We start from the raw sequence: 123,281 nt of genomic DNA, 5'->3' as shown, positions 1-123,281 counted from the left end.
CTTTGCTTTCTTCTGTTCCTAGACACCCGATACCTGCAGGGCTGGGGCAGGGAGCATGGTGGTCTCCAGTGTCACTGCTTGCCCCAAAGAACGACTTGCTTTGTAGATTAAGGACGTTGGTAATTGCTATTCCCCAACAGCAAAACATACCACAAATTAAATTAAAATTGAATGTCCAACTGTTCCAATGGCAGTGGAAATCCCACTCCTATTTTGCCTGCTGCTACCAGCTCTCTCCATCCTTCCTCAGGCTCCTTCATCTCCCCAGGAAGAAACACAAGGACTTTGGTTTGGTTTGGTTTTATTCCACCATTTATTTCTTCTGTTTCTCCCTCAGATTTCCATTCCCTTGCTTGGGACACACATTCTCTAAACAGGCACACATATATCTATATATACAGTAAGGCACAATCACTCACATCCAGATGGGACTCTCTGCTGAGAGAAGAAACAGTGTACAGCGGATGATTGCAGCCTGCCCTGGAATACAAGCTGTAACAAACAGATTAAAATGGATTCAAAGGCAACAATACTCCACAACATGGCTCAAAAGGATATGGGGGTCGTGTGGGCCAACGAGCTTGTGCTACGCAGAAGGGGCAGCGCCACTGGCTCTCCGCGATTGCACCTCAGTGCTCTCACCTGGGAAAACGAAAGGCAGGGCACAGAGCTGCTTCTTTCCTGGTGATTTTAGAGCTGTGAGCAGAAAGGGGACATCCCTTGAGCAGAAAGGGGACATCCCTTGAGCAGAAAGGGGACATCCCTCAAAACCGTCGGGTCTGTAACACGGCTGTGTTGCAAAGCCCAATCAAGGATGGGTGTGGGCTGTGTCGTGTGGAATGCTTGTGCCTGTCCACAGGGACAGGGACAATCCAAGCCTCTGACTCTGCTCATCATAATGTTTGCTAGGAGGAGCTTTGTGACGTATGGAGAGGAGCTGACTGGTTCTGCCCTTGGTCTCTGTAGCTGTGTCTGTGTTGCTGGGTACTAAGTGGCTAGCGGCAGGCTCAGGCACTGGCCCCTGACCGTTCATATAGCCTAACAGCTAGCTGACTCCTCGGCTCAGCTGTTGTGAAGTCTGTCTCGCTGTCTTCAGTGAGCCCGGGCTTGTCCACAGCTCCACATCACACTGTGGACATGAGCCCCATGGCTTTGAGCCAGAGCAGAGTTTTATTCAGTGTTGCAGAGACAGCTTCAAGCACTACTGTCAGGAAACTAGTCAGGTGAGGGTCTGTTATCAGTCTTTCCCTGAGTAACATATTTCTGATGGGCAACAAATACTCTCCAGATGTAAAAGCTTTTTTGGCTTAGCAACTGCTAGACCCATGACTTAACTAGTACCCCAAGAGTGAATGCAAATCTAGTACAGTGCCTAAGTACTTAGGAGGGACTGGTCATCTGACCTTCACCAATTCATATTCAGTCAGGCCATAGGACTGACACTCAGCCATCTAAGACCTCTGCTTTGACCTAGCTAAAAGTAAACAGCTGTCTCCAGTAGGCCAGGATGCTTTCTATCACGAGTGGCCCTTGGTGGCCACACACTGGAAGTTTCAAAAGAAAATCAAAGGACTGGATAGGGTCTGGAAGTGAAAAAAGACTGACGGAGAGGTGGCCCTTCTAAATCTGGACTGGAGCCTGGAGCCAGCTAAGAAAACTTGCCCTGTTGACCTACGTAGCATGTCTTTTCTGTGCATGAAATCTGCTGGTTGTTATTTTCCACCAGCGCTAAAACCACCCCAAAGTTGGAGCACACGGAAAAATTGCCCACCACAGCTGGCTGTTTCACAGGTCAACCAGCTTGACCCCCACTTCAAAGGGATTTTATGCTTTATGAACAATGTCCTAAGAGTTTTCCCCATGTTCAGGGTTCACACTGTCTGCCATACAGCATATGTGAAGAAAACATACTTTTTTCCTACCGTTAAAACATTATTTACTGAAATCTGAAAACCCAAAATATTTCAAAAGAAGCTACCAAAAAGGCACCATACATATATGTATGTAACTGATGAACTTCATGTAAGACCAATGCAGGGGAGAAGAAAAGGCATTTTGGAGCAGAATGAAGGAGCAGAAGGCCCAGGAGTGGTGGTGGCTGTCAGCTCCCAGACAGCACATGTAAGGTCTCTCAGTCCTCAAATAACACTGAGGAACACCAGCCAACACCTCAGTTTTGAACTCCAAACCACTGGCGAGCCAGTCTCTTGTTCTGACTGTCCCAAAATATGATGGTGCAAAGCAGAGAGCCAGCAAGCAGCCACCCAGCTCCGGGGTGAGTCTGGATCTTGGGGGATATCCGTATTCTGCTCCTCTCCTGCCACTGAAGGTTTTCCAGCAGCTTCCACCTTGATTGGCTTAGATGGCTCCTATTCACGTGTTAAGTCTCCTGTGCCCTGATTGGGTAGGTCCTTTTGAGAGGGGAAAAGTAAGGAAATTATGAAAAACAATCATGGGTCAAGTAAATACAATGCTGGGGAGTCTGTAACCTGGAGGTACTTTGGTAGTTTCCATGCTAGAAGGCAAAGGCAAGCTGCAGCCTGGGCACCAGCCCGCTTCCTTCAGTTGCTCCTTGCCAAACCAAGGAGGCATTTGAAGAGGAGACAGATGGCTGAGGTGGAAGGAGATGCTTCCTCAGGCATCTGTGACTACTGGTTAGAGAATACATAGGGAGCTACATGGAACAAGACTCGCTTTTGCCTGTGGAAATCCTTTTATTTCAAGCGGCAGAGGCTCGTGTTTGCGTGCTCCCAGGGCTGATCATGAAACTGGTATGTGTGCAAACGCTATTTTTGCTTGCAAAGCTAACAAGCTGAACAGAGACAGAGAAAGAATATAGGTATGCATATATGTGTACAGTGTGTGCACGTGTATAAATATGTAAGGTGGCATATTGAGATAGTATATACATGGTTAAGGCTGGGGAAAAGTGCTTTTTACTGTAAGTACTTTCAAATTGCTTTTGAAACAGCAACTGAGCAAGGTGCCTGGTGAGCAGAGCCTCTCCATTTTACTCAGTCCAGAATTGGCTTTGCTGCTTCTCCAGCCTCTCCCTCTGTACCACCACCCAGGAGGGCTCGTTGTTTTAAATACCCTGCCTTGCAGCCTCTGCAGGCCTGAGGTTTGATACTTCTGAGGTGTGGGGAGCAGCAAAAATGTTGGTGTGTTCTGTCACAGTTGCCATTCTCATTACTAAGCAAAACCCGGTGGTATTTTAGGAGCCATCATCATGCTGACGCATCTTACCTGTGCATCACTCTTACGCTGTGCCCTGGTCCTGCGTGGCTGATGTTGAAGGCTGACTGGCAGTCCCTAAGCCCACTGCATCCTGCAGCGGTTCAGGTGCCACTGGTGTTTCTTCAGTGTTTGGTGTTCTGCGTGCATCTGTGCTGTCACTGGTCTCCTTTCCTTCAGCTTCAGCTTCTTCTTTCTCCTTGTCCCCCTGTTCCTGTTCACAGGCACTGCCTTGCTGCTCTTCTCCTTGGGGATCCTCACACACTTTGTTTCCGGAGGGCGGCTGGGGAGAGTTCTCCTCCCCTGGGGCACCACAACACACTTCCTCCTCCTTTGTATCACCTGGATTACTCTTGCAAGAAGTCATTTCTTCTGCCTGTTTTTCCCCTTTTTCTTCATCTTCGGATCTGCTGGATCCTCTCCTTGATGAGGGCTTCTCATCAGACCCTGTCTGTTTCTTTTGCTCTTTGCTCTCTGTTTCTGCCTCCTCTGTCTTGCCCTTGGGCCCAAACACCTCATCCCCATCTTCCTTGGCACCATTTTCTGGAGAGGAGATGTTGACCCCTAAATCTTCCCCATCTCCATACTCGGACAGAGATCTTCGGAACCTCCTGGAGGGAGGCCTGCGCTTTATCGATCCTCGCGTCCGCACCTTGGAGGCAGGAAAAGCAGACATTGAAGCAAAGAGATCAGTACTGCAAAGCAGGAAAGCACAACAGAGGAAAATAGCATGGGAAACTTGATTGCTATGCTGGTAGCCCTCACTTTTCCTGCTCTGCTACTGAGAGGTAGGGAGACGAGGGCTCCTACCCCTGAGAGACTGCTTTAGAGGACAAGCAGCTCCCTAATATATGCCTCCTTTCCTTCTGTAAAGCTGGTGCTGGACATCATTGTCCCAGTTTAAACCGTGGCTCCTTGTCCAAGCCGGACCCTAAACCCAAGGACGCTGCATTCATTACGCAGATGCTGCTGACTTTGGATGTCTCAGCCTTTTCTGCTCTTGGCAGTTTGATGGTTGAGGAAGGAGTCTGCACTCCAGCTGACGATGGTGAATGCAGGTCGCAGCTCCCCATTTAAGTGCTGTGCACTCTGTGGGACACCTGGCAAACCGTCGTGCTCTGCAGGGCTTCCTAAACTGCACCTCAGCCACCTTTGACATCTGCTGGCATGTGGCACCAACTCCTCACAGGCTCCCTGCCCAGGTACCAGCCACCCCATTACTGCTGAGCTGAAGTGACTGAGTCCTGCCACTTCACCCCCGCCCTTTACCCCTTTGGCCAGAAATGCTGCTGGAGCTGCTGGGCCGTGAAGCTCCACGTGCAGGCAGGCAGAGAGGAGACTCCACAGAGCTACACTGAAAGCCTGTTTCGAACTCAGCATGTAGATCTCCTCCCTTCGTGCACTATTATGGCAGGACTGAGGGCTACGGCCTCCTCTTCCTCCTCATCCCCAAGTGATAAGCAAGCCTTGTCCTGCTGTGATGGAGAAATCCTAGCACATACCCTACCTTGTTATAGAATTGCAGCTGAGTGCCTTCTGGGGGTTGATCAAAGCTGACCGGCGTCTCGTTCACGTCACCGGGCTGGGACTGAATCCCTGGGCTGCTGGGCGTTGAGGGAGGGGTGCTGAACGGAGAAACCAGGACTTTCAGACCAGGGCTTTTGGGAGATGCTCCCGGCAGCAGAGCAGCTGGAGCAAAAGCCAGATTGGCCTGCAAAGAAAAATCCCTGTCACGGGCGTGCATGACACCAGCGTGTACTACCTGTGGTAACCACGCGGAGGAACCCTTGCTCTTGCCACGGGAGCTGCCACATCTCTCAGCTGTCACAACCCACACACCTTCTGGTTATGGGTCTCTCCTGGTGACGCTGTCAACAAACAAGCCCGGGCAGAGAAGTTACGACTGGACATTTGCCCTTCCCCAGCAGCTGGACCTCAGGACGTGTCCTTTTGTCATCCTGAGGCCTTTTGGGATTTTCCAGTGAACCAGCCAAGCCAGCACAGTCTACAGTGGCTGAGCTGGGGAAAGTCTGAACAGCAACCAGCAATCACTTGGAGATTTAAACCATTACTGCGTGTGCCCAAGCAGACCTCGCATTTTCAGGCCTGGTCTGCAGGTCTTCTCAATGACCTGCGCAGTTGTGAGGAGCAAGAAGACCATGGAAAGAAGCAAGCTGGTGATTAACTGTGGCAAAACACTTCCTGCTGGCCTCTCACCGAGAAGCTCTAGTAGGCACGTGTCCTTGGGTGCATTGAGAGGGACAGTGCTATGAATAGGCTTACGCTGTGTCAGGGCGGCCAGGAGGCACTGAGCTCTGGAGCCGCACGTGCTGCCAGGAGAGGCAGCTGGCAGCGGCAGGGCACTGTGTCTGCAGGCTGTCGAGTGCTGAGCCGCCCTCAGCAGCATGAATCAGGTGCCGCGGAGAGGTACAAAAAGGGCAAGAAGCACTGGGTGTGCTTGTGCTTAACTGGGGGAATGGAGGCAAGGGAAGCTCAGAGTTTCTAGGCACACACAGCGGAGTTCCAGAGCCCAGAGCGCGCTCCCCACTGCCAGGATTGTAGCTGCCTGCTGTCGAGGCCAGCTCCCCAGCAGGGCACAGGTGACTTTGTTTGATTTAGACCGCTGTGACGAAAGAGCTGGAAGAAGTCTCAGCCAGGGTTTCCCTCACTTTCTTTCGCAAGCTGCATTTAAACTGAAGCTCCTGCTCCTGCTCCCTACCTGAGCTGTGCTGCTGCCGTGCCCATGCCCAGCCGTGTACCCCGCAGATCCAAATGGTCCTGACCCACGCACTGTCCTGCCAATGGACGTGCCTGAGGATTGCTGGACTGTTTGTGATGCTGGTTGCGATCACCAGACCTGCTCTGCCTTCCTTGTCTGTGTGTTGTAGGACTGGGCCCTCGTCAGTGAGGCCACTGCCCTGCATACTTAGCTGTCTCCCTTGGCTCCTGGATCCCCTTACCCTGTGGCTGCTTCACAAGGGAAATAGCCATGACAAATGCCAATCAGTTTTAATTTGCTGGGGCAGCCATGTGGGCTCTTCCAGGACCTACCTGCAGCTTCTCAATCATGGGGGAGCTTTTCACCTTGACCTTGGGAATGGAGCAAGCATTTGGAGACCGCTTCTGCAAAACAAAATGAAACACGAAAAAGTCACAGTAAAGTAGGTGAAGAAGAGGAAATACAATGAAGGCAGAAAACTTGGAAGAGATAATCAGAAAATGCTACTAGGGGAGAAAATGAAGCTTCATACAGCGTCTTCACACAAAAGTGTCCTTTCTTCTTGCCTGACCCTGCTCCCCTTTTGTTATCTAGCCATCCTAGGGCTCTACATACATCTGTCCTTCCTCTGGGAGAAAAGGTGATTGTCTGCTTTTTGGCTGAAGTATGAGTTAGGTGATGTATAATGGCTCTGCTGCTACACAGCCTTCACTATCTAACCTATGACACAGGTTATTATTTCAGGACCAGACAGATTAAAATTCTACCTCTTAAAGGGTACAAGCCTTAATGTTTGTGAACACTGTGAACTTTTTGTGACAGGAAAGACTTTCTGCCACCACTTGACTAAAAGAGTTAAGGAGTATCCAATTAGTATGGGCAGGAAAGGTATAAGTGGCCGGAAAGGTAGAGCTGTGGAAGGCTGAAAACAGTTTGAGAAAGGGAGAGCATTGCTTTGAGAAGGGGCATACTGCTTTTTTCAGGTCCAAAGGAAGAGGAAGGAATCTAAGATTTTAAAGCTTGTGCTCCTTTGGCATGGATGCAGTAAGAGCCTGTAGTTGTCGGAAAAGGACAAAGAACCACCCCCTTGTTAAGAGCAGGTGACAATGTGAAATTTGGTGGGTAGACCTCATACCCTGAAATACAGAAGAACAGAAGTGACTGGAAAGGGCCTCATTTTCGTGAGTACCATCCAGCTTACTGGGACCTGCTCATTCAAGGGTGCTGTATGGAGGACACCTCAAGACAATATTGTGTGGGTACTGCTGAAAAAACCCCCTCTTCACTCTGGATAAATTATTCCCTTTGTCTGAAGAAGGAAAAATCTCAAGACCAGAACTATTATGCCATTATACTCAACTTCTAGAGTTCATCTGAAGGCAACAAACAGCATGAGTGCTCTCTGTGTGAAGCACTGTTCAAATCTAATAAATGCCAGCAGTTCCAGCTTTAAAATGCTTGAAAGGTGGTAACTGGGTGTATCCATCAGTGCTCTAAGGGTAGAAACAAAAGCAGTAGAAATGGGATGTGTATCCATGCTACAGGAGTGGATCTGACTCTGAGTCAGTACATGTGTGTGCAAGCAGGGAAAGGTTTGATGCTGCATGGTTGACGTCTTTTGCTGCACAGCCTGACATCTCTGCTACCCCCAAGCTCGTGTCTCAGGAGAGAACAGGTTGCAGAGAAGAGAGGCCTTGTCCCCCTGTTAAATTGATACTCACTTGCTCATCATTTTCACTTGTCTCGGTTTTGTGGGAATACAATGGAAGCGAGCATGGTGGTTTCCTCCGAGTTGGCTTATGAGGTGGTACCTAAGAGAAGAAAACAATTGACTCAGCAGAAGGGAAATTATTTTTTTTTAAAAAGGCAGTGAAATTGAAGAACCAAAGGGCATGTTCTGCAAGAGACCTGCTTGGATGGCAGGACTCAGCTTGCCTGAAGATGTTGTCCAAAAGCAGCACAAGATATTAGCAGAAGGGCACGTGGCCAGCATGCTAGGTGTTCTTGTAGCATCTCGAGTCCAGTCCTAGTGTTGGAAAAGTAGTCTATATCTTTTTCCACAGCATCAACCACGACACTTCAGACTTTATGCAAAGGACACTCTTTTAAGATGTTGATGGTGGAGAAGCCTTCCCAGAAGCTTCATCTTCAAAGCATCCTGCTGGAAACCCCTTCACACTGGAATAGCTTGTTATTGTTCTATTTCCTGTTGTATTACCAGGATTTCCTTTTAATGAATCTCAGTTGCCTACCTGGTTTGTGATTTTCCTATTTTGCATCTGATACATTTTCAGGGCAAAAAGGGGAATTTTGACATTTTCAGCACTCCTTACAGTCCCATTAATTTCTCTCTAATGAAGAAAGGCAGCTCAGAGACAAGGCCTCAGCTGCAACCTTTAATTTGACTAAGAAACAGGTCCTCCAGGGGAGAAGGAACAAGACAGAATAATGGCAGGGACACTGGTTCCTTCTGAATGTCCTCGCGCTCTCGTAAGTACAAGAGTGGTCCCTAGGAAGGAAGAGATGCATAGCACAGCACCTATGGACTTGCTCCTTCAAAACTGTTGCGCTGGTCTTGATGACAAGCTGTCTCTATGACAGGTTTGTAGTCTCCTGCCAAGCTGTTAACACAATTTTTATCTGTTAACAGACAAAATACTCAGATAATATTGTGGATCTCAGATAATATCCACAGTATAGTATTTTGGATAATAACAGGCAGGCATGTGAAAAGTTGGATTATGGCATCTTTGCCCTCTGTAGACTTGACTGTCTTGGAGGACTTGTAGACTTGATGTCATTTAATTTGTGGTGGTGCTGCACCCGGCCATGGCAATGCTGTGTCTCTAAGCAGCCAAGGGCAGCCCTGCCCTTACCCTTACGCCATGCTAAGAAGCAACAATAGCATGCCTGTTTGAAACCCCACCATCTTGCAACCATGCAATGCTGTGTCATGTGAATGTATCAGAGGTTCCCTTTGCTGGCATGGGTCAAGGAAGGGTTAAAGACCATCCACTCAGCCATTAATCTGAAGTCAGCTTAAGAAAGCTGGTTGGGAAGTGACAGATGGCTTGGAGAGAAAAGACAGGAAACTTTGTCCTCTGTCTCTGGAGAAAATGAGTTTCCTCTGACTGTGAGGCCTCTCCACACCGCCTTGGCTTGGGAGCAGCAGAGGTCTGCAGATAACACAAGAGAGGTCTGGGAACTTGCTGCCTTCTTAAGGGTGAGGGACTTGGTGCAATTAAATCCCATACCTTGAAAAGAGGAAATGACTGTAACGGGACGGATGGCGTGGTGTGCTGGTGACTTGAGGGGAACAAAAAAGTGCTTGGGAAGAGATCGGCTATTCCCATCCTGGGGCCTGGCTATGGGAGTGCTGACCTCCGATAGCCGGTGTGTGCCAGCCCTGCAGGGCAGAGGTCACCATTGCAGCCAGTCAAAGACAGGAGGGGCTGAAATGAGCTGAGCGGCAGAAGGAAGCACCTCAGCTTTAAAGGGGCACCCACTGCCTGAAGAGTGCCACCAGGGAATATTTGTGCTTCTAAAAAAGTGCACAATGATACAGGGGACTCTCCTAAAATGTCAGCCTCCGTCTATAAACACTCCAACTTTCTTTTCTTCCTAAGAGAGTTATTCTAGTGTTTTGCTTATCTGGTGAAAGACAGCTTGTGAGGTAATGCTTGGCATAATGGGCTTTCAATAAAATAAAGTTTCAGCATGAGAGAGATAGGCACAGAGTCTGAAATGTCATTGGGAAGAAGTAACAAGGGCAAGCAAAGAGACAGCTTCCTCTCTCAGACCGGTACAGAACGAATTACCTGGAGGAAATCTCCTTTTGTGAACAAGGTGCTGGTGACCTGCCACTGGCTTCTGCACTGTGTAATCTGCTGTTTGCTTTCTTTTTCCATGGCTCAATATTAGCTATTTCATTATTAATTGCTGCCCTCTGCCCACAAAGGCCAGCCCAGATACTACATGCATTGCTGTCTGCTACTCTTAGGCATAGATGTGTACCCTACCAAGGTTTACAGTGTTGCAGTTACAGTGTCTAGTTGTCCTGAGGTATGGCTCTACCAAAATACCCGTCCACAAGTTGGCAATGCATGGAAGGTACTGTCATAGCTTGCAGTACACTAGGAGCCAAATCACAGAATCACAGAATCACAGAATGTTAGCAGTTGGAAGGGACCTCTGTGGGTCATCTAGTCCAAGCCCCTGCCGAAGCAGGGTCACCTACAGCAGGCTGCACAGGACCTTGTCCAGGCGGGTCTTGAATATCTCCAGAGAGGGAGACTCCACAACCTCCCTGGGCAGCCTGTTCCAGTGCTCTGCCACCCTCAGAGGGAAGAAGTTCTTCCTCGTGTTCAGACGGAACTTCCTGTGCTTCAGTTTGTGCCCGTTGCCCCTTGTCCTGTCGCTGGGCACTACTGAGAAGAGTCTGGCCCCATTCTCCTGACACCCACCCTTAAGATACTTATAAGCATTTATAAGGTCCCCTCTCAGCCGTCTCTTCTTCAGGCTGAACAAGCGCAGCTCTCTCAGCCTTTCCTCATAGGAGAGATGTTCCAGTCCCCTCACCATCCTCGTAGCCCTCCACTGGACTCTCTCCAGTAGCTCCTCATCTTTCTTGAACTGGGGAGCCCAGAACTGGACGCAGTACTCCTGATGGGGCCTCGCTAGGGCAGTGTAGAGGGGGAGGAGAACATTCTTCGACCTATTGACCACACTCTTCTTAATGCACCCCAGTATAATCCTTTGCAAAGATTCAAAATCAAGGTAGATTTATGCTCAGATCACTGAGTGCCTCATTTCCCACTGGATTACCTGCTGGTGGCTGCAGAGCTCCTTACCTCTTTTCCAGTGATATTGGCTGCTTGTTCTTTGAATTTCCCTGCTAGCTGAGCCACTGAGGGTGATGCTGACTGGTCCACCTCTGAGTTGGTCTCTGCTGGCCTGTTCTGACAAACGGGAACAACAAGTTATGAGCAAAGGCCAGGAAAAGCAAGCAGGATAGAGAGAAGCCTGTGTACGTGTTACAAAGTTCAGGAGTAAGCAGGGACTGAAAGCAAAGTTTCTCACATCTGGCATCAATCATCCAGTCTGAGAGCAAGAAGTTTGGGAAGACAGGACCTAGTAGCATTTTCGAATATCCCAGAAAATCAGTAATTCCTGCAGAGCATTTCAGCTCTAGCTGGAGAGCCTATACTCAGTACTTTTCATTGGAAGCAAACTAATTATTTCAAGCCAAGTGTCTGTTCCCCCTCTTTTCCTCGCAGTGAGCAGATGGAGCGGGGCAGTAAAGGATGTTCCCACATACCTTCTCAGCCCTCCTGTCCCTTTTTTACTGCCCTGGTCACTGGCGCCCTTCCTTTCCCAGTGGTTCTACTGCGAGGAGCCATTCCCTGTCCTTGCAGCAAGCCAGCATCTGCTTGGGGATGTCCCTGTGCTGTTCTGCTTTTTTGGCAGTGAAATACTCAGGCGGGTGGAGGGGAGGGAGGAAATACCAGGGCTGAGAGAAGCTTCCCCTCCCCTGGGTCGACAACAGGCTGAGCAGTGGGAGGCTTGATGGAGACTGGATGGTGTGGCTCTTTCCACAGCATGCAGCCCTGGTGTCATCCCACATTCACTTTGTTTTCTTTGCTATGTGTGTATCAAGCAATATGAGTAGAAAGCCTTGAAATCAAAGCTGGTGAAAGGAAACCTTTGTTCTTCATCTCTGGTATCTGATGCCAGGCAAAACTGAACCAGAGGAACTGAGAACAGCTAACCAACAATCCTTCTTTTGTTAGAGGCGGAGACCTCAAAACAACAAACTAGGCTGTGAACCATCAGCAAGGAACCTCATACCTCCAGTCCCTGTACCAACACCACGAACACATGACCAGCACCACAATTCTCACCCCTCTGCCTCAATACTCTTCTGCTTCTCAGTCAGAGTGTTTCCCCAAAGGCCCTTGCTAGATGAAAACATTTCTGTTTCTCCAAAGTCTCCAGGAGAGCCCTTCCTGCTTCCTTTATGCCGCTCTGCCTGGGGGGCACCTGCTGTCTCGTTAACACAACCACTCCTTCAGCATCGCTGGAGGTGAAGGGCCCTCGAAACACCAGTCTGGCCGACATATGGACCATTTCCTTTGGGTCAGCAGACTACAGAGGCTGGAGAAAAAGCTGTGGAAACTTGAAATGATATTAAAGAAGGAACTTTTTTAGACTCCTAGTTTCTGGATTAAAAGCAAATTGAGGAGGTTACATTAAAGATCATCTCATCATACCACAGGTTGGAGCACTTTCTAGTCTGAAATACCTGGCAGAGAGCAGCATGGCTAAGGCCTGTTTGCACTGTGGAAAAGGGCCTTTCCTTTTCTCAGAGAGCTGTAAATAAATGCTCCCAATAAATGCTGTCTTCTTTCTCTCAGGCCCCCAGTCCCCAGTGGATGTCTGCCATTCCCTGTTTCCAGGATCCTGACTACATCTTGCCCATTAAAGTTCCCATACACTTTGGATCAGCTTTCCAGCACCCCGCCACCAAAGCCATATCAAGCTGTCGCCTCTCAGTAACTTCTAGCACCTTCTCCCCAGATTTTCAGCCTTCATTAGAGTAATTATAGGCAGGGGAAGTGGCAAACAAGGGGAATGGAAGAAACAGTGAGGTAAGAAGATCAGCAGGGCAACCTGCACACAAAAAATGGTGGCTGGGCTAAGTGGGGAGGGAGAGTGGTTCCCAGCTGCAGGCTGGCTCCCTGCCGTGACAGGAGGGCAGGCTGGAAAGAGAAGGGAGCAAAGAATGAACCTGGGGAAGGCAGGATGGGTTGGGAGGCTTGGCTCAGCGTACCAGCTCCCAGTATACCTGGGCATGGCAGAACGGACACCTGAACTGAGGACTCAGTTGAGGCTGAGGAGCTGCAGGTGCTCGGTGTCTGTGGTGGAAGGATTGCCTCCCTCATAGTCCCTTTTTCTCCGAGAGCTTCTTCCACAGCTCTTTGCCTCTACCCAGAAAAGACTCTGCATGACCTCTTGGCCTCTTTGACCTCTCATTTTGCGGTGGCTGTGTTTGTTCTTTCCTTTTCTTTTTTTTTAATTTTTTTTTTTGAGTTACAATCTGAAAACATATCTCCCTTTCTCTGGACCTGATCAAAGCTGTGAGGCTGGAATGATTCCACGCGATTCTTGTTTTGCTGGTAGCGGGCACTGATGGCAACGCGGCTCTCGCCGGCGTGAAGCTCGTCGGCCAGGCCGCAGGAAGCAGTGAACATGCCATTCTAAGATTAGCACAAGTAGCCCATGGGCTGCGTCCTCCCGAAACTGCCAGCTGCAGACTCTCCAATTACGCTACGTGTTTTGCAACAGGGAAGTGCTTTCTCAGATCCTTTCTGGGAATTAGGCTGCTGTCCTGTATCCAGCTTTTTCTACAGCTCCTTTTTTTTTCCCAGCTGGTGTGCCAGGCTCTATGTCTTCTACTCAAGGAAATGTGCCGTACCAGGGCACTTGGGCGCAAGGAGTTCCCTTCCTTGCACTGCAAGAAGGACACTGTCCCCCTGACTTCCAGGGGCTGGACTGGCAGTCTCCCTCCCACCAGAAGGAAGGCGGGAAGCCTCACTTTCTCACTCTCACCCCGAAGCACGTACCAGCCCTCCACCTCTTCCATCACTAAGACGCCCATCTGCTCCTCTCACCCCAGAGCTCAGTGCTGGCTCTCTCCTGCCCCACGATCTTAATGCAACCCCCCCCATTCCTGGTCATTTTTCCCATCTTGGTGACATAACCCACCACTTTTCTGAATGGTGAGGAGGAGCAGCTCTTCTTTTTCCTTTTGGCAAAAAGGGTGAAATTACTCAGATGTGAACTTTGTGCTCTTTGCAGCCATCTGCTGATTCTTTTCAGAAGAGAAGCATCGTCAGCCTGTGTTGGCTAAAACCGGCGAGCTAAGGTAAAAGGCTTACTCTGTCAGTAATTTGGTGACTGCTACTCTGAGATCTTTTACTGTTCCATAAAAAGAAGTGTCTAAGCATTGTGTATGCTGAAAAATGTCAGACAGAGCAGCAAAACAGGAATTGAATTATGCCATCAATGTAAGCATGGCACTGTTTGCGAAAGAGGAAGAGCAGCTAGCAAGTTCTCTGTAAGGGGTTTCACTTTCCTCTTCCAAAAAAGTTTATAAAATTGAGTAAACTTGAAAATGGTTTTCAACCCCGTGTTTCTTCATCTGCTTTTGAAACTGAACCTCGTCCCTTCGGCAGCACCAGAGAAGAAAGTTCTGCCTTTATTTGTGGGTTAGGTACAATCATGGCAATTCAAGCTTCCCACCAAAGCCTCTCCTTTCTTACACTTTGGAGCAAACAGCCCACCAATCCCTGATTCTGCAGATTGCCTGAAGGGGGGCCACTGTTTTTAGCACAGATCCCTGCTTCTCTTACAAGTTGCCTGGTGGAAACACCACTAGGTCCTCACAGAACTGTCCCATGTCATCCCTGCTATATCTTTTCAAGGCAGCTGGGAAGCTCTCTGAGTGGAGATGCCTGAATGCTGTGGCACAGTCAGCCCCAGCTAGCACAGTCCCAACTTTGCTGGCCATTTAATGTGCCAGAAGATGTGAGGGCTAGTAAGGCTGCCTGATGTGGGAGTAATAACCTCTCACAGAGGGGACTGCTCAGTACAGCAGTGTCATTACCTGGCTCAATGACACTTGCCAATTCTCCTGCTAGAGCCCGTGGACCCACTGTGGGCACCAGGTGAGAGAAGGTGAATGTTAGAGGCCCACAGGAAAGTTGCCAAGAGACTGAAGAGTTTCTCTGTGCATACTGTTTGGCTACTCAAAAAAGATCATGGATTTGAGCTACAGGTGGGGAGTGTCACTGCAGACAATGAGTTTCTTATGAAATAAAAATTGCAGAGAATTTCCACTCCAGTGGAAAACTGGAAAGCCAGAGGTGTCTCTGGGGATGAATTTAAATGTCCTGCTGGGACTGGTGCAAAACCAGCTCCAACAACCCTCAGGTAGCTGTTTTGGTCATAACCCACCCCCTTGCGATTGAAAGCTACCATGATGCCATCTCCTGGGATAGGTATCCCACCAGTTTTGTCACTGTCCATAATACGCTACTGGAAATGCTCATCTGAAAGGGTACCAATGGCGGTCAGAAGCAGATACTGAAGGAACTGTGCACCTAATTCGACTGACGAAAAGAGCACCTTGCAAGGCTGGAGTATTCAGCGGCTATGAAATCAATGACGGTTACACGATTTTTGGTACTGATCCTGTACACTTTCCACCCATATTCTCATGCAGCTGCATCTAGATGTGGTTTTGAGGCCAGTCCCTGACCTCCACATCCCTTCCTTGCTTTGAAAGAGCTTCACAGGAATGATTCCCTGCAGCCCGTTCTCATACCAGTCCATCATGCTGGCCATCTTCCCACACCCTGCATTCACACAAGCTCTGCAAAGCTCCCCTGTGACTTTCATGGGGGGGGGTTTCATTGCTGCACATACAATCTACCTCAGCAAAAGCAAATATGGCAAAAATAATGACAAATATAGTGTGTCAGCAGCAGACACAATAAGACATCTGAGGCTCAGGGCTAGTGTCTTGATTACAGAAACAGGATCCAGAAACAGTGATCCTTAGCACCCAGATCTCAACACTGCGTCAGGAGAAGGCAGTTGTCAGTATGTTAGATGAAAACATGAGAGGGTCAATGTTTTTGGGGTGCACTTTCATAAGGTCCTGGTTTTGGCAGAAAGACAGCTTATGTTTCCAACTGCTCATTCTCCCTTGACCTTTCCTTTCCCCCTTCCCCCCTCCCTTGCACCAGTGTGAGTTTGTGGGGCTGTGCTGTAAATGGGATCACTGAAATGATCTGGGCTAAAAATATGACCCTTAACTCTTTACAAGGTTATTTTTAACCCAGATCATTTCAGCAATCGAGTTCACAGCACAGCCCAACATGTGATTGCACTGCCGTAGCAGGAGGGGATGGACGGGTGGCAGGGGCAGCCTGCAGTGCAGGAGGGAAGACTTTCCTTTAACCGCTCTGACCAGAGCCTGAGGAAATTACATCCTTATGTGTCCGCCTGTTCAGAGGGCTGCTATGACAGATAAGTCACAGTTTTGCTTGCCTGCTGGTAAAGGCTGGTCTGCTCTGTGGCACCAGTATTTCACCCTGCAATATCTTGCCTTCTGCCTGAGACGCAGCTGAGCGCAGGCTCTGAACCCGAGGAGTGCTTGCGAGCCATCACAGGGAGCGTGTTACTGGCAGCTGAGTGAATTGGAACAAGTTTCCGTTAAGCATCCACAAAAGCCCCACAAATACTGTCTCAGAGATCTCCAGAAGCCCCACTTCAAACAGCAGCAGCCGCTCCTGTGGCTGGGGAGTGGGTTTTCCTTGCTGTATGGCAGAGGCAAAGCTCTATACCTGTAGGACCTGCTCAGCTAAAGAAGGGATGGGGGACGCATCTGTGGGGAGGAAACTACTTAAGTCAAAATAAACCATCATCACACTCTGCCTGGAGGCCAGCAAGAGACACTAGGAAGCAATGCTGTGGTTTCCTTTGAAAATGAAGCATCAACCCTCCGCAAGGCACTGGATATCAGGAGGGTACGGAGCCTCTTGCAGAATCCCTCTTCCCTGCCTGGCTCAGCCCTCCAAAGGTGAATGACATGCTCTCTGTGCAAAGCCTACCTGACACCCACCCTTCTCGTTTTTCGGTAAGGTAGCTGCAGTATTTGAGGAGCCAGCTGGTCATAGGCCATGTCTGCGTGGGAAAGCTTATACCACATGCGCTGGGGTAACTCAGCTTGCGCGGAGAGCAGCACAGCCTTAATCTGATAGAGGTGTCTGGTTTTCAGCATAACTGAACTGATTCCAAGTCAGCTTGGCTGAAAAGAGGTGTTCTCAGACTTCTAAAGTACCTGTTTCTGACACAGAAAGCAGCATTTTGGGAACAAGACGTTACGCTGTAGCAGGGAACATGCCTCCTTGCAGGGCTCCCAAGTGGCTAGAGGGGAGTGAATGTCTCCTACGCCTGCAGTGAGGTGCTGTAGGCTCTCTCCTGAAAACATTCACCTGCAGAGACGGGGTTTCATGAACGGGAGATGCCCTACTTGGTTGCAGATCAAACAAGCGAGAAGTGATGACAGTACTAGCTCCTCCCGTACTGCCCCACCAATTTGGGTTGATCATTTCCATAGGCAAGAGCTAATAGCTTCTCCTTGCCCCATCTTCTGTTTGACCACCGAGGCCACCTGGAGGCAAAACGCCACATGGTACATCATCTAAGGTACTGTTCCTGTCGGTCTGGAGAGGACATGAATTTACACTCTGGAGAATGCATCCTGAATGCGTCTCATTACCAGCCACACACCTGCATGTCAGACCAGTCCTACCTTTCTAAAGGCCACAATAACGTTCAATAGTGATGCAAAACATAATAGTAATGTGTCTGCGGGAACTGAAGTAATAAAATCTTTCCTTCAGTTAGGAGTACCTTTAGTACCTGTTATAAAGGCAAGTGTCCCAAGAGGCCAATCCACCAAATCATAATTTTCTACCCCTAGGTTCATTTATTGTTCAAGGAAGACAAGCTAAAGAAACCTGGAATGGGTCCCTGGGTGTGGGTCTTAGCCGTAAAGCAGAGTAAAACAGAATGGACAAGTTTAGGTTCACCTGAGCAAATCTGCTGCTCTTTTTGTCTTGTTCAACGGCAGGAAGCAGGTAACTGATTTTTAATTTTCAACCTCTTCTTAGAGGCACCAGTTATTTTGACTTTCACATTTTATAAGTGCAGATAAGAATAGATGGGTGGCTCATAAGGAACTCCTCTTTAAATGAACTAAGAAAAGCTCAAGAATAGTTTTTAATTAGGACTGAGCCCAAGTTGCTGATGGAAAAATCTCTCTAATATGTAGTTTATAGTTTCATTCAAAGCCATCTCTCTGCATCGGCCATTTAGATGTATCCCAGTTTGCACCCTCCTGCCAACATAACCTGAACTGATTCGTTTATCTATGTACGTGCAAGTACATCAGTGGCATCAGGATCATATTGAAGGAGGAACATTGTTTGCACTGGGAAGGGAGAGATAAGTTAGCAGGGTAGGTTTAAAACACAAGCTCCCCCAAAGGAGCAAGCTGAAAAGCAAGAGGGTGGGAAAATACCTCGATCACAGTGTAAGAAACAGGGCAGAAAAAATCAGGAGAGGCTGCTACCCACAATCTGAGCCTACTCATTCTCCTCGTGATCCACAAGAACATCAACACAGGCTGAGCACAGCTTGCCCAGGAAGTGGGTGGGCTCACACTCGCCTTGGCCCATTTTTTACATCCCTAGAAGGAAATCTCATGATGGTTATTCCGACTGGGCCCCTGGCTCAAGAAGCAACACATCCCGAGATGTAAGCCCTGAGTAAACAAAACCTCTTCTTGCTACACTGACCCCTCTCCGTCCCAGAGAAGCATCCTTCTTCCCATCTCTCTCTTTACCCTTCTTCACAAGTCATTCTCACTGGACACCTTCCAGCTCTCTGTTTCAGGAGGGATTTATGTGGTTTATTTATTCACTTGGCCTCTTATCTGGGAATGAAGCTGCTCCTTGTCTGGTTGTGGTGAATTTTAATTTGAATTCAGCTAGAAGTGGCTGCAGCTGTGGCTCTGTGATACCTTATAACCAGTCCTGTCCATCATTGTGTCAGAGTAGCCCATAGCACCCTGGGATGCAGGGCCAAGGCTCCTACCTTCATTTCCTTCCATTCAGTATAGAACAGGAGTGATAATTACTGTGCTGTGCTCCACCAGAGCAAAAGCTACCACCTGAGCCACTTCTGCACCTTCCTTTGGCGGGGCTAGGCTAGCTCTGCGAATTCTGTGTATCAGAGCTTTATCGTAGTTACCTTCCAGGAGAGGAAAGGACTAGAATACTTTGAGGATCTTTCAGGTGGAAATAATAATTTTCTACTTCTCTCTTTCTATTGTGTTTTCTTTGATCAATATTCACCAGAAGCTAAACACCTCCATTTCATATCCCAGATGAGAATTTTGTGAGCTTGAAGAAAGGCAGCATGCACAGTGTCCTCATCCTTTTCCTCCAAGCTGCCATCGGATGGCTGGGCAAAGAAGAATAATTGGCCTTGAAATGCGATGGGTCCCCCACTGCCAGGATGCAGGAGTGAAACACAACAGAAGGATGAGCAAACAAAGTAAGATTTCCATTTGAAAGACTGAAAGAGAATTTTAGGGCTGATACCAGGACATACAATCCATCTGTGAAAGAGTATAAGGGTATGTTGAGGGGTATAACGATGAGCACAGCACGCTCTGCAGTATCCTTGGCTGCTGTTGGCCAGGACTGGCATTTTAAGGTCCCGCAAACAGGTGTCTAGTCTGACTTGCAACAAAAGGAATTAGTGATAAGCCTCTGTCCGTCTCACATGTGAGCATGCACAACTGTGCAGAACCACTGCACTTCCAAGATAAAGCTGCTTCTATCTTGTCAAACCTCAGTCAGTGCAGAGTGGCCTCCATGTCTGGTTGATGTCACATGCAACATACTCAATCTTCGACCTTGCAGCTCCAGGGAAAGCAATCTGCAGCCTGTAGGAATATATTTGGAATGCTGGAGTTTGGGGTCCAGATTTCTGAACACTCTGTGAACACAACAGGACCTCAGATTAGGTCTGGGACCAGTCTGGGCTCCTGGGCCCTGAGGACGGGCTTAAGACTCCTGTCACTCAGGCACACATCTCTTCTGCACATATCCCTACGTAGCTGTAGATTCTGGTTTCCTTCAGCCAAGGCAGTGCTCACTAATTGAGAAGTGTTGGCCTTTTTGGTCAAGAAATACTAGACATGGAAGTTTTGGAGACAGGCAGGAGGAGGTGAGGACTCCTGATTACACATGCTACTTCAAGGCAGTCAGTATTGTTAGAGACCGGTGATCTCTAGCAGCTTTCTTCAGTTCTAGTCTTAATGAAAACAGGAGCTCTTACAGCAGCCGTTAGCAAAGATTTGACTAGACTACTGAAATGCATGTTGCAGTAACACAGATGTCAGGTTTCCTCTTAAAACTCTTTCTTTTTGTAACATTTTCCGTGGAGAGCAAGCTTCATGCCTGAAAGTGAATCACTGCTGGGCTGCCTCTCAAAGTCTGCGAAGAAGTTAGCGACAAGAACAACTCTGAGAAGTTCAACATCCCTCCTCAGAAGTGGTGCCCAGGTCAACACTTATCCCGCCATGGATGAATGAACAGGGGATGAGTGTCTGAACTCTACTGCAAGGCTATTGCGTAGCTGTAATGAGGGTGATGGAGAGGAACTCTGTAACACAGAGAAGAATAGTATGAGGAATGCAGACTTCAAAGGAAGGTTGCATATTTGTTTGTTTTTAGGAGAAAGGGCAGGGAAAACCTCCTTTACATAAAATATGTAAAAATATGTAACATTTCCCTGTGTTTGGGAAGAGTTTGCCTTAGGACAGCATTTTTGTCAACACTTGCAGTGGTCTGGTCTTGATTTTCTCCTTCTGAGGGTTCCCTCATGAACTGCTGCCATCTTGGCACTCAGGGTCAAGCCCTGCCCAAAGGGTAACATGAGGCTATTCCAGCTCAGCAACAACGAGCAGCTTTCATCCAGAAGACAGAAGGCAGCTCCCAAACACAGTGCAGTAATTGAAAAACTGCACAGATGCAGGTCTGCCAAATTTAAGGGCCCACAAATGCAAGATGCAGGAATTGGGTGGAGGTGGGAGATTTCATGTAGCCAGAAACTAGTAAAGGGACAGATGCTTTTTGAAGGAAGGGGCACTGTGTTGAACTTGGCTGCTATACTGTAAAGAAATGGTTTGTGTACCTTCCCCCTTGCATGCTAAAAGTGGAGGGGAAACTCCTGCTGGTTATCCTTCTTTCAGTGGTTCGAGCTACCCCAGCCTACGTGTAAAAGGGCCTGGACAGTTAGCACAGTGGTCAGAGTGAGGCTTTACTCAAGAAAGCTTTGCTGCCGGCTTGGATCAGAAGCTTGCTCAGGGTCCTTCTCTGGTACCTCCCTCCAAGTAACCTTGGGGCTGCCTAGAGCTCCTGAACATCAAGGCGAATAGTTATCGTGAGTAAAAATACACCTTAATCGTGCTGGGCAACAGGGACCACCGGGTGGTGGCTAGAATTAGGTGGTGTGGTTCAAGGGCATCGCAAGTGCAGATGCATCTCCATCGCCTTCAGCGATGCTGTGGCTGCTTCCATCAGCAGAGCCAGCCGGTGCCGGGCGGCAGGAGACGAGCAGCGGAGAGCAGCCAGTGCCAGACATGCAGGCGAGGAGCTGTGTCCTTCACAACAGAATTATAGGAAACATCTGTAGACATGAGGAAATCAGAAGGGGTGAATAGACTACCTGCTTTCTGTTTCAGAGAGTGACTACAATGAAAATAAGATGAGACAATCATTGTTTTAACCTCCCTTCTGAGAAGTTCCTCCCTTTGCTGTTGACATCTTTCTGCTAGCAAAGCGGGTGCCATGCAAGTGTTACGTAGCATTGTTTTTCATGACGGACGGTCAGTACCAATGCCAGCTTTGTCCACATCTTCCAAGAGGCATCTCTTCTCAGCAGGGTTACTGCGTGGAGTCTCAGTTTAACTGGATGAGGTGGGACTGCTGCTGCTGTCGTCACAGCCTCCTGCACCCAAAGTGGAGAAAGCAGCCTCCTGTTTGCCTCCGTGGAGTTCATTAGTAACATGTCCTAACGTCAACAGGCCGGGCTGGAAAGGCCCTTATATAGGAAGGGTATGTCAGCCACCTCGCACTAGTCTTTGGCTCGTGTTGAAAATTTCTGAGGCTGGATTTATGGCAAGTTGTTCTTTCCTTCGTGCCATGGTATGTAGCTCTCAGGAGTGCCTGGCCTGTGCTTGCTAAGCACTGCCTGGTGAGATTAGTGAAACGCGAATATCACTGTGAAAGGTAGAAGTGAGATCTTGAGTCTCCCTTTTAGTAATGACAATATTTGGCAATTGCCTAGTACCTACATGTTCCCAACACTGCGCAGGCGGATTCATCACAGCAGCATTACCTCAGGCCTTCATGGTTAGGAGCTTCCACTGAGAAGGTAATGCATGGGCTCGTGCATTTTAATGCATACATAGCCACTGCTGCATGCCCCACAGAACTGGTCCTGAGAGAAGCCAGGGTCTTATCTGTCAGGAGAGCACTCAGACCACCAGGCAAATGCGTGTGCTCCCCTCTGCCCCAGGGAAACTGGAATTCTTTGCTATGTGTTGGCACAGCTTTAACAGGCAGACTGGAAGTGCTCGCCCTAGCCTTGCCCTAAGCATCGGATTAAAAATCATCTCTTGCTGGACAGACCAGTTTGAAGCCCACGCCCCCTGGGAGAAGAACAGAGCCCAGGCTGTCCACTTCCTGACCAACTGTCTTATCGTGTCTGTCAAAGGCTGCCAAGAATGGTTTGATCAAGAGCCGTCATTACCAAAAGAGGCAGCGAACTGCAGCACCTGGTCTCTGCCGGGCAGCGTGCCTGTGCAGGGGCGGCACGTATGTAACCTCAGCCCGTCCCCTGCGGAGACGCGAGCAGCTCCTGGCTCTGCTCTGCCCTGTGCAGAAGAAGGCACCTGGCTGTTTGGCCACGGCTCGCTGCTCAGGGAAGGAGGTGGCAGACCATTTACAATGTAAATCAATTATCTTGGGTGTATGTATAGTGTTTTGGGAACCCTTGACTGAGGTGATTGCAGAAACCTCCAGCAACACATGGGTGTCATCGTTTCCGTTTCTGTGAGAAGTGCTTTTTGTGAGATGCCTTATCCTGTTTGCTTGTGTTCACCATGATCAGAGTGTTCTCCCAGGGAGAGGAGTGGAGAGGAGAGATGAGGGGCAGGGGGAATGTAACAGGGAAATGCCCCATTTCTAATGCCAGCTTGGTCTGGGCAGCAGACCGCCCATGGACAGGTCAGGCGGGGCAATCCCAGGCTTGTGCAGAAGCAGCACTCCAGGCACTGGTTGAATTTGTATGTCGAGCAGGCAGATGCCTAGTGAAGCGAAGGAACCAGCAGAGTCAGGCAGTGTTTGCAAGGGGATTTCCAGGCTGAAGACATGAATTGCAGTGTTTCAGTTCTGCATTAGTCCTGTAGTTGATCTAGAACACAATCATTTGCCCTCAGCTACTCAAAATCCAGGACAGAATTTTAGTCCGGGGCTTCACAAGCTCCACCTTGACACTTGGTCCTCCGTGGCACCCTGGTTCTCCACAACACACGTGTCTGAGGATAGCTACACTGTGATGCAGAGTAGCCCAAGGAAACCTATAGTAAGGGATCTGAGCCCCACAGTCATAGAGTGTTGCATGACTTCTCATGGTGGCATCAAACTTGGGCGCATTTGTTTGGTGCTGTGCTCACACCAAAGGGGTCATTAGCCCAGTCACGGCTCTGCATCATACAGGGTATTCTGGGCACGTACTAACTGAGCTGACCTGTTGCCACAAAACTCTTCCTAAGAAAGTCCTAATGAAGTCCAGCACCCACAAAGGACTGATTCCCTCCCAGCCAACTATCTTTTTAATGGGATTTCAGTCCGGTATCTAAAGGTTTTTAAAAATTTGATACTATCCAGAATGATTATAAGGGTGTCTTAAAGACACTTTGCTAGTGAGACAGATTTCACATCTCAGTCACGTGCATCCCCGGTTCATTCAGCGTACCCTTCCTGCCTGCAGCTGCAGGGCTGTACTCTAACAACTGTCGATGCACAGTAACCTGCGTAGGCTCAGCAAGCAGAGCCAGGCGACTAGACCACGAAGTCAACAATATAAGAGGAAGGAGAAGATCAAAGATGTTCAAAGCAGTAACAACAGAACAACTGAAATGAGATTTAGTGCCAGAAGACAGGCCATTCAAGAGGAAAGGTCCAAAATATACCTGAAGGGCATGGTGACTCCTGTTGCACTGAGAAGACAGGAGGCTGGGATGAGAGGTGGGAAGGTGGAATAAAAGGCTGTTAAGTACCAGTGAGACCTGAGCCTGTGGGGGCAAAAAGCTGTACCAGGTACAGCAAGTAGAGAACATGATCATCAAGATCACTAGGTTTTTAAGATACATGACAACATTTGCTTGCAGACAACGAAGAGGAAAAGGTAGGAGGGCTAAGAGGAGAGGCAAAAGATCTACATTGCCAACCAGGCCAGTTCCCTACAGGCAGGGTGGCTGGCCTGGCTGAGAGAGCAGGGAAACAGATTAGCCTCGTTAAGGAGTCCAATCAATTCAAGGAGAAACGGCCTGGGCCTTTTCTGTAAAAAGGCCCTGTGTATGTAATTGCCTTGTTACGAGCCCAACACAGCTGCTTGCAGACAGGCCAAGCAGCCAACACGGAAATAATTTCAGGTAGCAGGAAAAGGCTTGTGGATAAAGTTGATATCTGGCTGGATGTGGTCATACCTAGCTGGACAAGTGGAGAAACAATCAAAGGCACAGAGGCTGTGCCCACGCGAGCAGTATGGCAGCCTTTCTCTGGAGCAGCTGCTTGCAAGAGGGGTCTTCCTGTCACCTGAAACAGCACCAGCTTCAAAAACTCATCTGTGCTGGGTTTTAAGCCCAGACATACCACGTGGGATTCTCCCTTCTGAGTCTCTGAGGTGCGCCAGTGTCTCCATTCAGGAGTTTGCCATGATGAGGGCAAGACATAACTTTTTAAAGGAGGCTGAGATATTTAAGATGCTACAGCTTCAAGGAAAAAAAAAAAAAGAAATACAGTGAGATTCAAAAGCTGATAGTTTACTATGTGGCTACTGTAGGTGGTGACGTATTTGAAACCATCTAACTACTACCCAGCAGTTCCCTGTACGCTGCAAACTGGAGCTGAGCCATCAGTAACCTTAAGCACTGAGACACAAAGATGCAACAAGTTTAACAAAGATCTCTGCAATTACTGAGTTTGACTACACTAGAAGACTAGATGAATGTGTCCCCTCCCTTTATGAAGTCCTGGGAACTTAGTGTCCTGCTATTTCCTTTGAGTTAATACGTCTATTTTAAAAATACTGGCTGTATTTATCTGGAACAAACAATTACTTTTCATTTTTTTGCTCATTATAATGAGCATTCGGCCTTAAAATCACAATGTTGATGTTGCAGAGCTCTTCCCTCGCTCCAAGTGAACACCAGTGACACATCTGCAGTCTTTTTCCATGAAGTTTACAATAACTCTCTAAGTGTTTTTGGGAAATACTCTGTGCCTCTAAAACATGACTGCTGCTGGTGAGCCAGAATCCTGCAGCACATACACTGAGTGCTGAGCGGTTCTGTTACTTAAGATGATGAAAATTTGGATTGGGATGCTGAAAACAAGGTCCCTTATTTTGAAATGCCCCATCAAATACAGCCCTCAGCTCCTCTCTCAAAGAAGGTCACAAGGAAGGAGGCTAGTGGGCATTAACTTGGCAGCAGGATTTCAGCGTCATCGGAGACCCAATGCACCGCTTTCCTAAATAATTGAAGATCCCCACTCTCTTTCAAGCAGCACCACTTTTCTTTTCTCCAGACTTAAATTAGATGAACACCTACACAGCTTTCAACTTAGTCCAGGAAGACCTCTGGCTTTTCTGGTGTGTCAGGCAGGATATATAGTTCTGTCATTAACCCCTTCCCTCCATCCGATGGGAGCCCTCTAGCAACAAATGCTGTCTGAAAATTTGGTTGATACAACCACACATGAACTACTGCAGATATCTAAATAACAGATAATATATGTGAAAGGCATGTGTGGAAAAGAAAGGGGTTATTTCTCGGAAATTACCCATTGAATAGGTAAGTTGTTGAGATTGTGTTGTCTTAGGAATCCACAAACACTTCACATGTGGAATAGCTCCTTTGGAGCCAAGGGCTGATCTCTACCCCTGGTAGAGTGATGCTGATGTCTTAATCTACAGCTGACAACAGCTATTACCAAGACAGAGGTCTAGCTAGACTGGAGCGTATTGCTTCCCGTGTGTCTTTAGCTGCTTGTACAGCCAGTATCTGGGATTTGTCCTTGAAATACTCACACTGCTAGCAAATGCCTCCATGGGTGGAGAGGTGAGATGGTAGTACAGAAGAAGAGCAGTGATCGCCACTGTGAGATGTAGCTGCTTACCTAATGCGGTGTTTGCACCAGCTGCTTGTCCAGAGCTCCGTTCCTGGCAGAGGTTTTCCCCAGGATCCTTCTCAGCTACCCAATGTTTCCCTCTCAGACATCTGTTTTTCTTAATGGTCTGGGAACTGTACACAGCCTGTCAACTTTCCCCAAATTAATTGGTGCCTCTCTGTATGTACTTCCAGGGCTTGTTCTGGTGAGCTCTTGCTGCTCTAGAGGGACGAGGGGTGAACTAACGGAGGAACAACTGGCAAAACCTCCCAGGCTGCCCCCTGAGAGAGGAGAGGTAGTGCAGTCTGTGGGGCAAGTGCGTTCGGTCTCCTGCGAGCCCCATCTCCTCAACTAAGGCACAGGGAGAGAGAGAGCCGGGAAGGCTGGGGATGCAGGCGTGCTGCTTCAGAGTGGGGAATAAAATGCATGAGCCATGGTTATCTGATACAGGCTTCCGAGATGAACAGCTTTCTGTGGGTTAAAATGTGCCCTGCACAAAATTGTGATTTTAAACCACCCAAGTGATAATGTTTCTTTAAGCGAGTTGCATAGCCCTGTAGCTGTAGGCATGATGTGAGACTGCACCCTGCTCTCACCTACACACGCGGAGACGCTTGGGCAGCTGCTCTGAAGGAAACCACTGAGTGAATGGAACAGCCCCTGTAGCAGGAAAGGTCTCAGCCCGATGAATCACCTTTCAACTGCTATTCAGTTTAGCTTCTCCCTTGCTTGCCTCAGGTGGGATGAGGAAAAAAGCCTTGCTTTTAGCAGAGGTCTGAAATAAGACAGAATTCAACAGAAGGAGGCTCAGATGCAAGGTGGGATGAGGAAGGGACTGCTCTTGGACTGACAGAATGGTTAAAGAGGATGAACCTTAAGCAGGTGCATGTGCAGTCTGCATCAATTATCTAATCTAAAGCTATTCAGAAGGTCAAATTAGAAGCCGAAGTCACTGGATTGTCAAAGAACGGACATAGAGAATGTAAGAAGCAGGGACAATTCAAAATACTTCAGTTAAATGCTTTAAGTAGGCTGTGATACCTCGCCATTTAAACTCAATGCTAGAGACAGTCTAGTTGTAGCAGCACAGGGATTGAGCTCCATGTCACTGACTATGCTGGGAGCAGAAAATCAGAAGGGTAAATGAGCCTCCACAGAGCTCCCAACTGCTGCAGCTTCCAGGACTCATCAGTTAGGACTGTACTATCTTTGTAACACATTGCTATTAAGTTAGGTCTACACTGTATACAGGCAGGTCAGAGGAGGAGGTTCATATTTATCTGAGCCAGGAATTTAGTCTAAAAAGATACGCAGATAAGGAGTGGAGGAAAGCGATAGTAAGCACACAGCTAGCAGCCAGCTTGAGGTGTGAATGCTAAGCTATATCCACAGAGATGTCTTTTTAGCTGGACCCTGGAGGCCTCAGTGGCCCCAGCGGCACTGAGGATCCGGGTCTGCCAGGCTGCTTTCTCAGCAGCTGCCCTCCTTTTGGCTCCATCCGGAGTCTCCAGATTGTGAGAGCCCTGAAAACCAGGCCCTACACTGGGCAAATGAGTCCACGCAGCTGTAATTTGCAGTTATGTTTGAAAATGCCTGTCTGAATTCTCAGCCCAGTCTGGATCACCTCTCATGATGCGTTAGGAATTTAGTGGTTTCCATAGGCAAATGACTGTACCACATATCCTAAGCAAAACGCACACAAGTAATTTTTGAGCTGCAGCTTAGCATTTGACATGGATTTTTTCTGTGATCTGAGAAAGAAAATTATCTCTGATTCTGAGTTAATCAGCATATAAAACTCTCCCAACAACTCTAAAGGAGAAACCCAATATTTGCAAGAGCTTTGAAATACCCTACTTCAGTGCTCTATTTCTTTTTCCTGATGGCTGACTGTAACTCTTACATGTTCTTTCAATGGCAAGAAGGAGGACTAAGTTCCTTCAACCTCAGGCACAGTTTCTCCAGGTTCAAGCTGAGCCACCGGAACCAGGTGCACAGGAAGCGCAGGCTCGGTGCCTGCACGCCACTTGCGAGTAAATCGGCACTAGGAAGCTCTGGCCAGCATGCCACTGAGTTTGTGGACCTTAAAATAAAAGGTGTTGAGAAGACAAATTATATTTAACTTACAAGAGAACAATCCAGCAACTTTTGAGTTGCAGAGCAGAGGCAGAAGAAATAAAGCATTACATTTTCATTACTTTACAGCTTTTCTTTCCCTTGGGCTGCAAAAAGAAAAGGCTTCCAGCTTTAGCCTTTGAGAGTCTATGGACTAAACCGGTGCCCACCACAAAGGCTCAAAGAGCTGTTATAGAAGATGCAGGCTTCGGTTTGCTGGATCAGAGCTTGAAGCTGCTGCAGGGGATGGACTCTGTGAGACTGGACCTTGAGCATCAACACTCAACAACTCCTGAGCAGAGCCCTGCAGGGCCTGGCACGGAGGGCATCACTGGTGGGTCACCCACATCAGGTGCTTGAGGTCAGAACTGGAGCAGTGTGAGATGCCAGTGCCAAAGGCAGGGGGCTGGAATGGGAGGGCAGAATCAAGGAAGGCGAGTCCCATGCTCAGTGCATCCAAACAGCACGAGAAGGGCTGAGAAGAAATTCGTTGGTGGCTGTGCGCAAAGGCTTCTTGAGCTGCACAGAGCAGGGCTTGATATTACATGAGATCAGAAGTCCTGATATGAGTGGAAAAGGTTTTGCATTGAGCTGGGAGACGAAAGAGAAAGTTCTAAGAAGACTGTTTCCTTTCTGTATGGGTGACCTGTCTGACCTGTTAACTTTGTGTCTCCTGTCACCTCATGCTTCAGTGTATTCAGCAATTCGTCCCTTTTCTTCCACTCCTCTTTACAGACACCTGCAGCGTAGAGGACTGGTGTGCATGCCTGTACTTGTTTGCATGGACAGCCCTCTGCCCCTAACTGGGAATGAATACCTTGAAACTGGGGATGAAAACACTGGGTTTTCATGGAGGGCCAGTGTTTGCCAACTCCATGCACTTTGTAAAGATTAAGTAGGAAACCAAATGAATCTGTGCACATTTCACAAGTTAAACACACGCTAGCTGCAAGGCCCAGGGGCTGAAATTCCTAGCAAACCTAGCACAGAAGCTCAAGTGTGTGTATACGGAAAGGGAGGAATAAAGTGGACCTGTTTCATCTGGACTTACATCAGGGGAACATGGCGCTCAGCAGAAAGGTATTTTAAGATGATTGACTTGAATAACCCATGACTGCTGTCAGAGTACACAGTTTTAAAGGATGAAGAAACCCATTCTTAAAACAGGAAGAAAGAATACAAAGAAAATTGGTTTTGTGTTTTATGCAGGCAATAAAAGAACAGACTCTTGCAGATATGATGCCAGTTTTTTGACTTACGTTTTCCAGAGGCAGAAGTTTTGAGGGCTTGAACACTGTGGTGTAGCAGTAAAGAATGACAGACACTTTTGGGGCCTGATGCTGAATAGCCACTGGCTTCTGCTAGCAGTCCCACACGTGGAGGGACTGCAGAAACTGTGTGGCACTGCCCCTCTGGTGTCCCCACCAATACTATTGCTTGAATGCAATGGAAGATCGCTCCTGCCATTATCTTTCTAATGCTCTGCCCAGTCTATTTTCGAATCTCTTGCAAAAAGAGGCTTCCGCTACATTTGGTTTCCACCACACTATTCCAAACTGTGCCAGACCTCACTGCTAGAAGTTCTTCCTGCTATTTGGTGAGATACGCATCTTGCCTTTAATTGGATCCCATTATTCCCAGGTGCACTGCTTTTGCAATGCACTAATTCTGTTTCCTCTGCGTTAAAAGTTTTAGACTACTGTCCTCTGTCTCACTGCAGAGCCGCACTGACTTGTTTAACTCTGTTCTTCGGAGGCAGCTCTCCCTGGCCTTTGCATTTTTGTGTCTTTCTCTGAACAAGTCGTTGGTCTGCATCCTTTAGATAGCAAGGCTTTCCAAACTGCATGAGTTAATTCTCTGTGCTTGAAAAGCTGTGGTCTATGTAAGCAACATATTTCTTGCCTTAAGAAGCAGCACGTAGCTTAGTTCAGTGATAGAACATTAGGGAAATGTATTATATTTTGTGAAGTACTGAAGGATGCTCAGAAAAGCACCACTGTGTGCCACAGCTACCAACCTGGACAAAAGCACAGTTGGAGCTGTGGTCTGATCATGCTGGGAGCACGCACTTGAGAAGCCCAAGGCGAACAGTGGCTTTGTTGAAGCTGGCGGTGGTAAATCTATAACCTCTGCAGGTCAGCCACTAGTCATCCACACTGACAAAATACTGTGTGTATCTTGTTATAAAGGGCAGATGTTTATTTGCTTAAGGACACTTGTTTGCAAAAACAAGCTTACTGCCTTGCTGCCTGATGTGTGGGTTTTGAGCTCTTTTAAAATTTGATGCTGAAGAACAAAAGAAAAAGGGCATGCATCTGTACCAGCTGCCAATCCAGCAAGTGAGGTCTGTGTTTTTAGCAAGCCATGTGCTCATATCCGGCAAGAGTTTGATCTGATGTCCTTTTTTCTTTCTAACAGGTGAAAACTTCATTTGGCACTAATGGGGCAGATAAGCCTCATCTTTGTCAGTACATTAGCAGCACCCATATACTGGTGATAAGATATCATAAAGATATGCCTCAGGGTTGATGTTGATGTAAAAGCATTTTTGGCATAAGACTCCTAGCTGGATACGTTGTGGCTTGGAAGAAGTGAGACTTAAATCTGTGCCTATGTGAGACTCTGTAAGAACTGAGTGCCCCGTGCCTCTGACAGTAACTAGGTGTGAAGCAACTGCGCAGGGAGGGTGTAATAATAACCTCTCCTTACACAACAGGTCTCCTGTCTGAAGACCAAATTCATCCTTATGCATGCCGCGCTGCAATCTGCTAAAGGCGTATAACTGTAAGTCACCAAGACAAGCTGTGTCTCTGCAGTATTACAGCACCTACAGGTGCTTCACCAGTGAAACAGACAAGTCCTCCAACAAGTTCTCTTGCTGCTGGGTGCAGCTGCCACAGCAGATCCCAAACTCAGGCTGCAGAGTTGGTGTTTTAGGAAAAGGAGCATCCACCTCTCTATGACTATTAACCAATCACTTGGAAATAGAGAGGGAAAACACCCCTAGTTTGTATGGGCTTGGTCATTTCCATGATGAAAACCGGCAGAGTTTCCTAGCGGGACCTACTGATAAAGCAATGGTGGTGTTTTCCCCTGTTCTTCAGATAAGCAGATCCTGGGAATGTATAAGAGAAGGTATGCATAATATGCTGCTCAACAGTGACATGTCCTGCCAATTAGACTGTGGAATACAGGAAAGCAAGCTTTTCCAAAATGCTGTCACCATGACCGGGGGTACTCTGATGCCCACAGGTTAAAATGGGGAGTGAGGGAGAGGAGGAGAGGAGGGGTTCAGAAGAATCATCCCTTCTCCAGCGACACAGCGAAAGCTTTAATTCTGCAAACCATTTACTCTGGGGTCTCCGCTAGGTACAAGTAAGGGTCACAGCACAGCCCACCCCACGGGGTTTGGGTTTGTTCCTTTCTATCCTTCAGGAGGGAGACCTCATCCAGCCACTGGGATGTAGAAGTCTGGCAAAACTGATCTTTTAAAGGATCCCCTGCTTCAGACATGCCAATTACTGTCAGGCAGGTCCTAAATCTATGCAGACCTGAGGAGGAAAATGGGGTCATATGGTACCTCTTCTAGTGTATTTAAATACTCTTCCCTTTATCTACACAGACACTCTGCGTGAGGGTGTCATTTTGATGAGTTTGGGAGGAAACATTGAAAACAAGTGTATTTGAGGTTACAACATTCTGTTAAGCAAAAAGAAAAAAGAAGAGCGGAAAAGGAATCTTTTAACTTTTGGAATGAAAGCCAAGCACCAGAGCTTCCTGAGAAAGGGAAATTGTTTCCTGGCAGAGCTAACCATGGTGTAATGCCTGCACTTCATCTTGGCTCCACAGCTGCGAGGGTGGGCAGAAACCTCGCTGAGCCCAGTTCACCTCTGCGTGGCTTACTGTCCTGCTGCTCTGAGGACCATATAGGTTACCAATTCCAGCCCCCTTGTCTGCACAATACCAAGTACCCTTTCCTCCATCCTCTCCACTTCAGTTCTCTTGGGTGACAGCTGACATGTCCTTAGTGGAGTTTTCCTAGGGACAGGGTAAGTGCCTCTGCATAAAGAAAGCTGCCCTGTAGTTTGGGCGAGGGCATCATTCCCCATGGCTCCTGGAAGGGTGCAGCAAGTGGGATACTGGACCTGGAAATGTGCTCAGCTATAATGTCTGGATGACCACGGCACAAGGGAAGAAATGGTTTCTGACCTTGCCTGTTGAGGGAGGGGATGTGTTTGAACCCCAGGAGGCTTCTGCAGCCTCCCGCTGAGACAGGGAACGGAGGACTCGGAGGAGTTTTCTCCACACTGCTCTGCTGCTCGCTAGAGGAGTGGGGCAGGACGCAGGGTCTCTTTGTGGTATCCTCACCTGAACGCAGGAGGGAGCTTTACTGAAAAGAGCAGTGGCCCCATCACTCCCCAAATGTTCCAGATGAGGATATGGTGGTGTAGGGAGAGCACAGCGCCTGGGGCTGGAGCCGTCTCCAGCAGGTTGCCCAGAAGTGAAGTGGCACAGTGAGCAGAGAACTGCTCTCAGTCCTGGAAAAGCTTTCCCTCTCCTGAGCGGGTGTAGCAGCAGGCAAAATGAAAAGCTAGCAGGACTAGTTGCAGGAAAGAGACATGGGAGTGGAGATGTCACAGAAAGAAATGAAATCTGTTGGTAGGCACAAAGAGGGGAGCCCTCCCAAAACAAACCTGGTGGCTGCACCTTCGCAGCTAAGGGAACCCATCGCACCAGAGGGAGCCACCAAAGCGAAACTCGGTCTTGGACTGCTTCCCTTTGCTGTGTGAGTAAAGTTCAAATGTCTCCGTGCTTCCAAGCTCCTTCAGAGAGGCTGGGAAGAGGAATGCCCTGACTGCTGTTGAATACAGGCTGCAGAAAGCCACAAGCACTTTCAGTGGATGCCTTAACTCACAACATCTGCAGTGAGGTTTGGTACAGCTGTGGGAATTAGACAGCTTAGGTCAAATCTCAAGATGTAAGCTAACAAACCAACAGAATAATTTCCGATTCTTTTTGTACCATGGGTGCAAAGAAGATTCAGTGGATGCTTTTTTACAAGTGACTTAGCTTTCAGCAGTGACACTTTACACATTTTTAGTACTCACTCCTCATGTTAACAGTCTGTGATATAAGCTTCGTGATTTCAAGTTCTTTTCATCAGTCATAACACTGGAAAGAAAACTGATTCTCAAATCTATCTTGCATCAAGAAGCTGGGTCTTCACAAAAAAGCCCTGAACATCAGCAGACTCACAAAATCACATGAACTGCAAGAATGGCATTTTGCTGCCTCTTTCTCCCTGGTTGGGTTCTTAAATGGTTACAGTTAGTGCTTTCAATGTGGCATGCTCCTGACAGCAGAACGGCTAAGACTGTAGGTATCAGCTCCTAAGAAGCAGCAAACCCACACTAACCGCTCTAAGAAAGCGATCCCAACTATCTTGCTTCTGTGGGTTTTACAAAAATAGGGTCTTGCTGCCAGAGACATGATAGTGGTCAGCTGGCGAGTTCAGCCCTCTGCCCTTTTTTCCCTAACGCTGGTAATCCTCACATGTTCCACTAGAGCAAAGAGCTTGCTGGTTATGCCAGCAGGAAAGCACAGAGCAGCTCTGCCTGCCACTGATGAAGCAAGCGGGGAAATGACAGAACTTCACATTCCTGTTGCACAGGACCATTAAGTCTGTTTCTTAAAGCAAAAGACTGTAGCGATTCTCTGGGTGCTGTTCACGCTGCCTGTGAAAAGCTCTCAGGAAGAAACAGAGCAGAGAATTGGCAGGTGGGAACTCAAGTCTTTGCTCTTGGGTCTATTTTGATTTCATATCTCCTTACCTTTGGGACATCAACCACCTTTTTGGAGGGTTGCGGCAGGAAGGGAAGACCAAATGCACTACTTAAAAAATGTCTTGGGAGCTGAGATGTTTTAAAAACGCGAATAGATGCAGCCATCTACAGATGACCAGAAAACAAAGTAACATGGGGAAAGAGTGGGAAATAGAGGTAAAGGAACAGAGAGAAGAGCAGGAAAATCTTAGATTAAGTACTTCAGAGAAGCTTCCTGACCGTCAGACCTGCCGTATGTGTCACACGTGTCTCCCAGAAGGAAATGGCAGGTCTGTCCCCGTCCGCTCTGAATCACCACTGCGGCAGACAACAGAAAATACTCGAGGGGTGCAGTCCTCCCGTGTGTGGAGAGGTGAGCGGGTGGGGGAGAGTGTCCCCAACACAACAAAAAACCTGCTTGGGCTCTCATTTAATCTTTGCTCCGCATGTGGCTTCCTGTGCACAGCAGTGAAATTAAGAGCTCAACTCCCCTTCCCCTCTGAGACATCACAGGATACTGCGTAGCGAAAAGGAATTAAACAAACGCTAACAGTGACTGATCCAGGCTCTGTCAAATCTAAAAACCTTTGTAAAGTTATGCATTTATCATGCCACAAGTAGTCTGTGCCGAGCTGGTTTGATCACTACCTGGTCCTTCTCCACACCAAAATCTGTTCAGATGGTCTGTTGAGGTCTGGTAATGGCCATGCCTGATCTTCACCCTTGCCTGTAGGGTGGGCTGGGACAGATACCAACTGCAATGTTAGCACCTGGGCGTTATCAGCGCTGCCCAGCTGAACGCTGCGCTGGAAATCTGCGAAGGAAAACTGTAGTGGTGCCTCAAGCGCACTGTTCCCTGGCTTTGTTGCATGTCCCCTGCTGCCAGGGCTGCATGGACGCAGAAAAAGCTTCTCTGGGAAGTATTTAGTAAGATCTGTGTTTAGCTGAGAGAAACACCAAAAGTCCTCTTTCGTCATTTGAGGTTTTGCCAATGTTGTAATCGCCTTTCTATCTCCCGTGCCACTCCTAAAAATCACTTTTTTTTTCCTCTGCCCCTTAAAAAAATGTTTGAAAAACTAGTGAATCCAGTCTAACATGAGCAAAGCAAGCACCAGTACTCCCATTTTGTATGAATGGGAAAAGAGGCAAGGGGAGGTGAACTGCCTTGCCCAGGAGGGGGCTATACAGGAGAAGGCTCGGACTTGAATACCAGGGCAGCCTGATGGCTGCTTCTACACCCCTGTCCATCAGCCGTGTGTCCACCCAGACACAAGAGCTCCAACTCTCCTGAAGCACAGGACACAGAGCATGGAGCAAGGCACAGGAAACTCTCCGGGGACGTGCTAGCCATTTACCTCGCCGAAGCCACGGTTCTCGGGTCCTCTTCCCTGAGCCCAAACGCTCTATCGATAACGAAAGTGAGGCCGTCCAATCCACGTGGAACAGGGGGACACACCGCTCGGGGCCAAATCACAGCCGCCACTGCACGGGATGGGTAGGAATCAACCCCAAGGAGCCTGCTAATCCTGTACGGTTCGCTCATGTCTCCTTATGACACCATTTTTACTGAATTTTTAAAACCTCCTTTCAAAATGACACCTTTTAAAATGTAACTCTCTTTCCCACTTCACAGACTAAAAAAGTAAATGGCAGTCCTTCCTCATTGCCCTTTCACAGATGTAATTTCTCCCCATACCATCCCTCTGCTTTCCAAATCCGGACTAAAACCCGCAGAACATTCTGAGGTGCATGGCAGGGCTGGGGTGGGGCGAAAAAGACATTTATCTGAACCTCAGCAAAGAGATAGTTTGAGCTGCCTTTAGTAAGAAATTGCTTTGCAAGGTGGAGCTAATGCAGATCGAGGAGCCAGTCACAAGCTAGTGGAAATAAAAGTTTTCTTTACCTCCATGTCCTGCAAGAGAGAGGTGTCCTCGGGGCAATCTTTCTTCCCCACCCCTTTCCCTCTTATCTGTGGGAAAACTCAGCCGAGCCAGAGCAAAATCGCGCCGCAGCGGAGGGAGGGTATGTAATATCCGAGCTCCTGCTCAGCTTGAAAACTGACAGAGCCCAGCGAGCGGCCCTGCACTACGAACAAGGAAGAAGGGCGGGTGGGTGAGAGGAAGGGAGGGAGGGGAGAGGAGGGGGAGGCAAGGCAATCAGGGTTTAAATTTAGACGCAAATCTAAACAGATACTGTCCCTTCCCGGAGCGCTGGGCTCATGAGACAACAAGCAGCAAACTCTGCTGCTGCGCCCAAACTTGGGGACACCACATGTGCGTTTTCTCCCTTCCTTCCTTTCTCCCCTTCACATTTTCTACCACCTCATCTTTATTTTTCCCCCCTGCCCTGCCCCATGTTGCCTCTGTTTCTCTCCATGGCTTGCAGTGGCTCCGCCGGTGTCTCTGCCTGGATCTCTCCCCTGTCCACGCTCCCCTCTCCAAGTCTGCGGGGTCTCTTCCCTCTTGTTTATTTGTGAGCGGGATCGTTTTACCTCTAACTGCAGCTTCCCTTCTCTCTTCCCTCACACTTCCAGGTAATTTCAGTCAGCAGTGGGCTGTCTTTAGAGTGGTTAAAGAGGCAGGAGAGGAGCAGAGCAAGGGTGATTATTGCGTCTGAACAGAATTTAAGGCTCTGGCATCCTGGCGCGTGGCTGGGACTCCCAGGGACGACAGTAATATCAGCAGCACCGTGCTGCTGGGTGATTCTCCAAGGAGAGATCGGGGCTCCGCTGCGAAGGGTGCTGCACAAATGCGGACACAAGCAGAGAGTCCTCGTGCAAGGTGTCACTGCACTGCAAAGCAGGAGTAGCTCTTTCCACCCTGAATTCGTGTCTCACACTACAAGGTCAGAAGGTGCAGGACGTGCTTCTCTCCCTTCCAAGGGAAGGACAGACTGGTGCACTGGGAAGGAGAAGCTTCTGTGGTGGCAGAAAATTTCAGATGGGGAAAAAATAAGTCTCAGGAATGTTTTGCTGCGGTTTCCCTTTCCACTCAGATCGCAGTGTTGTAAACTAGACATCTCTTTTAGCAACTGTTTGCATATGCTCCTTCTCAAGAATTTCAGTCCCCACCTCTTGAGAGCAGGGTGGTGCAGAGGAATTTGGAAACACTCCCTTTGTCTTCCGCTGGCTTCCTTGCCTTGCATGCAGCTGCAAAGTGACACAAGGTCTTGTCGTCATCTTGCGATGATACCTTGGGGGCAGAAGAGGGTTAAAGCACCTTTTCTGAAAGGGATGCGTATTTTTCCTTTGCAGTGTTTCACAAGACCCTGCTGGCTATGGAGGAGAACACTCCAGAATGGATTTAAATGTGATCATCGTGATATCCCGGGTTACTGTTACCAATAAATCCTCTCGACATAGTTGTTCTTACAGGATAGTTAACTGTTGCTGTACTGCATGCTGCAGGACTCCTGTGGAATTAGCAGATTTAAATCATGATCTCATTGTCTCCCAAGTTCAATATACAATGGCTACTCAGTCCTTAGCCAAAAGAATGACAGGCTGAGTGGCTGCAATCTGGCGATTGGGCAAGAGGACTAATTAATCTTCTGTTGCTGAAACACTGGATTAGTTGAAACTCCTCTACTGTAAGCAACCAGAAGATGCTGCAACTGTAAGAAAATAGGTTAAAATCTAAACAAAATATAAAAATTAAATCCCTTCTTAATTGGAAACCCTATTGATATCTTGAAGTCCTGACACTGGTACATTGGGAGAGGGGATAGGAACCAAACTGATGCGAAGCCAGGTGAGGCAGGGAGGGCAGGATACTTTGGATGCCCCTGCTTGGCCTGCTGCTGTCCTTCGACAGAAGGAAGGTTTCATGCTTGGGGTTTTCACTGTGGGCATGGGTCACAAGTGTCGTTTTCAAGATGTCTGCATGTAACAGGCCGTCAGAATCACATACCTCCAACGGTTGCTTCATGGCGCCCAGGGTCTATTTCAGTATTTTCTTTCTGCTTTCAGGGGTTGTACTCTGTGGAGGAAACTGTTTGCTTAGGTCTACAGAAAAGGAAACTGCTAGGCAGAGATAGTATCACTTTACCCGTACTAATAAAGCAAAGGTAGTTACAGCTGCCCCACCACAATTCTTCACTCTGTTTATTTTTGCTCCAAAGTATCTTGCCACAAGGCAAATCTTTTCTGCCAGCAGGATTCTCAAATGGCATTGCTCTGAGCGCGGTACACAGTACTCCGTTTATTAATGCTAAATCTTTCTTCCTGAAGGAGCAAGGAGAGAACATAGAGAAATATGGTGTATGTTTTTCTCCAGACAGGAAGACATGAGGTGTGGGTTTACTCTACTTTCTTGGTTCTGGACTGAAAAACAGAAACAAACAAACAACGTGCTTGAACTGCAAGAACCTCGTGGCAAACATTATCAAGAGAAGTCACACTGAGGAATTGGGTGTTTTACATGATGTGTACGTACAAATATGAATGTGAGATGTTTTAGAGTATGACTCTGCATCTCTATGTGTATCTCTGTTTACAGACCTTCTGGGATATAGTAGTGTCTATGAGACTACCTTCTTTGTATATGCAAAGAAAAGTTTCTACATCTGTTCTGCTCAGGAGGAAAAAAATGCAGTCATCGAAAGTGCCATTAAAACGGACTCTGGGGGCAAATTTCATCCAAATGAGAAAATGTTGTGCTTTTGGAACCCTGGATTTTCCAGCTTCCCAGCTGATTCTTTTCAAGACCTGTGAGGCCAAAACAGCAAGTTCGCTTCAGGCCAAATGACTGGTGCTCCTGCTACAGGCAGCATACGGTGGAGAGGCGCAAGGAGATCCTTCATCCTGGCATGCCTGTAAAAGGGGTAGCATAACTAGTTCTGCCATGTTCAGAAACACCATGTGCAATATTTGCTGGCCTCTTGCATTTTGGCTATGAAGCATGGACAGTGGGGCCTCCACAGGGTGCTAGGTCAACAAAAAGGAGATGCAGGGACATGGCAATTCTATGTTCAGAGACCACTCAGGAAAGAAAGCATTTGAGGGCATCTGAAACTTTGACTCAGGTATTTGTGTCCACGCAGCTATCTCATTCGGGTGTGTCTGTGTGGGTGCCAAATCTGGGAAGGTATGTTTGTCAGGGTGGTGGGTGAGCAAAGGGTGGAGGGAGCTGTGGGTGCCTGCAAGAGAGATTGAATCTCTATACTTTGTTATGGCGTTTGTTGAGGGTTTAATAGAGCTCGCCTGTTCTGTGCCAGTATCTGAGATTGTTCTGTCCACCTCTCTGTCTGGCTTTGGCTGCTGCTATCCACATCATTTTCCAGAATTCATACTATTAACCAGCAGCTGTTACCAGGTTGGGCTTCTGACCCCCTGAAAATGGGGTCTCAGCCCTTCCTGTTCCCACTAAAGAAACTCAATTCTCAACTGAAAAAAAGGGGAATAGGGTAACCACAGAAAAAAAGCACTTGCATTTCAAAGATCAATCAACTCTAAAAGCCAGCATCCTGTTTTGGGCTGGGTTTGCACCAGGTCCTCTGACAATGGCAAGCTGACAGGAAGCAAACGTGAACAGCGTTTTCTATGGGAAACTCGCTTTTTGAACCCACCATTCTGCTAACAATATTCTGAAGTATCTGCTCCTGCCGCCCCTGCCCTCGCCCCTCAGAATTAAACTCACACTGCAGATGCTAAGCCTCACCCTCCTCTTCAGGGAGTTATCAGCAGGAAATGAAGTCAGCTGGAACGCTTTGTACAGTCGACATTTTTTGCTCTAATTCTGCAGCTGCAGCGAAGCACGTCTGAGAGCACACAGGCACACACACGCTCACGTGCCAGCGCCCACACGCGTACACACGGACTCGCGTGCCAGGCACTGTGCACCCCTCGGAAAGTCCCGTTACCAAAGATGCTTGAATTAAATGAAAGGACACGGTTATAAGTGATTCTCGCTAAGCCGTACTGGACAGGGAGCGTGAGACTGTGTGTGTTGTACAGTGGCCAAATAAAAAAGTAGGTGATAGAGACTAACTGAAAGGTTGAATCATTTCCCGTGTTCCTGAGTGTCAGCCTGTGCCTGAGTCCTAACATCACGGCTCAGATTAAGCAGGCTGCTTAGCTCCCAGGCTCTGGGCAGAAGCCTGTCCCTAAGCAGAGTACAGTTAGGAAAACGCTGTATAGTACAGGGAGCATTTCAACTGCAACGCTTTGCCTGAGTGGCTCTGCTCTCAATAACGAGATCACACTGAGGCAGACCACCCTTACTCACACCAGGCAACCTGGGGCTGGTGGATGGTGTAGAGGTAGCTAGTGTCATCTCTTGCAGCGCTTGAATTTCTTTGGAGAGCTCTTCTTTCACTGCTGATCCACCTGACTTCAGAGAACAAACTGAGTTGGGATATTAAGAGGCATGGCTGCATCCCATTATATTAATATAGCGATGAGACAAATAGTGTCAGTCATTGACAGCTTGTTTCTAGACTGAACAACTCCTCTACCAGTTACTAGTTTTAATACACAACAAGGCTTAATATAAACAAAGAAAAAGTTACAGTCCGCACACGGGTGCTGACACAATTCCAGGTACCCGTGCTGGATACAACCATGTTTTTGATTACGTTGTTCTCAGGCCAGTCCTACTGCCCATCTCTCAGCTTCCTAGAAAGGGGTGCCACAGCTGGCCGTCACAACAGCTTTCTCAGCTTGCAGCCGAAGGTCCGACTGAACAGCAAGATTTTCTGACTGAAAATGGAACGTGGCTGGTCCCTAACAAGTTATGCGCAGGGGAAGCTTGCCTTTCCGCTGCCTGTGTGGCGGCTGTTGAAAAGGTGAAAAGACTTTTAGCTGAATACTAGGCCAGTGCTGTATTCACTTTACCTATCTTTTAAAAAATACACTAGTGAAAGGGTCAGAAGCTAAATTCCCAACCAAGTTAATTTGGGAACTTTGGAGATGAGAACAAATAAATGCATTATGCACAAGCACGCAACACCTTTTTGTGTTCAGCGAAGCTCTGTGTTACGCGCCATCTCCTAACAGCAGTAGCACTGCATTGTTCGGCAGGGCTGGTATCTCCCCAGGAGGATATCTAACCAACATTTTTAGAAACAATTTGCGTGGTGGGTCTCATGTGGCACTGAGCGTTGGCACTTCAAAGCACTGAGTGCTTCAGCTTTTGCCAGAGCTGACTCACAGGTCAGTCGCTTCTGTCAAACGCGGCAGCAAGTGACTTTAATCACTCTGGCTGTCATTTGGATGTGGAGAGCTGGCCTGGCTCAGAAATCAAGCACTACACACAGCAAGACTGCACAGCCCACAAGTGTTATCTGGACAAAGAAAGGTTTCTGTTGACAGACAGACTGCATGATCGAGACAGGAAGCCTGGCCCAGCGCGTAGCTAGACTGTGCGTCTGAGGAGAAACCTTGCCCAGCCCATCCAATAACCATGCTATCTAAAGCGAGAGCTGGCTCAGGGCAAAGCCAGCTATGAGGAGGGCACACAGAGCACCATGACACACTAGCCAGGGTGAAGAACTTGCCCATTTTCTGGCTACTACGCATCTTCTCTGGAGACACAGCCCCCAGATTCAGCCTGAGGCCCATCACATGTAAACCACACTGCAATTAAGATTGTTCCATGAACTGGCCAACACACAGAGGGAATAAACTGGCTCAATCTACGGCGAGATATTACTGTCTGTTTACCATTTTTTAAACGTAAATAAGCACATGAGTTGAAAAGGAGAACCAGTGGCCAGCAGTACTTTCTTGACCTTGTTATGCAAGGATGCTGGGAGCCCTTAGACGTGTTGCACCACAACCAAGAGAATCCTTCTCCTTTCTCTGAGATCTAGCTGAGGAAGTGAGAGAGCCTGTAGATTTATTCAGATAACACATCCTTTCAGTGCAAGCTGAAAGACTTAAAGACCTTATCCCTCACCCTTACATGTTCACCCCACGCTACCCATCCAAGAAAGAGGGGACCAAAAGAAGCCGCCTTCATTCAGTGCAATGTGCAAGACAGTCTATATGCCTGTGTGCACTGCCCACCGCAAAGACTACTCAGCCTAATGAATCTTGTTCTGCGTAGCAGAAAGCCAATGCTGTTTGCTTCCATGAATCCTCCTGAGCGTTGAATTCCCACCAGACTCATCAGTCCAAATGCTGCAGGCTGCTGGGGTTGGGCAGCAGCACCCTTTGGCGTCTGTGGACAGGGACGTGCTGCAAGGCTGAAGAGGTAGGAGGAGGTGAGGAAAACTTGGCAGACTTTGTTTGGACGGGTCATTTTCTCTTCAGCCCCGAGATCCTGCTGTATGGTCCCAGTGGTGGCAGGGGGACTGCTGGATGATCTTCCACACTTTCTGCGAGGTTCATTTTGACTCCCGTACCACAGGGACTGTGCGGCTCCAGAAACGTGCACCCTTCCTAGCAAAGGAGGCCTGGCCACGTTCAGCAAATACATACATCTAAACTCCAGAACATAACAGCTTTCTCCCTTTCCGCGTTTTCTTTATCTGAAACAAGATAAAAGAAAAAAGAATTACCATCTCAGTTTCCCACATCCCCTTTATCTTCTTTCCTTTCCATCCTTTTTTTTTGCCCTGTTGCAGATGATGTTACTTCCACATACTCTCCATGGCAGCCCTTCTTTCCTGTGCTGACCCCACCAAGCACCTCCTGTCTGCTCTCTGTCACGCTCTCCTGCTCCCCAGTAAAATCATTCACATCCTCACCACCCCCCCCACCTCCCTCTACCACTTGGCCCTTTGACTGCATCAAGTAAATACTGACATTCCCCCCAGGCTCTGAGGGCAGAACTGCTTGAAAATGGACAGACACAAGCAGTTTCTGTGTATGCATGCACATGTTGGTGGGGAGAGAAAAGAGGAAGCTATAATGTCTCTGTTCTAGCTAGCAAAATCTCTAATGAAAAGAGGTTTCTGCAGTTTGTCTTCCTCATCCCCTGCTCTTTTCTAAGCCATTTCCTCTAGACCATTTTCATCCCTTCCTTCCATATTCTTTTCACTCCTGCAGAACAGCTCCTGTCTTATTCCCTTCAAGACGTTCCACTCCTGCCCCTCATCTAAATATACTCTATAATCCTACATACATGAACACAACCTTTCACGCAGTCTCTTCCCTCACGCCTCGCTCCTTTTCTTGCCCCATTTCTCTCCTTAGCACTCTGCCCTGAAACACTGCTTGTCCTGTATCACCAACAAGGGTGCTGTGTTGCCCTTGTTGCTGGAGCAGTGGCTACTTGCAAGTTCAGCTACCTACCTGAGCTGAGTGGCTGCACATCAGCGGTTCAGAGCAGCCTTATCTTTTTTGCTTTTTAGTTATGACAATCCCCAGGTTTCCCCCGAGCGTCGCCAAGGGAGTGCAGCAGCTCCGTGTGTCAGCGCCACAGCAGGAAGGCCAGGCTTTGCAGGTATGGGGAATGCTGCAAGGAAAATTGTTTTGTTCTGCCTGTACATAGATGGCAGGGAATGGATGTGTGGTGTGTTTTCCTCCCTGAAGTCGGCCTGACGAAAGGATTCACCTGGGCTGCTGTAAGCTGTGGGTGCTCTGGGGCTCCTGGGGCAGCTGGTAGTCACATGAGGGTAGTCTGGGGTTCTCTGTACCACGTTGCCATATATGTAGTGTAGACATACTTGGTAAGATTGAAGCGGAGAAATGGAAACCTCCCATCTTTTAGGAAAACTTGAATCCAGTCTCAGTAAAAACTTTTCTTTTTCCAACCCTTTATAAGGTGACCGATAAAATGAGGTGTGCTTCGGTACTTATCTCTGTAAATAGCGCACCAAGGGCCGGGAGGTTGCTCGGCCAGCAAAACCAGGTCGCGTGCAAGAGATGGCAGTGACATACCTCCCACAATCTGCAAGCAGTAAGACTTCAGCTGTGTCTGGTGGTAAGTGATGCTAGGAGCTCTGCAGCCCACAGCAGCTCCAGACAGACCCTGCCCGCCGTGATTAAACGACAAGGCCTCCCTCACGGCAGGCGGGACGCAAACACCTGCGGTGACGCAGAACCGGCCTTCGGGACTGACTGGGCAGCAGCCGGGGATAGCGGGGCCGGTGGTGCCATAACCACCCCGTGGACCTGGCTGCCCTCCCCGCCCGGCCGAACCAGGGCCAGCGCGGCGGGACGCCTGCTGCCGGACACCACACCGAAGCCGTGACCCGCGCCGGCTCCGAGCGAGCGCGGGGTTAAGGCGCGCGGAAGGCGGGCGGAGCCCTCAGCGTCCCCTCAGCGCCCTCCACCGCCCAACTGCCGCGCCGCGAGCGCGGGAACGCCCCGGCCGCTACTGCGCCTGCGCGCGCCTCCCCCCGCCCCACGCACGACCCAGGCGGAGGCGAGCCCCTCCCGCCGGCCGCCTGCGAAACTCGATTGGCGGGGAGTTCTGCAGAGGTGTTTCATTGGCTGCTGAGCTAACAGTGACACCGCCCCCTTTCCCTCCCCTCCCGGCGGCGAGGCAGAGTCGTCAGAGATGTTTACAATCGAAAAGCTGTGGTGATTGTACCCGCCTCCCAGCAGCCGTCATTGGCTGGAGGGAGCGGACATCGCGAGTCCGTTGGCTGACAGCCGACAGGCTAATTTCCCCTCGTGCGGTGGGAAAGTAGCCTGCACCTCATTGGTGAAGGAGGGCGGGTAGAGTTGCTCGGATTGGCGGAGAGCAGAGGGGGCCCGCCCCCCCACGCGCGGGGCAGAGGGCGTGGGGGCCGGTGCTTGCGGCTCCCGGCAGTCGGTGGCGGCTGGTGCGGGATGGCCGGGGAGCGGCTCCTGTGCGCGGTGGCGGCGCTGGCGCTGCTGTTGGCGCTGGCGGCGGGCAGCGGGGCCGTCATCCCTCCGCCGGAGGAGGCGGCGCGCATGGCCCGCTTCGTGCTGCACAACTGCGACTGGGGCGCGCTGGCCACGCTCTCCGCGCAGGAGGGGCTGCGCGGCCGCCCCTTCGCCAACATCTTCTCCCTCAGCGACGGCCCCCCCGGGCCCTTGGGCGGCAGCGGCGTCCCCTACTTGTACCTGACCGACCTGGAGATCTCCGTGCGGGACCTGGAGGTGAGCGGGCTGAGGCCAGTGTCCCGGCGGGATCGGCCCCGGCGCCGGTCTGATGGTCTGTGCGGTGACCGCGGTGAGGGAGGCTGAAGGCCCGGCGGCGTGCGGGTTACGAACGCGATGGCTGCGTCTTGCTTGGTCGCCTCGGCTTCTCCATCCCCGCAGCGAGCGGCGGTTGGAGTTTCTTTTCCAGGGGCCAGGGTTTGCTGAAGGCCGTGTCACCCCGCTAACTGCCCGCTCCGCGGATGTCGCCTGGGCCCTGGGGACCAGCGCGTGCCCTCGGACACCTGAGCACGAGCCGTGCCGGCCGCGTTGGCCCTTGCTGCCCCGCAGAAGAAGTTCCCGCTGAGCCGAAGCGGTCTGAAGGGCCAAGTGACGCTCTGGCAGGGGAGGTGGCTGGGGCTTCCAGGAGCACCGAGCAGAGAATATTTATGTGGGAAGAACGTCACAAAAAATATCGAAAAAGGACTGGAGATGGGCAGTGTGGGGCTTGAGCAAAGAGGGCTCCTACGCAGGCTACTGAAGGAGCAGCAGTTGAACCCGCGGAGCTCGCGGTGACGGCGAGCGCACAGCGATGGGCAGCAGGCGGGCGCGCTGGGGCCTGGGTGTGCGGCTTTGGCCTTGTCACGAATCTTTTGCTTGGCTGCAGTCGAGGGAGGGTTGGCTGAAAAGTTAGGGAAATAGCGATCGTATGCCTCGCTTATTAGAAAACAGTTTTGTTCCCGTAACTCTTACAGTATTAGTAAAACAAATAAACGCAGAACTTAAATAATGGAAAATTTTCAGACTTTGTTTTACCGTAAATCTTTTTTGTTTGTTCCCTGTCAGGTTTTATTTTGTTACGTTAAAACAGTTGAATTATCTGAGTGGTGTAGAAAGTCTAATTTATCTTGTATAGCATCTCCTTTTCCACCCCACCTACAGCCTTTTGTTTTCAGAATAATGTAAAAATCGTGGTATAAACTGCTAATCAGCATTTTGCTTCAGCAGGCTCCCCAACAGGTCCTCATTCTGCTGTTACAGGGCAGAAACACTTGACTGTGATAGTCACGTGTAAGGGAGATGCCTGGTAGGAGTAAGTGCTGAATAATCATGAGTCAGCTTTTTTGTCTAGTTAAGCAACTTCTTGTCTGTCAGGTGGTTGCTCCTGTTTCATCAGTTCAGTGGCACTCTGTGTAGTGTTTAAGTGACTTTCTGGGGTTTCTTTCTGAGACTAGCTCTGTTAATGAAACTTCTCAAGGCACACAAACTTTGTTTGCTGGGAAATAAGGAACTTTAGCATGTGACGTTCTGCAGTAGGCAATCTGTTTTGCACTCTTCAAGCTGTGTTCACCAAATTAGTTTTTGAAAAACAATTGGTTACAGATTCTTTAATTCTTCAAGTTAGGTGTCTTACTTAAATACTCAGGATTTTTTAAGCCTAACTTTTAAAATTCATTTTAAACTTCGAGAGCTGATAAATTTGGGGGCAGCCAGGGTTTTGTTTTGATGGGAGAGAGGGTTTGCTTTGTTTGTTTTGGTTTTAACTAATTTTATCAACAGTTGTGAAACTCAGTAGGTTACCTTTTCAGTAACCCTTTGTCATTCCACCAGAACTAACTTAACGAAGTTTACTGTGTGTCCTTGTCTTCTGTGCTGTCCTGTATGTATGTAAATTGGAGTATATAATAATTTGAATGTGAAACAGCTAAATAGTATGTTGAATTCAGAATTTTAAGGAGTGCCATTCTGTAAGGCTTGCATTTCATGCCAACAGACTTCAGCACGCTCCTAAGCTGGGCCCTCTTTCAGGTTCAGAGCTTGTCTAAGTAGGCTTTCAGATATAGTGAGGAAAAGGTGATGACAGCTTTGTTCTTTTTAACAGAAATACTGCGCTGAATAAAGTACCAAAAGCTGAAAATACGGTGGGCATGACATTTTTCTTGCAAAAGTATGTAAACCTCTTACCTTACTTCTTGCATTTCAGATCAATTCAAATGCCTCCTTAACTGTGTCTTTGGCACAGACTCCTTACTGCAAGAAGCACAGATACGATCCCCAGAATCCCCTCTGTGCCCACATAATCTTCTGTGGGAGTATTGTAAAGGTAAGCAGCTGGAAGTTGACACGGGACAAGATTGCGTCTATCAAATAGTATTATTTAGTGGATGGAGAAGAGGAACTTTAGAATTTCTGTGCGAAAGTGTACGAAGAGCTGTTATGTGCTGTGATACCAGAAGGCTAGCTTATAGTTTGTGTGAGGAAAACGAACTTGCCACTGAATATTTGCAGGAGCTATCTTGGCATGTCTTTAGCAAGGACCTTGGGAGGACAGTATTGTAGTGAAGGAAGCCTCCCTTGTTCCTCTAGACCTGTTTTGAAACTAAGAAGTCAAAGACAATTTGCTTGTGAATCAAGTGTGAAGGTTTTTCTGTCTCTTTTGCTGAGTTAAATTCTTTGGTCCGTGCAGCGTGACATGTATCCTTCTGAAACTTTATTGAAGTAAATATTAACCTGAGCTACACAGTTACAGGTGTTAGAGACAGAGAAAGTGCATTGTATTATCTGGTAGCGTTGCTACCAGGGCAGTGTTCTTTGCTGCACCGGTACTGGTGTCCCACAGAAGGAATTTAGAACTGTATATGTTAATCATTGAAGATCTTAATCCCATTATTAACGATAGTGGTTGAGGATGAAGACTAATCATCTCTGCTCTCTCTTGATTCAGTGTTTTCACGCCTTAGATGTTTGTACAGTGCACTCCAGCAATCTTTAGTTGCTCATGGGTTTCTCATCAGTAATTGAATTGTTTATTTTGGTTAGTTCCTCTTGTACCATACCCAGAGCTCTAACTTGTTGATTTAACCCTTTAAAAATTTGCACATTGTATATTAAGTGTTGTCACGCATTTCAGCTTCCCTTCTCTTGTAGATTCTATTATATCCCCCTGTTTCCGTGTGTGTGTGTGTTTACATGTGTCTGAGCAGGGTTGGATGTGTTTGTGTCTTTTGAGTGAGCAGGTGCGGAGGAGGTAAAATTACACCTATAACATCGCATTGTAATGATTCATCAAGAATCCGTACCTCTCTGTTTTGTGATTTGTTGAAAGATTTATTTTTATGTTGATGAAGTACTTGCTTGCTTATGTTTACTTTAAAAGCACCTTTTGATTTAATATTAAAAGCAACCACCTTGGAGTTGTTGTCTGTCTCATATACAGTGGTACACCATGCTGAAGATGAGCAGACTCTGCAACAGTAATGAGTCCTTTGGGACAAAACATGGCTAAATTGAGAAGAGCACACCACAATCAGCAGTGGGGTGTTTTTTGGCTAAAATCTGTCTTCACATGACTTTATCTTACTGTAATATTTTGCTGGTTATTGTTTAGGTGAATGATTCAGAAGCAGACTTAGCGAAAAAAGCATTATTCAGTCGCCACCCTGAAATGGAGAGTTGGCCTAAGGATCATAATTGGTTCTTTGCCAAATTCAACATCACCAATATTTGGGTCCTGGACTACTTTGGTGGGTTGAAGATTGTGACACCAGAAGACTATTACAGTGTCAAGCCTTAGTAAGTACTTAAGTTTTGCATGCTTAACTCTCAATATATGTGGAACCTGTAAAATCCTTATTATTTACAGTGTACATTAGCTGTCTCTTTTTTTTTTGTAATACACATTTCTGCTTTTCCCTAAGTAGTCTACTGGATGCAGTGTCTGAAATCATAAGATATGTTTGAATAGGGGATTCACCTGCTGAACAGTATCGAGTATAGTACCTGTAGAACTATCCGTGGTTAACTGCACTTGTACCTAAGCTTAAATACAGTTTCTTGGGAGGAATGACTCCAATAGAGTGGGCACAGTCACTGTCCTCTGTTTGAAATAATTGCAAGACAGATTATGTTTTGGTCTAGTGGTTAAGAGTAGTGAGACTACTCAGCATTTATGAAGCTGTATTAATGGGGTGGCAGCAATATTGCATAATGTTTTTGAAACAAAATTGCTTTTGAATCTGTCATTACGATACTGAAATATAGAGAAATTGTGTTCTCTTGTCTGCGTAAAACTAAGTCTTCAAAACTTTAAAATACACTTTAGTGCAATCAACACTTATGCATTCAGTTTCACTCTTATTCTTACTGCTTGTAGGTGGAAGAAGAACCTTGGTGATGCTGACATACAAGTGAATTACTTTGGCTGTTTCATGAAAGATTTATTTTTTCTATGTTTTGTAGAGCTGAATTAATAATGCAAACAATCAAACACCTTGCATTGTTAATAAGCTTGTATAACCCTTCTGAAGCAAATGTAAATTCTCACTCACTAGCACAACTTGAATCTTGTCATACTCAAAAACCTTATTGCCTAAGTCGTAGCTAAATTTTATTCATCGGATGTGAGTCTGGAAAGATGTCTGTCTGTTGACAGTCTGCATTCAGAAAGGCCGTGTTTACTGGAAACTAAAGGATTAGTCCAGTTCTAAACCTTTCAGTGTCTTAGTTAAATAACATCTGTTTGTGAGCACTCTCCAAGTGTATTTTATTTTTAATACCGGTTTAGTTTAGATCTTTATGGTGAAGTACTGCAGGATGGCTCAGCTGACTGTGGAATGGAAAGCATTGCTTGTATTACAATGATAAATGATATGCCAAGTTCCCAAATTCTGTTAAGAATCTTCTTTGCATGCTAATACACTCACTCGTTTGAGCCATTTTTCTATTTTGCTACCTATATTGAATGTGCTATAGAATACGATTGTGTTTATGCAAATTGTATGTATACCTCATGGTAAGTTCTTGGTAACTATTCAGCTGGCAGTAGTTACATGCCCTGACTCTTTAATAGAAGAAGGTGGTAATATCTGAAGTATCTGACTTTAGTATAAGAAGAGTAGTGGGTTGTAAATTCAATGAGAATGTTGTAAAAAGCGAATATTTTCTGATTAGGATTCTGAAATCTTCAGCTTTGTAGTTCTGAGCAAATGGCAATGTATCAGCTTTTATTACCCCAAACAGTAGAACTGAGCAGATTTTTGGTTTTGTAAGCCTTACAGAGCAATTTTGGCTTAGTAACCCAGAAATGAGAAGTATGACACAGATGATTCATGACTTGTAGAGAATGAGAATTAATGAAAGCTGTGCTTAATTAATTCCCTGTTGAAATAAGCTACACACAACCACAAAAAATAAATTAACACCTTTTTACATCCTCTTTCATCTCCCTTGTGCGAAGTTCACAAATACCCAAAAGTGATTATGAATAATTAAGTTGATTTTACAATGAGCAAATGTTACCTAGTTGACAGAGTAAAGGATGTGAAAATTTAGACTCCTTAGAGGCAGATCCCTATATAAAACAGTGAAATTCCTCACATCAGATCATCTGTACATCTTACTGTTATTACATCACTGATTTTCTTAAATACTGGAATGATTTGTGAAAGTATGTTTGACATAACTTATTCCTTCTCCACAAGGGGAAAAAAGGTACTTGTTACTGTATCAAACCCATTCTGTTCTACTGTTTGAATATTACTTTAGGATCAGAAGAACTTATGATATGGAAGCAATTTGTGTTGAACAGATAAAATTGGAAAATATTTTTATATAAGGCACAACAATTGTGGAAACTCAAATGATCCTCTGATATGGACTCTGTCTTTACCGTGGGGACACCTGGATGCATTACATGTCACTCCATAACTTCTGATGTGTGAGACTGATGATACTGGGCTTTTGTTAACATTAAAATATTTTTTGACAAATGGTGTTGAGTGTTGTTTATTGCATGTTCAAGAATACTTCTCTCCCTTGCCTGCTCTTTCACTCAAGCACCTTCTCTTCAAAGTTCCTTTTTTATTGTTGCTCTGGAGTCTTTCATGCTTGCTAGAATAAATAATGAAACACACACCTGGCTTTCCCTCCTTTGACGAAATAAGCATCTTTGTGTGTAACTTTCTTTTCTGCAACTAATACTATGACATGGAACATAAAATAATACCAGTGGAGTTTGTGAAAATGAATACAAGGAAACTTTATTTGGTTATTTCTTCCAGCTAGGGCTTCTGCATTTCTAAATGACTGTATCGCCAGCCGGCAGGGGTTCAGCCGTCCTCAGGAAAGCAGGGCTCCATCACACGTTAATGATTACTGAGGAAGATGCATGTCATCACTCTGAACATTCCCCCTTCCACCAGCTTTTACAGCTGAGCGATGTCCTGTGATCTGGGATGTCCCTCTGGTCAGCTGGGGTCGGCTGCCCTGTCTGTGTCCCCTCCCAACGTTCTGTGTAACCCCAGCCCCCTTGCTGGTGGGGCAGAGTGAGAAGCAGAAAAGGTCTTGATAACATACCACTGTTTTGGTTATTGTTTACACAACACTGTTTTCATTGCAAATTCAAAATATAGCCCCAGCAAGGCACTGTAAAAAAATTAACTCTATGCCAGGCAAAACCAGTACAACACCTTTAAAAGAATCACTTTCATTTGAAGGTTTGGTACAGAATAAAGCTTGTTTTGTTGTGTCTGGTGGGACTTGATGTTCCCACTAGTACTGATTCCCAAGTCTTTTCTAATTGGGAGTGGAAGGGCTTTTTTTTTGTAACAATTCACCTTAAACAGTTTCATGATGCTACTGCATTTTATTAGAACAATTTTAGATCTCTTTACATATGAACTTTGAGAGGACGCCGTCCAGATGTTTCATTTGGAAAGTGGTGAACAACAGAATGGTTAAGATACATGTACAGAGCTGATTTGAGGGTTAATCGGAGAAGAGCTATCTGGAGTTGTTCTATCTATGCCTCTCATTGAATACTTTAGGATAAAAAGATTTTTTTGTATGTAGAAGTGGAATGTAAAGCAGACCAGGGTATCAATCATACTAAACATCTCTCTGGTTTTCTCCCTTAGTAATAGGTGTGTGAATGGTAATATCACTAACTCAAGAAAGTCATCAGCTTTTGTACTATTTTTCCTCACCTTTTCTTCTCCCTGTGCTCACCTTTGTTGCATTAGGCTCACTCAGGAATTCACTTGTGAGCATGTTTCCTTTTTTCCTAATATCCAGAAGTAATATTGTGCCTTAGAATAGAAGAGGCCAACTACAAGAAATTCATACAGCTGTAAACAATGAATCAGCATTTTGACTGCTGACTGTGTGTATCCTCTACGATGGCATGCGTGACATGTCTGAGCGTATTCTAAATAGTAACGAAGTCACGCTCCGTACCCAGGAAGCGAAGTATCTCCATTCATAGAGAAGAATCTGAGACACAGGATGACATTAGGCACCTCCCTAAGTCACAGGATGTTTGTTAGCTGGGAATCTAATTAGGATAATCTCAGCCTGTATCTAATGATATAGTCACGTTTTTCCTTTGTCCATTAATCTTGCTCATTGACAAGTTTGTGTTTCTACTTCTTGATTTTCAATTTCTTGGTTGTGTTTTAATGTAAGAGTTGTGCTCAGTAGCTTCTTGCGACATGCTACATCATTACAGAATAGAGCTTACATATGTCAGGTATTAGTTTAGTCCTTTATTCACAGAATCACAGAATGTTCGGGGTTGGAAGGGACCTCTGTGGGTCATCTAGTCCAACCCCCCTGCTGAAGCAGGGTCACCTACAGCAGGCTGCACAGGACCTTGTCCAGGCGGGTCTTGAATATCTCCAGAGAAGGAGACTCCACAACCTCCCTGGGCAGCCTGTTCCAGTGCTCCGTCACCCTCAGAGGGAAGAAGTTCTTCCTCATGTTCAGATGGAACTTCCTGTGCTTCAGTTTGTGCCCATTGCCCCTTGTCCTGTCGCTGGGCACCACTGAAAAGAGTCTGGCCCCATCCTCCTGACACCGACCCCTGAGATACTTATAAGCTATTATAAGACCCCCTCTCAGCCTTCTCTTCTTCAGGCTGAACAAGCCCAGCTCCCTCAGCCTCTCCTCGCAGGAGAGATGCTCCAGTCCCCTCATCATCCTCGTAGCCCTCCGCTGGACTCTCTCCAGTAGCTCTTCATCTTTCTTGAAGTGGGGAGCCCAGAATTGGACACAGCACTCCAGATGGGGCCTCACTAGGGCAGAGTAGAGGGGGAGGAGAACCTCCCTTGACCTACTGGCCACACTCCTCCTAATGTACCCCAGGATACCATTAGCTTTCTAGGCAACAAGGGCACACTGCTGGCTCATTCTATCCGGAATTAATTTCTTAGCTATTTAATGTTATATCTGCAATAAAATAGAGGTAGCTCAAGCAGAGTATTATATTAATAAAAAATTATTAATCATAACCTAATGGACAAAATTATTTTCAACATTTTTTTCCTGAGTAACAATCAAAATCGAATAAACTGCTATACTGTTGTTGGACACAAGAGGGTGCCATAGACTTACATTCGGGTTGATTGTTAAATGTTTAATACTTAAAATTGATTATTGAATTCATCAGAACTCAAAGGTCCTGGAAAAGCATATGATAGGGGGCATGATACAAACAAATTCTTTTTCTGCAGTGCTTTGCATTATGAATGCCTTTGTCCATAAACACAGCAGCCTGCTAGCTGCTAAAAAAGAAGCATTCATCATTTTTTGTGTGTTTTGTAATAATTTTGTGCTATGGAGTGCTCAGAAAGTAATATCCATGAAAATGATTTAAAGGTTTTTAAATTAAGAAGCTCCAGTAAAGGAAATGGAGACAGGTACAGAATGCCTTGGAACATTGACCGGGAGCAGCCACCTGCAAACTCGATAGTGTTTGTTTCTCTCAGTATTTACTAACCGTAAGAATCCAAAGTGAGGGTGTTCGTTACTGTCACGATGCTTTGGCTTAGGCTTATTGTTAGCTGAACCCCCGCATGGTTCTGATTTGTAATTTCCAACAGCTGCACAATCTTGTAAGGCTGTGATTGTTTGAGTGCCCGGCAGCAGTGGTTTGGGCTGTCTGTGCTGGTGGCCAGCCCTGGCTGGGTGTGGGTGTCTGGGAGGTGAGGCTGAGCTGTGAAAATCCTGTTTCGAAGCTTACCCTGTTTGTCTGGGGGCTGTGCTGGAGCTCAGGCCCTTGCTGCTTGCCTAGTCCCCCTGACTTGATCTCAAACCTGCCTTACGTGTGGTTGACCCTTGGTTGTTGTCACCAGCCTGGTCTTCTTGTCCAGGTACTGTGTGTCTTGGTGGTGGGGCTGCTGCCTTGCTGACCCTGCCAGCTTCCCTGCTCTGGAGTGGCAGCTGACCCTTGGTACTCCCCAACGGTTGCATTTTCCTTGCTGGGAAGCTCAGTCCATGAGCTTCTCATGCAAAACTCTTGGAGTTACTCCCCGGGCCTTTGGACTTCTGTGTCTAGAGGGTTCTGCAGAGTTTCTGTGTAGAATATTTTAATTTAATAAGATTAGAGTGTAAGGCTCATTCATTCTGACTGTAGGAGTTAATATTTTTCATAGCTCGGTTTTCTATGGAAACAAGATGTGTGTAGCCACATTATCTGGACACTTGCTTTTGGAAGATTTTTTTTTTACTCAGTTTGATTTAGATTTGAAACAGGTAGTCTGACCTTGAAGCCACAAAGCTGCTATATAGGTCATGGCAATTGAGAGCCCAACAGAAGAGACAAAACCTGGTTCATGTGTATTAAAGGTACAAAAGTCATGCTTTTTAAAAATTGGAGCTTTGTTAATTGTGCTGGTTGCGGAGCTGCCTGGGGTCTTCCAGTTGACTGAGACCAGATATGTAGTTAGTATCTGAAGTGATGAAATTCTGTGTTATCTCGTGGATGTTATCTTTTTACTCAAAGAACCCGATAGCTGTAGTGATTGTTCTGAATTTTTTTTTTCTCAAGCTCTTCATATCCTAGGTAGAAAAGCCTTAACAGTTCCCCATTACTCTTTGCTTCTGCAGCTGTTAGGGTTACTTTTGCATATAATTTCTCCAGTTTAGAAGAAAGAGGTGGCACACTTATGGTGGCAGATCTAGCAGCTGCTGCGGGTCTTGAGAGCGGGGAGTCTCTGTCTCAGCTTCAGTAATGTTGTTAGTGTAGCCATTCAGGTCTAGAACCACTTCAAGTTATTTTTTGTTACTGCCACTGACTCAGGCTGTAACCTTACTTATTTTGTACCCTTACTCTTTTTTTTCCCCTTATCTATAAAAATATAAGTAGGTATCAGTTTGCAGGATTCACTTAAAATACTTACAAATCATCTCAGTACCTTTAGCTGAGAGGAGTGTTTTTTTTAGAAACAAGATGATTTCTGGTTGCTGCAAACACAGAGTAACTTGACAAAGCCATGCAGAGAGTGTGTGTGTGTGCAAACATGGAGAAAGACAGACTTTCAGTAGCTACTAGGTAGTATGTATGTGGCTGCATACATAAGCACGTATATTTATGTGAAAGCATTGAAGATACTTTGTATTTCTATAATGTTTTATGCAAATGGAATGTATTCAACATCCCCCAGTACTGAGAAGTAACTGTTTCTAGATTGCAATGAAGCAATTGTTTAGGGGTAAGAAATGGAGAAATCATTGCACAAACCTGTGGTATATGATTATAAGAACCTTGTGTAGTTCTTTCCTGTTGTCATTTAGCTAAAATCAGTTGCCTAATCAAGCATGAATTGGATTTTTGTTTTGGTTTAAATGTTTAAACGAATTTCAGTTCATTTAATTATGTTTTCCCCCAGATGAGCATTTGAAACGTGCAGAAGAGGTATGTGTTAGGGGTGAAGAGGGGAAGAAAATAAAGGAAAGGAAGATACTTGTCACAGGTCTTAAAATCTTGCTCCACAATATTTATATATTCATGCAATACATAACCTTACTGATCAATTGCAGTCTGTACAGCCATGCAAGGAAACAACGAAGATGCTCTGTAAATAAAAAATAGCATTTCCAGAATGTGTGTTTAGTGGTAAAGTCCCAGAATTTTTCTGCGCATGCTGTAATGAAATCAGAAAAATTTACCTGCAATTAACAGTTGAAAATATTAATGATGCGAGGGGCGTAGCTTGACTAGACTAAACAAAAAGAAGTATTGTGCTTCCTTCTTAAGATATGACATAAGCAGTGGTCTCTCCAGTGCCTTTGGGGGGAAAAAAAAAAAAAAAGCCAGAGCAGATCATATGGGCTTCACTGGAGAGGAAGGAATTGGACATTACATGTTCAGTAGCCTCAAAACTGAGTATTCAGAGAGGGTGCATTTTAAGTTTCTACTAACATCTCATGTATAGGTTTCCAAAATCCACACTGAACGGAAAATTTTGAGACCATAGCAGGAACAGGGGACTGCTAGTCACAAAAAACCCAAAATAATGAATAGGAATTTGTTCTTACAGTGCACCAGGGCCTGTTTATCATCTCCCGTAGGAAACATACGCTCATGGCTGTGTTTGTCTTTATGGTACTGCACAGGTGTCTGGGTTTTTCTTTCTTGTTGTTTTTTTTTTTTCTTGTTGGATGTGGCAGGGTTTCTATTTGCACAATGCAGCTGCAAGGAGGAGTGACAGTCAAGTGTTTTTTCCTTGGAAAACCAGTATTTGCACGCACAGAGGGGAGCAGTTGTAGCGGGACCAGCTTCTCTTGTCTCACGGTTGGGAGCTGCAAAGCAAGACCTGTAGTTAGACACTGTCTTCTTTCCAGCTCTCTGTCTGCAATGCTGGCAAAAGTGCAGGGCCGGGACTAATCCTCTTGGAATGCAGCAATTATCACTAAATAAGTATTAATTGCTGCATTCCAAGGGGATTAGCACAGTTGAACCCAATTATAGCAAAGCGAAGCTTCACTGTAAGGCACTACAGTGCATTGAAATGCAGTGAAGCAAAGTGGGACTGTCAGTCCGCAACATTTTGTCAATAAAAATTGTGGGCTTACACGCTGTAAAAAGCAGACTTTTTCTTTTCAGTCTATTAAGTGTACTGCGTGAAGGGAATGCCTTGCTGGGGGCTACAGCTTGCTCACCGGAGAAAATTGTTGCTTTTTTAACGCCCGTTATCTTTGTGTGAACGTCTCCAGAAATTACTTTGATACTTGTGGAGTTCGTTCTGGTGCTACAGCTGTCACTCCCCGCTGGATCAGGGGCAAGGCTCTGCGGTCTGGCCGTATTCCCCCGTCTCTAAAGCTGGCCAGCTCCTGCATCAGGTGAGGGAGGTATTAATTTTGCCTGTGAGTACTAACTGTATCTAATAGGCTTAGGAGAACTTTTGATACCTGACCTCTTCTCAAGTCTCAGCAGTCTGCGGTGATGATTACAGGCAAGCTCTCGGTGGGAGAAATACATGAGCCAGAGGGCAGTGTGTAGTCATTTTTTTTAATCCTCAGCTTGACTGTGGTGTGGGTTTGTTTTTTAGTTTTCATTTATTTCCTGTTGAAACTGCAAACCCTGCTGCTTTTTTTTTATAGTACAGACAAAGCATAACCGGTAAGCATGAAAAAGGGATGCTTCTGGGGATGAATCAGCCCCTTGCATTAGAGCTGTTCCAGAATTTCTTGTGTCCAGAGAAAGAATGGCATATTGATGCACAGAACCAATTGAATGCATACCTTGTCTATTTTATGAAAGATGTTATCCTTACAGATAACGAGCTGCACCTTAACAAGCATTAAAAATGGTTGAGTTGTACTTGTAGACCACTTCAATTCCCTGACCCGTTCTGTTTCAGAAACTGTAGATCAAATCTTGCAGTCTTCCCAGTGCAGGTAATTCTTGAAATGCACTTTCCTCCACCCGTATGTTTAGATTAAGAGTCAAGTTTCGCTGAGAGCTCTTCTTAACCCAGCAGGGAGGGTTTTATATCTCCACTGTGGCCTTGTCTGCATTGAGAAAAATAGCTGCTGGTTCAGCTGAACTAGTGTTGGCATTCATTTCTAGTCCAGCGTTAACAAAGTTCTTACGATCTGACTGAAGTGAGTAAACTGAAACATCAGTATAGTTTAAACTGTTGGTAGAAATGCATGTACGAGACTGCCTAATGCACGACGTGGGCAGGAGCTGCCGAAGTTTTCAGTGCTACGTAGTTCCTAGAGATGCAGAGTCCAAATAAGCAGAAAAGAAGGCAACACTGAATAAATCATTCCTGATTGCGTAATTGCAAGCTCTATGAACAAAGAAAAGCTTTTTCCTAGAGAAAAGACCGCTTCCCCTTTACCTTTTTCTGTACTCCTCAACTGCGTGTGATTTGCATCTCGCATGCCCTGCTTGTTGTGCGAATAACTCATAATACAAGCATGATGGTTTGTTTGTATACTTTCATTGTATTTAGATTATAACGGTAAGCTTGTGTTATTTCAAAGGCTGAGGGATGGGGAGGGGAGAATTTCTAGGGGCACTGTCATGCAAAGCCTTTTTCTGACTCAACCCAGACTGCTAAATGAAGTCCATATACTCTATTTCTCTGACCTTTCCCCATCTAGACATCAAAACACACTGGCCCAACTGCTGTTCTCCCAGTGTGCCTACTGTCGCCATCAATCTCCCTTTCTTACACAGCTCTTCATTACTTTTCCTTACCTTTGGCCTCAACTCTTTATTCAAAGTGATAATTTGCTGTCTTTCTGCTGGAGGGAGAAGTTATGATCAATAACAGGAGGAGATAGGGGTCAGTGGAATAGCGATGAGCAGTGCCATTTGCTCCTCTGAAAATACCATTACCCAAAAATATCGGCAACTAGTATGACATTATTTCGGCTTTTGGATAAGGCATCAGTGAGATTTAGTCAGCCTGCAGTGGGAGGAGTGGTCTTTTTCCTCTCACCAGTTCCGTATTTTAGCCAATCTTCTGTTACATGGGAAAGTGGAGAGATAGGGCTTTATCCAACTTACGTTGGAATATAGACCATGTACCTGAGCACAGCCATTTCTGGGACTAATGACATCTTTTTCAGCTTCAGTGCATGGTGGCTCTCACGGGCGGTGCTTTGCCTTCTGCCTGGTGGCACATCAGAGCCCATCTCCAGCTTTCCCTTGCAGCTTTTGGGGTAGAAGAGCTGCAAAAGAAAATCTCCCCAAGGCCAGGGGAGAGCAGAGGCTCAGTGGTACTGTCTAGGTATCACAGAATGGCACGCAGCATTTTTGGGTGCTCAAGTAATACTACTGTCTAATAATTTTGATATTGACTGACACAATATATAATAATCATTAAATAAAAGGATAATACTGGTTTAGCAATAGATTAGCCTTCATTACTCCAGGCAGTAAGGTGACAAATTTCTTGGTCTGCTTCTTCCAAGAACTTCAATTTAGTTTGCTTTCAAAAGACTATAAATCCTTACTTTTTATATGCACAATAACTCTCACCCTGCCAGTTGTCTTCATACTATTGGGAAATAGTTATCACCAATCCTGTACCTGCTAGGCATGCACAGTCCTCTTTCTTTTTGAAGAATTAGAGATGCAAAAAAAAAATATTCATTGAGATACTTGTGCTTCCTCCCAGCCTAAGCTCTGACCCTGAAGCGTGTTAATAATATTACTATTGTAAACACTCAACATTCTTCTGTTGAGCCAGTTGTATTTTAATGGGGGGGAGGCTGAGGTTTAGGCTTTAAGGTGCATCTAAGTCATGTTTTCAAGCTCTTCTGATTCACAGTTGTCCAAAATGTACTTTTTATGTCTGTTAATAAAAGTGAAAATTTTTATTTGTTCGTATTTGAAAAGAGCACAATAATGTGAGGTTTCTTACAGAGTGAAAGCTGGCATCACTGCGTCAAGTGGCATCATTTTCATGTAACAGTTTTCTGGCGATATTACTTCTGTCTAGTATCTCCTTCTCAGGAAGCTTATTCTGAAACTCCAGATTTCACCTTTCTAACCTGGTGTAATTATGCTGGGTTTCTTCTCCACTCTTGCCCTAAATGAATTCTTTTATTAGCTGTTGCTGCTTCATAATAATAATAAAAATGCAATGAGAATTGTTGAGGAGGAAGTACCCCTAACCACACCTTGGTTCTCCCCTTGCTTTTTTCTTGTGTGTTTAAAAGTTCCGTGGTGGTTGGTTTGGGGTTTGTTTTTAATAATAAAAAAAAAAAAAAAGGCGCCAAAAAAGCCAATCCCAAAACCAAATGACTCCCAGATATCCCTGATTCCTGGTTCTGTTTGAGTTCTAGTGCCTTGTTTTCCCTGTCTCCCTTAAGACTTAATTTCTTTATCTGTAAAAGCTTAACTGCCCTGGCTTTAATAAGGCTAATTTGAAAAGCATGTTGAGGTCCTCAGGTAAAAGCATAATGAAATGCTTTAATATGGTTAACAGAAATCAGTTGCTTGTGTGTTTCCAGCTCATAGTGCAAAGTGTTCTCCTGAGTGACACTTGTGGGGTTACTGCTAAAGCATACTTACTCTATTGCCTGTGTGGTTATCCACCGCTGCCCTGCCTACAGAGCGCTGCTTTAATTCCACCTGATTTGATCACTAGGTTGGCTTCGTAAGGAAACAAGTGTTGTGATTCTCCTGGCTCAGCCTGCTGCTCTCCACAACCCCAACCACTTTTGACCTGGGGGGTCAACATCAATTCAGCTAAATAAAAGAGACTCAAACATAACCTGTTCCTGCTCGTGGTTTTGTGTAGCTAGCTGCACCGATCTTATTAGTCTGCTCAGAGCAGCAGAAAAAGCGAGAACATTTTCACTTTTGCACTGGGCTGCTGGGTTATTCAGTCAGCATGTACATGTGTTACCTGGGGGCTGTGTGCCCAGCCACCCAGCCCCACAGAGGCGGGCACAGGAGAGCTGAGGTGGTGGCAGGGGCTTCAGGCAATGTGGGAAGCATTGCAGTCATAAAGCTGGATAGAGAACATGGACCTGTGGGAAACCAGGCTTTGCCAGCATGGCTGCTGGGAGACCTCGGTTTTGAGTCGCTCCAAAGACCATGTTAACGGGCAAGCCTACAACGTAGGGTTGAAAAGCCTTGTTAGCTCCCAGACCAAAGCTGCCTTCAAACCGCTCATCCTGCTTCTGTGGTGCATTGGTCTGCCTTGGGGTCCGTGGCTAGAGGACAGCTTCAAGCAGCAAGAAGGTTGAATCCCGTGGCCCACTCAGTCGGTAGGAGTGGTGTGCGTAGCCAGAGGCTGCCAAGCTTGCTTTTTCAAGCCTAGCGAAGAGGAGATGCAGGCTGTGCCCCCCTGCAGAGATGACACAGGCTCTCCTCCCTAGAGGCTGTGGTGGCTTGGAGGACAAAATGGCTCCAGCACTCTGCACAAACTGACACCCTTTCAAATACAGAGATGCGGAGTGTTCGCATCAAAAGGCCTCTCCATTTCATAGACAGATACGACTGAACTGAGCCAGGCAGCACCAGCTGAGCTGGCACGTCCCGTGGACGCTGTCTGCAAGGCCGGGCAGAGGCCAGCCCTCCCTGATGCCGGCACCCCGTAGCCCTGGGAGAGCAGCCGCGTCCAGTTGCTCCTCGTAAGGCCATACTTCAGCTGGGTTTAGAAATTAACTTTATATCATTCAGTTTAGCCCACTATTTGTTGAAGAATGACTAGAACTTAAAATTTAAACTTCTACTTGTGTCATACTGCGCACTGGGAGTAGTTATATAGTATCCCTTTTGAAGTTGGGCCAGATTTGGTGCCAGATGCACTTTCTAGGTCCCTTTCAGAGATCAGCAGCTGCCGACTGGGATGACAAACTGAAAACAAAAAAGAAAAAACCAACCCACCAAAAACCATCTCGCAAAGAGGAAAAGAAAGAAAAAACAACACGGGAGGAAACCCCGAGCATCGCCACCGAGCAGGCAAACCCCAGACCTGGGAGGCGGCGAGGCGGAGGCAGGCGCTGCCAGCGGGTGGACGTGGCCGCCCTCAGAGGCGGCGAGCTTCCCGCCAGACGAGCAAGGCCGCAGCCGCGCCGTGTCTCCTCCGCTCCCCAGCACCGCCCGGGCCAGCAGCATGGGCTGGAGGAGGGTCGCCGTCCTCGCCATCTCGCAGGCACGGCTCCCAGTCGCAGGTAAGGCAGGCTTTTATTTCACGAGGAGCTATGTTAGAGCTCTCTTTCAGGAAAGGACGTGATGTTTCTGCGGTGGCCTCCCCACCATTTTGGTAGCAGGAGGGTGTCTGCGTGAGGGCCTCCGCCACATCTGTCCTCCAAATCATGGCTGGAGTTGTGGCCGTCGGTGGACGAGGCGGCAGGGCTCACCGTGTTGAGCTGCCCTGCGACAGAGAGCCCCTGGGGAGGGCTGGGAGGAGGCCAGGCATCAGTGAGGACGGCCATTGTGGTCGTGCAGCCTCCTCTTCTCCTGCCCGAGCGACTGCCACAGCTGAACAGCAACTCACCATTGAACATCGAACCACAGCTATGCAGCTTTCCTTGCAATTTATAAGGGGAAATTTGCTAAAAAAGTGAAAATGTGGTTACTTGCAGTAACCTGCACAGAAGAGGCTTTTAAATTAGTTGGGTAAAGTTAGAGACATGCTGCTCGTAACAGCATCTCGGGGGGTTGGTTTGCAGTAAGCAGCATACCAGGCAGGCTGGAAATGGAGGGGAGTAGGTGATGAGAAAAAGGGTAGCGTCCTTCCTTTTGTGTCTCTGCCCTCACGCTTGTCTCCACTAGACACAGCACAAAATGAAGTCGTTTTTACCTTTATGTGTTTACTCGCGGTGGTGTATACGCTGGCCCTGCTTGGGCAGAGAGTGAAGCAGCTTCGGTATGCACAGATGTTCAAAAGTCATGTTAATTTTGGGAGAGAGGAATGTACTTCCTAGAATTTAGTAGACCAAAAGAGCAACAAACTTTACATCCGAGGCCTGAATTTGGAGAAGTCAGCCAATACTATTAGGCCACGTTTGACCAAAATCCACTGGAAGAATTTCTCCTACAACATACGCCTGAGCTGTGCTGATCAAACACACCATCCTTATGCTGAAAGCTTTGGCAACTGCCACAGACTTTTTATTTTAAAGTTTTCTGGAGACTAGAGGAGGGTTTCGCAGCCGGTTGTTAACGCTGTGGAGCCAGTTCTTGTAACAGGTGGAGGTTATGTTTCGGGAGGGTTTTGAGCAGAGTCTTATGCTCTGTGGTAGGCATGCCTTCTGTTCGCCCTCCATTCGGCCTCTGGGGCCCCTCTCCCTTTCTGATGCTGAAGTATGATACTTCTGGTGCTTGTATTTTGTACACTGCTCTGTGTCCATAGATGTGTATAGGGCTACAAAAGTATGGAAATTGCATTAGGTCAAAATGCATCTGCAAAAAATCTTTTTGCATTTCTCCTTTTAATTAGCCACAAGATATCAGTAGTTCAGGCTCCTCTTGTACAGTTATAGCAGAAAACTTATTGATAATATGTAGTGAAGTTTGCAGATGGGTAAAGCTAGCCCTATAGGGGTCTCTGGTGCTAAGCTCTTAGTGGTATTCACACTCACAAAGAACATATGGGATCAGATTTTGAACAGGTACCATTGCCGTTGGTTTGGAGATGGTTGCCTATGGATTTGAGGGGAAGTATTTTTGATTGGATACCTGTAATAGTTTGAAGAATAGTAGTACTTAGCCTAAGAGTATAGGTAGAATACAAGAAACGTAGCACAAAACTTGTGGAATTGTTGCTACATTATTGATGCAAAATACACTATAATAAAAAATGTAAGATCACTGTGAATTTAGTTCAAAGATGAGACCAAACAGAGGGGTTTTTCAGCTCAGAGCTATGAACAGAAGTAAAGATCTGCTGCTGCCTGGAGTGTTTTCAAGCCTTCTTACAGTGAAGTGAACTTTTAGTTTTTCCTGAAACAAGCTTGGAGTGGTCAGTGATCGAGTAAGCTGCATACCACCTTACCATGAGTTCATTCCACTTCACTCTAATGTGTTTTGTGCTTATTCTTCAAGTGGTCAATTGAAAGATGCTACCAAGATTGGGACTGATGAACTTGCAAAGCCTTTCCTTTTGATCTTTTGAGTACTGAAGTAAATGTCAGGCACGAGAAAAAAATTGTTTTAAAGTAAGTAATTCTAGAGATGGGCCACAAATTCTCATGCAGATCTTGAATTATCGACACAAGGCTACAAATTTCAGAATGCTCAAACTTGGCCTTCGAGCAATTACAGAGGGAAACCATATCATAAACACATTTAGTTTTCTGTGTTTCCCTCCTTCAAAGGTACAAAAGTGTACATCTGGAAGTTTAGCTGAGGTGCTCCTATAAGCTCTCTGTTAAAAAGTGCATAAAAATAAATAATTCGAATTTCTGAGCAGATGATTTTATTAATCGTGTTGTTCATTGGGACATAAGAAGAATATGAAAAGTTTCTACCCAAATATCACAATTAAAATGGCAAAAATCTTCATACAGTTTACAGAGCTTTTAGTCTAAAGTATGACAGGCTTCAATGGCAGTAAAATAATACTGTGGGCAGTATTGTAGAATTAATCCCTTTTTTTTTTTTAAGGCTGGTGAGATGACACTTTTATTTGTATGAACACACAACACCCGGACAGCCCTTCCCTGTTTTTCATTTCTTTACAAAATCACTTTTCTCAGAATTGTTTGCTAAACAGAATCGGACAGTGTCCTGTTTTGTGCTAACTCAGTGGACACTAAAACTTGTCAGTCTGGCAGGTATTACTCGTACGGCTTATTTTCACAATGTTTTGCTCCTCTGAACAGCTGTGTCTTCTGTCCTTTGGGTGCCATGATGCCAGGAGCCTTTTTTTAATCGATTCATGGACAGGAAGATAAAATGGACAGATAATGGGTCTTAGGATTAATTTCCTTCCTTTTCATGAGATGACTTAGCAAGTCCTCAAACTACAAGATAGGTACACTAAAAATTATTTACAAGCCTATCTGGAAAATCCAAGCAAGTAAATACAGGCTATTTTGGCTACTGTTCCCATGTCCTTACGTGCTGTCTTAAGTTCTCCTAGCTGAATTCTTCTTACACCTAGGGGGAAAAAAAAAAAACCTAAAGGCTTAATTCTACATGTTTTATTTCCTTTTTCTCCTGACTGTTCACAATGATTCATTAATAATTCATGGGAAAAACTATGAACAGACACATTAGTGAATGGAACAAAATGCAGGCAAATGTAGCCTTTCTTTGCAAAGGGACATTTGCTGAGCACTTGCAGTGCTATATTCCATTCTCTAATGCTTGTTATAGAGTAGTGCTTTCTATCTGAACCCTTCCAAGCAAAATTCCTAATGAGTGAAGTAATAAGTGAAAGACCGCATTCCTTTTTGTTTCTTTCGTATACACTACATGGGAAGTATATACAAAATAGAGAAAGCTATCTGAAAATATATTTCAAATATATGTGTCCTTTTTAAGGAAGACTATGTAGATAAAAAGCCAAAGTGAGAGATAAATAGGAGGTTCACTAGCACCTTAAAGGGGACAAGAAGTGGATTTATGAATGAACGTTCATGTAAGGAACGCTTTTGACAGCCGTTTTCTGTTATTCACAGAAAGTTGAATTGTGATTAGTACCATAAGTAAACTCATAAGCAAGGAAAAAAGATATATATAAAAATAAATAATTTGTTTTGTAACTATCTCCAAACTGTAACCAAACTCCCTTTAAAAAAGAAAGAAAAAATACTTGCACAATTGCAGATAACCATTGAATCCCCCCTCCCCTCCTCCAATTCATCATGTATTTGTCTATATTGTGTGTAGAACTGTGAGATGCATCAACTGTTCTGGCAAGAAAATGGAGTATGTTTTGAGAGTGGCATGAAGGGAAGATACCTTTAACAGGACACATATTTTAAATATTTCTAAGAAGTTGTATCTACTTTATCCATGTGTGTGTATACTCATAAGGATATTGTTGATTTTCACAGTTCTACTGATACAACTTTTGTCAACAGCTAAACTGAAGTTTCACTGCTGTTTCTTTTTAGCATTAAGAAAACAATTTATGTTATTCCAGAGTCCGAGAAGCTGAAATTTTGCAGATTTTACTTGTTTACACTGTTGTGTAATGAAATATTGCTTTCTTAATTAAATTCAGTCCTGTTCTTTTAAAAATACGTAGTATTTTTTAGCTTTTAAAATATGACAGTCTAAATCAGAGTTTTTTCAGTAAAGCAATGAAGGAATTTAACTCTACTTTGTCCTATGCAACTGATTTATAACTGTGTGTGTAACAGATAAAATGTGCAGGCAAATGAAAAGCTTAGTTGGCAGTCCTTCAGTCTACTCGTTCAATTGCACAGATCTCGAGAGACAGTGGAAATGCAGGTATTTAGCCATATACAAGGGCTATATCCATCTTTGTAAAAGCTAGACTTACTGATGTGTAGTTCTTTCTTTGGCAATTTAGCTATTAAAAATAGAAATGGAAAAACTAGCTCCTAAGCCTCAGTTCACAAGCACTGGTGTCTATGCAAGTTCTGTTTAAGAGACAGAAGACATCTCAATTTTTCAACCGTATAGATTGGAAATATTTGGATCCTTACAAGCTTCCTAGGAATTAACCGTCAACTGTCGGAAGCCTTTTATGTATTTTGTTTTCAAGACTTTGTTATATGTCTGTCAAGTCTTAAGAGAAAAAAACCAAACAAGTTTGGAGTTTTCCATCTTCACGTACTTTTGGTATGTGAGAGTGTGTTAAACATTGTGCTTCTGGCAAGCAGGTTGCAAAGCCTGATGAAATACTCATACTGTTCGGCCTATTTCTTTCATGGGATGTAGTTACAGTGAAAGCTTCATCTACTCTTTCTGAGTAGCAGACATTTTTTTAATTTGTTATATTTTTAAGTGAAGGAGAATCCATCACGATAACACAACTCTTTGAAAGCTCAGATAATATGGAGGTAAAACATATACCAAATTAGGATTTGATGGAAGATGACAAGAGAAAAAGGTTGGAAAATTTTCAACAAATGATGGCGTAAACTGTAGTAGGAGATGCTTAGTAAGTCTAGAGAGTGGCTAGTTGTCAACATTTGTCAGGTTCTTTTAAGAAATCTCACCATATATGATTTACTTAAAATTCAAGCTGTTGTCCAAGATGAAAATCTCAACTTCCACCGTAATTAAGCTTTTTTACTTTTCAAATTAAGTGTTCTAACTTGTAAAGGAAACCTTGAAAATGCAAACCTGAATGGCTTCAGAAATAGAAAAAGAGCAAGCCAGCTATGTAACCTGTCACTTAAATAACTTTTTTTTTTCAAGGCAAATGGTATTTTTGGGGGGTGATAAGGCAGCCTGCCTCAGGATGCTGCAATGCTCGCAGTTGGCAAGCGCTGAAAATAGTTTCCTAGTGAAAAAGAAAAGCACATCAAGTATTTAGAACCAGAGAACACTTAGGGAAGCTTTTCTAAGAGCCCCAAAATTTGAATCATAAAAATGAATTAACAGATCTTATTTAAAAAAAAAGGTCAAGAGTAGTGGACTGAAACACTTCTCTAATGGGACAAGATGTGATATCCAGGAAATTAATGATGGAATGCTAATTTAGGAGGTGTTCTAAGTGTACGTTGCCCATTGAATAAAGGAAGGAACTACATGACTAAAAAACCGCTTTTCTGGTGGTTCATCGAAATTTTACAATTGGTTCGCTCTAGCAAGGAGCATGGGTGTTTTGCATTCATTTCACTTAGAATGTTGCTGTCATCCACACGACAACCGAATCTGAGATAAACAGAGCCAGATATTTATAAAAATGCTTCCCAAGTATTTAATGCATAAGTATGTACTGTAAATTCACTCCGATTGCCCGTGGCGTATATCTCCTTACAAAGCAAACTGAGGCTCGGGAGGGGCAAAACAGAAAAATGTCCAGTTGATAACTATGCGATTGGTAAGAGCAAACCCTCGTACTTGCACAGATCCTGCAAGTGGATCGAGGCTCTTTGTGCAGTTATCTGTATATAGGAGAAGGGCCCAAACTAATTAACATTTATTTTGAATTATTTAATGTAGAAAGTTAGCTGAAATTAAAAGGCATACAGTACTTTATTACTTCTTAGATGAACTTGAAGCAAGAGTTTGGCAAAGCATGCAAAGTCACTTTTTAAAGACTCTTGGCAAACTATTTCAGTGAGAGATCAACTTCCTAACGTGAGATACTGCATGTTCCTAGCTATCAAATGTTTGTTTGGACATTCAGAAATAGCTGAATGGTTTGAAAGACATCTTTAAAAAGTATACGTAAATTGGATTCCTGGGCTGGGACCTTACAGCTCACAATTAATGCAGCAGAATTTTAAACCTTTGCGAAGAAGAATTTTCACTCGTATCATATTATACATTATAGCCATATAATTACTATAATATTAGATAATTTTTTTCAGTTGCATATCAGCAAGCTTCAGTTGGAGAACCCAACATCAAATCTTCGGTAGGAGAAGTGATTTCTGTGTCTATCCACTATGCGTTGTTGCGATTTACGTTGTTTCCCATCCAGCCATGTAAAACCAATTGCAAGAAAGAAGTCTTACCAGAATTATGTGGAGTCACCTCCCTCTCTGTCTCTCTGTTTCTCTCTCCGTGATGCAAATTTGCACGGAATCACCATCTTGGTCTTTTATGTAAGTAAGGTAATTTCAGCAGTACTTTGTGCAAGCATGCAGGTACATTTCTGAAGATTTGAAAAGCAGAACAATGTCTTGCAAATTGTGTTAAGAATCATATTCTGAAGGAAGGCAGGATACAGAGAGAGAGAAATATTATATTATTAGTGTCTTGCAAAAAAAAAAAGTCTACCTAAACTAAAGACAGCTTCTAAGAAGCAGGCAAACAATTCTGTGAATTACTCCGAGTATAGTTGCTCTGTTCATAAAATGTTTTGTAGTAAATTAGTTTCTTTTGTTCATATTTTTATAGAATGTTATTTCATTTCTACAAATTTCTTCATAACAACTTGCTGCTAATTTTCAGGATTCATTTGCTGTTTTATGTTATTTTGTGGTTTATTACCTAAAGATATGATACCTGACTTAGTATGCACAGGCGAACTCACCCTTAACAGGTTCCAGTCTATAATGACTAAGACTTTAAGGGAATTTGTAATAAAAGATTTTCAAGAGAAGTGTATGGGAGTGGTGCTGTATGAAATGTAAGTATGCTTTTTTATTATTTTATTATAATTTTTTATTTTCATATTTCTCTAGAGATGCAAAAATTCTTGCTGTTAATATTGGTTCAGCACTTAATAGTCTGTTGGAATTTGAAGAGTTACAAATACAACACAACCAAAGTAATCCATGTGATAATTAACTGACTCTGGAGGCTTATGCTAGTGATAGATTTGGCCTCATGCTTGTTTGCTACCTGCAATTTTTTCTCCTGATTAACCTGTAACATGGTCTTCATTAGTAATGGGCATCTGGTTCGTTCAGTCTCTGTCTGGGCATGTAAACTCTCTGCATAAGTTTTTCTGCGCAGTTACTGTGATGAATAAAGTGTGAGAATTAAATCTTTGCAGGTGGTAAGCTTAAAGAGAATTGGTGAAAGTAAATGAGATAAACCCACTATTTTCAACGACTGTCCTCTGATTTCCCTTTTCCTGAGAAGGAAATGGAGCAATACCCCATCACAAGTTGCATAATTTTTAACTTCTTGAAACGACTGACCTCTTAATAAACAAATGCTCCATTTTACATATATAAGCGTGATCATACCCAGTGAACCAGAAGGTAAGCAAGGTTAACCCATCTTGATTTCAAGCAGAAGGTCAAACGCCATTCCAGTTACTTTAAAAAACAAACATCTAATATATGCTAAAAACGCTTTCTGGATTTTAGCTTCTCAGAATAAGCACCTAAAATGAAAAAAAAAAAATGACCCCATAAAAAAAAACCCAACAACCAACCAACAACCTCTAAATCTCTTTCGGTAAATTTAGTTTTAATTATGCTTTCAGTAGGACCCAATCTCACTTCTATTTGAGTAGGGAGGTGATGGGAGCTTTGCCTACACACGCACACCATGCTGTATATGAGCAGAATTATGCAGTGAATGCTAGCACCCACAGCACAGTGTCGTAACCGGGTCCGTGTGGGTCAAGGTACAGATGGGTGGCCGTGGACTGCCGGCGAGCGGTAAAATGCGCTGACTTGAAAGCCCAAAGCACCACATGGAGTGACTGCTTTTTCATCCGCAGTTTTGGTAATGGCCTCTACTTTCTGCATCGAGCTCAATACAGTTGACAATATGGATTTCCTTTTCCCTTGCAAATTAGGAATAATTTTATTGAAAATAGCACAACATTGTCCATTTTCTTTACACAAAAAGTTTGCGAGAGAACTCAGAGTAATTTATTTTAAGGCAACTACAGCTGAGATGATTAGCAGTGCTGTCTTAGATGTGATCTAAAGTTCTGATGAAGACCACCTGTAACTTCAAAATTATGGTCCATCCCCAAAAGTTCAAAAATAACTACAGATCTTTAAGAGTTTTGTTTTTTTTGCAAGAGCCCCTTGCCTAATTTATAATGAAATGTGAAAAGTTATGCATTCTGGGTTCATTACTTCACTTTTTTTCTAAGGGTGCATTTTGATCACATGTCCGAGTGTTTCTTCTTGACTTGAATGTTAAAAAACCACGAGATTCTCACAAAATTGCTTCTTTAGAAGAAGCAGCTTTGATTTGCCTTGTTTTGAGTTCTCTCTTAAATTTCAGATGTCTCTAGTATTAATGTAAACTAGACAGAACTGGAATATTTCCTCTTCTGTCTATTCATGCAGCTAAATTAATGTCTTTTCTTCTAATAACTCCAATGTTATTTTACTACTTGCCTCAAAAGCATTTGTTGCTGCTGTTAGCTATATCACTTCTGATGGAAAAGTAGCAGCAGATTTTCAGGCTTGAGACAATTTTTTTTTTAACTCTCTAAAAGAGCTTGCAGATATGAACCTTCAGCCCTATCTTACTGTAAGATCTTTTCCAAGGTGTTTTTGTCTGATTTTTATCTTCCTCAGCTGCAAAGAAGTAGGTAACAGGTTTGCCCCCTTTCTCTCATGCTCTTCTTTTTACATGTTGGGCCAAACGCCTATTTGTTAGATGTGATGACTTTAGTAGAATGAATATCAGGTTTAAAATACAGCTTAAAGGGAAACAATTTTCTGCAAAACTTTGAAAGATTATATTTTTCCCCCTTGTTTTCCACTGGGGTAATCCAAACCTTTCCAAAGTATTTCTGTGAGACACCAAAGTCTGTGAGCAACTAGGGTTCTGTGTTTGGGAAGAGGGGAACCTAGATTCAACTCCTTATTGTGTCTGACTCAGAGCAGGAGCTTTAATAGGACTCCCAAGTGCTAAGCCTTGCAAGCGACACTCATTGATTTTGATGACAAATATGCCATCAGAATTTATACTGGGAAGTCTTTCTGATGAACATGTGTTATCTCAATAAAGCTACACAATAAAAAAGAAAATAAATCTCAGCTTCAGCTGTAGTATTTTATAGTCAGTTTAATCCTTTACAGTCAATTAATGGAGTATATGTAGTTTTGTTCTGCAGAAGACTTAATGATGTTCTTGCCTGTTTTGCAGAGCCTTATCGTAAGTGCACTACAGAGTGGAGTGTATATCTAAGAGTTTCCCCATTTGTCCTTGCAAAAATTGTTGTGTTCTCTTTAGTAGTGACTGTATTTCAGCATGACCAGAATCCCTAAGCAGGCTCAGGTGTGTGAGACTGTCTGAAAAATGGGGCATAGAGGTGGTGCTGTTCTCTTATGTGTTGTCATATAAGAATAACATAAAGAAAAGTACTGACAATATATGCTTATATATTGATGATTCTGCCACTTCTGAAACCACATGTAATTATACAGGAACGGAAGATTTAGAAGAAGGTCCTAGGCTACTAATTCTTAAGGGTATGCAGGGATCTGAGGGAGTCAGCAACATGAAATACGAACAGAAGAGGCAATCTGAGAAAGCCCGGCACATGCGCGGAGCTTTCTTAAGAGAAGGATTTTCTGGAGCCAGAAAGGAGGACTTCAGGTATTTGAAAAATTCGGCAAGTAGCTTCACCTCTAAATGTGCTGTCTACATGCTGTAATTGTAATGTGGGGATAATACTTAATTTCTGTCAAACTTTCCCCTTCTAATTAGGTCACATCAGTGTTTCAGTAAACGTCGCTTATTTAAACATACTTAAAGTAGCTTTAAATTAGATGTCTTGTTTAGACAGCTCCCCAGTGGTGTCAGCAGCTATTTTACTTCAGCAAAACTGCTTGGGCTTTTACCATACTGCTCAGCCAGATATTTGCAGCTCACGCTAAGATATATGCTGAAGGAAATGCACTGTTATCAGCAAGTTGAAAAACAATTTAGCGACATTTTTGTGAGCTGCTGCCGCCTTCATAGTGAGTGCAATGTATATAAACGTTTTGGAAAGGAGAAAGTTTCTCGTTCTGTTCATTTGGGTTCAGCGGGGGTCTTCACCTCCTTTGACGCATCAGGATCAGACTACAATAAAAGCATAATAGTGTTCAGCTTCATGCCTAGTTAGAAGATATCTTAAACCCAAGGAAAAGAGTACCTCTAAGTAGCTGTACTGTCTAGCCTTTATTTGTCAATTTGCATGTATAAATGATTTTACAAAGCGGTTTTACTGAAGTCTACAGTTAAACAATGTTTCATTCCTAAAGCAGTTTTGTTTTGAGGTTTTCAATTTCAGTGTTTTTCTGTTTAACTCATTATCTTCTTTCGTTGGAGTTCTGAATATTTTAAAAGTATCTTCTGGTGCCTATTAATCTATCTGATTAGAAAGATTGCTTTTACGATACTAAGAAAAATCAGTATGAGTGGAACATGAACTTTTTAATTTGGGAAGTCTGAACTTTGGCATCTTGTCTGAAGGATTTGTAGATAATTCTCACAGTTCCCATCATATTCGCTGCTCTACAAAGTCTTTCTCCCTTCAGTGAAAAAATGGTATTCTTAGATAAAGCAAGAAAGTGGAAAAACGGGGTCACAGGTTCTGTGCTTTTAATTGTGGTTGATTTACTGTGTTACCTTTAGAAAGCCACTGAAATGTGTGTAGGCTTTCCAATAAACCAATGTCCAAGCTCGATCAAGCTGGACCACTCTCTTAGCAGTTTTTGTTAACTTTGAATTGCTTATCCAATAGCTGGTATACGAATACCACTTAGAAAGTGTTTGCACGCATGGTCCTGAGGACTGTATGCTGTTTTACTATTTCATTGATCAACAAAGAGGTTTATTTCCCTATTTCATGATGGTGTTTTGAAAACTGAGATCTATCAAGTATCCTTTCGATCCTCCAGTATAATGTATTTTATATATAGGAAACTAATATAGTGGCTGTGTCTAATTTGCTACTACGTTCACGGTGACCCTGACTGCTTACAGGGCAGCCTTTGCTTGCATTGGAAAAATGGCCAACCTTTTTCATTCCCTCTCTTTAAAAAACCTTTATCATTCTAGATTCAATTGAACTGACGAGAGAGACAAAAAAGTAAAAGCTCAGTTATGGACACGCTGTTAGTCTTCCTGAAGTGGAGAGAGGGAGGAAAAAATATTGTCCTGTGCAGACTGTGTGTTATTTCACACTCACAAATCATCTTGTGCTCTTTAGAAAATGTGCTTGAGAGATGAAGAGCACTTATTGCCATCCATGCAACACATGCATGCCGTCACTGTTCATGCCGGTACAGCTCTTAGCATGATGGTGTTTAACCTGGTTGGCATCCGAGTGTTTTTATTTAGAGAATGCAGTATTGGGATTGCGAATATATTTGTACAGTTATTCTAGCCATCCTTTACTCCCATGAGAACACCTGTGCTAGGACCTCACCATTGCCATGTCTAAATACCTCATTTAGATTAATTAAAACATAGATTATTTTTAATGGAAATTGTTCTTGCTGTGTCAGTAGGTATTGAAGTTCAACTCTCAGCTGTCTGTCTTCCTGTAACTGCATGCTGCTTTTCTCACAGGTAGCTCCTGGCTACTGAGGACTTGCCATGTACATTAACTATTAACCAGGCATCAGGCAAGGAGTTCCTTTGGGGACTGACTGCAGTTTATTTGCTCAGTGCATGTAGTCTCTTTTGCCTCAGGCTCCGAATAGAGCACCTTGGTCTTGAACTCCCTGGTCTTTGGCTTCCGAGCAGCAAAGTTGCCTAAGGGGAGCTATACTTCATCAGAGCTTTCGTTCAGGGTGTTTTGGCTTATACAGGATAGTATCTGTAATGTGGCTTGGAAAATGCTCAGTGCATGACCCTTGTCCATTATCCATGTCATATGCGAGAACCAGAGGGCTGTGAGCTTGCCTGCAAGCTGCTTTGGGTACTTCTTCCAAAGCCTTTCAGTCCTGGGGTCTCGATCTGAGAAGGGACAAGGGAAAGTGTGGAATATTTGGCAACAGAGCCTTAAAGGCAAGTGGCATTTTGAATGGAGTTTATGTATAACTCATCAAAACATTGCTTCTTCAACATCTGTATGTAGTGTGTAAAATAACACCCACTTGCGTATTTATGCAGAGGATTTGAGACAGGTGAAGACTGCTGTCTAAAATATACTGGGAGGAGAGACGATGAAATGAAAATGAGAGTACGCATTATAAAAAATAGCTATAAACTGGTTGCTGAATTACTTCAGAGGGATCAGAAGAAGGATTCACACTATCCGAATAGTTTTGGCATAGACTTTTTTTGGGGCAGAGGGGGTAGAAACTGAATTCTAACTTGGGAGCATTTGCTGAGTTTATGGAATGGACTTTTTCAAATGGCTTGCTGTAGGAGCCAAAAACTGTTTGCCAAGGAGACCTTCCTCAGTCCTTTGTTCTTATTTACATGTTTGAGATGTACACAAGAATACCCAATGTTTAATCAAGCATGTTACATACATATTTATGCTATATAAGTTAATGGCTAGATATAAACACAGATGCTATTGACATTGTGCAAGTGTATGTGTGGAGAGCTGGACAAAAATGCATGCGTTTATAAGCATGTGTTACAAGCAGATCTGTGCAAACCCATTAAGTTCATATGTGCTATTCAGTATCCTAGCATGAAAATGTGTTTTGCTTCCAATATTGAAGCTATTTTTAAATGTAGAGTTAATAAGGATCGAAGATGACCTTTAGCACGTGTTTGTTCACTGCTATATGTATATTTATTAAAATTACAAAATTTATTGATAATCTTTCATCTTTTATCAGATAAACAGCAGATTTCTGTAAGTGAATTTCTACCATCACATACATGCAGCCCGAGGTGGGGAGAATGATGTTTTTCTCAGCTGTTGCCAGGAATAATGGAACATTTCGTTTTCCAGCTTGACGTTACGATTTCAAAGGCAGTGAGTGCTATTGCTGCTGGGACTGCCTCTGTTTCTGTCCTGCTTCCTTTTGCTTGCTAAGTACTACCTGGATTTTGTCTTTTATAAGCAAGAGGTGTGGGTATATATTTCTAGTTATTTACTTTCCCACCAGTGACACATCTGAGATTCATTACCACTGCTGTAATGGTAAAGACTGCTATTAAATGGTTTGAAAATCCAAACAGAAATCAGGAAATCCAGAAATGTGAATTCATGAATACCTTTTCAAGTTTCATTATATTTGTCTTTCTCTGGCCGGACTATGTGTATATCCCTGGATGTACTCCTACACACATATATGTAATGTCTTGCACGTGTCCAGGGCCAGTCAGTCATTCCCAGCTATCCTTCCAAACTGACATACTGAACTTCTAACTCGGTCTATATTTGAAGTCACTTTTTGAGTGAGCCACACAAACTTCCCTCCTTTGATGATCCATGTATGTATTAAAGATTCATCTGTCCTGATTCAACTTCACAGTATGAAATTCCAATTTCAGTATTTATTCTGTCAGCTAGTTTGCAAGTGCCTTATTCACCTTTTCTTAGGAAAGAGTCTTGTAAACCCTGTGTGTGTTCTTATTTTTCATTCAACTTATTTATTCACTTACTATTTTTCAGTACAAATCTGAGATCACCGTAATTGACCAATTTCCTTATCTAATTCATACAAGAGGTATAGTCTCAATAAGAACTGCTATGGTTAAACCAAATACTTTAAGGTATATGTGTATTAGAATGATATGCAGGTCGTAACCAAACCATAGGAGTTTTTGCTTGGGTAACACAAATATTAATGACATATGACATACTGTTCGATAACATCCAGTTTGCCCTAATCTGTGAAGCATAATGCTAACGGAAGTGTTGAAAAACAAGATCAGATGCAGTACAATTTTCTAATATATAAAAAGGCTTTGTGTATGTGTGTGTCATCTTTTAGAATTACATTATTGGAAGTTAAGGGCTAACAAACTTTCCTGGCTTTAAAATATTGAATTTGTTGAATAACGAAAGCCTGCTAAGAGTAATGCCTTTGATATTATTTTAGAGAAATGTGTAATTTCCCTGCTGTAAGAAAGCTGTGAGAGAGAACAAAATTCTCTTAGTCTCTCTGTATGGTCAGATTTGCTTTCTTATCCCTGAAGGACAGATTGGGAAATGAAAATACAAGGAAGCAAAACAGCTTTCCTCAAACTTCATAGTGGAAGAATTTAGAGTAGAAGAACTAAATGATTGTTACTGAGGATAAAATAATGATTTGACATGCTCACTGGGTTTTCTGATTCAGATGGTATTCATATAATCTAGTGAAGTACATTCAATAAAGTATGTATTTTAGATGAGAGGAATAAGTGAAAGTTGTTATGTAAGTGATTAATTTCTTCCTCTAAAGCTATGCCTATCCCTTCCTGTGATATTCCTGCCTCCAATTGTTCATCTGTTTGGTGTGGAAGTGGGGGTTTTTTTTGTTATGGTTGGCTACATGTGTCCCACTCTCTAGAATCTAATGCTGTATTTCAGTAGCAATTTATTTTTAGCAGTGAAGATAATAGAGGAAAAAGAACTGGTTAAAACTACTGATGTTTCACAGTAATTTAAAACTGAGAGTGGAGAAAAGAATAGTACAGATCTTTTTAATGGAATTGTGGGACAGAAATATTTTTTTTCCTGTATATTCCTTTCATATACAGGCTCTCTGAACTGTCAGTGATGTGGGAAGAGCAATGGTAGTTGCAACTAAATGTAAAGAAAGGGCATTTCAGCAGCCTTCTTGCTTTGGGTTCATCAGACAATAATAGACATGGATATGTTTCATTTCTGAATTTTTGTTGTTGACAACCTTTGTTAGCCAGCTTACAAGTATGAACATAATGCAGCTCTGTGACATGCAGGCTCTAAAATTTACATCAAAACCCAGTTTTCTGAACCATAACAAGTCTTAAGTCTCTAGCATAGCAACAACTGCCTCTGCAGCCACCATTAAATACAAACGAGTTCTCTGTTGAATTCAAAATAAAAAAAGAACATAATATTTTTCTGTACTTATTTTGATACTACTTCAATAAATTGTTTGATTTTATGACAGAAGATACCTAGGCAGTTGATCACAACCATGGCAATTCTGTCAGCTCCAGAAAGGTGTTGATGGGTTGGTTTCTTAGAGGAGAAAGAAGTCAAGACAGGAAACCATTAAACCAGTACCATCCATCCTCTTGGCTGTATGTATAAAACTGAGACATACGGGGCTACAAGGAGGGAGACCAGTCTAATTTGTTGTGCTGTCTGATAAGGGAAGAGTAGGGTGATGCTCTGCTGTAAGGAAATATACCTTTGATTATGTCTTTTTTGATCAGAGAGGTATGTTCACATTGCTTACCCCAAAGTGTAGGTCATTGCCAGAGTCACTTTGCTACTCCTCCAAGCGGACCACTGCTGGTGGGTGGATTGTGTGGGGTCATGGAAAGGCAGAGACCTGAATGCCCTGTTGTTCAATGTGTGAGATGTCACCTTCATACCCAGCATCATGTATCAGAAACCATGTGATTGTTGCATGTGGTGTATGAAATTACTCTAGCTTGGCTGCACTAGGCTTTTGACCATTATTAGCACCTCAACAAGTATCAGTATTGGAATATGAATGGGAAATCTCCTAAAAGCCTCAGTGTTGATGGACTCTTCCATGGAAACAAAAAGGAAGAAGCCACTATGCAAAATCAGTCAAGCTATGCTGCAAAAACAACTTTTTGACAGTTGTCATGACAGTGTGGCTAACACATTTTGGTCTTGCAGTGTAGACAGGACTGTGAATTGTGTCTTCACCTTGTCCCTGAATTATGTGATAGCCTTTGGTTTTGGCTGGGCTGTAACATGATTTGGGAATGCGGCTTGACACCATCTACACTGCAGAATAAACTGTGTTCCTAGCAGGGTTGAGCAATTATCGTCTCATGAGTACCTTTTCCTCCTCCAGTGTAGACCTTTTTAATCTTTCAATGAATCAGCACTTGCCACTAATCACATAACATTCATTAATCTAATGATTTCTTAGAAATTTGAAGTGCTTCATAAGCATTAATAGGTCCTCGCACTACTCTGCTGAAGTAGTATGTTCCTGTAATTTCTGTTCTGTTGGGGTAAATCAAGGCACAGAATGGTTAACTGCCATTCAGAAAGTATCTGGCAAAGCCGGCACTATAACTGCCAATTGCTTTAGCCGTAAGCTATAGTGTGTTTCCATGTCTGAATTTATGATGGGCTAATAGAATGACTAGAGCAGGCAAGAAACTACTTATGCAAAAGTATATTTCAGGACCTTTGATTATGAGTTTTCAGCCAAAGCAAGGGGAAGTTGTTTTATGTTGCTATTTGTGAAAGAAAACAGCGATATAAATAGAAACCCAGGTTAAGATAAGCAAAGTATCTCTGCACAAGCTGTTGCAGCAAGAATAAAAAGGACTGGAAGATAAATGCAGTGCTGAAGCATGTAGTAGATGAGTTGTAAGACACTTTCCATAGCTTTACAACCACCAAATTTTAAAAAAAAAGAGATCAAAACTTGTCAGCCAAAGCAAAATCTGATTGACTTACAGTAAGTACCACTTGGCATGTAAAGGCCCAGACATGGCAGTATGACATAGAACGTGGTTAAAGTCCATTCAGTGCTTCATAACAGGATGCTGGGGATGCTGAAAGTTTTCTGTGCAGAAAAGTCCCAAAGGACAAGTGTAAAGAAACGTGGAGATAGGAAGTGAATGAGATTCATCAGTAAGCATTTAAGTTAAGATAGAAAGGGCACTGGGAAAGCAAAGTATTACCTCATCTCAGGGGGTTGGAACCAGACGATCTTTAAGGTCCCTTCCAACCCTTACCATTCTATGATTGTTAACAAGATAATATCTTTCTGTGATACTACCCTTGTTACTGGGAATGCTAAAGATGTTCTGGAAATCAGAAGAGTAAGGCAGATGGATTTCTCTTAGGCAACCATCTGTTAGATGGAAACAGCAAAGTTGTCTTTTCCTGAAAAAGCTGGACATCAATAGCTGACATTAGAAGGGAGTCAAGATGAAAACAACCACCAAAAAACCTGCCATGAATGTGTTCTTCTGTAGCAAAATGGCAGATTGTTGTGTTACGGCCAGAAGGGAAATCTCTTTGCTTTGAGTCTGTTTTTCTCTTGAAATGGCAGTACTGCAACTGCTGTATTAAATTAAAGGCTTCAGTGGAAGGAAAGTGTATGAATCCCCCTTTTTGATTTATTTCTTATTTCTGGCAACATCTTAACAGAGAAGTGCATTTTCTTTTTGTTTCAAGCAAAACACAGATGAAGAGCGGTAATAAGGTCTTGAGTCCCCAGGAGATTGCTATGAGACTGGATAGTGTGTCTGTGTCAGCCCAGACGTCCTAGGATTAGTGCTGGGTAGCAAACCCTCGGCAAGGCTCCTACTGGTCTTTGGAGAGTAGCAGCACGACACACATTTGACTAACTCAAAATGTTGGCATCTGTAACTGAAAAAGTATGTAAATTTAAAACAGCAGGGGTTTTCCAAGGTGTTGAAAAGGAGTGGGGAGAGTGGGAGACACAGAAGCCACCATAAATTTTCTCCAGGCACAGAGGCTGAAAATATTTTGAATGTCTTCCCCATTAGACTTGCCAGGCTAAGTTAATGGCAAGAACCAGAAGGGCTTTCGGGAAGGCTCTGTGTGGGTGTAGAAGATGAAAACAGAGTAAGGCCACAGTCTTCAAATTCATATAACGAATGAGTTCAATAATGTCACGGGGTCTGAAGTTGTGATATTAATTCCCTTCTTATACAGGAAAACCGTGGTTCATCCTACCGCTGGGTGTCATGTGATACTGACACACACCTTTCCCATTTGTGGTGGTTTTGGATCCAGGACTATCACTGATCTGCCATGTGAATTTCAAATGACCTGTTTTTATATCTGTGCTCTTTACCAGCCTTTGTCACTTGTTTATTTGGATTCTGATCATGTAGCACCTCACACAGTCCGGAAATGAATGTATTAATTGAAGCTAAGATTAAACAGAAACACAAGTCTTTGCAGGACTGAGATATGTGCAGCCTTTTGGGGACAATTGCTGTATGTAAGCAGGCACAGCTGTAACACCATAAACAGTATCATCCAAAACTGCGATGACTGGGAGCTGGGGCCATCAAGACTATTTAATGATTTACAATAGCAGTCAAGTATTACTGTTATAATTTTATGGGTGCTGAACACTCACCAATGAGCAAAACACAACCCCTATACTGAAGCAGGTTGCTATTGGGAGTTTCATCTGAAGGTAAACTGAATAGCTGACTACCTCTGTTAAAAGTCTCCAGGTAATTTAAAGCGAAAGATCTCAATGTGTTTGTGGTTTTGTTTTGCTTTTTGTTTTAAATTTTCTGTCCATCTCCAGAGACAGTGGTGTTTTCTTGCAAAAGTGTCCTAGAAACTACGTCTCTTCCGCTGCTGACTTGTTCAGGGCGAGAGAAGTGTTTCAGCATTGAGGCTGACCCCTTTTGTTTTCAATGATTTCTGTGCACAGCCTCCAAAATGTGCAAGTTTCAGTCTGGTTTCCCCTCAACTCAGCAGAAAATGTTAGCACTGCTGATCTCTGTAACAGAGCAACGGGTGACAAACTGCCTTGTCATTTCAATCAAAGCCACCCACAACTGTCATTAAATTTATCCAGGGTTAAACCGTTCATTACGCACCAGCCAGGGCTGCCCGGGGTAGCTGTTTTTCTTAATCTCTTGTCATAACTGTTGTAGGTTGGAGGCGGGAATGAAAGCACCTGCTGGCTGAAGTGACAGCTTTATTCTAGGAGCTGGGGACTCAGCTGAAAGAAAAAAACAAATGGGGACACGAATTACTGGGTGTGCAGTTCAGAAAGATAATGAATTTTTAAGAATTAAGAGTTTGTTTAAAAGAAATTATATAGCAGTTCTCATCTCCTCCTATGCGCATGTTTTTCTGCGTTCCCTTTGTTTCAGTCTCCCACATGAAACTGCTTTTTAGGTTTGTTTTTTTGTTGCTTTTTTTTTTTTTGCTAAGGGACTTTGCTGTTTTAATTGGAATATATTCAACAAAACCCATTACCAATTCTTGTGCCAGTTTTTGTTTAAAATGCAAATCTATAAGAAAAGATGATGTAGACCGAGCTGACATAATCCATTTCAGATTGTAATAGCACAATTCCAAATGCATTTTATTTCTAATTTTGTCATGTTATGTCCCAGTGTGTTAACTGTCTCTGGATTGTAGGCTTATTTTTCTTCATCTTGTCTCTATAATGTTAGGGTAACACAATTCAGTGCCTTATCTCTTGGAAGTGGGAATCTTGTTTTGAGTCTGCTACTGACTTGCTTTGCCTCCCACTTACCCTACAGCTAAGTGGAAATAAAGATTGTATTTTTTATTTATTTTTCATTAAGTAGCATGTTCTTTGTGGTAAAAAGCCTAGCTATACTCCTGGGAGATAGCTACTACATGAGTAGCTAAGGGAGAAAAGAATAATTAGATTCCACCCACCTGCCGCACCCCAGCCACTGGAAATAAAATGGCTGTATTTATTTGAGTTATTTTTAATAAATAGTCTACATTAAGACTTTTTGATATGACAAAATTTACTGCAGGTGCATTAGACCTTTGACTGAATTTTCGTAGTATGTTCAAGTGCTAGATACAGTGCATATGTATTTTTTATAACTCAAACCACCTAAATTCTGGCAATCCTATGAACTATTTGTTGTTACTGGATAACTTGCAATGACTCAAACATCCTAAGCAATTTCAATAACCCAAGCTTTAAACCAGTATAACCTGTTATGGAGTGTTTTCTTATTTCCTCCTAGTTTGGCCAACCCCATATAGATAAATTAAGCATTTAAGATAATAAATATAACCATATATCATAGTATCTTTATGTATTATATATCTATTTTATATTATCTTTAATATATATATTCTTGACATAAGTAATAGTTCAATATGCTGCATGCTAGAAAGAAGTGTATTCTAATGTTATTGAAGATTTTCAAGACCATATAGCATACATCTCAAAGTTGTTCTCTGGGCCAAGTTGTCATGATTATGGCCATTAAAGTAAGGGCTTCTTTTCATATGAAAAGCAACATTAGTCATCTGGCATCCACCTTTCCGTCGGTGCTCTGGACGACTGGACTCTTATCACCGAAGTTTCTCTTTGCATGTAGAAGTACAGCAGGTCAACTGGAATAATTTTTTAGGAACTTCCTAAAATTGTTCTATCAGGTAGCTGGTTTGTTCAGATCCTAGTACGGTGTGGCAGACATAGGCAGAGTGGTTTTAGAGCTGTTTATTTCAGATGAGCCGTCTCGCACCTGTGCGTAACTCAGCATGGCTACATTTCCTCCTCCAAGATGTGCCCTCCCCATGCAGCTCTCAAACACTGTGGGGCCAGCAGGGAAAGGACAAACCGAAGCTGTGGAATACTGCTGCTGTGCAGGTGTCCTGCAAGAAAACACGTCAAGGTACCTGCAGAGGGACTAAGGAGAGCTAAACACCAAGAGAAATCATTACATCCCCCCTTCTTTAGTAGGAGACAGCTTGTGAGAATGGTTAGGGAAGAAGCGAAGGAGAACAGAGTCACTCCAAGGGATTTACAGTATGGTTGTCAAGAAAAGGGAAGCAGAAGCCACCCCCATGTGAGGGGAGGCGGGATGGTTCTGAGATACAATGGGTGTCATTAGACACACATTAGATTATTTAGAAGCTGGTGGCAGGTGAATCTTTTGGCGTGATACTGTGAGGAGCTGGGACCTAGACCTTCCATTGGGATGAATAAGAGCAGTGAGACCTCAGTGGTTACACAGAGTCAGGCCTCCTGTGATTACATGGGATTATGCGGTTACCGATGCTCCGTTTTGAGTGTGATTGTAATTTATTATTGGATGATTTAAAATTGGAGAGCTTTTCTGTAAGACATATGTGGAGGGGGGGAGAGAGGGGAAGATGAAAAGAAAGAGAGAAGAGAACGAGGTAAATATTCTGTGAAAGGTGAAACTGCTTGCAGAGACAGCCAAGGTGGGAACAGAAGGGAAAGCGTCAGAGAATAAGCAGCAAAGTGTAAGATTAAGGAGAGAGCTGTGGATATGATGGCCCAGAAACTTACCTTTATATCATCCTCTTCATGTTAGAAATAATCATGGGAAGCCAAGCTGTGGTTCAGAGACAAGATACAATTCAAATACTGCTTTGATTGTGACCTCTGAGGCAAAGGTAGAAATGACCTTCTTAAAGTTTTGCTTGCATAGAGAAAGATGAGCACAGAATCCCAGAAAGAACTCTGGAGTCATCTCATAAAGATTGTGGTGGTTGAATTTCACACAGCATGAAGCTGTGATAGCAGTACCTCCGTTGCAGGTAAGTACATAGGTTTGGATATGCATCTATGTTCTCCATCTGAACTATCCACATCAGGGTTTTATTTCTTCCCTTTTAACATTTTCTGTCCTCAGATATTTCAGTGACTCATGCACTGGTTGTCCTTGAATGATCCTTACAATTCCTGCACTGAGTGGCCAACTAAAATTGGAATTGAGCCACTGCAGGGTCAGTTCTGCGTATGACAGAAGAATCGTGAATATGCTGCTAATATTTCAGGAACAGCAGTGATCAATTACAAATCTGTTCACCTTGTACGTTAGGGGTTGACATGCTTCAGGGTAAATTCTACGGGAAAGACATGAGAGAGGAACACGGAAAGTAAGATAAAATGCAAAGCAGCTTTACCAAAGATAGATTATGAGGATAACTAAACTGATTATTCAGTAGAGGATTATTGCTTATCTTCACATAGGAATGGATGGTGGATTTATCTGAATCGTTTTCCATGGTGCTGCATGGAATAGAGAGGAAGGAGTTTAGTTCAGGAATTGTAAAGGCATAGTGAAGTGGCTCGCAAGAACTTGTCTGTGGGACATGCTGCAGGAGAAAATTTGGGTCTGAAGAGATGATTAGTGAGAATCTTTAAGAACTGATCTGGATGTTACTATTTAATATCCTAGTTAATAACAGTGGCAGAAAAAGTAGGAGTGAGTGTGTGAATACAATTTAGTGATGACACATGACGGGAATATGTCTTCAACATAGCAGCAGACTGTAATATCAGACAGGATTTCATGGTCTGGTAGAAATAAATGAAATGCAATAGCACAGAGAGGGTACACATGCTATGGGAACGTGTAACAGATTTCTGCCCTACACTAGGGGCTTGTGAGTTGGGCACATTAGTGGAGGAAAGGGATTGGGGTGTTGATTGCATGCAGTAGCACCAAAACTAACAGTGAGAGAAGCATCGTAAAAAGAAATTCCAGGAAGTATTAGAAGCTGTGTGTGCCATAAACTGGAATAATATTTATGTTACTGCATAAAACACTGGTAAGATAAGTTTTCGTGTTTTGTTTTGATCCCTCAAATACAGAAAGACATAATTCAAGTGGAACAGATATGGGAAACAGCTATTAGAAGGATCAGGGAAATGTTGTGCAGAGAATGGTCGCTACCCTTTCTTCAACGAGTGCTTTTGTAAACGCAGAAGTGAAGTTAGAACGTTTCCTTTTCTCTGGTAGCATTGACAGTTTAAAGACTTTCTGCCTCTCTTCCAAGCCTGTGCCATGCCCCTGCCTGCAAGCAGCAGAGCTGCCTGTGAGAGCCCAGAGGACCAAGGCCATGCAGCAGATGAAGGGCAAGTCCAGTGATGGACAGCTTGGGGTCAAAGGGAGGAGGGACAGCTGTTGAGATGGCATTGCCATATAAAGAAGATATGGGGAACTCTACTTTTATATTCAGCTAAAAAAATAATAATATCAGAGCAAAAAAAAATAGTGTAAAATTAAAGTTTAATGCATTGAAAATAGAAATTAGAAGACCTTTTGTGTCCCTTAGAGAAACTCAGGTTCTAAGCCTGCCAGAGAGCAAGAGAATTAAACTGCATATGTGCGCCCATAGTAGTCTTAAAACGGAACATGAACTGTGTTCATGCACCTCTGGAACAGGATGATAAAACACATTTTTGATTATATGTGTAACAACTCATCCAGGGAGTCCTGTTTATTTTAAAAATCACAGAACATGGACACCTTCTTCCCTGCAGATTATGCCTTTAGAATTAACAGAACAGTGGTGAACTGATTATCTCATGGTTTCCCTTCCCTCCTGTCAGAAGTACGAGGAAGAGTTAGATCTAAATTGTTATCTGAAGTTCGGAGGAAGTTTGTACCAGCTCTAATGATGCTTGAGTTCACCAACAGCTGTGTGAAGTTATGTCTTTTTTCAGCTTTGAATTGAATGCAAGTATTGCAGCGCCTTGTATCTTTAGCTATGTTTTACTCAGTGGCAAGGCATTCAGATTGGCGTAATTCAGAAATGTCAGAAACCTCATGCTTGCTGCTTGAATGTGCTTTCTTCTGCCTTGGTATACAGAGGAGATGGCTGGTTACTTTTTAAAACAAAACCAGGAAAGTGAATTCTAGTGTTTCTGCCACTCCAAACCTACTGCCAGTTTAGCATGGATTTCTGTGCCCTGCTCAGTGTTTCCCCTAGTGATTTTGCATCAAGCACTCATTTACTTTTAATGTGTTTCAATGCATGTAGAAAGAACTTATTAATGGTATCAAATACAAAATGCTCAAGTGTCATCAATACAATGACATTGGAGCCTGTTCCTTGAACGTGCTGCTAAATTCAGAAGAAGCCATACTAGAGCCTTAGTCAAAACCAGCGTGTGTGTGTGGTTTTTTGTTTTTAATTCCCTTCCTCCCCCCTGTATTTCTTTTCAGTGCTGAAGGTGTAATAAGTTTGCAGGAAAACTTGACTCTTGGAAGGAAGATAGATGAAAGATGATTGCTTAGCTTTGTGTGAGAGTGCCTGAGATTGACATTAATCTCCGCCTCACTATCTGCATAATTAAACTTAGTATTTCAAAAAATATTTACCCAGTTCTATTTGTTACAGAATTGTCAATGTCATATTTTTGTCAAGTATCTGTGCTTTTGTTTTTGTTTACTTTGAATGCAATCTGATTATTTATATAAACCTGACTCTTTTTTTTTTTAAAGCACTTAGGGCTGGCAGTTCAGTGGCTCTGCTGTTTCCACCATGTCCTATCTAAATTTGCTTCTACTTTGTAGAAGGCCTTGTAGAGGCAGGCTGTATGCCTGTCTGCTTCTACAAATGTTTTCCGCCCTTCTGTAGCAGGTGCACGAGTCCTCTCTGCGTACATAGCTTTAGGAGTTGCTGAATGGTCATCTGCGTTTTCTCTTCTTGACCACATTTCACCCTGTTGTTTTTGATCTGAAACTTGCAGATGTGCTGATGAGCTGGAAAGCTTTTCTGCAGTGGGAAGGGGTGTGCTGGCAAAGAGGTTGGCCGTAAGATTTATGTGGAAGAAAGTGTTGGTGACGAGCTGTTCAGTGAGCATCACTAGGTTGTGACTCTGGGGCGCAACTTGGGCAGTGGAACATACGTAGCTGCACCGTGGGGACTGAAAAGAAGCAGAAGAAAAACCCACGTAGTCAGAAAGACAATGACTTCTGTGAACTCGTGTGTTTCCGCGTGTGAGGCTGACTCCTGTGGGGTCTGCTCTTGCCTTTTATCGTAAATGGTAGCATGCAGCTGAGCTGGTGCTTGCCAGGCAGACCTAAGCCACAGAAAACTCAGTTTTGACTTTTCGGTGAACAACTCGGGTCAAGTCTGCAGTTTAATAGGCCTCTGTCACCCTTTTCTATTAAAGGCTAGTATCATGGTTCTGTGCAATAGAGATGAAAGTGCTCTATATCCCAGAGAAGATCCTTATTGACTAAACCAGGGAATTTTTAAAGTAAAAGTTATATCCTTGCCATTCAGTCATTGAATTTTCTCCATCTGAAACTGCATAGACTAAATTTAAAATTCAGGCTGTTACAAAGTTTCATGTGTAGCTGTAGTGAATTAAACTGATAAATGCTGATCTTTTAATACCAGTATAGCAAAGAAATGTTACTGAATCATATCAGAGCAAGAGATCCCAAAATAGTGAGATCTAAAATTCTTTTCTGGAGTTAATGGCAAATCTTTTATCTGTTTTGATTTTTTTTTTCAAAAGAGTTTCCTTATAACAGCCAGAAGATTCTTTGATTTAGAAAAGACTTATTGTTTGATATTTAAAAAGACTTCATGAGAATTAAAAATGAAATATTACATGAAAATGTACATGATTTTATTTCTACTTCTGATATGTCAGGAAACCAAACTGAAAATGGCAAAACAAAAATATTTCGGTTTTAATTTTCAGAAAGAAAATGCTTGTAAGCTGTAATCTCCTTCAAACAGGTACTCTGAGCTGTTGTGCTCTATCAGAATTTAAGCAAAGATGGAGCTTTTTCTTTTTTTGTCAGTAACTCCATGGATACAAGTTAGTGGCATGAAGTATTAAAACTGGGATTTTGCCATTTTTTTTAGTGCTGCAAGATCTTGTTTCTTTAAAATAAAAACTGCAGAGTTAGCAATGAAACCATCGTTTTTATTTATAGCACATTGATAAACGTAGCTTGAACTTCTTAGCATGCAAACTCAGCTAACAGTCTGGGGCACCAGAAGGTACGATTTTCCATCACTAGAGTGACTTAGAGCACACACACTATTTTCTTTAAAGTGCACCGGGACAAAATAATTCAGCTGCTCAGCTTTTTTGGGTGAGTTGTCAGGTTCATCTCAAGGTTGAAAAGGATATTCAGGCAGGCAATTAACTGACTACTTTATGTTACAGGTTCAGTGTGCCGCTTTGAGGCGGGATGTAATCTCGGCCCCGGGCAGTTACTTCTCTTTTAGCATAAATGAACATATCAAGTATGAAATTTAATACATTTCTGCAGAGAAAAATGTTCTTGTGGTAATGTGGTATAAATATGAAGTACAACCTAATATGTGCTAAAATTGAAGACTTTAAGTTAAGAAAGTGGAGGAATAATGCGTAGATCTTTTTTAAATAAAAGTGATTATTTTAAAGTCTTTTTTTGTCTACTCTCCCATTAACAAGTTAGTCCTTTTTATTACAAATGTTAACAGGCTGCAGTTTAAGTACTTTATCTTCTTGTCTTCTGGTGCCCTGTAACTAACTTTTGAAGTCTGAGGCTCTGCTATCTCTCAAGGCAGTTCTGGGCTAGAGTAGTGCAGTATTTCGAAGGAGACTTGCAACATGCTCTCCCACAGAGACTTCGGTTTCGGCTTATTGATTAACTTCTTAGCTTCTGTGATTATGGTGACTGGGCTTAATAAGTATGCAGAAGCTAGGAATATTATAAATAAACTCTCAGAAAAGGAAGCAAGCAAGTGGTTTTATAGTTCTTTTCTCCATGCAGTTAAGATATTAAACAGAACTCTCTATAAAGCACAACAGAAACTCTCTGATGGCCTAAGATACACTATGCTGAATTCATTTATTAATCTGATTTTCTTTAGTCTCTGAAAAATAAATTTGTGACCTGTCATTAATGTCTCACCTGTCTCAAAAAGGTGATAACTTTTCTTCAAGCCTTGGCTGCTGGGATTCATGCGGTTGCCTGTGTCTTTAGATTTTTCTTTGGAAAAACACATATATTCTTTTTTAACTTCTCAATGACAGAAGAACTTGAAAGTGTGGATGGCAAGGAGTCTGATTAGAAAGAAAACAGAGGATGCTGCTCTTTTTCTGTCATGATCTTGGGGTGGGAGGTATGAATGTAGTTTGTAGCATTTTTGATTGCCTGTGTTAACAGCGATCACAGATTGTTGAAATACATAATAGTGGATTAGACAGGGCGAGCACACAGGTGTGAGTACTAACGCGTGCATGTTGTTTTAAGCGTTAGCGTTGTCCCTGACATGGTCTAGCTGGCACTCCAGGAGTGCTGACAAAGCCTAGACTGTACACAAGAAAACGTCGCTCTCTTATCCAGCAAATTACAGGTTTTGGCCAGGGAGAAGCAGCCCAGTCCCTCATTGTGAGCAGTGCCTTGGGTGTTAGCTATCCTATGTGGGCATGTTCAAGGATGCTTCCTGAGCTGGAGACAGGGCTTACCCACTGGCAAGGGTGATTAACACTAGCAAGAATAGGACACAGGGATGATTAACAGTAGCAGAAGTAGAGCAGAAAATGTTGAATGGAGGAAGTAGTTTAATTTTCCACTGTTTTGTCTGTATTGCTTAGGTCTCTTCCTTTAAGTACAGGAGTCAAATTATAAATGAGTCTGCAGTGACTCTCCACTCAAGTGGAAAATATGTTATTGTCTGTTTTTATGAATCCATTTAAGGCTGCTTACTCTTCTTTCTTAGCTGCTTTCTGACTCTTTCTCCTGCTGTTATCCAGATTTTTATCACCCTTCCCCAAACTCCTTCCATAGCAGTGCTACCAGACACTGATGTGAAAGGAGGCAAGAGTGACACAGCAGTAAAGCCAGGCTGGGTGGATGCTGAAGGTGGTTTTGCACTACTGACAGGTGTGCTCTTCCAGCGCAGCCCAGAGGCGAAGGGACCCCGCAGAAGGAAACCCCTGGGGAGGTAGGAGCCCTGTGCTGAGACCCCTTTCTCAGGTGGTGTGGCTTCCTCTGCGCTGCGTTCCCTGGCACCCTCCTGTTTGTGACGGAGGAGGCAGGGAGGCTCTTCTGCAACCAGGCAAAGCAGGGCAGGTGGCTCCCTTCATTACTGAACCGTTTTTTTTCCTTTCACTCACGTGTCTGCCTGGCTGTAACTCACTGGTGTTGCACGAGTGATTTATTTGGCTGAGCATCCTCCTCCCTGCTCTGGTCTGTAAGTCACCAAGGCAATGAGAGAGAATGGCTGGGTGAGCGTATGTAGGTATATCTACATATACACACATACATGGATACACCGCACACCCCTCATACATATATGTCTGTATATCTCTGCACATATGCCCTTGGTATATGGTATTGCATATGTGTTTATATGAAAGGGAAAGACAGCAAGCATGGTGCATCTAAGTGAAGAGAAAATGGCAAAGGGTGACCCAAAAATTTTAAGGCACTGATAAAAATGAATACTATTGCTGATTTAGGCAAGTCCTACAGCTCTGGAAGATGGCATCGGGGTACAATCCCATTATATCTCTGTATTTCTTTCAGTATATCTGTAACTGGCTTATCAATAGTCACTTCAGGAGCAAAATGCTCTGAGACAACATAAATGCAAAATAACAGGGCAAAAGGCAAAACCAATGTTGTTGAACTGAAGATACTGATCAAAAGTTCAGTATAGATTTTTATTTTGATTATTCCAACTCCACCACATGTTTGGAATGAAGTGGCTTAATCTTCTTGAATAAGCAGAAAACCTTCAAACACAAATATTTTTTGTATTTGTATATCTGGTTGCAGCTAATACCAGAAAGTCTAAAATACCACAGCTCTGCAAGCAGTGCTGCATTTTGAGGTTACCTAGAATTTGTATTTCTTATGAGAAAGATACAGCCTAACCTCGTAAGACTTGAATTTAAACTTCTGGATGTTTATTCTGACTTCTGAATGACAGAAGCTGCATTTTGTCACTTGCTCATGGGAGCAAATACAGTATATTCCAGAGAGCACAAACAGGGCTTTTTTGCCCTTTGACATAGTAACTTATTTTTCCCTAAATCTATGAAGTCAGTTATTCAGACTGAAACCTTCCAATTGCTCATTGTGAAGGAGTGGGAGTTGGCAAGAAATATTCAGAAAATTCATGCTGTTTTTCTGGGTGCCTCTTACAAAAGAGAAGGAGACAGAATTTGTGTATCAGTGGTTACTCTATAAGGATGTGAATTTGTTTTTCCCTCTGGAAATTTCATTTTTCAATTCCGGAGTCAAAGCCGCCTTCTGAAAAGAGATATGTATTTTGCCTTTTATAAAAAAAAAAAGAAGAAAAAACAACCTTGTAGCCTTCCCTTTCTGTCTTTGACTGTCAGGCAGCATTTGCACTCACTCTGCCCCATTGCACCCTGAGTCTGGCCGTGCAGCACAGGATTGTTCAGCGTGCTTTCCTTCTCCAAGCTCCTGGGATGTGCCAAGGGTAGAATTCTTCAGCTCAGGCAGCAGACGTCCAGGATGTTCGATGCCGAGGCATCCGGTTCTCTCTGCTGATCTCTCCAAGCATGTCCGATTTCATGGATGAATGCAACAACTCCTGCAAAGACAGACACATGTTGAAAACAAACAACCAACCCCTCGCCACCACTATCTTGCTTAAAAAAAAAAAAAAAAAAAAGGCGTTGGTGTATGAGGTTGCGTCATATACGTGTTGCCTTCAGAGTGTTGAAAGGGCTTTCTTTGGAGCCAGAGACTTCAAAAGAACACCAGTCCCTGCATGTGCTGTACCGTGCTGTGTAGTGGGGTTGGCACTATGCCTACATTTGTTTGGATGAAAGCTCGTGCACTCTTTCGCCAGGGTCTAACACTTAGCAGAGGCGGGACGCTGATCCCAGACGTTACTGCTGCTTCGTGCATCAGTGGGGTCACATGTCTGATGGTTCACAGCGTTTCTCAGAGGATCACTTGTTTGGTCCAGTCTCCTTACAGTCCTAAGTTTGGGAAAAGGATGTCTGGGACCCAGATGTAAGGAAAACGCTATGTTGGCGTTGCCCTACTTTAGTCAAGCACTTCTTTTTCTGTTCTCTCCTGTAAAGAGAGAGGCTGAAATGCTCTGAAATTACAAAGTCTTCTCCTACACTTGCTTTATTTTGAGGCAACGATTTCTAGCTCTGTTACAGCAGCTTTCGGCTACTTTGAGCAAGTGCTTTCTCAGACGCACCTGGTATTGCTTGTCTTTGCTAACAAAAGTCTCAGATGTGTGTTTGCTGGGGCGGGTGTGTAGGGGGATAGATTTGTATCTGTCTAAGGGAAGCGTAATGTCTCGCTTTGAGGCTTCAAAGGGGCTGGGGTGTGAGTGAGCGAGGGACCATGAGTTCTGTTTCATTGCTGCAGATTATGAGTGAAAGGGACTCAGTGGGCATGGATATTGCGGTTCCAGGCAGACAAGCAAACGTGGCCCCCCGTGATTCTCTCAGAGCATGGGAACAAATCTGTGCAAAAAGAATGTTTGAGCCATTTCATAATCAGATTCATAACCAGGTTTTGGAAATACTGCAGGGGCTGCCAGAACTCAGTTGTCTTGAACAAGGAAGAAAGGTTGAAGAAATGGAACAGAAAAAAACCCCACTTGACCTTAATGATATTAAGGTGTCCCAAGAGACAAAGAGGATGAAGACCTCTAAAAGAAGCAGCCCGCCTGTGTCGTGGCAATGGAGCAAGGCAAGTTGTGCAATGCTGGAGCGGAGCAGGCTCCCTCCCTCAGTGACCTATTGGCAGGCGAAAGTAAACCAGGAAAATCGTGGGCAATCTACTGGGCAAAGAGTTCATGAGGAGTTCATGAAATGGCCTGGCAAGCCTGACACTGGTGTGTCACGCTAGAGAGAGCTGCTGTCGGTGGTAAATGATGCGGATTTTCTGAGGCTGCATCGGGATGCAGCAGCAAGGTGTTGGAGCAAGAAAACGCATTTGGTTTTCTGAAAGTACGGCATCAAGCTCTGATTTGTATGGTCCACACTGAAACACAGACCTGATCCTTTCTGGTCAAAGTACACCATATCTAGAATATAAAAGAAGGGCAAAGTCATATAGTATCTGTAGTATCATATAGCATCTATAGTATCATATAGTATCTATGGAGGGAAGCATATCATTGTTAACGAAATCCAATAAAAGGATGATTAGTGGCCAGGATGGAAAGCTGTAACCTAGAGGTGAGCACGTTGGATGGGTCTAAGAAATGTGATTTATATGTCTGCAAAGGATAATAAAGTATTCATTCTCTACTTCATAATAGCTAAATAGACATAGTGAAAACCAGCCTGGAGAGTGCCTAGTATGCAAAGCCTAGGGAGGACAAGAAGCATAAAAGGGCGCCCTTCGTTGATGTCATGGCTCTGCATTTTCTGTTCCTTGCTGAACTATCTTGATCAGGGCTGAGCATGTCATTAAATGGCAAGTGCTTTTTTGTGCTTAGAAGTCCTATTTTACTGAACTTTTTACAGTACAGAGTAATTTTAAAGACTAAGAGAAACACTGAACTGTCTGTAGGTAACTATATAAAATAATTTAATGAAGTTAGTTTAATGGTTTTCTGTCCTTTTCCACCGTTAAGATTGTCTGCATAACTGCACTCTTTCTCGGCCTTTTGACAAGTACTCAGGAGGTTTGTGCATCATTTTTTTGGGTAGGATCGTTCAGATTTCAACATACTGGTCACCTCAACTCTTGTTGTGTAGATTTCCGTTCCTGTGTAACCAAATAAGGTTATAAAGTATATTTTTAAATAAAGTCAGACATGATTATGGTGAAACTGCTAGCATTCTTCTTTTTTGATTTAGAGTGGTGCATTTGCAATTTGAGGAACTCTGATACAAACAACTGGGAGAGTATTGCCAAATTCTCTATTATATTGCAAGCAGCAGGTGGAACCTACTTCTTTCACTTTTACACTTCAGCTCAGTAATAAAAATACAATGAAATTCCTGACTGAAAATAAGTATATTAATTTTGCTTCATCAGTTGCGAAGTGAGTAATTATTGAACAAAATGGCTGTACATTTTTTCCATGAAAATACTACAGTCATCAGCCACACTAGTACAAGCACAAAACCTTTCTGTGTTAATTAGTAGAGTTGGTCAGGATTTCTGGAAGTCAAAAGAATTCACAAGTTGACACACATGTGTTAATAACTTTGATTAGAGCTCTTATCATCAATTTCAGATTGATACCTGAATCACCGTTACCTATGTAACAGTACAGATGGTAAAATTTAAGCTGCTCGTATGGGAGTAGAACTCGAGCGTTCACCTACCGTGAGTTCACAGAAGAGGAATATGATCTTCATTAGATCGAGAGTCTGCAAGTCGGTATGGAAACATACAAATGCAATCCCTTCACTAGAACTGCATTTATCTACTAAGATAAATTCAAATAGCAGAATTTATTTTGTTTATAAAATATAACTTACTGACACTATAAAAAACTGAAATTATAATTATGATTTTTTTTAACCTTCATTATTCAGTTATGCCTTGAATTATAAACTGATTGTACCTGATCTCTGGTATCAGGTTATTCTGCATATAGCATAACCAGCTGCAGAATTTAATGTAATCTCTTAAAAGCTGCAAAAATAGTTATCTCTGAACAGCCTATCTAGAGGGTATTTCTATGCTGTAGTCTGCTGAGAATTTTAAATGAAGCAGGATATTCAGTGTGATGGTTTATTTAGCTTTACCTAGTTTATAAATCTCGTCATAAAACTGTCATTCATTTACTGTTCCTAAAGAGTGCGTAATAATTTTGCCTAGGATTTTTAAAGTATTCTTTTGTCTTATACGCTCCCAATACTGTAATAGTTAGTGCTAGAAATGTGATAGGGAAAAGAGAAGAAATATGTCTTCCAAGCTGGTATACTATGTCTTAAAACTGTAGGGTTTAGATGACTGATTTTTAACATGGTAATAAAATACCTGAACAGACGCTTTCTCTGTCCCAGGTGGTCGGACTTTTTCTTTTTTAGGTATTTTAATTATTCTGATCATAAACTCATGAGACCGAGATACACGGCGGTGGGGCACTGGAGGAGAATGAGGCATGTAGCAGGGAAATTTGGCTTTAGGGGGCTTACGGCACTAATTTGGCAAAATGAAACTCTTAGGTCTACGCGGTTTTGCTTATTATTTCTCTGTTGAAATTTTCTTCAGTGTTTTCTCCAGCATATGAAATGTAATGTATTTGTTTAATTTAAAATAATATTTGCTATATAGCTTTAGCTGTATCTAGATCTGTATGTATGTATTTAATTTAGATTAAAAAACACTATGTGACAGTGGATGCCATCATATTCTAGCAGTTTCAAGTGACTGAGTGGAATCTGTTAGGTAAGGACTTTGTGTCATGTCCAAGCCAAAAATTGACTGACAGGACGAACACATAGTGAATTTTTCCCCATCTTTTTTTGTGAATCAGTTTTATACTCTAAACAATATCAGGTAGAGCAGGTTATAAAAGCTCCATGTGCGTGGGCTTTGCTCTTAGACCTTTGTATCTTGTGCACGTGCTGTGCTCTTCCTCAATGACATTGTTTGGAGAGTTAGATATATACATTTGGTCCTACGCAATGAGCTGAACCATTTGGTAATTTCTGCTTTTTTTTTTCTTTGTAGTAAAACACTCCAAGGTAGCTCTTGTAATGGACTGTGAGTAAACCATTGCCAATTTTTGTTGATAAAATAGAAGTACACACTTCGGGGTGTATTTCTATAAAAATTATGCCGTTTAAAGTGAAGGGTTCAGAGACAATGTTTTTTGTTGGCTGATGTGTAGGCATGTGAAAATGAATTGCAGAAGAACAAGAAGTTACTCTGAAAGCAGGGTAGAATACAGCAAAACTAAAGAAACGAGTAAAGAAAAGTTATTTTCCAGAAAAAAATAGCATAGCATCGTAGCTCCCCAAACTTAAATTTGTCACAGTAAGTAAAGATTTCTTGTAATGAATATTGTGTTAGAAAACACAATTGTGTCTACCTTTTAACTATTGCTTATCAGGACATGTTTCTTGTGTGTCCTTGAAGGTATGTGCATGTTTGCTTTGGGACTAAACCTATTCTTATTAAACTAAATGGCCTGTGCTGACTTCCGTTGAAATCAATGGTGTGGAGAATGAATTCACCCCACTACAGAGTCTGGTCTTCAGCGGGAAGAGAACTGGGCCATTTATTTACATTCACTTGTGTTTCTTCCTCCATTTGGCTGCAATAAACCTGAATATAATCCTCCTGAGTGCTATCGGTTTGAATAGCTTTACTTTTTTTATCTGTAAAAACAGGGTAACTTCTCCAAACAGTTTTCAAGGGATAGACTGAAATAATTAATGCACATCTAATGGCTAATTTGGTGGGATAACACTTTGCTTGGTAGGATTAATTCCGTGCTTGCATATACAAGAGACTCCCAGTGGCATAAACGAGAGTACTGCAAAGCACCTTGGAATAGCATTTGTCCCTAGTATGTTCCTTCTTCCCCTCATGTCGTATAAGGAATACACACAAAGTCCAGATGTGAATGAATTATAGATTAATCAAAGCTAATCTCAAAAAAAGCATTTGTATTGAGTGAGAACAGTGTTTTGGTTTATACAAGCCTGTGCATTAGCTGGGCAGCCCAGCTTTGTGTTCCGTTAGTATTTAACTAGCACAATATACAATACACAGTTCTGTGGCAAGAAGAAATTTTGATGGATAGAAGTAGAAGAAGGATTTTCATAGACAGTACATAGCAAAAGTAAATGTAATGCTAAGGATCCTTTTCATGTTTAGAAGAAAATTTATTTCCTGTGGGCATTTTATCATTTGGCAATCTCTCACCCTATCCAACAGTTCTGTAACAGCCCTTTCCAACATTGTGCTTCAAATAAAGCTTACCTAAGCTTCAAGTGAAATTGTGAAAAATGGAGCTTGTATAAATTTCCCTTGCATTCTACCTCCATCTCAGCTGCACATACAAAGCAAACAGTTTCCAGGCAGTCTTTTTATCTGTTTGCACATCTCAGAGGCTTCCTGATAAGGCTTTTTGTGGGGAGAGAAGGGGTTGTTTAAAGTAAATATAATTTGAAAATTTTTCATCATTTTAGAAGCAGCATTAAAGACCTTGAAAGAAACATGTTTTATGAGATTGACAAGCAATTAGATCAGTGTACTGATTGTGCAATGCATAATTCTACACTTAGAAAATTAGTCGTGGTGTGAAAAATCAGATTGAACATAATATCCCATCTTAAGTGGCTGTTTCAGATATGTCTTCTAAAACTCGAAGGTGTGAACAGAATTGGTCTCTAAACTATATCTGGTAGGCAGCTGAGAGCTACTTGGCTACTTTAACGTGCAAGGAATAAATACAAGGAATCTAAATGCTCTAGAAATAGCTGTGACATTCTTCCAGCGAAAAAAAAAAAGAAACAAAATCCAGTCATAGACAACAAGGTTAGATTTCTGTGTGTGATGTTTCTAGAAAATCTTTTCCTTAAAAAGCCTGAAAAAAACCCAATAGGGTGAATTCAATGCTGTAGATAGAATTAGTTTACGTCGCTGATGATAGCTCACCTTTCCAAATTCCTTATATTAATTTACATGACCTAGACAGAGCTTTTCAAAAGAGTGCTCCTCTGTTTCTACATGCTTTACAAGCATGATGTCCACATACTAAGATCAGCATTGCAGCTTATAGCAATGTGTGTGTTCTTATCAGCCTTGTTTCCTAATGAGATCAACCATATGCAGTCACTGTCTTCATCAGCTGACCCATTTCCACCGAGTTTAACAGAGGGGTTAAAGTTTCAATAGGCAATTAATTTTCTCCGGGTGTCATGAGGATTGACAGCTGGATGGAGGGAGAAACTCAAGGCAGTGCCTGTGTGGCAGCAGCAGGACCTCAGCAGGGACCTATCATCTGATTTGGGCTGCCGGTGGCTGGCTGATGGACATCCACAGCAAATACCACCACTGGGGGAAGCTCGAGCTGTGTGACCTGCAGGGGCATGAGGGCAGGAGAAAGTTGAAGGCATGTTCAGAGACGCTGGAATTTTTTTTATAGTAGGAATAAAAAAGCAGGGAGGAGAGCAAGCAGAGATTTGCATCTGAGGGTATATAACAGAGAATACAAATTAGTATGATGAGTGATTTCAATAGCCTTTTTTCCCCTCTGTGGCAATTATATGTGTCTATAATTCAACTTGTGCTTGGCTTAATTCAAATACAAATCAACCTCTGAAATCCCGTCTCTATCATTGTACGTGCTTGACAGTATAAAAATAATAGATCCTGCAGTGTTCATTTTGGTGGATGGATGTTAGACACTAGTACTAACTCCAGTGGATGGATTGTTACTGTAGAATATTACCATATTTTTTCCTTTACAAAATAGATCTGCAAAAATCCCAGTGTGTTAATATTTAAATACTTTCTTCTTCTGCCCCTCTGAAACCAGCACATTTAACCAGCATATACGAAATCTCAGAGTCTTCAGTGTGTTCCTGTTGTCCCTCATCTTTTTTTTGGCATGCAGAACATGAGCCGATCACTTCGTCATGAATTCCGTGCAGGAATCGATGGAGATTTCCTGGATAGGGGGAGTGCAGAATTTGGCATATGTTTTTCAGACAAGCTGACCCAGAGCATTGCTATTGGTCACTACATCTTTGTGCAATATTGTCTGTAATTATCGCTAGCAAATGAACTCTGAAATTGAGCTTCTTTTGGAAAAGGATTTCATGTTGTTAGTAGGTCGGAGATGTAAGTTTAAATACAGAGTGATTACCTGTACTGTCAACAACATACAACACTGAAAATATTAAAACCGCAAAAAATAAATGCTTTTCCAGAAAGCCTACAATGCTGAGCATTTTCTGCTTTACAAAAAAATGCAATTTTAATACCCATATTATACATCAACAACAGAAGCTGTGATTTATTTTTTTTTCCCTGACCCTGCACCATTATATTCTTAAATTTGGTATTCTTACTTATTTTAGACAGCTTTGCTTGGAAGCTCTCATATTCTCTTTCAGCACAGTAGTTATTATGACCAATGAACATTCGGAAAAAAGATAGTCAATACAATAGAAATTAACTACCACTATACATATCAGGCATGACTGGAGACTTAATACTGGCAAAAGCAGTTTGATGGCTAACAGGTATCTCTGTTAACATTTCTTCTTTGTTAGTGGTGATGTAGAGATATATTTTAATGTACATACTGAATGCTAAATTTAACTTGATAAATTTTAATATTAGCTGCATGCACTGTAGATATGCGTACAGCATAATTGTTTACTTTCTTCTCGGTCAGAAATACTGACATAGGAAGGTTTCAATTCTCACTGTAAATATACAGGAAATTTTCTTCATGATGAAAGCTTGGAGTCCTTTTTCTTTCCTCATTTTGCTTTTTCCATAAGTCTGTCTCTCCACAGAGAAGCAATTAAGAAGGTACTAACTGCCTAGTGTCTGAGATTTTGAAAGCACTTCAATATTTTTGACAGTTAAAATATTACTTTTGTTATTCTTATCTTATGGGTGACAAACTAAAGGTATTTTGTAAAGTCACTAAAGATACGGAAATACTTTCCTCCAATTTCCCCCACCTCCTACCCTGCCACAGGAATGCATTGCTTTTTAACAGTCCTTAATTCAGTTGAAATCTATATATATAGGTGGTTCACATTTGCCATTTCCTACCTATAGATGAGAGAGTATGTCTCAAAATATAGCCTTTTTTATTTTCTTATCCTGTAATGCAATCTGAGATAAGGTTTTCTGAGTCGGGTGTAGTCCCTCAGGTGGCTTGTAATAAAATGTAGTGATGGAGGCATACCAGCCACAGTTCTGTCACTTGGCAGAGGAGCACAGGCCTCTGCAGTGAGGTGTTGATGGGGACATAAAGCCTCGCCCTGCTTGCAGATCCATGGCTAATGCCCTTTCTCTTTAGCAGCGTTTTACTTTGCCACAAAATTTTAGATGTATAGTTGCTACATACTATGAATATGTCAATACTCCCAAGTGAGCAGAAGAACATTTCAGAGGTGGAAGAAGCAATTCCTTCTTTTTGCAAGGGAAATTCTTGAGGGTCTGTGGCATTAGGGTTTGTTCTGAGACCCTTTGCTGCAGGGCTCCTTCGAAGACCAGGCGAGGTTTGTTGTGGTATTTCCATTTTGTGGTAGCTCTTCCATTGGCTCTTTTTTATGAGGCCTGTGAAATGCTTCATGTTCAGACCGTTGTTTTCAGAGTGGAATATTCTCCAATGGCATTATTATTATTATTATTGCTAAGCTTTGGTGAGCAATAATGCAAAAAAGACTATGCAGGTAATTTATATTAAACCAAACCCTTAATCAGCCTTTCTTTTTATTCGGTACGTAACAGCTGTCACACACTTTTTTGTCTGTGCTTCTTCTAGCAGAGGCAGGACATGACACACATGGCTCCCCATGAAGTGGGTCAGTATCAGGGGACTGAAGGCCTGCTCTGAAACCTCTCCCTCCTCAATGTGTGCAGCTACTACAACGAACGGAGCCTCAACCGTTGGGGCCGGTATAACCTTCTTCCTGCCTGATAACCTGAGGCCGCCACTGCCTCTGTAAGATGATTTAACTGTTTCTCTGCTTGACACCGAGCTTCACTTGTAGTTTGTTCACCCTCAGCAACTGAGAAGCCTTCCTGCAAGTGGATGTCTGTACAGGGACTGCAGTGAAATTGTCCCGAGACTTTGTGAGGCTTACAAAGGTCTGCTCCCAGTTTCCATGCTGGATGAGCTAACACAAATCTTGCAACCCTTCTGCAGTTTTGCATAGGTCTACCTTCCTTATGATTCAGTGATAATATTTAACTGCTGAAGATCATTATGTGAGGAATGTGTTGAAAGCCTTGGATGACAACCACCTAGGATTTGCAAAATATTGCTATATTGCAATAGGCCTAACCTAAAATAGTGGATGTCTTTCATTATTGGGGGTTGGGTGCCCTTCCTGACACTGGCTCTTTTGGCACAGGTTAGATTTGGTCCTGTCAGTGAGCTTGGGTGGAAACTGACCCTGGAGAAAGCAAAGGAAAACTGGTTTCATCTCAGTAGGATTAGCTGTGACGAGTGTACGGTTACAGCTTTATCTGACTGTACTTGAAGGACGGCCGCTGTAATTGCCGCAGCTTTGGTCTATGTTGGCTGCAACACAAGGATTGCTCATGGGCTGACTTAGGTCTGTAAATAGCCTCGTAGCTGCAGTTTTCCCTCCAGCACTTCCACCCTGGGTTTGCATTGTTGTGATGGAAGTTTCCCATTTTTCTTCTCTTGCAGCTGATCAAGAGTTGAAATCGAGCTCAGTCTGAGACAAAACAGTCCTGCTACTTCTCTTGTTGGGCTTGTGCATCTCAGCACTTGGTTTGGCACGAGTTGTGAAATCAGAGTAGTCCTCCTGTGCACTAAGACTGAGACAAGAAGAAAACGCACTAAGTCTGTGCTTGCTGACTGACTCTGAATATTTTGTGCACAGATATTTCTATTACTTTATTACCCAGCTAGTAGAAAGACATTTCCTGCCAATAGTGATAGCCAGCATAAGCTTAATGACTTTTGGAAGTCTGAAACTAGGATAAAAGGGAGTGGGGTGTGCCTTATATATCTCCCAGCTGGGAACTGTTCTTCACGTTATGAGTACATTTGACTACTGGAGCCATTGGCAGTAAGCTAGCTGCAAGCTGTTTAGGATAACCTTATTTCCACTGCTTTTTGTAAAGTGTAACTTAAAAGTGTTAAATTAAAGTGCTAGGGGAACCTGTGCCACGTCTGTGAGGTGCTCACTGAACAGCGAAACACGTCTGATTGTGATCAACAGCATCTTGTGTCTGAGTGTCTCTTTCTTCAGCCTTGCGGCATATAGACTCTTTGGGATTCCCAGTGAGCCGAGATGTGTAGCCTGAATTCTTTCAAGTAGTCCTCCATCATGTGCATTGGGTTGTAGAAGCTAAGCATGAAAAGGCCACCTAATAGCAAATCAGTCTGGAAGGAGTTACTGTTGTGGGATGCGCAGAGAGAACTGGCAGGGGAAGGGCAGGCGTAAGTCACCTAGAAACAACCATTTGAAGAGTAAGTCTTGCCTCTTGGGACACTTAAGACCAGCTGGGATTAGGCAATGGAAAAGTTACAGCCAGAAGCATCTTTTGCATTGACTAGATTAAACTTTTGCTATCCCTGATGAAGATGGGTCTACTAAAAGCACAGGTGTCTAATCTAAAACCCCTACAAAACCTGGAAGAGCTGCACAGCTTGCATGTGTTACCTGAGCTTGTTGGATATCCAAGTTCTGCAATCGCCCTACACTTCAGGAAAGCCCTTTGCACCAAGTTCTTGCAAAACTGAGAAGTGAAAGCAGTTGCTTTTTCTGAGAATGACTGACTGTTTTGATGAAGCAAGGAGTCCCCTTCCAGAGATGAGCAAGGCACTCCCCTTCGTTCTGTTTCTGACGAGGCTCTGGAAAGATTCAGAGGGCAGAACGATTGCCTTATTTAACGATATATTAAAAGTTAATATTCTTCACCTTCAGACTGGAAAGGTAGACCATTCATTGGCTTTTGCACACCCTGGGTCCTGTTTCCACAAATCAGACAGCTGTTGGAGGTATTCCTGTTTTGCTCCTGTTACCCTGGACTTTATTGTTAGAGTCTTTATTCCACGATGTGCTAGAAAATGTTTGGCCCTTTGTGGCATTATAATTTTTTCCTTCTTTTGCATCTATTTCTTCCCAAATAAATGAGATGGAGACTTGCATAATTTGAACTTTGTTGTAGTGCCTCCCTGAAAGGGATCGTAGCAGGACTGTGAAGGGCTAGCCAGGATCCTAAAGCACCTTAAGCTGACCTCATGTGTCTGTAGTGCTAACATTGTTTGGCATAAAAATGTGGAAGTTAACAACCTGAAAGACTTTCTTTTTTAAAATGTAATTAAGCTGGCTGCCCAAGTCTAGTATTGTGGCCTGAATCCTGATGATACTAGCAGTTTTCACCTTGGCTGTAAAGCTCAGGACAGCAGTGAACTGAAATGTTGGACTTCATGGGCATGAACTATGCATTTTCCCACGTTATGTTTCATAAATACGTGATGGTGTATTGATGACAAATACAAGAGTCTTCCTCAGTGCTAAAGGAACTGGTGGTGAGGAAAAAAACCCAAACAGTAATGTAAACAGCTTTCAACTCTTTTGCTGAGGCAAGTAGCTGATATGAAAAGGCATACTTGGATATTTCTTCAGGCAGCAAGCTCAATGGCATTTTGCTGTGGTGGGGTTATTGTATCTTCCTGCGGTAAAAGCCTGCTGGCTTTCCTTAGGTATCCTGGTTTTGCAGATGTGGTAGTTGGGAAGTTTTATGTTGGAAGTGTTACTTGGCCCTGTAATTGTAATATAATTTAATGACTGATAGGACTATCTTTAGTCTCTGCACAGAGGGAGAAGCCTTTTGACTTCACGTACTTGGTCTGATGGAAGGGATATCGTTCACTTCGCTCATTTCTGTTAACTGGATACTGAGCATGTGAGACCTGTTATTACACCATGCCTGGTGTAATCTGTGCCTCTTCTTCCCTCAGCCGTTTTTGGTCAGGTTTTTCCATCTACCTGCCCGAGTGACGGCAAGGAGGAACCTCTTCCTTCTGCAAGGGAAGGAGGATTTGGCCTCTGCTTCTTCAGTCTTGGACCATCACAGAAATCAATACATAAACCCCAGGATAGGTACGTTCTTTATGAACAGGATTATCTTTCATAAATTTAGGTGCCTAGTTTTCAGGCATTGAGTCTGGGCTGTCTCTTAAGATGCAAGCCTGCACACACTCAAAGTGGAGCGCCGGGCAGGGTGCTCACCTCTCCTCCCTTTCTGCCCTGAGCCCAGGCAGCTACCCTGCATTCAGCATCTCCGTTTCAGATCGCGGCGGCGAGGCACGGTCCGTCAGGCCCGGCCTCTGCAGAGAAAATCCAGTGGGCGCCTGACGTGCGGTGTGGTGGCAGCGGCAGCACTGGTAGCTATGGAAGTTTGTACCTCCGAGGGGTCTGGAAGCACAAACCTGCAGCAGGAGTTTTTTGGAAGAAAAGGAGTAGAAGTGAGGTGAATTGCATACAGAGACCGTAAGTCCCTCGGGTTGCTGCTGGTTGAGGATGGCGGCATCAAAGAAAGACTGCCTGCTTTGCCCCAGCGTGTAGCTGGGGTGCCTCGCCTCTCAGTCGTTGCAGAAGGCACTAGGGTTTCTGCCTTTAAACGCCTTTGGGTGCAGGCTGCAGCTGAATCCATAAATCTCTTGTGCAGTGATCGGTTTTCATGGGCTTGTCTGAGAAACTCAGTTTTAGGGAAGATAGGAAGCCTTCATTTATAACTCTGTTACTGAGTTTTGGTAACCTCTAAAAATAAAACTCTTAAATGAGTCACTTAATGAGGGGCATGGGAGAGAGAAAACTTTATGGTGGACAAATTTACAAGTACTTCAGGTTTCATGGCCTGTATTTCTTAAATTATTACCAAGAATCGTGGTCTAACTCAACCCAGATGCCCACTAAAAAAGTCGGAGGGGGAAAATCCTATTTAAAAAAACTGTGATGACGTGTTTCCAGGGTCCGTGCTGCATTTCAGTAACCGGGTTCAGCAGATCCCCGTTGGGACGGGCTGCATGGGGCCAGCCGTCAGGCCCTGGGCAGCCTTGGGGTGCTGCATCCGCCGACCGCGCCATGTTCTGGAGCGGCTGCATCTGGGCATGGGGTTTGGGACTGCCCAGCTGAATCCAGGCCTGGAGCAGGGGAGCGGCAGGCAACGCATGCAGGCAGCGAGCGGGCAGGTGGCTGGAGATAAACCCGTGCCCACGAGCGGGAAAGCTGGTGCTGGGCCTGAGCCGGGGGTTGAGGCCGCTCCCCGAAACCGCAGGGCGGGCTGCTGAGCAGCGCAGTCGAGCCAGGCGCCCACAGCACAGCCTCCCTCGCCGGTCCCTGGGCTTCCTCCGCTTCGGCTACCGGGGTTGCTGTTGGTCTGTAGCTGGAGGGGTTTTTTTTCTCACTCGCTTCTCAGTAGCAGTTGGTGTGAATTGCTTTTTTTTTCCCTTTTTGGTTTTTTATTTTTCCTCCCACACCTTAAAAAGCCGAAGGTCACAGGGGGTTGTTGCAAGGGCGCTGGCAGAGCTGTTCCAGGGGCACGAGTGTGAAGGGCGGCGAGGGAGGTGTGTGAGCCTGGAGCCTGGCGTGCCTGTGCACCCACCTGCGCTGCACAAGAGTGCCCGGGCGTGGAGGAGGTCATGGCTGCATCCCTGGGAGGGAGGAGAGAAGAAGAGGGGAACACAAGTCCAGGCTTTGGAAGGACGAGGTGCTGGGATGTGTCTTCTCAGCGGCAGAAGCGCAGCTTGGGAAAGAGTCCCAAATGTGGCAGCAGCCACCTGGGGTTTGGGACTGAGAAGGGCTGGCAATCTTGTTACAAAATGCAGCTGTGCTCCCCTTATTGACTCCATCTCCTTTCCTGCTGCCTCATCTGCTGTGGCTCTGCCAGTCCTCAGCCTGTGTCAGCTCCTTGTACAAGGCTGTCCATGGCTTCTCCTCTACAAACTCCTAAAAGAAGAAATAGTTACCTAAACCTGTAAGTTGCATAGTTTATTTCTTTTTTTCCTTAACATCCCAGTGTTCTAGGAATAAACGTCACCCCCACTGTGCAACGGGAGATCTAACTGTGCAACTACTTGCATAGGAGCACATGTGAGCAAGAGAAAGTGCAAACTTTTGAATTGTTACGCCTTCAGAGCTTGCTTACCTCCCGAGCAAGAGCACCACTTCGACCTCGTCCTTAAGCCCTTGTGTATTTGTGTGCTTAGATGTCGACTTGTGACTCGACTCCCTTTTGATGCCTGGAGAGAGAGATGCTGTTTGTCTGAGCCACGCTTTAGCAGTAAGCTTGATATCATTTACAGTGCAACGTAACTGTATTCCCTGCTGCCCTGTACTTAGACCCCTTGCTTTAAAGCCCTGTTGTATTTTACTGGACTGCTGAAATTTGGACTGGTAAAACACTGGTGTATGAACACTGAAGAGATGCTGTGCAACTCCCAGTAGGCAGTGGGTAATCTGTGAGGTTAACAGAGTGTGGATTATCAGTGAAATCTTTATTATTTGTGCTTTGCTCTGCATGAGGCAGCTGAGTGTGACTGCTCCCTCCAGCCTGCAGGCTTGGCTCTGCCCAGCTCCCACCACCAGCCCATCCACCACAACGGTGCGACCTTGGCCTCAGCTCCCCAAACCACAGCTCAGGGATGATGAGGGGCAGAGCGTACATTTCAGTGGTGCCTAAGGGACTGGCCTTCTGTTTGTGCATGTTGTGAAAATATTGAAGAAGCAGTAACTGCTCCTCTAGCGATTTAAAAACCTAAACTGATCCTGTGCACATGAATGGATGCTGACTGTGTTAACTGCTGCTTGTTCATTATGCTTTGTATCTCTTTGACCTTTCTTTCAATAGGCTGTGTATCTTTTGTCTTTTTCTCTCTCTCACTTTCTAATCTACAAAGCTGTTGTAAAGGTAATTATTTAGAAAGAGCTTTGTACATTTTTTTTTTTTAAATACAGAAATCAAACATATTAAGGAAGGAAAAGAAATGAACTAATTCATTTTCTTGGTTTGTTTCTAAAAGTTGGACTTTATCATTGTCTCAGTACGTGTTTTTCCAGGAATCATCACAGCCAGACTATGTCTAGCAGGATTTCCCTCACTGAGCAGCCTTAATCTGTTACCTGGAGTGCTGGGGGCCAGGCTGCTCCAGATAAGCACTCCGTAGGCATTCGGGTGGCTTCCACTGCACGCTTGACTTCTCCCTAGTGCTCCACATCTGCTGCTTGAGTTTCTCTTGGTCTGAGGAGTTTATTAGTGCTGGAGAAATACTGGACTTGAGATGACAGCATGAACGTGCCCTGCTTTGGTACAGGAAGAGGGGAGCCAGGGCCAGGACCCCCAAAGCCTTCTTCAGCAGTATCTCAGGTACCCCCAGGCTTCCTGGCTCTGCCTGGCTCTGTGCTGGGCTGTTTGTCTTCCTTACATCTGGGCCCAGCGCTGAAAAACCCTGAGCTGCTTCTGGACACATCCAGCTCAAGGCCAGGGTATGCTGAGGCAGGCTGCTGCACTGCAGAAAAGCAGCTGAATTACTGCTAGAAAAAAATTGCCTCTGGATGCTGTACAGCTGGATTCCCTGATGCTGCCTTTCAGCTACCAAATGTAACGTGATTCAGGCTGGTTTTGTGTTGAACCAACTCTGGCGTAAAATGTTGTCCTTTGACTGTTTAGAAGAAAATCTCTAGGAAGCTAATCTCAACTTGTTTGTTGGTTTGATATACGATGTCGGGCAAATAACTTAATCTATTTCCATTTACCCCATATATATGAGGTTTTATAATCCTGAAAAAAAATGTGGTGAAGTTTATTGTTTATAAAGCACTTTGAACCTTATTTTTAAAATAATAGAAATAGGAGGAGAAGAATGAAAACCATCTAGGATCTTAATTTATTTCCATGGATTTATTTCTAACCGCATGATTTGAAAAAAAAAAGAATGCAAACTCCTAGTTCAGATAAGCAAACAAATCTACTATTTGAAAAGGTGGTGGTTTGTTTTTTTCTCTGGCTGTGTTAGGCTCTTAGTGGGAACAGTAATTGTATCATCATCTGATTGAGAATTTACAATTGCATTACCAAGTAGCCGGGCACGGCTTTTCAGTTATGTTTTATACAAAATTTCACACTTGAGCAATGTGACAGGCCATCATCATTAACTTTATTTCTGCAAGGGAGACTTCCTCACAGTGGTAAGTGCATACTGCCTGAATTTCATCGGCAAGTTTCTTCTAATGAAATCATCAGCGTGGCCAGAAGGGCCAGGAGAAACCCCAGCATGCAGAGTGGTCCCGCTCTCAGCACCGGAGTAACTCAGTACCTTGAAGCACTGCACTGAGTGGTTCAACTACCCTCCATCATGTGTGGTTAATAAGAATCGCCATACTTTGTTCACCTTAGGAAGAAGATGAATCATATCCATTTATCTTCATTGAAGGGCTTCACAGGCTCTTCATAATTCTCAGTCGTTCTCTTTTGAACTCCCTCCCTCCAATTCTTTGTACAAAGCACAGCTCAGATTAATTTTTAAGTGTTTGGTTTTTTGTTTTAATAACTCTGCAATGCAACCTATCCTTTGGGGGTGGTTCTGGAGCTGCTTATTAGATCTATAGTTAGTTAGGCTTCTTGAATTGTTTTGATTCTTTTAGCTAAATTTGTAAACTTGATACATGTATACAAACTGATACAGGGGCAGTTTCATTAGTTTTAGCTGCTGAAAATCAACAATATTACTGTGACCCCACCTGGTGCAATCAGGGTATAAACGTGCAATATCGACTAGGAAATGAACATCAACATCTTCTGAGTAACAATTTTATTGAGCTCTCAATTAGAGCAATAGTAGACTTTTCTCCTTTGGCAAAGCTTTAATGTTTCTTTTAAAAACAAATTAAACATAAAAATCTTCTGGGGGATATCAGTCTAACAAGAGGCAGACAGTTGAGGTTTCTGTGCAGGGAATTCATGTTTAAAACCTTCCTCTCAAACCGAAAGCACATCAGGGTGTCTTATGGGTATCTCATGGATGTATCCTGACATCTGGGGTTAAAACTCTGTCTCTCCTGACCATAGCTTCCTTCTCATGATTAACGGTCTCCAACATCCCCAAACTGGCAGCTCAAGAGAACCCTCACAGAGAAGACACTGTGGCTTTATATAACCTGGGATACAGGAGATACATCTTCAGATTCCTCTTCTGAATAGAGCAGAGCAGTGATTTCAGTCTGGATTTCCAATTGACTATGATGGTGTTGATCTTGCTTTACTTTTAACACAAAATATTGTCCTCCAAAGCCCTTCCCTAAAATTTTGTCTGAATGGACAAATTCTCTCATAGACACAAGAGTTTTAGTTGATGAAGGAATCCCTAACTGGGCCCGGTAATGAATCCTTGCAGGAGACGCTGCTGCGTTTTCCCAGGTGGTGCACACTCTGTGTGAGGCTTTCTTGCAGTAATTGCAGTGTTAGCGATCCTTGGTTATCTCCATGCAGATCTGTGCCCGCTCCCTGACCTGCATCTGTGAGCCACAGGGAGCAGAGCTTGGACTTGGCAGGTGGGAAACCCCAGATAAGATGTCCTGTATTGCTCCAGGGAGGTACAACACCGGAGCATGTGCCCAGGGGGGCTGCAAGCATCTCCATCCTTGGAGGTACTCTGACTCAGCTGGATGAGGTCCTGAGCAGCCTGGTCTAATTCACGCTGTTTAAAGAGAGGTTTGGACCTGCAGTGGTCCCTTCCAACCTAATTAATCCTATGATTCTCATTCAAATTTCCATTTCCTTTGCAAACGGACTGACTTGCCCTCATACTGGCTATTTTTTCGTGAAACACCATGCAGCACTGCCACATTTTGCCATCGAGCACGCAGTGATACAAATGGCCTTGTTTGTTGATGTATCTGATGTTTCCGTACAGATGCTGTACCAATTCTTGGACTGACAGACCCAAGACTCTGCTACTTACTGGATGGATTCCTCTTCATTTACGCAGTCATCATCACAGCCCTTTTCGTGAAAGCGAAGGTCAGTCTGTGCAAACACTGATGCAGTTGGCTTTGGTGGTGTAAACAAGTTGGGCTTAGCTGGAAAGTGGGGGTGGAGAGGAAGCGTGTCTCTCAAAATAAGACCTTTTTGGGCTTTTATTTTATCTCTTTTTTTTTTTTTTCTTCTCTCCTTTTCCACTGCCAGCCTGAGCAATCTGGGGAAGTTGTTTCTGAAGATTCATGGGTGGAGGGGAGGAGAGTATATGAGAGTATTTTGATGCTATAGTTATGGATGCAGTCAGAGATTCTGGATATTGTAGTTGGGAAATGCCTGGTAAATATTGATGTGCTTTGGGCTGGTGCTTTTTTATTGGAAAGAGAGAAGGGAATCTACAGAAAATTCAGGATAAATACCAAGCTTGTGAAGGAAGTGTTAAAATGTCTCAAGAGGTCAGACATGTTTGATAATATGAGTGTGATGATGCAAATGACATAAGCCCAGCAACCATAGGAGAGGAGTCAGGGGCACAGGACGGACCCAGCCTGGTGGGCCCTTGTTACCATCCAGCAGCTGCTCAGCATCTAGGGAGACACTTGGTGGCTTTAGCACACTTCCACGGGAAGAAAGTAACGTAATGTGATGGAGGCATGTACATTTCCAGGCATGTACATGCCCTGGGACCTCTGCTGATCGTAGCAGAGGAGCTGCCTGCCTCTCCCCAGCACAGGGTACTCCAATGCAATGGTGCTTTCAGCCAAGCCTGAGCAGGCCAAAAGGTGTCATGGTCACTGTCTGCACATCTGGCTCAGCCTCCCCGCAGAAGCAGAGGCTTGCTGCGCCTGGGATCTCGGCTTGCTTCTCGCCAGGCCGTGGCTGCGCTCACCAGCAGGAGCCCTGGCGGGTGCCCCACCGGCTGTTCAGCGGGATTTTTTCTCAGGGCTGCAAAGCCAGCGCTGCACCCAGAGGGAGGGAGGGATGTTTGGAGGAGATGAGCAGAACTCGGTAACAGCAGTAGAGAAACCTTTTCTGTCGCCAGTGTAAATCCCGAGTGCAGCTGGAAGTGCTGCTCTGGGACTGGAAGCCTTTTGGGGGCTGCCGGAGGGGTGAGCAGCTGGGGCGCGCAGAGTCAAGCAGGGCTCGGCCAAGCTCCCAGGGAGGAGCGGGAACCTGGCACGGGGAGCTGCTGCAGCCGCTCCTGCTCCGCCATGCAGAGCGTGTCTTCGGCACGCTGCTGCCGGGGCAGAGACCTGCGTGGTTTCTCTGCTGGGGGTCCCTGCAGGGGCAGAGCTGGGGCTGGAGACGGCTCCAGCTGGAGGCAGTGGCCCTCACCGCTGCGTCTGCGAGCGCCCGCTGTCCTCCTGGTGCGTCTGGCTGCCTGCTGGCAACCTGCGTAGCCTTCAGCTGCAGCGAGCAAGCTGTTGCATGAGGGAAGGCAGTGGGAGGCAGGGGAAAGCCGTGCCTGTGGTTACGCTGGAGTCTCGCAGCCGAAAGCGGTGGAGGCGGTGCAGCTGAAACACCACCGTAAAGCACCAAGAAGCTGGTGGGGTGTTTTCCAAGGGGCCTCTGTCTTGTCCCAAACCTAGGACTGTTTTAGAAATCTTCCAAGCAGTGTCATGTCTCTAATCCCACCTCCTGGCCAAAGGAATTGTTTGTGGAGACTTTTGCCAAGGGCACAGCCTCTTCTCTGTTCTGAGCTTGTTATTTATGGACCGCATGGATGATGCACATGAACATTTAGGCTCCATTGCAAGAAACATGGCTTAGATGCTTGGTAAATCACTGGCCCCAGCAAAGGTTCAGTGGCAATAACGCCACTTTCTTGGGAAAGTGGTGGGGTAGGTAAGTTGTTATTACCACGAATACGATTTTAAAAAACAAAGTCAAGTTTCTCCTAAGCCAAAAACCAAACCCATCTAGAAAGTTGCTTTTAATAAAGGTTTTAAAGTATGATAGTAACTCAAAAATGTTAAATAATCCAGAATGTACTGTGACATTGTTTTTTGAGAGGACTGGAACACATAGTAGCTGCTATCACTGGCCTAAACCTGCTCTTTTTTCCTGAAAGTTTGGCTTAGCAATGAGCTGCTCACAAATACTGCGAGGAGCAGAGCAGAACAGTAGCTATGGGAAGGAAATCCTTTACCTACTCGTTAGCTGCCACTCATGCCAACTGACTGTGGTGGCACCACAGCCCCACAAGCCACGTGCTGCTCCCGAGGGGCGCGGGGACCCCTGTGCCCTCTGAAGCTGCGGACACCCAGGAACGTTGCAGGCAGCGCTTTTGCTGGAGGACTGGGGTCTCCGGCGGGTGCTTGTGGTTGCTAACAGCCCCAGATACCCAGTTTTTCATAACGCAGGCTGCAAGTATGATTTTATAGCCTGATGGAGCTACTTTCGATAGCACGGGATTATGATATGAACAGAATAGGATTGCAAAAGCAGTGGTGGTGGTGAGGGGGGACCGAAGGTGTGGGGAACTGGTGTTACGTGCAAGTAAAATGGCCGGACTGCTGAAAGCAACCTGGTGTGTGGTTAAAAGTGCCAGCGCAGCAGTGGCTTGTATTGCCTGCAGCCCCATCAGTGCCACAGGCTTTCTGCTTATGGGTTGTCCTCTTTCTGATGAGAGTGACTTCTAGGAGAGGTGGAACGAAGGGCTGAACAGAGCTACTGTCCCTCTGCTCATGGTATGGTCTCTCTTCCAGCTTAGCCAGGCCTCTGCACCACAGCCACAACCAGGCCAAGATGATGTGTATAACGTAAGTAACTACTGGTTTTTTTTGTTTTTGTCGGCTACGCAGACAGACCTTTTTGGGCGCTTCTCGGTAGTGAACTGCCTGTGAATCAGAAAAACCTGATGACCCATCTCATGGAAGCAATATACCCAGGTGTGCAGTAAGGAGGAGAAATAAAACCTGACAAGGGCAGCTTCTGTTGTCACTTGTCTGGCTGGATGCTAGGTAGATCTATGGGCTGTGGGCTCCTGAGTTCATCCACTGAGCTGAGGGTACAGCCGGAGCCCAGACCGTTCCAGAAGCAGCGCTCAGTGTGCTGCACCATGTAACACTCCAGCGAGAGCTCTGTGTCTGTGTGTCTGTCTGTGTGTCTGTGTCTGTCTGTGTGTGTGTTACATGCAATGCACGCCCCCCCACCTTCGCTCCCAGCCCTCGGCAGTGGGCTCGCGGCTCTCGCCGATCACCGTTCCTCGGGCGACTCACAGGCACGCTGCCACCCGTGTTGCCAGTGTCATTTGACGCGGGCTGGAGAAAGGGCAAATGCCCAGGAGTGCTGCGCTGCGGCCTGTGGGCGACTGCAGCTCTTTTATTGCCAAGTGTGTGGAGCCTGAGCCGTCGCAGCCCGTCTGTCTCCATCCCCGAGCTCTCCTGCTGCCCCGCAGCGTGGAACCTGCCGTACCAGGTGGTATCTCGTCCGCTGTGCCCTGGCCATAGCCAGCACCAGATGGCTCTCCAGGCAGAGAAAGATCCTGCCTGTCCTTCCTAGCTAAATTGCTCACTCACGGCAGCATTAAACTCTAGCTATTTTTGCTATGTCTAGCTGTCTTTTGATATTAATTTTTTTTCTCTCACGCTTTTGACCATAGCCACATCCTGTGATGGGTTCTGCTGTTTAACTGTGTAATGTATGAACACTAATGCGTTTTTTTCAGTTTAAGAAGTGTTGCCTGTCACCTTTCAGTAGCGCTCTGTCAGCGCGTTATTCTGACCTGAAACCTCTCCTTTGCCCTCTTCCAAGGTAACCTTTCCCAGATAAGAAATGTGTTGCGTGTAAAATTTCTGTAGTCACTTGATGCAAGTTCAGACGGGCTGTTCTGCAAGAAAAATCAAGCTCGTGGATCTTCACCCACCAGTGGGAGAAAAAGCGTGAAAGTCAGAGCCCCTCATCCTCGCGCGCTCTCATTTTCAGTTCATTTCTACTTACAAAAGGGTCTCGATGCAATGCCTTGCAGTTTTGTGCTGCACAAACCCCTTGTTGTCATCTCTATGGCTTAATCATGGAAATGTTTGTTGACAGTTGCGTTACGGGGTAAAATAATTTCTAGCTCTGTTACAATATTCATGAAGTTGGACATCAGACTGGGTCCTCTTTCTTTTCCTGCGTTAAGACAAAATCTATTTTCTCATTATCATAATCTCCATCACTGCTTCTTGTTTCTTGTTTCAGAAACTGTCTCGTGGACGCAGAGACGAATACGACGTTCTGGGGGCAAAGCGAGGCACAGACCCTGAGCTGGGCGGGAGACACCAGGTAACTTCCTCCCACACACGCACCTTCTGTCCTTTAATCTGGTTCCTTCCTTCTCATCTCTAACCGCTGTTTAGACATGCAGGCAGTCATCACGCCTTTGCTAAGCACCAGTGCCTTCCTGGAGGGGGAACGGCAAAATCTGTGCAGTAACTGGGGCGGCTGGCAGCGTGGCGGGGACGAGAGCAAACCCTGCCCCCTCCCCTTTGATCTGTGCCCCTCGCACCCCCCTACCCGTCACCTTGCTGAGAGCTTGCAGCCACCCAGGATAGGAAGTGACACCCAGCCTCGGGGCGGATGTGGGGCAGGCAGGGCAGGAGTGGGTGTTTCACGAGAGCTCGCTGCACGTGGTGCCGCCAAACAAGTGCCAACAAAGTAAAGCAGCAGCCAAAACAACGGGTGCTGCTGCGGAGCCCGAGAGTTTCCAAGGAAAAGGGAGGGGAAGCCTTCTGCGTCGGCGCGTAGGGCTTGCCTGCAGGTGACGGCTGTAGGGACTGAGCAGAGAAGAGTGTTTTATCAATTATTAAAATGATATAAATTTTCCACAGAACAAGTTGTCTTAATAGAGCCTTATGGGTGAAGGCAAGATGGGCTGTAACGGGTACGGCACAGCCGCAGAGCTGTAGCTGTGCCTGAGAGCAAGCGCACAGGCACGTAATAGAAGGTGGTGGGGCATGCTGGTAGTGCAACACATGGGCAAGTGTTGTCTTTTTTTTTCCAACAGCAGAGAAGAAAGAACCCTCAGGACACTGTCTACACTGTGAGTAGAGCGAGCTGGAGGGAGAGAAGAGGGAGGGGTGGCTGGAAATAGGAGTTTCTATTTCATAGGAGATTTTTTTTTCCCCAACCCAATTTCAGCTTAGGTTCAAAATTAGCAGCTGCTTTCAAAGGCACCTCTTCCCTTCTACCCCTTCCCCCTTTTTTGCTAGAAAATATCTGCTCCCTTCGTGATAGGAGAAAAACACTGGCAGATGGGGAAAAGAGTTTGTCTCAAGATACCTGCTGACCCCTTTACGTTAGCCATTAGTGACTGACCAACCTTCGTCCCACGTGACTGGTGCTGCAGTATTTCATGTGCTTGTTCTGCAGCCTCTCTGACTGCTGTCTGTCAAGGGCCAAATGCCAGTGCATCTGAGTGGCTGCTGAGGAGCCTCTTGATTAATAAATGTATTTTAATAATTAATGTGAATAATTATTAATTTAATAATTTTAATAATACAACTATATAAAATATATACTATATATAATAAATTAATAAATTATGTAGCTCTGGCTAAATGTGGTGGTGCTCCAAAGGGTAAGTACGTGAATGCTAAAGCTCATGTCTCAGCAGGGGTCTTTCTGGGTGTTCAGCGCCTGCTGAGAAATAAGCTTGTTTCCAAGCCTGGCCTTCACTGTTATTGAACCAGATGTTCTGATCACAGCTGGCCGTAAGCATTTGGGACCTGCTTCCCCAGCAGGAGGAAGGCAGAGCTCCTCTTCCGTAACCTTCACCTACAGTGTTAGACTTCCCTGTTCTCTGGGCCTGAGCTGCATGTTCATGTTTGTCTCCTGAGCAAATGTTGCTGGAAGCTTTTCTTTGGAGAGCTTTGACCGAGCATCTGGTGCCAGTCTAAACAAATGACTTGGCTGAGCGTAGAGTCATATCCATGTAGGCGTTTGGAGATGAGGCAGTATTGATATGCTAAGCAGATCTGATCAAGTGTAGCATCTCCTTAAATGCACATCAGCCAAGTCCCACCAGCATCCCCCCTTCTCTGGAATATACTGAAGCTCTGAAGGCAAGGCAGCCCCAGGAGCACAGGCTTTGAGTACAGTCACCCAGGGGCTGGCTTGGCTTTTCTAGCAACGCGCTGACTCTTTCCCCCTCTCTGCTCGCAGTCACTGCAGAAGGACAAGATGGGCGAGGCATACAGCGAGATCGGAAAGAAGGGAGAGGTGAGTCCTGCTGTCCTTCCTGGCGAAAGCCTGGGATGAAAAACTCTAAACTCTTCACTGCTGCTCCCTTACCGAGCAGCAGCCCCGGCTGCACGTTGCTGCCTTACTCAAGGAAGCCCCGGTGCTGCACAGCACCTGCTGGCACAGCTGAGAGCAGTTGCCTGCTCCCTGTGGTAACCCCTGTGCTTGGCACAGCGGTAGGAAAGGCGTGTAGCTATAGCATGGTGGCCATGAAACAGGGTGGAGGTCAGACAGTAGGCTTTGTCCCATCAGCATTGGAAACACAGCCCATGGAGCAGCAGCGTCCCTGGGTGGACTGAATAATGTTGAGGGGCAACACTTCAGCTTCTGGACAGAAAAGTTCTGACAGGTGCCCCAGCTGAGGAGGCAGAGGGCCTGAGGTGGGTGAGGGACAGCTGAAGGAAATCTCTGGTTTCAAGCACCATAAGGTCTGTGGCCCAGCAGCTCACGTTAGTTGAGCACGTTCCTCCTGAGCAGTTCAGAGCTGGGGGCTCATGGGTTCCCTGCTACGGGCTGCCGAGGCTGCCCTGCTTTATAGGCACAAGTGAGCATTTGCAAGCTCCTCCTGTGCCTGTCTTCAGATAAGTTATGGGGGAAACATTCTCCTTCCCCCTCCTCCACTTTCAAATTTTAAGAAGGAACAGATCAGTCGTGTCTAGAGCTTTAGCTTTGTGCAAAAACTGCGGGAGGAGGGAAGCTTGTGCTGAAAAAAACCCATCTGGGGACACTATCCGCGGTGAAATGAAAAATTGCTGTGACCTACACAGGTTCTATTTTATGTCAAAGTGTCTTAAACACAACCTTTCATTTCCCTCTGAAAAGTGGAAAAAGAAGGGCATTTCCAAACTACATTCAGTGCTGAGAAATGCTGCAGAAACACCAACATTTAATCCCCTCCCCTTTTTATTCTTCTAATACCCATTTGCCACATTCATGCTCAGTTTACAAGCTATGAGTATACGAAGTCTTGCCATGTTTTTATGGCTGTTTCTGTTACTGGGGACACCCACCCACCCCCAAAACCTTGCCTCATTCTCAATATATGACTATTTAACAGACTGCTGCAATTCTGATTGTGGCAGGCACTACTCTTTGCCTCGTGTTCGTGCAACGCTGGCGTTACGGTCAGCGCTCCGCTGCCGTGGGGCCGCTGGGACTGGCCGCGGGCTCAATGCGCCAGGCTCCATCCGTCGCGGGGGCTGTGAGCTCTGCCGTCCCCGGGCCTCCCCTGGAAATCACGCTCCTGCACACAGCTTGGCTGATTCCTCTGGCAGCTCCCCGCGCCCCTGGGAACGCAGCAGCACGCGGGCTCGAGCAGGAGGTCTGTCTTTGTACCTGGCTGGTCTGAGTGACCTTGTTTGTGGGCTCTACCTGTACCATGACGGTCCCCGCACTTGTGTTACCAAATCCTGACCTTGTCCTCTGCGGTTCCTTTGACTACCTAGACAGCTTGCAGCGTGGGTGTGGGAGAATTTACTTACCTATCCGTGTCTGGATGCCAGCTGACAGGCAGCAAATCAAAACCCGTAGCCCCATTTCTTCCAGGTGTGCCTTCAGTGCATAAAGCAATTGGTGTCTACAGGAACACCGAGCCGAATCTCGATACATACAGTAAATCAAAGAAATAGCAGCATTATAACAGTATGACAGGAAAATATGTCAGCAAACCAAAGTAATTTCCGTTTTACTTCCAATCCTCACTATTTTCTCCTCCAGCCCTTGCAGCGTGCCTGGGCTGGTTCAGACTTTGCAGGCGCCTTCCCTCCTGCGCAGAGGGTGCCCAGGTCGAGCGCAGCTGCTGACCTTCGCCGCAGGACGGGGGAAGTCAGGGGTTGCTTTCCTTTTGCGCAGTGGGGCGAGCACCCATTAATCTAGGCTTCTTTTTCTTTCTCAAAGCAGCAGAGGCGGCGAGGCAAAGGGAACGACGGTGTCTACCAGGTAGGCAACCCACCCAGCACCTGCTCCCCTCATCTGTCTTCCTGGCTCAGCTGTAGCCCCCAGTTACATGACCTTGCCGCACTGTCAGTGACGTGCGATGAAGCTGAGCTTCCAGAGCGCCTTTCTGAGGATGGTTACTCAGATTCAGGGCAAAGACCACGCTGCTGGTGCTTTATCAAAGCGGCTGCGTGTTCTAAGTACAGCTGGCAGGAACGCTTGTTTAGCTGCTCTGGTAGGAACCATCTCCACAGCCCCACACCTTGGAGAGCCACCTTTTGACTGCAGCAGATGACACGTAGAGTTCGGTCTCTGAATTATCGCATAAATGGAACCCTTTGCTGCCAAACCGCTGTTGTAACTCAAAGCATCGGTGGTCCAGCCCACCTCATGGTAGTGTGCGGAGCACAAACTGGTCAGCACCTCCAGTCCCTTGGTGCACGGGGGGGTTTCAGTGTTGCATGGAGCCCATCAGTAAGGCCTTATTTGGGCCACCAAGCATAATTGTTCCAAAATGCATTTTACTTTCCGTAGAGGTCTGTACATTGTCACCAACATCTCAAAATGACAAAAAAATAAAACACGTATTAAAAAGTTCTTCTGACACAGCACGTGCCCAGGAGTTTTCCTGTGAGGTGGCTTATCTGTAGCTGACGGCGCCTTCCTTCTGCTCCACCGATAGTCACGGGCAGCTGACGAGCAGCACCATCTCACCAGCGTACCCCGTACGCCACTGAATGCTCACGGCAGAGGGAAGGGGGGCTAGGAGTTTGACACGCAGGCACTTACTAAATCCTCGCTCTCGGAAGACCCCGTTGGCTCTGCACTGGCAGCCTCCTGGGCCGCCCGGCTCCTGGCGCGGTCGGCTCCATGGCAGCAGCTGGGACGCTCCAGCGGACCGACTGGCCCAGCAGAGCGGGCTGGCGGGGGGAGGACGGCGGCGCCGCAGGAAGGGCTGTGAGGAGGGGCTGCTTCCCGAGGTTTGCAGCCAGCTGAAGCCGCGCTGCCAGCTTACCCGGAGCTGCCCCTGCCTTCCCTTCCCAATTACAGAGCAGTCCGGAGAACAAGGTTCATGGTTTGATGTCTACGCATTCAGTTAGTAGGCAAAGCGCACTCTGGCATCAGTTAGCTCTTAATAGCCAACAGTATGCAAATAAAACATACCCTGAAGCCCTGCATAACCAGTTCAGATGAGGTGCTGTAGTCATACGTTCTGAACAGCTATTCAGGCTGCACCGTGCCTTTCGGTACGTGACAGCTAGTGACACCACACAAAGACTGAGTAAAAACCTCTGTAGGAAAGAAAAAAAATTAGAATTATGCAACCGAGCCCCTGCCATCCTCTTCCTGACCAGTCGGCTGGGGAGAACGAAGCGCTCACACTGGGATCTCACCTGTGTTTCTCTTTTTCAGGGACTCAGCACAGCAACCAAGGACACCTACGATGCTCTCCAAATGCAGCCTTTGCCCCCCCGCTAAGGGGGAGTCACGGAGGGGGTGGGCAAGGGTGCGCGATGCCGCCCCACTCTGGGGAGGAGGGGAGGGGAAAGCCTTTCGCATCCAAAACAAGCCCTGTGTATTTTCTCAGTGCAACAGCCTACTTCGGTTGGTGCACAGAGGGAGTACGTCTGGACCCGGTCAGTCCCTGCTCCCTTCCCTCTTCAACCACGTAACTGCGAGCTTCAGCTATAAAAATGTACATATCTGTAAAGTTGTTCCCAACAGCAGTGGTTATTAGGCGGATTTTTGTGCGATTTGTGTTGTGGGACCAGCCCACAACCACTAACACTGCTGTTTCTGTCGCTCTTCCTCGCCTCCCAGAGGTATCCAGACAGGCAATTAGGGTTTTGCTGCATTTAAAGAACTCGTAACGATAGGGTTGCAGTTATCCCCTGTAGTATTTATCTTTAGACTACTTGGCACAGGCCAGCTAAACTTTTTGTTTTCATTTTACCTTTTAAAAACTGCTTCAGTGGGGGATGACCTTTTTTTTCTAATTGTAAGACATGACGTGATGTTACCAGGGTGACGGACAGAGGCTAAATGCCAGCCAGCTTTTCAGCACGAAGAAAACAATCGCTAAGCTCCAACAACAGACCAAGCAATGGTACTGCCACTCACCCAGCACCTTGCACCGAACAAGCGCCAGGTGACCCTCAGGAGAGATGTCTCAGCAGGCGGACGAGCCCGCTGTTACAATGAAACCGAGGAGGATGGACTCCGGTAAAAGAGTAACAGTGGGAAAGCCAGGCAAACTCACCCCGGGGCGTATCCCCTTCGGCTGAAACGTCTGCCCCCGCCCGTCAGCAACCCCTCACTGCAGAGCAGGCCCCCCTTGCAAGCACTGGTACGGTCACTCTAACGCCAGAAACAGACCCGCACTGTCAGTGCTGGGCAACAGGAGCTGTACAGCAGCCCGTGTAAATGCCGTTGCCAAACCAGCCTACCCAGCCGGTTGCCGTTAGGAGACGACGCAGGTATCATTCCACAGAGATACCAATTCGGCAGTGTAATGTGTTTTTGATGAATTAATAAAGTTGGCATCAAAGGCGTGTGTGTGCTTGGTGTGCAGCTGCGGGGCTGGTACGGGCTCCTTCGCTGGCGCGGTCGGGCCGGCTGGACCACCTGCCGCCCAGCAGCGTGCTGTCCTGGGCACGCTGAGGAGGACGGCGTTCCGACAGGAGTTGCCGTGCAGCCCGAGAGTGGGATGAGGTGGTGGAAGAACGCCATACGCCCAAGTGTGAACGGGGCGCTCGCCGCCTGCTGCACGCTCAGTGTCGGCAGCAACTGGCGAGCCTGCGCGCTGCAGGCCATCAGCAGCGCGGCGAGCACAGTCGCAGCCCAGCAAAGCCAAGGGCAGGAGCCGAGCGGTGCCTTCCACCCGTGGCGGCAGAGGGAGCGGCGCTAAGCCAGAGCCCGGGAACGCGAGGTGCCGCCGCGGGCTCTGCCCCGAGGAGGGTACGCGTGCATCTCCTCAGGGACGGCACCAGCCCCAGGAAAACTCGCTGACATTGCTGCTGCGTAAATGACAAGGCTGCGCCCAACTTCTTAAGCAGTAAAACTGTATCTGGCCGCAGTAGGTGGGGATTTTCACTGTTGAAGACTATTCAAAGACATCAAATTAGTGCAAAAAGAAGTAAACTGAGGCAGCCCATGCACAGCAATGAACGTTTCTTGCAGTGAACTTCCTAGATCTCCAACTGTTCTTCTGCAATGACAAGAAAAATCTGAGCGAATTGGGCGATACCTCCACAGCTGAGCTAGAAACTACAGTACAGCTGCTACTGGCAAGCACTCTCGCTCTTGATGCCAGAACAAAGAATACTGAAAATACATTTTCTTTTTTAAATCATGATAACCATATTTGCAAGATGTAGAAGTCAAAAGTTTCAGCAGTCATAAAATACCAACCACTAAACAATGGGGAAAAAATTCTTAGGGAGGGATGGAAAAATCACCTTTATGCTCTTCATGTATAAATAGCACTTGACTTCAGAAAGCACCCAACGCTTGTTTCAGGGACACTCGCCGCAGGCGCGAGCCCACTCATCCCTCTGCATTCAGGGAGCAACCAAAGCTGTTTTTTCTTTTAGGAGAGGAGTTGGTAATGCAGAAGTAGAACAAAAGCTGCCAGCGGAGCGCAGAAAAACCTGGGCTCCCCTCCATTCTGCCAAGGCAAAGAGCACAAGAGCACGATCTCTGGGCCCAGTCTGCTGCACGGGGGGGAAGGGGAATTAGCCTTCCCCTGACACACTTAAAAAACTCCAAACCAGTGCATACATGTTAAAACACTTGGAAAATGGTTTAATGATGTTTACAACAGAAATTAACTGTACAATTACAGTAAGTTTAATATATATAAAAAATTACAGCAGACAAATGCATCTACACAAAATCTACCTTTTCATTCTGATTTACTGTAATCTACACAATCTCTCAATGCCTACAGCTATCTGTAGGCAACCACTGGGAAAATAATAATAATAACAATAAAGGACATCTTTAAAGAGACAGCATTTTGCCTTCCTCCTCACCCCTAGTGTGATCAGCAAGGTTTTGAAATGCGTGGGACTCTCCCATTTCAGTCTCCAGAAAAGCTGGGGTCGCGTTTGGGCACGGGCACTCCCACCTGGCCCTCAAGTGTCCTGCTGACCTGAAGCGCGTAAATGCAGCGTACGAGGGGGGAGCCAGAGAAACCCCTCCCAGCCAGTGTGCACAGGCAGCCGCACGGAGCAGTGACTCCACTCAGACTGAAATTATCGGTTATTTAGAAATGAAGCAGAAAGGGACTGCCCAGACGCTGCAGCCATTCACCAACCATCGTCTCTTTTGGAACTACTGCCGCATTTAGAAGAAAGGGCTTGGTTTTCAACTCCTCATTTTTCGTACAAAGGGTTAGTTTTCAAACTAACGCATTAAATACCTTTTAGAAAAAACAAAATTTAAGCTACTTCCTCTTTGGCCCATCCCTTAAAAACAGTGAAAAACCCCTTTACGCCGAGAAAGAACCTCAGGTCGATGGGGAAAAAAAAAGAACATGCTGTCTCTTTAAAAAGAAAGAAAGAATCCCAGTTGGGAGCGGCCGTCAGTGAAAATGCGATCCAAATTGGTGGTCTGGTGGAAATTCCTCACGGAATATTATGTACAGTTTAAAAACCCTTAGTTGGTTTTTTTATTCATTTATTTATGAACACCTAGGCAGTGAAAACTGTTATGTTAATACATACATAGACACACCCAAAACATACAAAAATACTATTATTTCAAACTACTAAGAATAGGACAAGTTCAGTTATCTCCATGCTATGACTTTAAGAGCATTACACTGAAACAAACAAGAATTTAAACGACAATTTTTTAATATCCCAGAAATATACCAAAATATACATCTAAGCTTTGGAATTACTGAGGTTAGACTAATGCAAGTGCTGGGTAATCGTACTTAATACACAAGTCTAAGGTTCTGCAGGAAAGAAATTATCTTTGGTATCTGCATCAGGCTAATAATATTAACATTTGGATTTTGCTTTGGGATAGAGCTTGTATGACCCTAGAACCAAACACCCCCCAATCAACTGAGATTAAAAAGATCCATGTAAAAAGTTCCTCCATTTGCAATCCCCCCCCAAAAAGTTAAAAAGTCACAGGCATCTACCTAGCATAAAAGGTTGAGAAATACAATGCATAGTTGCACAGTGGTGCTGCAAAAATAAAAAAGAAATCTAGAAAGAAGGAACTAGAGGAGAAGTGAAAAGCTGCTTCTTCTTCCAGGGATTTCTCACAACAGGACAGCCTCTTCCAAGCAGTGACGGGGGAGGGGGGAAGCTCAGAAGTGCACCTCAGCGTGTATTAATCGACATCACCCAGCCCCCAGAGGGTTAAAGCACCCAGCAGAGCAGCCAATCCTGCACCCAAGTCTTCAGCTCCTCAACCCACCTGCGAAGCCCCCCAGCCGCCCCCTCCCAGCGCCCGCGCCCCGCACTGCCGCGAGTTTTTTCCCGGGGCCTTTGGGAGGCCGGGCCCGGGGCCGGGACCCCTGGCCTGGGGCAGCCCCCGGGGCCGGGACCCCTGGCCTGGGGCAGCCCCTGGGCTGGCAGCCCGCGGAGACCCTCGCCCCGGCCAGGCCACCGGCCTCACAGGTGGGCTTGGTGCTGAAGACGCCCTTTGTCTTTGG

The 123,281-nt window shown here is 44.9% G+C and overlaps 3 protein-coding genes across 4 annotated transcripts; 2 read left to right on the top strand and 1 right to left on the bottom strand.

The window, feature by feature from the left end:
* Positions 1–284: 284 nt before the first annotated feature.
* Positions 285–36,067, bottom strand: RCSD1 (RCSD domain containing 1). Its single transcript, XM_075434659.1, has 7 exons — positions 35,893–36,067; positions 10,804–10,911; positions 7,675–7,764; positions 6,286–6,357; positions 4,742–4,945; positions 3,247–3,886; positions 285–2,411 (listed from the first exon to the last, which is right to left on the bottom strand). The coding sequence occupies exons 1-6, from the start codon at positions 35,896–35,898 to the stop codon at positions 3,260–3,262; spliced, it is 1,107 nt and encodes a 368-aa protein (XP_075290774.1). The 5' UTR covers positions 35,899–36,067; the 3' UTR covers positions 285–2,411; positions 3,247–3,259.
* Positions 36,068–44,632: 8,565 nt separating this feature from the next.
* CREG1 (cellular repressor of E1A stimulated genes 1) lies at positions 44,633–50,750 on the top strand. Its single transcript, XM_075434652.1, has 4 exons — positions 44,633–45,003; positions 46,967–47,086; positions 48,371–48,555; positions 49,136–50,750. Coding segments are annotated over exons 1-4 (600 nt in total). The 5' UTR covers positions 44,633–44,709; the 3' UTR covers positions 49,137–50,750.
* A 10,968-nt stretch (positions 50,751–61,718) lies between these two features.
* CD247 (CD247 molecule) lies at positions 61,719–120,143 on the top strand. 2 transcript variants are annotated; one of them, XM_075411784.1, is made up of 9 exons: positions 61,719–61,902; positions 109,386–109,492; positions 112,156–112,209; positions 113,633–113,716; positions 114,438–114,473; positions 115,595–115,651; positions 117,572–117,610; positions 119,021–119,104; positions 119,632–120,143. In XM_075411784.1, exons 1-8 carry the CDS (start codon positions 61,845–61,847, stop codon positions 119,084–119,086), a joined length of 501 nt encoding a protein of 166 aa, XP_075267899.1. In that variant the 5' UTR covers positions 61,719–61,844; the 3' UTR covers positions 119,087–119,104; positions 119,632–120,143. The 2 variants fall into 2 exon arrangements, with proteins under 2 accessions (XP_075267899.1, XP_075267824.1); XM_075411709.1 differs by having other exon boundaries at positions 117,569–117,610.
* The last annotated feature ends 3,138 nt before the right edge of the window (positions 120,144–123,281 follow it).

Source organism: Opisthocomus hoazin, chromosome 1, assembly GCF_030867145.1.
Source record: "Opisthocomus hoazin isolate bOpiHoa1 chromosome 1, bOpiHoa1.hap1, whole genome shotgun sequence".
Classification (NCBI taxonomy): domain Eukaryota; kingdom Metazoa; phylum Chordata; class Aves; order Opisthocomiformes; family Opisthocomidae; genus Opisthocomus; species Opisthocomus hoazin.
This window is presented reverse-complemented; position numbering and strand designations above follow the sequence as displayed.

Excerpts from the sequence above, each read along its gene's own strand:
- RCSD1 (XM_075434659.1), bottom strand. Across the intron at positions 4,946-6,285 it reads CCATGATTGAGAAGCTGCAG|GCCAATCTGGCTTTTGCTCC; the intron begins GTAGGTCCTGGA and ends TTTTCTTTGCAG. Across the intron at positions 3,887-4,741 it reads AGCTGCAATTCTATAACAAG|GTGCGGACGCGAGGATCGAT; the intron begins GTAGGGTATGTG and ends CCTGCCTCCAAG.
- CREG1 (XM_075434652.1), top strand. The coding sequence starts at position 44,710 with ATGGCCGGGGAGCGGCTCCTGTGCGCGGTGGCGGCGCTGGCGCTGCTG. Across the intron at positions 45,004-46,966 it reads TCTCCGTGCGGGACCTGGAG|ATCAATTCAAATGCCTCCTT; the intron begins GTGAGCGGGCTG and ends CTTGCATTTCAG. Across the intron at positions 47,087-48,370 it reads TCTGTGGGAGTATTGTAAAG|GTGAATGATTCAGAAGCAGA; the intron begins GTAAGCAGCTGG and ends GTTATTGTTTAG.
- CD247 (XM_075411709.1), top strand. The coding sequence starts at position 61,845 with ATGGGCTGGAGGAGGGTCGCCGTCCTCGCCATCTCGCAGGCACGGCTC. Across the intron at positions 113,717-114,437 it reads AGCTGGGCGGGAGACACCAG|CAGAGAAGAAAGAACCCTCA; the intron begins GTAACTTCCTCC and ends TTTTTCCAACAG. Across the intron at positions 114,474-115,594 it reads CTCAGGACACTGTCTACACT|TCACTGCAGAAGGACAAGAT; the intron begins GTGAGTAGAGCG and ends CTCTGCTCGCAG.